Genomic DNA, 116,634 nt, shown 5'->3' with positions numbered 1-116,634 from the left:
CAGGAACTTCTTTCCCAAGTTCCTTCCTTGATCGTTCGGGGAGCTTCGGCCGCGGATTTCGATGGGGGAAAATTGGGATTTGAACGAGAGAGAGTTTTGCTCGAGTTCGTGCGAATGGCGGAAGAGGAGGTGTAGAGAGAGAGTGAGAGACGGAGATGGGGTTGTGTAGAGAGAGAAGAAGGGAGAGGGAGAGGGAGGAAGGAGGAGGAGGAGCCACGTGGCGGGCGGCGGTGGGGTCGGGGATTGGGGGACACGTGTGCAGCGAGCGGCGAATCAGAAATGATGAGGAGAGAAACCTCGGTTTGGCGCACCATTTCCGATGCTGTCCGCTTCCCAATGCGACCTTCCCGCTCTCTCTCTCTATCTCTAGACGTCTCCTCAATTTAACCTTCACACTCTCTCTCTCTCTCTAAACATAATTACAGTCGTTAATTACACCTCTAATTACGTCGCAATCGCGTTCAATGGCATTGCTAACGCTTCCCGACCTCTCGAATTCGATTCATACTCGACTTTGTTCATATCGGGTCGCTCCCTAAGTCCCTTAAAAGTGTAAAGATTGATTTTTATTAAAGGAATCGGGAAGACCATACTTCAAATTACTGCATGATTAGAATGCTGAGAACGAAGTTCGAAATTGCTCAGCCTAATGATTTCGAGTGCTCCCTGACATCAACGACTGATACTCCTAAAAGTATATGTGACGTTGTGGGTCTATTAAAATTTCTTTGATGTGGAATGTCTATTGTGTTTCATGAAAGTATAGGTACGATTTGTCTTTGAATGAAAGTTTAGTTTAAAATAAAAGAATGCTAAGATTGTCGGCAATCATAGCCAAAATTGTAATCTCATGGGAAAGATGCGTGTTCTTTGCACATGAATATTTCATGCAATGGTTAATTTCTTGTCAAAGTCCCTTTCCAATAGATTTTAAAGGGAAAGTTTAAGCGCATATATATATATATATATATGTATGTATGTATAATGTATAATGCGTTTCTTTTGGAAAATAAGTTAACGGTCTCTCATTCTAATTAGTGAATTTCTATTAAATGAAAAAGAGAGGTTCCAGTCCTTTATTTTGTTTTTTTCCCTAAAAGAATGAATTTTTCAACTGCAGATATTCAGTAAAGGGTAAAAAAAACAATTGAAGTGGAACCTTACAGTGCACTTAACTCAATTACTCATCTTCCATTATGAGAAAATGAATAATACCCAATTTGTCATGACTTGTAAAAGGAATCCTTTACCGGAACAACGAGCTATTCAGGAAATACTTTAATAAATTCTTTTTGTTACCAATTATAACACGGATTAAATTTATTGCCTTTTTCTTATTTTTGCATTACATTTACTGGCTTTCTTATTTTTGCTATATACATATCAAATTTTGTGTGCATTTTTAAGGATATAGTAACTTCATAGATAGCAACACCTATTAATTACTTAGCACCCAATTTATGAGACCGGTTGTTCCATTCGTTTAATGTCCTCATTTGAATCCGAACGATGTAATCAAACTTCAAATTTTCCGATCACATTTTGTAATGATTTACTGAATACATTATGAAAGTATTATGATTGAGGTTTTCTTGGTATGCACTTTTACTTTGTGTCAAAAAGCTTAATTAGAATAAACAACGCACTATTATAAAACGCTTTCACTCTGTGAAGAGAATCAAATTCCCTTTTTGAGATTTGTCCAAAAAGTCCTATCAATTGTGTCAATTTCATCATAAACTTTTTGATGATTTGACAATGCAATTATTCTGCCCAGTTTTGGCCGAAAACCTTTGATATTAATGATGGCCATCCTACATGACATAATTGATACTAACATTGACAAGTTTTGTAATTTTCTTTAAAAAAATGTCTATATTTTCCTTTTTTTTCCTATTTCTCTTTACTGTCTAGTGGAGGTCATCGACCATCTCACCAGATTTGTGCGAGAATCACAATGCCCTTGCCAAAGTCTATGGGGGTCAAGCCTTCACCAAATCAAACGAGGACGACCCTTACCCAAGCCTGCCCTCACCAGCCCTCCCCCATGGCTGTTGACCATGTCGACCATTGCCAAAGTCTAGCAGCTAGCAAAGGGAAATAGAAAAAAGACACAAAAATAAAGAAAATAAAAGAAAAGGGGAAAAGGGGAAAAAAAGAGACAAGTACAAAGTTTAAAGACAATTGCAAAAGTTATCGGCATTAGTAGAAGGGTCAAAGTTCCACGTCAACAATTTTATGACTGAACTGGCATAATTGAAAAATTAATAACTGAATAGTTGTTGTACAATACGTTTAAGACTTCTTGGACAATTATCCCGAGTGTTTGTGTAAAAAAGTTTGGACACGGCATAATTATAATGTGTAGAGTACCAAAAAGATCCTTTCTAGAGTTATACTTGAATTATTAAATAACAAATGATCAAAATAAAAAAATTATCCCATGATTTGGTATACACTGTTCCATTCAAAAATCCAGCACTCTTGAGTGAAATTTTCACATCATCTATCTGCTTCTATTTCAATATGTAACACATGGAGCAAGTGATTACTAATGATATGTACCATTCGATATGCCTAAAAATCTCAGCTTCCTCGTCCAGAACTCAAGGAATATACCCCAACATCTTCTCGATTTTTATGCCAAGAGTGACAGGAAAAAAATATTCAATGGACATACCCGAATAGAAATAAATAGCAAGACAACATTTTTAATTTATTTTTCTATCTTGTCTGATATATATATTTTGTTGAATTTGTTTGATCCTGGTTGATGCAAAAGTAAGTGGCAGAGGAAACATGATCTTGCTTTAGGGTGACCACCATCCAACCATTTTCTATCTCCTCGTCATCATGGCCATAAATGGATCCGACCCTTTTCACACATGTACCTTTCCGACCTTCAAACAAAGCCTCCAGTTTAATGTATTGTGACCTCGATGTAACCACTCCACGCGGAGGGTGAGTCAGGGGCTAGGATTAGGCCAAAAGGCGCAGCCAATGGACAACGGGCGTGATGAGATCTCATGGACTTCACATGCACACAAATTGCACCATTATGTCAACTTTTGTCGCTCCTGACACAGCCCTTTCTCTCTCTCTCTCATATTCACTTAGGAGAAGAGAGCCTTCTTCAGCTGAATTATTGAGCAAAAAGAGCTAGCTTTTCTTTTGAGGTACTTCGCATGGTTGCTTTCTCTTGTGCTTCTACCAAATTGAAGGTCTCTTTGCTTCAAGTTGAAGCCCCTTTAGCTAGAAGGAAACAATGGAAAACATCCTTCATGTGAGGAAGCCTCTTGGGCAAGCGCAGTCCGTAAACCTATCAAAGGGTGACTCAAATTGGATCGGATAACTTGATCCATTTAACCCATTTGTATGTAATACAAATTATAAAGACTCATGCTCGACCCGAGCCGGTCCATATTTCTAGAAAACTTATTTGTTTAACTAAATCAAGAAAATTCATATTCAACTTAAGGCAAAAGCACGAAATGAGTGAAAGCAAGATCAAGAAATGACAAGAAAAAGTCATAGAGGTGAGTTGGCTATTCATAAGTTGTGAACTCACTTAACATTCCTATCAAGCTCATTTATAATCCATTTACTGAATAACTAACTCATATAACAACCTAACCCATTAAATTAAATTAAAAAATGGATTTATGATCCATTTCGACTGGTCTGGCGATTAGGCATGCTCTCAATGGGGCGCGAATGAGCCATTCAAGCTGGAGTTACTCACTAATTCGATTTAAAATTCGATGATGATCGCCTTTGAACTTAAACTAGCAAACTTAATGAAACTCTTGCCTTGTCAAGATAGTCACGTTTGAGCTCCAATAAGTTTTGAGTTCGACAGGCGTGAATGAGCTATTCAAGCTAGAGTTACTCACTAATTTGATTTAAAATCCGATGATGATTTCCTTTAACTTAAACTAGCAAACTTAATGAACTTGCCTTGTCAAGATAATTACATTTGAGCTCCGATGAGTTTTGAGTTCAATGCTAATGATACAACTTTACTTTTAGCAATCGCATCATGAGTGAGTTCGTGTTTTAATATTTTTTCATAATCTATGATAGAATCTCGAGAGCCGACTATGATAATTCTAGATGACAAGATACCAACTTAGCTCCAATTAGCAAGTGCCGACCGTGATCGATAGTTTACTCATTCACTTGGCGAAACAGCCGACCCAACTACGCATGTCCATTTCTAATTGGTGCTTTCTGGGAATACAGAGGGAAAGACGAAAAGGCTCTTGGTCCCCATGAAACGAGAAGCAATTTGTCAACATCCTCCGATTGAACATGAGAATCGAATCTCCGTTGCTTCACCAATGGTACAGGCAACCCTTTTAGAGGTGTCCAGAGGGCGACCCATTCAGGTGCATGCCACATGGGCATATAGCCCCATAGGTGACTCATTCGTGCCGTCTCGTCATGTTCGACGTTATCAATTCATGTCCTTTCGTACTGTTGTTCTTTTCCATGACTGTACATCGGGGAAATTGGGAGATAATAGGTGAGGAGATGGCGGGATACGAAAGCAAAGCAGGTACACAAATTGCCATCAAGAAGATGAAGAATTTCATTCTGGGTGAAGATATTACCAAGAATTAGAAGACTTTAAAAAAAAAAGGACTATAACCCATTCCTGATTTCACCCATCACCGTTGCTCACTCCTAGGAAGAATAAATTGTAACTCTTTCCAGAGGAGGCTCTTACCTTTTCCTTGTCTGGCTTTGTTCACGATTTCAATTCGAGGGAAATACAACTAAGATAAAAATAACATTACGTCTCTCAAACCGATTCCCCACTTCTCATTTGTTCTAAATGAAAAAAGTACCTTGCTACTCTTTGCTCTTGCTTGCGATTGATTACGTGATACTTTGTTGTAGAAAATTTACAAAAGGCCACTTATGACACTTCTTTTTTTGCAATTTTGCCGATTAACTCGTAGAAAAGGGCTGAGTTCACTGACTATCCAAGTTGAAGAACCAAACCTATACTTAATCTGTAGCTAGAATCTTCCTGGCTGATTAAGAGGGAATACACTAATTAACTTGCAACTAATCTAGAGATGAACGCATTTTTTATCCACAGACTTTGCCCTTGCCTTACGTTTTCAATCTGATAAAATGTACCCTCCATCTTTCAGACATCAGAATGATAGTTTACTCTCGCTGCCCTTTTGACAAAAGCACCTTTAGCAATCACAACTGACAAGTCATACCAGGTTTCTATTCATTTCGAGCTTGATGAGTTAAATGGAAAATTTAAATACACCCTTTGCGTCATAATTGACAATTCCATGAACTTCAGTCAATTCCTTCTGCAAAATGCTGTGCACTTGCTATGTGAAGATCTCAAATCTGCTCGTACTCAATAAGAAAAACTGGTTTTTGTTTATGGATCCTCATTTGATACACAGCATGTGCCAATATTTGCTTAAACACAGCAAGTCTAGACGACTGCTATGCTTTGTGAAGAATGTTATAGAAAGCGAAATCAACTTTTTATATGGCATCCTTCTCAGTTTTTTCAAAACCGAAATAGTAATTATTGACATTTTGTATAAACAAAATATTGTGCAATTTGCATATGCAGAAAATAATTCTTTTGCATTATCAACCAAATGTGTCCACATGCTATTTTGAACATTCTCGGCCAGTTACTCCACAGTAGCTGAGAAAGGAAAGTCAAATATGGCAAATAACAGAAAAGAAGAATATATTATGCCACTGTCATATCAAAAAAGAAAAGCTTTAGGGAGGAGTTCCATGTCAAATATGCATAATGACGCAGAATGGATGAATGAGCAGCAGCTTGGTTGCAAGAGCAGTTGATACAAAGAGTGCAATCAATCCTTATAACTGAGAGCCATATCATGGTTTCACTTGATTGTCATTTCTGAATTGAGGAGAATATCAATAATATTCAGACGTATGGAAACACAATTACTGGTAAAGCTTAACCTAAGTAACTGGATAATTATATGTTACAAAGCTAGGCCAAACCATCATTTAAGCATTTTTTTCACGCAAATTGCAAAATATGGCAAACAAAAAAAATCTACCAAGAGTAAGAAAGTTGACCAAAATTCTATTATTTCACTCCTGTTTTAGGCCCTGTTCAGAACTATTTTGTTTCAGCGGTTGAAATAATGGAGAGTATGTGTGGTTGCTAATCATAACAACTAAGACACAAGTGTTAGCAGCAAGGAAAACTAAGCTAGCCATCCATAATTCTACAAAGACATTCTTGCCTTTAAACTCAAGCAGGTAACCCCACATCAGCCAATGGGTCTGTGCTCCCATCCACAGGAATATGCAACACAACCCTTTCCATTTGAAATTTATAGTGCTCCATGGCAGTATTAGGGGCAGCAAGCAGAAGAACCATACAAAGTACTGCGCAGTGATTACCTGTTAATAGAGATTCAATACATATTAGTAAGATGCAGTATATATGACAGTGACTAACTGTCAACAGAGAAGGTACCAACGCCATCCACTTAGCCACTTTTCCTTTTGACAGGCAATTCACCTACTCTGGAAGTGAGAATTTTGCAGATTAACATACTAACCTTGTTAAATGCCACAAATGCTACTGTCTGCACGAAAAGGCAGAATGGCAAATCCTGAGCAAAGCGGAGAACAAGAACCAGCTGGACCATGAATTGTGGTAAAAAAGATATGAGCTTCTCTAATACAGAGAACTCACGCTCATAGTGAAGATATATGTGGTAGAAATATATAGAGAAGTTATGTCGTGGATCTGTGCGAGTTAGATGGTAAAGCAATGCCTCATGTAAAAATTCCCACTTGTATAAAAAGAAGCTAATTCCCGTAGAGAAGAAGAAAACAGCTGCAGAAATAACACCAAAAATAATCCTCTCTCTAGAGAATATGCATTTTATTGCAACCAGCACATTGAATTCAGTCGCTGCCGTGCTGCACTCATGTTTCTTGCTAGGGCCAGAACTCCAGATCCTAAGAACAGGCTTTGTCCCAAGCGGAAGAAGTGATGATTAAGAACCAGGACAAGGGTTGGCGCATATATGATTGGATAGATTCTGAAATGGACTACAAGTCCATACCAAACTGCAGCTTGCAAGAGATTGCCTAATAAACAGAAAACAGAACAGCATAAGAAATATTACATATGACCACTACTTACACCAATATTAGTTATTATATATAAATATAGTTAGAGGTTGAAGACAAAGAGAAGGAATGAAGAGCCTCATTGACACTTGTGTAGATATAGTAAAGATCAAAAGAAGCCTACTAAGCAAAAGTTCCCCTCATCAACATCTCTAAAAGAATGCAACAATTTCAATGCACCGTTTGCTATTGCGATTTATGTTGAATCCAGGTAGAGCATGTGTATTCACAATTTAGTCATAAATAGAAAAGGCGCTCTACATGCTAAAGTTATAAAGGAAGTCATTGTCCGAACATTTGTCCATCTACACAAACTCTTGCAGAATTACTAAGGCCAAAATGCAGTTGAAATTAGGTATTTATGAAGCTCCTTAAGGGACTTCACAGAATTGATAACCACTGGCTAACAAATAAGATATCAGTGAGAGCATTGTCAAAAACTTACAAAGGCTGACAAATCGATATTTTGTAAGTTTTTCTCTCAAAAAGGGAAAAAACAAAAGAATAACTGCCAGAACATGAAATATGTTAAATACACATGTAATGCTCTTGACAAAGGCAAAAAGTGTTCCAAGGAGAAAATATACCATTCATCAGACAGATAATGATCCATAAGATAATGGCACAGACGATTGGCTCACAGTTCCCACGAGTCCCAATAGTGAAGGTAAAGGGATTCAGAAGCCATGCCATGACACAGTACGTGCAGATATTCTTGGGTACACTGCATTTCTTTAAGATCGTGTAGATGAACACTCCAACAAGTAAATCTGCAGCATTGACATAATAATAAAGTAATTTGCACAAGTGAGGAAGATGATAACATTCATTCACCCATGACCTTTGTACTTGTATTTTCCAAATAAAAACTAAACTGACAACAGTCATTTATGATTTCCAGTTAAAATGACCAACATAAGAACACGTAACTAATTGATTTAAGTTAGAAGATGAAATCAACATCTAAATGAAAAAGATTGAACAAATATGTTATTAGTTTTACATGTATGTTCAATCACCATCACATACCATAGGTTAAAATACAAAATAAATCTGAATGTTCATAATATATCCTATATGCTCCAACAAAGATGATAAGCAATAGAACTACCATAATTACAGAGACACAGAACGGTTGGTACCCATTAGTATGAGGACCCACAGTTTGAAAAAAAAACTTTCTAGAGCTATCTATAATTTATCAATATTGGGTTTCTCTACATAACAACATGCAAGCATATTACTCTCAAGATAGCCAGCTCATTCCCTATAAAAAATATGCCACTCAGCTCATCAGTAGACATTTTGTAACGAGGAGGCTTCACAAACCTCTTCGGATCAAGGTAGAGAAGATGAAACCATTTCCTATTCCTCTTCCAAATTCTCTTAATACATATAAACGTAGACGTGGAAGATGAGAAATGGACCTAGAAATCAATATCAAATAATTATCAACTTCTCCATCCATTGGATAATTGCAGAACATACGTACCTGAGGCCGAGAAAAGAAACTTGCCCCATGAACGATGAAGAAACGTATTCGGCAAGAGCAGAAAGGCGAGCAAAGGTGAATATCGGTACGTGGTTCTTTCATAAGGAGACTTCCCCGATGCCATTAAATCAGCAGCATCAGAGAACACGAAGTAGTCCACGTCTGTGTACCTAACCTCCATGTGCTTATCTTGCCATTCACCATACACGATCAAGAACACCCGCAAGAACGCTGAAAATAACAGCAAGGAGCGCATGTCTACAGTCACCATCGCCGAAACAGAAGCAGGGATAAACGTACAACTAAAATATACTGCCACCACTTGGGACGGTTTTGAAGTTCACTGAAGAAAAAGAACAATAGAAAGAACAAAAAGATCAGGTCCATGTAAACTGAATATATTGCCATACTAAAAATTACCAATAAAAAACCGAATACACAACCAAGCAGCACACCCTGTCGAACAAGAAACCGGGTCAAATGATGCCCAAAAGAACTCTCAACCCACATTCCAAAAACAATTTTTCCAACGTTAACAATGTCTCCTAGACAATTCATCGAACATCTGAAACACATTATTAGGCAATCACCATCACCCACCACACAGACCCGTACATTCAGTCCGAACGAAGCACTAATCGATCAATTCAGCACGAGAGCTTGAAGAACCCGAACCAACTTCAAGCTCCGAATCTACGCAATATACAAGTGCATCCGAAGTGGCTCGACTCTGGGGAAAAATCGCCTCGGTACCCAGAATTAGATCTCCCTACCTGGCAACAAGCGCGAGCAAATCGCAGTGGCCTCGATCGGCGAAGATCAGTCGCGTCCCCGGCGTCGGCTATCGGCGAGCTCCGGTGGGGCCGCACGACCGCATCCGGAGAGTGACGTGGGACAATCAATGAACAGAATGCCGACGTGGTTGAGCTCAGCAGCAGAAGGCAGATCGTTAACTGATAAAAAATAATAATAATATAATTGAGGAGGAAGTTGCAAATTTGGCCAAAGTGATTTGATTCAAATCAAAATGTTAAATTCTATTTTTATATTAATTCAAGTTCAGGACAACATATGATACTTTCATATAATTTAAAGATTAAATTGAATATTTACCAAAAATTTAGATTTATAATTTAAAATTTAAATTGAATATTTTACCAAAGATTTAAATATTATATCGAACAAATTAATAATTCAAAAATAACATTGTTCGTTGAGTTAAAGTTCATGAACTATATTTGAACAAATTAAATATTTAGAACCGTATTACATATTGAGTCAAAGTTGAAAAAGTAGTTCTTTCATTTTTCCAAAACACATTAGATTTTTGGAATGATTTTGAATTTGACTTTTCATTTTTGTCTCTCCAAGATTAGGTTTTGAATGCCTTGTTAGTATAATCGATCAATGTTGCAATAGCTTTCTTAATTCTTTATTGCTTTATTTGCCTGTCTATACCATGGATAACAAAGGGAAAAAAAGACATTACAAGAAATGGAGCTTTATAAAGGTTTATATTCGTGACTTGGACATACGTAATTGCCCAATTATCTCTAAAATGAGAAATAAATTTGGGGGAGATAGCTTGTGCTGATCTATTCCTCCCGTAATATATTCTTTTATATTAATCATATTGCTTTTTCTTGACTTGAATGCGTACCTTTTCAGCTTAATTAATTGCAAAATTTTATGGAAAAAATAGGTAGTAAGGAAAAACACTAACCAAGCATTTGTAATACTGATAAGTCTGAACCACTATGTACCAAGTAAGTTTTAAATAGAAAATTTAATAATTCAAACACAGGATTAACGCATTCATTTTTCAATAGTTTTTTGTTAAAATATTCTTAAATAGTAGGATAGATATAGCACATTTTAAATATTTAATAATTCAAACATGGGATTAACGATTCATTTTTCAATAGTTTTTGTTAAAATATTCTTAAATAGTAAGAACACGTTTTGTAATATTTTTTTTTATTTTTATTTCTTGTTTCGAAATAATTTATGAATATAAAAACGTGCTTGAATCGCAAAAAAAAAATTATTCCAGGGAATAGAAACACGTTTGGTAAATTTATATAATTTTTTTCTTTTAATTTTTTAATATTTTTATTATATTTTTCATTTTTTTCATTTTTTTTTTTCTTCATTCTTCCTTTTGGCTAGTCGTTGGCCTTGGCCATGGTGGCGGCCGGCGACACAAGGCTCGGCCTTGCCCGGGCCGGGTGAGGCCGACCTCGCGCCACTTGGGTGAGGTCGAGCCTCGTTGGTGGCCTCACCTTGGCTAGGCAAACTCGGCCTTGCCAGATCTAGGCTAGCTTGAGCTCGCCTAGCCAAAGCAAGGCCAAGCCTCGCTGGGGGCCGGCGATGCTCCGACAAGATCACCGCCATGGCCAAGGTCAACAATCGGCCAAAAGGAAGAAAGAAGAAAAAAAAGAAAAATGAAGAAGAAAAATGAGAAGAAAAAAAAAAAGTGTTTCTCAAAATTGTTCCCGAGAATAAGAAATAACTTTTTCTATTTCTTATTTATGTTTCAAATCTGTTCTCAAAATCAAAAATAATATTTTTTGTTCCTAATAAAAAATCTATTCTTTTGTTCTAGAGAACAAAAGTATAAACAAACACGTTTCTGTTCTTTTTTTGTATTCCCCGTAATAAAAAATAAAAATTTGTGTTCCAGGAACAAAAACACATTTTGCCACACCCTAAGTATTCTAACTATTTCTTGTATTATTAAATGAGAATTCTTTTCTCTTACACTGATGTTTAGGATGTTCAAAATTGAAAAAGATTCAAAACAATTTTTTATCTTATTAGTTTTGCTGATTCTTATTGTTAGTACCATCCACATCAAGTACGGCGTAGAAAATAATAAGGCGAATATATTCAACTTAGTAGCATGCATATGTACAATATTGATAAGAAAAATTACGCCTACTCTCGTTTTTATATATGACATCATAAGAAGATGGTTTAGTAGTTTGTTTCCAGAAAAAGTGGTACTATAAAATAAATTGAGTTTTTATTTAAGCAATAACTTAATGAAATAATACAACCACTTCCCAATCGAGACATATATCATCTTATTCACTTTTGATCAAGTCATGGTAAATAAGTTGTCATTCGAGACTCTTTCAATTAATTCAGCAAATTTTTCGAACTTAAATACCAAATACTCGACGTATATACATCTAAGAATTATTTACTATTGTAATACATATCCTATAATTAGATGCCGATAAAGAATGCTAATTCAAAATATCTTTCCGCACCGAAGCGCAGGCATAATTTCAGTTAAAACCTACAAGTAGTTGGAATATTGCGCCAATGCATTATACAAGATCATTTTTGCATTGTACAATCCATTCTTCTATTCGCTGACTATATTGACGCACCAAAACAATCCCACTTTCCTCGTCTTCTAAAATCTAAACCTCATTTGCAATGGCATCGCGTCATACCAATTTCAAGAATGAATTCCCAGAGTTTTGAGCTTCTAAACAGCACATTTGAACAATTTCTTATTTTTTTCCAGTGGATGTCAAACTCGTGGGTACCACAAACAACCCTGGGACCACTGCTCGCCCAGCGAATGAACACCTAATAATAAAAACGGAAAAGCTGCGAACTCATAAGACAGCGAAAGTTTCTATCTGGTAATTCAACATTCTGAAAATTTACGTAATGACAATAATGTTAGAACAGAGCAGCACCATGCAGCATTCAATAGTACAGCGAGAAAATAAACAGATGAACAAACAGCTTCTTTTTCTTTTCTTTTAGTACAAAGCATGGAAAGATGGAACAAGAATACAGATATTATGCCGGGGAATACAGTCTGCAAACCATTAGTCACTGGGATAATTCTTGGTGAATCATACAAAGTATCCCTGACGGTTAGACTTGTAAAAAACTATTGCCTAGAGAATGATTCATGATATTAGAATGCAACTCGATAGCATATATAACCTTAGTGACATCCACGGCTTGGTTATGACCTCTAGCTCTTACTTGACTGGAATTCGAAGTCCTTTTCTTTAAGTATCTTCTCGATGTCATCCATGAAGCTTGACAAGTTCATCCTTTGCTGTGAATCTAAGGAGTTGGCTGCTTCCTAAATCATTTAATATCCAGAATTAGAGGCATGTAATTGTCAAAAATAATGGCATATTTTATATAAATTGAAAAGGAGCAGAATGATATTAACTAACTACCACAAAAAATTGTTGAAAGCCCTGCAGAAGTTAAAATAGAAAAGCAATAACCCATGCAATCAACCTCTGATGAAATCAGACACAATGGAAACCACAATTTCACATTAGTGATCTATGACAATATTCATAGGGGAAGAAGAAGAAATAATTTTGCCATCTACCATCTAATATTTTTTTCGAATAGGATTTCTACCTACTCATAAATCAATTTTCACTGCCAGAGGGGCACAAGAACCAACATGCTGATAGCAGGACGATTTACACCTGCATCAAGATTTCATGGAAGGAGGGTCAGGGGTGGGGGAGGTAGACCGAGAGCATAACAATACTAACCTCGACCTTTCGAAGATAACTTGAATATATATTTCTAGCATGACAATCTGAACTCTGCAATGATTTGAGCTTCAGTGCAATGTTCAGCATTGGCCAACCTTGAGGCACCTTTATTAATGCATCAATCCCACCGGCCATATGAGCTATAATAGTTTCATCTCTATCAACGTACTCCAAGAAGTGCCTGCATTAGTAAACAGAAAACAAGTATACATGAATAAAAGCTTCTCAGTTAAACTAATCAAGATTCAAATGAGGACAAAAATCCATTTCTTCAGTGAACTTTAAAGGTCAGTTTAAGTCTGACCTTGATCTAGCTGCAGTCTTGACTGCCAATCGCCTCAAGGTTGACATAATAAGCCTTTCCTGCACTTTCCTCACGAACCACTCTAATGGTGTCTGATGTATTGTCAATTCTGAAAATGACTGCCTGGACATTACCAATCAAGAAAACAATGACATTCACATTTGTCAGTTCACTGACTTCCCATTCCTCCAGAATTAACTTAATTACTACCATGCATAGAGAAGTAAATAGTAATGGCAATCAAGAAACTCTATGAGTAAATTGGAAGTTCTGAATCTAGGCCATTGCCATAAGTAATAACCACTCAAAACAAATGTCTCAAGTGAGGTTCAAATTTCAGTTACAGAGATCTGAAAGTCTTCAAATGGCGTTACTTGAAGGTAATTAACAATCAATTAAATGAAAAACAGATACAACCTAACTTCAGCCACCAAAAATGAAAACAAAACAAAGCAGAGACGGACCTGAAATCCTTTGCAGCATCAACAATATCATCGATATGCACATCATTGGGAAATATCTACAGAATGCGAGGCTGTTATGTTAGAAAGGATGAAGGATTCATATGAAGTGAAAAAAATACTGAAACAGTTTCTGAGTTAAGGATGTGCAGCCATGTCAATCTTGAAATTTGGCAACATTAAGGAGAAATTTCCATTCAATTTAGCAGCTCTTCAAAGAGATGTGTAACGTAAAAGCACAAAATTCAATCTCCACTTGCACACGAAAATGTGGTTGGGTAATTGCACAATAAGCATTCGATGTGAAATTATTGTTGTAAGTGCTGGGTAGTCAAATGACAAGGATGAGAGGTGTTTTAGTCCTTGCATCTTTCAAGAGTTGCACTTGTAATGTAAAGATTAAAATCTCATCCCCAAGTAATATCTCAAACAAAAATGATGGTAATTACTGTTTGAACCTCTATCTTCCTCTCTCAATAGGAGGAATTGTGATTGCACATGCATAATTCATACCTCAACATTCTTAATCTCCAGACACCCATCCACGAGTTCAATCAGCAACTCATGGTTCAATTCCACAGTCTCAACGGCCTCTTCTATCTTCTGCTGGTAGCTTTCGTATTTTGGAAGATACGTGTTCAGTGACAAGCGAATACAGCTCCCATCAATTTCAATGACCTTTAATCCTGTCAAAGCATCCTCAATTTGTTCAACTGTATCATCCCTAAAAAAGAATAGAGGACGGGTGATAAAAAAAAAAAACTTTAGAAGCAGAAAAATTGCTGGATGGTCAGAGAAACTGCGAAGAGTTCAAAAGGATAGATTACTTTCTTAGTTGACAGTCCATATGCTCGAGAGATTTCAACAGCATCTTTTTCTCCTCAATTTGACTTTCAAGATCTAGGGCCTGCGAGGCATGAGAGCACCATAGTCCAAGCAACCATGAGCATTAGATCAAAGGCAAATCTCATAAATAAACAATAGCACAAATAATGAACTAGAAATAAAGTAATTCAGACATCCTAGTAATTGTGCTGATCAAAACCTATGTTTCTTACATGTTACAAACACAAAAGAAATATATAGTGGAAAAACAACCTATGTGAGACTATCTCTAAAGCATGTATAATGGGAAACAGTGAATACATGACTAAAATGAGAAGGCATCAAAATCAAAGGAAAAAAAATCCGTTAAAATAAACCTCGAACTTGTGGCACACATCTGTATTCATCAAACTCGATTGATAATCCATGCCCACTTTTCCAGCATTTTCCTTCATTAGACCCTACAATATGTCAAACCATTGTAAGGCATGTGGGTTCAATCTCAACATATATGAACCTAGCAGAAACTGGATGTCATGGCGAATCACAACCAAAAAGGAAGTAGAAATAGTCAACAGCCTGTGGAAATGACCAGCCTGACAAATGTCACAAGCAAAACATTTTTGTTATTTTACTAACCTGAGAGCCAATAAGATCCAGAGAATATTCCAGCCCTTCAAGGTCACTCTCTAAAGCACTAGAATCTGCAGTCAATATGATCTCATAAGTTAAGTTCATCTACAAACAAGTAGACTAAATAATATGATTCTCACCAGCCATTATGGATCTTGTGATAAGCTCAACTTCATCAGAGATTTTATTGTTTTCAGCTTGCACTGCATCCAGCTCTTTCTTCAACTGTCCTAAGAATGCATCTACACAATCAACTTTGTTTGTTGTAAAATCCAGAGACGATGAATCAAAACCATAAGTTCATCAATCATGAATATGCATATCAAACTGATATCTATGATGAAGCGCCCAGAATTAGTTTTCTAGCTTGAACAATTATAAGTTCAGTAAATACATTTCAGAAAAAGATGCATCAATTATTATCAATAATCAGTGGAAGATAAACTCCAAATTCAAATACAACTTGCAATTTCTAGCCAAAAGATATTGCAAGAATTTCTTTTCTGCATGAGTATCAAAATTAAAGTAAAGACAAAAGGTTTGTGAGCCATTTCATATAGTTTGGACTATCAATTATAAAATTTCAAATTGGGCGGCTAGGGTTGAGAAGAAGGATACAATAAGGGGGCATTATTTATTGTGAACCTATCAGAAGATAGTATGCACCATGAAATACAATATAAATACATTATTTGATAGGTAAGGACCATTAAGCCATGACTCAAGTATAACATATCAATCAAGCTGGATGCTTTAACCGCCATCTTAATTAGACACAAGATGAAAGCAGAGAAGTGATTGGAACTACACTTGAACTACAGCCCCTTGTTCCTACGTGGCATGTCACTACAAATGCTACAAAATTGAACTAGTCCATATAGCAAAAGAACCGTCCAAAACTATATCATCCCAAAGTACATAACCTGGGAATGGGAACAACCGAGCCATATAACAGGAAAAACAGTACTATTGTGTAGCCCCTACTCGTTAATTTCCTAATACTGCTGTTCAACTCTCGTGTGGATGTTAAACCCACAACCAACAGTTGCCATACCATGAACTCAACCTTTATCCAAGAGAAAAATCAAATGATCTCCTAAAAGCCTGAAATTTTGCAAAATTCCTTTCAGCAGGTTGACAAAAGTAGACAATAAATTCGATAACCAAGAGCATCTCAGCAGTCATCGGACTTACCCAAATCTTCCTGCCCGAAGCCACTCACATCGGAATACTCCGACACAATCTGCTTCACCCCGCTCTACACAATTTCCACCAAACAAAAATGGGCAAAATACAAACAGAAAAAGGAAAAAGAAACATTAACCCAGGATCTCAATTCCCAAATTCATAAACCGAACGGGACAGAAAACGGCCACGAATGGTGGAATCGAGAGCGAAATGCAAGAATCACCTCGATTTCCAGAACGCATCGATTGAGCAAATCCTCCGCGTCGGCCGGGGACGTTTCCGGCGCGTGCTCCGTGCAATCCCTGCATACTTGCTTGAGCTCCCTCACTCGGCTTCAGAACGAGAGAAAAAGCACGGACATTCCCGGTCACACTCTCGATAATCGAACATGGGAACGAGCGCAACGCACGCAAAGACACCTGCAGTACCTTCGAATCGCGTCGACGTCGAGATCGCCGGCGGCCGGCGACGCCGTCTCCATCTGGTCTCGCGTCGTCATCAAGCTCGCGCGCTCTCTCTCTCTCTCCCGCGCTCGTCCGCAGAGAATCTGGAAAAGGTTTGAAAATGCGAGCCAGAAAAAAGCCTAGCTACAGAGGGCCCACTGAGAATGGGCCCATTTGGGCCCAATGGGCCGAGGAGAGCATGACAATTCCTAATTTTGCGACAAAATTAAACGAATTTTTCTTTTTAAAAAAAAAAGCGAAATAGTGGACCAATAAAATGAAGTATTGAGAATTCGATTAGAAATAACTCAGTCGATAACATATTTTACTGCTACTTACCTTATAGATCATAAATTACTTCTTTTATATAATAAGAGAATAATCTTGAACTTTTAAACATTGCGTTTATTTTGTGAAAAATAAATAGTTTGAAAAACATATATCTTAAAAATAACCAAGTGTATTGTTTGAAATAATTAGTTAATAAAAAATGTTCTCACCATCAATAGTAATTTAAATGTAAATCTTTTCACGGATAATGAAAATATTTTTTGTTTGTTATTTTCATGGGCAATATAATCTATTATTTTCAATAAAATATTTTACGAACCATTCATTATTTATGAAACAAACAACATATAACTTTTTTTTATATAAAAAGATGGGGCAAAGTCCAAGTGTTAATTATTTATTCTCCTAATAAAACTCAATCTAGTTTGATTTGTCCTATCAAGGGAGGAAATAAATATCTCGATGGCCCATGTAAAGCTAGAATGTTATATACATCACAGGATTGAATTTCTTGATTTACTAACTAATCAGTACCACAAATTATCTTCCCTAAAAGTATTTTGACATGTTGAAATACTTAATTAGTTTCCATATTTAAGAAGAGAGAATTTTCAAATTCTCTAATAGGCAAGTTTTGATTTTATTCCTTATCCCTCTAAAAGGTAAAAGAAGGAAATTCAATAAATAGATTGCATAAGTTAATACTAAAAAAACTCCAAAATAATACATTCATGATAAATTTACCTAAAATCAATAAAACTCTAAATGATGTTTTAGTTTGAAGGTTTTATCTTAATCAAATTTAATATAGGTCAATAGAGAATAAAATTATCACAAATATACAAATTTAAGATTTTTAGAGATAAAAAAATTAATTTAGAGTAATTTTTATCATAGATATATCAATTTAAAGTTTTTAGTTGAAGTAAGTTTATTATAAAGGTGCTAATTTAAGATTTTTTGTGATATTAAATTACCATGCGCAATCACCCGACCGGGGAAAAGGCCCGGCTGGACCGGCTGGACCGGCTGGTGACCCGTCCCTGTCAGGCGCAATGATTGGCTGATTGTTCCAATCGGTAGTTACCAAGGAGCTCGCAGTAAGGACGCTTCCTCTCTCTCTCTCTCTCTCTCTCTCTGGTTCGAGGAGGGGGAGCAATGGCGGAACGAAGGAGGAACTCGCTCCCGTTCCTGCTCCTGCTCGCGATCGTCCACTTCGCCGCGGCGGCGGCGGCGGCGGCGGCGGCCTCGGCCGGCTCCGCGTCCTTCTTCGAGCCGTTCAACGTGAGCTACGACCATCGGGCTCTGATCATCGACGGCAAGCGCCGCATGCTCAATTCCGCCGGAATCCACTACCCTCGCGCCACCCCGGAGGTACTCGGCAACGCGGCCTCGTCTTTCGCAGCTTTTTTTTTTTTTTTGGCACGTCGCTCTGCGTGGATGATCGGCAGCGTGCTTCGTTGCCGGCGGGACTCGAGCCGAGAGACGATACGAGGTCGTCGCCCTTTCGTTTTTTGCTTATTTCGTCCGCCGTATCCAGTGAAGAAGTGTCGTTTTGCTCCGAACTCGCGTCGGGCGCGAACTTTCTCGAGTTGCGACGCGTCTGCGATTGCATTTCAGTTGCCCTGTCGTACCGCCAGATGAATTGGGATTTGTGCTTAAGAATGTCGGTGAAGCCGAAATGAAGGCAAAAGTTCGATTGGATAAGCAGACAGGAGCGTGGAAATGGTAGTTTAACTCTTAGAATGAGCACGAGTGGATCATGCATGGTGAGGATTCTTGCCATATTGCTCTCGTGTAAGAGTCGAGGTAAACTATTTCGTTATATACGTAGGGAATGAATGGACAAAAGCTGACACGGTAGGGGCAGAGCAAGATTCCGGGGCAAACCTCGAGTTTTAGGGTGCGCAGTGTAGTGGATGGGCCCATCAAATGTCTGGAGAAGTGACTTCCCTGTTTGAATCCGTGGTGTTCAGAAATTTAGGGCCTTGATATGCGAGAACTAGTCCATGTTTCTTTCTTCATGTCATGACTACCTCTCTCTGTGTTTACTTTGCAATCTCTGCACACAATGTGATGATGTGTACCTCTGCTGTTTCTGCACTGACGGTGCATTTCCCTTGATTATTTTGTTTTCAGTGTACCTGTCATTTGTTTGTCTAGATAGGTGTACAGTGCCTCTCTTGTCTAGTTAGCACAGTTGCTTTACTGTATTCTGTTACTTACTTACTTTGTGTGATGCTGAGGAGAGCCTTGCTCAATTGTAACTTTATGTGAGTAATCAGTTTGTGCCCTCACATCGGTTTGCATCATACAGATGTGGCCCGATCTTATTGCAAAGAGCAAGGAAGGTGGTGCAGATGTAGTTCAAACCTATGCCTTCTGGAGTGGGCATGAGCCTGTGAGAGGACAGGTACTGCAAATTTTCTTAGAAAGAGGGATCAGACTCTTTGGATAAAGCATTTACTCATTCCATTATCAACTGTCTCTGCAGTACTACTTTGAAGGGAGTTATGACATTGTCAAGTTTGTGAAGCTAGTGGGATCCAGTGGAATGTACCTTCATCTCCGGATAGGCCCTTATGTCTGTGCTGAGTGGAATTTTGGGTCTCATCTTCTTTCCGATTACTGAATGCTGGTTTTACTCGCTTCTTTTTACTTTACAATCTATCCACTGTTGATGATTTATTTTTGTTGTTAGCAGAGTTACAGTTTTTAATTTCCTCTCCCTGAGCACTCTTTAGTTTCACCTTAGTGGAAAAACTGAAATTTCTTAACCAAATTAGATTAGAAACAGGGGACAAGGTATGGATGAGAAATTTATGGCTCTTATCAATGGTTGAAGCTGCTCTTCATTCCTTATTTGGTTTTTCCTCCAGTTGTGACTGGATAGATAGCATATATATAGGATCAAGTGCAATGAGTAATAGGATTCATATATCTAACCCCACCTAGTGCGTTAAGTCTTGGTTTGCTGTTGTTGTTGTTGATTCCTTCTCCAAGTTGAGATGAACATGTCTCTTTGCCATGGCAATGATAAATAGGTTAATGAGAATCATCAAACTATGTTAGTCTTTAGGTGGACAGCAAGACTTCATGAAATGAACGACGGGCCTGGATGTTACTCAGGAATTCTTGGTGAGATCTCAGAAAATCATCAGGAAACTTTACTAATCAAGCTTGTTATCCATATCTGTATTATTAAGCCAAAAGTGGGGTTTGTCTCACTTATTGAGCATTCGCCAATTACCCCTACATATTAGCAATAGGAAGTCAAAATAATTAGGGCGTAGTCAAATTTAAACACGTCCTCATAAGTTAAAAGACTATGCGCTTCCTCCGCCTCCTCCACTTCAAAAGATAAATTACCCATGAGAGCTGGAAGGAAACCTCATTTTGTTAAGACTAAAATTTTAGAAATTAGGATAATTAAAAGTAATTGGATATGCATGTAGCCCATGATTAAAATCTAGTTAGCCTTGTGTTGGGAAAATGGGAGCACCATGATTCATTCCACAATTTGCATTATCTTCAAAATATCTCCGAAAGAACTAGGAATCTTAGTTCCCTCTTCAGAGGGCAAGAACATATAACTTCAATCATAAATATTCCTCATATGGTCATTAGCTTTCATCTGTTTTTGGAATAATGCTCTCCATATTTCCATGAAAAGTTATAGTTCTTGACATTTCATATTTATTTTTTATTTTTTATTTTAATTCCCTAAAGTAAACTAATCCCAGAAGAAGGTGCATGTGTGGTAAATCTTGCCAAGCGAAATAAGCAGTGCTAAAGTTTCCAACATTTAGTCATCATCTATTAGCTAACTCTCCATAAATATATCCATCTGAATAATTGAAAAATCAAATTATCATATCTTCCTATAAAAATGGCTTTTGAAATGGTGTGTGAAAGGCATTAAATTATAGACGTCAGGTAAGATCCATCTTGTAACGGTGCAATATGTAGGTTTTCAAGTTGAGAGAGCAAAATGTACAAAGTAAATGTCATTGGTGCTTCTGTAATTCTTCTTTCTTGGATCATATGCATATGAAGTTCTAGATAGTGCTTCATTGACTCTACTATTCTGATTAGGCTGACACCAATTTAATTGAAAATGGTTCCTTGAAATTGTGAACGAATTGTGGGCTATAATTTTGCAGAGGCTTCCCAGTGTGGCTCCGGGATATCCCTGGCATTGAATTTCGAACGGACAATGTACTTTTCAAGGTAAATTTGGCAAATGTGCTGAGAGTACCTCTTTAGAGCACACAAGTTCTTTTTTCCTCTGTTAAGTATAGTATGAGGTAGGAACATTATATAGATTCTCCAAAGGTCTTGATTAAATGCATCATTTTACTAGGCAGGGTCTTAAATAAGGGTGAGAATGGATCAGATGGATCGGCTCAAAAAACCTGTAATTAGGGAAGGACTCGCTGGTTCTAGAACCGACAGGTCCAAGGCTGGTTCCCTTTCTGCTTCAGAACAGGTTAATCTTTAGCTGTTTTTAAATGTAAAGATTAGCTAAAGTGGGCCTAAATTAATTAGAAATTCAAATTACATAGAAAACAGGAATCTAGATTTCAAACAGACAAGAACAACTGGCCTAAGATAAGAAAACTGGCCCTTAACAATCCAAAATTGGACTTGACTTTGATGAGCTTGTAATAAGCTTTCCATCTGTCCTGGAATGGATTAAAAAGTTTATGAACTGTCAAAGCTAAAGTGCTGGGAAACCTTTAATGGGTAGGCCTAATAGATTGGTGCTGATCCAACTGATCTAAAATCTATTTAACTACCACCCTACCCATAAAAATAGACCTAGTGTCTTGGTTGAGTGGTGAGTGAGAGAACGTTTCACAGCACAAAGTGTCTTATCTGGCTTTTTGTTGGATTTATCATTTAGTTATAGTTTCTGTTAAGAAAAAGAAAGTGTAATGTCACCCTCACAATTAAATTTTGATTGGTGGTTTTTTGCAGACAAGAACTTAAAAAGTGCATTTACTGTTGGAGTTTCATTGAGTCCTGTAAAATTTCTGAGACTAATGTCATTCTAAAAGCTCAAACTGTTAGATGAAAGCATAGTTTATTTTTAAGTATTCTAATACTCCTCTCATGCATAGGCTGAAAATTGACCTAAGACTAAAGTGTGGAATATATAGAGTGGATTTAGACTTAGGACCTTCTGCTCTATCACCATCTAAAATTTTGTGTAATCACTGCCAATTGTTCTAAAAGTGCAAATTGTTAGATGAAGAGTTGTTTTGATATTTAAGTATTCAAACAAGTTACATCTTCCAGGTTGAGATGGAGCGGTTTGTCAGAAAAATTGTGGATCTAATGCGTGAGGAGATGCTCTTCTCTTGGCAAGGTGGCCCCATTATCATGTTGCAGGTTTGTAGATGATTTTGAAGTGGTAATATTCTACAAAATGCTTAATTATATGCTCTCCAAGTCATTGGACATTTTATTTGGACAAAAACCATACTCTTTACAGTTCTGGTGAATCATGTCTGATATCCTTTTTTATGGGGACCTAAATCTATACTGAAATTAAATAGCCATATCAGATGTTTAAAGTCAGCTGCAGATCCTGAATCATTTCCTGTCTGAATGTTCTATCTGAATGCTCAATTGTGGATCTAATGCTTTGATTTGTTAATCAGTTGGTGGTGGTGGACCTTCTCATTACTGAAACATAATGTAAAAGATTAAAGATATTCCTTGCTGGGCTCTTTGCCCCGTTGCCTATTGTGTCTTACTACATGCATAATAACAAGAAGAACTGTCAGGTTGAGAATGAGTATGGGAACATTGAATGGTCCTATGGGCAAAGGGGAAAGAATTATGTCAAATGGGCTGCAAGGATGGCTATTGAGCTTGGTGCTAGGGTTCCATGGGTCATGTGCCAGCAGGCTGATGCCCCCGAAACTATTGTAAGTTATTCCCCCCTTTTTTGTCACGATGGAAATCTGGCATGTGTTATGAATTAGCAATGAGTGCATTGGGCAAAGAAACTTTTGGTAAGTGAATAATTTTTTGCTTTTACTGTAAATTTTGGTAATTGTGATGAGTTTTCAAATTTTCTTTAACAGATAAATGCTTGCAATGGTTATTACTGTGATGGATTTAAGCCTAATTCCTATGACAAACCAACACTTTGGACAGAAGATTGGGATGGCTGGTAAGAATATGCGTCTTCTTTTGCATCTTTTCCAGGAATGTCATTTACAATATGTTGTTTCTAGTATGAGGCACATGTAATTTGAGAGAAACTATTCATTTTGATGGCTGAACATTACTGTATCTGTGGTGACACTTCTTCTTTTGTGATAAGAAAGTATTATATTTGAGGAAGTAACTCTATAGAATGATAGATAGGTATAAGGACCAAAAGGCTAAGAAAATAACAAGCAAAGAATAGAAGCCGAGGTGTATAAGGAAAGGAAAAGATTGGTTTCAAATTGGAAATAGCAAACCTCATTCTAGAAATATTTATTTTCTTTTTCTCCCAATGAGATGGTGAAGAAGTTTGGAGGATTTACCCTCTGGAATGTTGTCCTACCGTGTTGCAAAAGTGGAAATTTTCTGAGGCATATGTTGATGGCATGATCCAGAAGATTCTGACACAGTATCAAAATTCTGTTTATGACATTAAATTGTTTCCACTTCCTCATTTAAAAGACCAAAATGACATGTTTGTCAAATGTTTTCCTACTCTTATCAAGATTTAGATTTTATGAAAGACTTTTCTAAAAGCACCAAAATGATCCTTGCAAATGTTTTTGCTTTTGTTTTCTAATATTTGAGGTAACAAATGCTAGAAAATGCAAAATCTTTATTTAAACCATCACTTGTTTGTTTTCTCTTGGATATTACTGATTGGAAACAGTTTTAAGTTTTGTTTAGAAATCAGATTTTACTGACAAGTTCCCATGACATGAGAATTTTGGTTTAGTAAGGATTCTGATAGCAAAAAATCCATTGTGAGCTACCGTTTTATAATAAACTAGAGTTTTACTTAGTGCTACTAAAACTTGATTCCCATGTTTTGATGGATGTCTTGCACAATTGTCTACTACACTTAACATCACTTCTCCTCGTGTCTGGGAACCAAGATACATGCCAAATACTGGAAAACATTACCTTGTATGTTGTTCTTCATGAAAATTTCTGACGAAATCGTTTTCCAAATGGAAACAGTTTCATTAATGCAACAGAGCCTTACTTACTGAATTGCGCTCTTGGACCTTTGTATGAAGGTTTGCATCATGGGGTGGAAGATTACCACATAGACCTGCTGAAGATCTTGCTTTTGCAGTTGCCCGCTTTTTCGAACGGGGTGGAAGCTTTCAAAACTATTATATGGTATGATCAAAACTTTGATTATTGCTATTGGCCTTTTCTATCATGTCTTTTACTTGCTTTAAGTGCGTGCTGATATTGGTTATGTCTGAAGGTTCTTCTTTTCCTTTCCTCCCCCTTATATTTTGCAGCAAATGCCTAGATCTCATAAATGGTTGTAGCTATATTAGGGAATTAGAAGATCTCGTGGCTGGAAGGCATTTGGCTTGACAAACTATTAGGCTTTTACAATAAAAAGAGATAAATTCTTAAATTAGGACTGTATATGAGTAGATTTGCTGAAAGTTGAAAGAACCATTTTAGCTAAGATCAATGATAATGATGAGCATTCACTGATGACTGATGCTGCGTTTATGCATGTGATTCATGGTTGCAGTATTTTGGAGGGACAAACTTTGGCCGAACTTCTGGGGGGCCATTCTATGTTACAAGCTATGACTATGATGCTCCGCTTGATGAATATGGTAGGCAGAAATACTTTTGAGAATATTTATGCATCTATATACATATCACGCACAAGTGTGCACACTTAGACATCTCTTCTATGGAGGTGAAAGTATGGAGCTTCATTGCCATCTTAAGGTCACATTAATTTCAAATGCTCTAGAGTAACAATTATTATATTTCTACCTAGGTCTTCTGAGCCAGCCGAAATGGGGGCATTTGAAAGATTTGCATGCTGCAATAAGGCTTTGCGAAGCGGCCCTTGTTGCTTCTGATGCAGCACAGTATCTAAAATTGGGGCCAAAGCAAGAGGTTGTGGTCTACCCTTGGTTGACTGATTGGCATGTTCTTTTTTTTGTCTTTTGCTGGCTGCAGACTGATTAGATGTGGACTATGCAAAGACTGAATGGCATGTTGACTATGCAATTTTCTTTATTCAAATACCTCATAAATTCTTTAAATGGCCTGATGTCCATGTTTTCTGCTTTATCTGTCAGAGTCCATCTCTGTGCCTCTTGATGATGCTTCATTATAAAAATTCTTTGATTTCATGTTCAGTAGGTTCTCCTCAAAAGAATGAGCATATCAAAGTATTATTCTGATGTGTGGTGCGCAAAAGATGGCTACTTGGCTTGCCCTTTATTTTAGTTTTCCTCTTTCGGTGATACATCACCATCAGTCAGAAATCAATTTCTGCACATTCTCTTAGGATAATAATTATTGAGCTGGGGTTACTACTTGTCACTGCATGGTACAGTGTTTCAGCCATATTATTAATTGAATTGAAAGAATCTATTTACTGTCTGTAAGTTTTAAGTGGTTTTCTGGAATGGCTACCGGCTTTTCTTGGCCTTCAGGCCAGATGTTGTGAGCCATAACTTTCAATATTGTTCATGAATGCTTCATTTTCTCGGAAACCTCATTTTCATGCATCTTTTAGTATAAGGCTACCAGAGTAGCCTATTTCATTATTTGGTAAAAGTTTTTTTTTTTTTCTTATTTTTCTTCTCAGGCACATGTGTACCATGGAAACAATCACATCGAAGGCCATAACTTGACTAGGTATACAGGTCAAGGAGTCTGCTCTGCATTTCTTGCAAATATAGATGAACATAGATCCGCTACAGTCCACTTTCTTGGCCAGGCGTATATTTTACCTCCATGGTCTGTGAGTATATTACCAGACTGCAGGAATGTGGTTTTCAACACTGCCAAGGTATGGTTTTAACTCTGGAACAAGTTGTTAGAACTAGGAATGGCGTTCTAGCAATTGAATATGGTGAATCATCTGAAGTAGTTGACTTATGTAATGTAGATTCTCTTAGCTCTTTTGAGATGCTTATCTAATGTAAATGAAATCTAGTCTGGTTATATTTAATGATTTGACTTTGCGCAGACAAAATACTCTAGGATAAGTCTACTTTGGTTTTGTTCTGAGATAAAATATGTTGTGGTTACCCATCCGTGGGCAGCCGCGCTGGTATTTGTTCTCCCCTGCTTCGATGCAGTCGAGAGTTTGAATCCCCGTGGTGCTAGCGATTTAAGTGGGGGGCCTTGGCGGTGGGTTGCTGGGCCAGCTTCCCCCGAGGTATAGTCGCTGTTGGGCTTCCATCGCGGAGGCCCGTGAGACCCCGAATCGGCGTAAGCCGACAAGGGCATGCTCTGGTGGATCCTCGGTCACCAAAAAAAATAAAAAAATGTTGTGGTTGAGCTAGAAGTAATTCTCCCTCCTTCTATATACCTCAGATTTTTCCTTTCGGTCACACATCCCTACTGTCTATCTGCTCAGTATCACATACAAATTGCATTTCTGCTACTTGTACTTTCTGCCATTTATTACGTATGAATATGAAGGGAAAAGAAGTCTGGAGGATATCTTCCTGAGATCTGATTACATCTTCCTGTCTTCATGTCTCGACCAGGTTGCAGCACAAACTTCCATCAAATCAACAGCAAATGAATTGCCCCTTAATTCTATTGTTTCTGGGGATAAAATAAAGAAAACAAGTGGGACTTGTTATTTTGGCAAATCATGGACGTGGTCACAAGAGCCAATTAGTGTTTGGAGCCCCACCAATTTTACGGTTGAAGGCATTTTAGAGCACTTAAATGTTACAAAGGATCTTTCTGATTATCTGTGGCATTTCACTCGGTATGGTGTTATCTTGCTCCCAGTTTTAGCTGTCATGGATTTTAGCTTTTGTCTACCTATTTGCGATAGTATCTTTAATTTGAGTTATTACTGAGCTGTCAATTCTTCTGTCATTTGTTGCATTATTTATCCTATTATACATAGGAGTGGGTTTTCGTGCCGTAGATGACATTTACTGAGGGCCTTTCACTGCACGCTCTTCTAACTGTTTGTTCGGGGTTGTTCTTTGCATCTGTGTATTAATGATTTTTATGCATGTATGAAGATACGTCAATTTTGGGCAGAGGCTCCTTAAGTGTCTACTGGTTTTATTTGTTAATAATATCTAATTCTCAGTTCCAAGTTCTGCTTCTGGTTTTGCTTCATAGACATGTATCGAGTATGCACTAGGCAGCTCTTAGTGCACATTATTAGAGCCTCCCACCTTCAATAGAAGATACAGGATTCGTGATTGCTCACTTGGCTGGTTTATGTAAAAATAGTCAGGCCTCTTCATCTCAGATGGAGATTTGGGACCTCTTACAACCGGTGTTTTCAAACCTGGACCGGGCTGGCTGGTTCGGCCGGTTGGACTGGGAACTGATTATGGCCCATTTGGGTTTTTCCTATTCACCCAGATTGGTCAAGATCTGGTCAACCCCTGTGTTGTCGTGGTTCAACTGCCCAATTGTTGAACTGTTCACTAGTTTGACCGGACCTTTGGCCAAGTGTTTCACCTGGTGCAAAAATATGAAGAGCTGAGGGACCTCATTAAGGCGAGAGCTCCACAACCACTGGAGGGGTGCTCATATTGGTGTCCAAGTACGCACACACACATATCACATCACATTTATTAGTAAGCTATCCAACTTGATTGACCACGCAGTTCAACTGTCTGAACTGGTTGACCATTGAGTCGGGAAAGATCTGTGTTAGAAAACATTGCTAACAACTCATGAACCCTTTAAGTCCATCCCTCAAATGCCTGTAACTTTGGATAAACTCTTCAGGACTGATCCAATTTTGCAGTTTGTTGCAAATTTTGGACATCAATGTATTCTATGAGCCATTTAACAGAATAGTGCAACATCATGCTGACTCACATCTAGTGTGATTGCACTGCCCTTTGTACTTTCCTCATAAGATTCTTCTAGCTCGGATTCAGCTTTTGGCTGATGGTATCATGGATGTTGGCAAAAGTTTGCATTTCTGATTTTATATTTTGTTTTTATCTTTTCACCAAATCTGTTATGTATTCATTGGCTTATCTGACATCTCAATATTCCTCTATCAAGAATTTACGTCTCCGAAGATGATATCGCCTTTTGGAAGGAAAAGGACATGAGGCCAACTGTTATAATTGACAGCATCCGTGATGTCCTACGTGTATTTGTCAATGGGCAGTTGGCAGGTATCTGATCTCTTGTTTTTCTCTTCTTGGTAATTGTTGTCCTGTCTCTCCCTCTGCTTGCCACATGCTCTCATGCCATGCACAAGTATGTTAGTAAAAGAATGGATGCACACTGGCCAAAAAAAAAGAAAAAGTAAGAATGAAATGCACTACAAAGAGCAGTATATCAATAATAAATTACATAAACCCACTCGATAATGAATATTTAATTGAGGGAGAAAGCAGACTACTACCATTGTGCACCCATTTAAGAACAGAGTAAGCTAAATCTGTACAACATGAAGATATCAGTCACAATTTCTAGCATATGAATCTCTGTCCTCGTGCGGACCATTTTAGTAGCCTCTGCCCTTCAAGCAGTATGCATAGCTTTTCTTGTTTACATATATTTCACAAGTTACTAGGAAGTTCTTGTTTATAATGGTCAGGGCTTCCCTCATCATCTCATCAATTTGATCATTGCACACTAGGTCAACAGATTTTACCAAGGTGATTAATTTCAAACCATTGGTTCAAAGAAAAATTTATTAAACTCAGAGAAGTGCGAGGTTCATTATTTTCAGCATAAGTTCATAAGAATGCTTAACACATGCTCTGTGGGGGCTGGTCTTTTATATCCCCAATTATCACATCATTTCTTTTTCTTTTTAGATTTCAATTTTTGATCCCTTGGTATAGGAATGCAATGTACTGGTGTATTTAATGGGTATTCCGATGCTAACAACCTATAGTGTGTATTATACTTATTGAAATTATAGGATCGCTGTCAACTTATCTAAGAACTTAGATATGTTATATAGAGACATAGTTGATATTTTTAAAACTCCAGTTCTCTCCCTCACGCATATGTTGGGTTTGGCCCTAATATTGAAGAGTGAAATTTTAAGTCAGGAGGTAAATGAGAGGTTAGAGAGCTTGCACATGACCGCTTGCTCTAATACTGTATGGAAATGGTGAGACTACTGCACTAATTGAAAGCTGAACAGGTTGGATTGATGAAGGTATAGTAAATTTATAAGTACTCTAGCAGTACTGATTTAGGTTCTTCAGATCAAGAAGTTGCAGAATGTTACCTGCATGTAGTATGTGGGGCCGTTAGAGAGAAGCACTAGATATAAAAAACAGCTAATAAATTATAATATGAAAAATATCTCTCCACAGCAGTAGCTTCCTGGAATTAATATCTGGGGTCTTGCAGTTGTAGGTATGTTATTGTTTTTCAGCAGTGTAAGTGGATTTTGCTCGTCTTTATCATATGTACTGCTTACTGGTTGAAACTATATCTGCTAAGCCAATTTTATGTTTAATTCAACTGTAGGCAGTACTTTCGGTCATTGGGTCAAGGCAGTGCAGCCTGTTGATCTTCTGCAAGGATATAATGATCTAGTTCTGCTATCACAAACGGTCGGGTTACAGGTAAATCTTTGTTCCTTGGCAGGCTTGTGAGCACAGCAGTGTCATTTTTATTGGTTTGTGCCATTTTTACAGAAAGGATTGCCGACTATGTGGTAGTCTCGTGGCTGGTAACTATTGGGTTATTTCCAACAAATTAAGTAAAACTTGGGCTTTCCACAGTTTGCTTGACTGCATTCACTTGGGAAGAATGCTGTGTCTACCTGTAATGGGCCAATGTGACAGAATAAGTGAAATTGGCACTTGTCTTGCCTGCTTTGCCATAGATGTTGGACACAAGGGAAAAAGTAGTGGCTTAATACAGTTTGGCATTGACATGGTTTCCTGAAAGAAAAAATAAATAAGGGAAGACAATTGGAGAAGAACACAAAAGGAATTATTTGAAGTGTCATCTTCATAGTTTTCTCAGAAACTAATATTAGTCTAAAGGAATAAGTATATTAGAAGTCCTAAAATTTATCATGAAAGTGCAATTGAGTCCTAAAACTTTCAAAAAGTGCAATTAAGTCCTAATATTTGTCATGAAAGTGCAATTGAATCCTAAAACTGTCATGGAAGTGCTATTAATGAAAGGACTTTATTGCACTTTTTGAAAGTTACAAGACTCGGTTGCACTTTCGTGACAAGTTTTTAAATGTCTAGTGCACTTAACCCTAGTCTGAAAGAAGGTACTTTGGATTTTGAGGTATCTTCATGGTGGCAGTTCTTGTAGGTATTTTTGTAATCTGTAATATTTCGCAGTCGCTGTACTTTTTTCACTGGGGTATTTATATGTGAAGTGATACTTTCCAGTTGCTCTTTTTTGTACGGTCTGACGACTGTCATATTAAAGGACATGTTGATCTTCACACTGTTATTATATTATCTCATGGTGCAGAACTATGGTGCCTTTTTTGAGAAAGATGGGGCTGGGTTCAGAGGCAAGGTAAAGCTTACTGGATTTAAAGACGGGGATATGGACCTTGCAAAATCTCTGTGGACCTACCAGGCAAGTTATTCCAATATGTTACTGCTAAAGTTATCACACGGTTTCCCCATCTCTTATTTTTTCTTCTTTGCAATAACAATTCTGTCCATGGCAGCAAATTGAGTACTAGCCCACTGGCAATGTATAATTATTCTTCATTTGCAAGTTTGCAATTGTTATCTATGCTGTTGTAACATTATGCACAATTCGCTATCATGTTATTTTATCAAGATAGCTTTTAGCTCTAAGAAAGGTAAGACATGGAACTTTCTTGACTGAGTATGAAACTCGTCCTTACTGTTGGTGAATCAATATAAAAACTAAAAGATCTGAGTACGCCCTTGTCTCAGCAACATATCATACAGTTCTATCTGAGTATCTGATTCTGTATTATTTAAATGTTGTCAGACCATTTTTGTGAATCTATTTAGACTATACCCAATTTTATTGTGACTAACTTACCTTGATTTTTTCGTTTTATCAACCTTCTCCAAATACTGACCCCTGCTGTATAAATTTTGAGGCTGGAGAACCTGGTTCTCATCTTGATCTATCTTGCTTATTAAACCAATATCCCTTGAGAATGATGAATCAGAAATTTCTTGAATGGAACATGTGGCGATTAGCTTCTTGAACAGGTTCATTCCTAAATAAATAAATAAGTAAATATATATATATATGCTGATGCTTTAATTGTTTATGCTTTTGTTATTAGAGACAGGCTTCAGGCAGCAGAATAAAACCTAGATGCTTGTTTTGTGCTTCGAAATAATATGCCTTTTGCAACTAGCAACAAAGTTAAAGTTCATGTGCAGGCTCATACTGTCTCATGCTTGAAGGCAAATTTTAGTTTCCATTGTATTCTCTCATCAAGTGGTTGTCTGCTTTGGCAACTGAATACTTGAACTTTTTCTTTTTTCTATGATCTCACTGCCTCTATCTAACTAGCCATTAAATACTCTGTCATCAGAATGTGATTGATTCTGCAAGAGTATTTTTTATATCATTTCATTTTGCATACAGGTTGGGCTTAGAGGTGAATTCCTAAAGATATACACAACTGAGGATAATGAGAAGGCAGAATGGACTTATTTGACTCAGGATGACTTGCCGTCCACATTTTCCTGGTACAAGGTAACTGGATCACCCCCCCCAGCCTCTCCCTCTCTCTCCTATTCTTTTTCCTCTTCACTTGGAGAGTACAATCAATGATGAATTCTGGTTGTAAGAGATAGTTTTTGCATGTAATACCATACTCTTTGACATCTTTTGGCATGCAATATTCCCTTAATATATGATTGTGACCAGGAGTTGACTCATTGTTTTTATAATTGTAATCATTATAAAACATTACAAATGAGAACTCCTCAATACTCAAAGTCTTTTATTGGTTGAACAGACATACTTTGATTCCCCAGATGGGACAGATCCTGTTGCTATTGATCTGGGTAGCATGGGAAAGGGCCAGGCTTGGGTCAATGGCCATCATATAGGAAGATACTGGACTCTAGTTGCCCCAAAAGGTGGATGTCAGCCGATATGTGATTATCGCGGACCCTATAATTCAGAAAAGTGCTGCACAAATTGCGGAAAGTCTACCCAAACCCGGTACACATTTATTGACGACATGTTTATTGCTTTTCATTTCAGTGCATACAATCTTTACTGATGGATTATTATTATGCTCATTTCCTCATCCTCACTTACATATGGTTCTTGCTGGAAGCCATAAAGTTACAAATCTCACAGTATGGTAAATCTGTGTCTCTGCAACAAGCTTATTGTTTCTTATTTACAGGTATCACATACCACGGTCGTGGCTCCAGGGGTCAGATAATTTACTCGTCATCTTCGAGGAAACAGGAGGGAATCCATTTGATATATCAATCAAGTTACATTTCTCAGAGATCATCTGTGGTCAAGTGTCAGAGTCACACTATCCTCCTGTACAAAAGTGGTCCCTTCCCGATTCTGTGGGGGGAAGAATCTCGATCAATGATATGACTCCTGAGATGCATTTGCACTGCGAAGATGGTTATGTAATTTCCTCCATAGAATTCGCAAGCTATGGAACACCTAAAGGCAGCTGCCAGAACTTTCGCAAAAGCAGCTGCCATGCCCCCAATTCCTTGCTGGTGGTAACAAAGGTAAATGTACACTAAGCTTAGAATAGGGGGAATTTCATAAGAGGAATGATTAGTTTATTGATACTGTTAGCCAGTAAAACCCTTTAATGGTCATTTAAAAAAACTCAATATCTGTGTGCCGATTTTGGGGTTCAGAGAATGAGAGCAATTGTTTTTTTTTTTTTTTTTTTCAAAATTAATTTCATTATTTAGAATTCGGACTAAAAAGGAGGAGGCTTTTCTCCTTTTTTCCTTACAATGGGCTGGGAATTTAAACATCGACTAAGAAATAGTAGAATGTGAAACTGGGGATAAGCTTGACCATCTCTCTTAGAAGCTCCATGGAGTATGCATTTTTCTCATCATATTAAGTCAAGTAACCATATTCATCATATTCATTTGATCACTTCCTACAAGTGAATTATTGGTGCAGTTCTAAATTCTTGTTTTAACCTATATGGTAGCATGCTACCTTAAGGTGGAGAAAATTAGGAAAATTTGCTTTCAGTTCTATTATGTAGCATGGCAAATTCTTAGTTGAATTAGTTGTTACTCTAATTGTAATGATGTGGGGCTCTTAATCATCGACAAAGCATGGTGACCTTTAGCTAGAATGGCCTTCGTGATGGTAGTGTTTATTTCATCCTAATCCATTGGCAACTGCCTGATAGTGTATATTTTATACCTGCAATGTCACAGGCTTGTCAAGGAAGAAATAGCTGTTCCGTCAGGATCTCAAATGCAGAATTTGATAGTGACCCATGCAGAGGCACCGTGAAGACATTGGCTGTGCAGGCGAAATGCATTTCGTCGTCTGAACATCTCTCAGCTTTGTAGTGGGGGCCCAGGAGCTTTCCCAAGTTCGTTCCCCTGCCATTCATGCTTTGTATATATGGACTCAAAAATGCTTCTTATCAAAACCGGCTCACTTCAATTGCGTCATTTCAGTATACAGGAACTACTCGATATACTTCTGCGAGTAACGAAATGAAAATCAGGTGCACACTGTGCTGTTATTGAATCTCGAGATGGCATCAAGTTGCAATTCATTGCGAGAAGTATGCATGGAATCAAATTTTAGCTCTTATTAAGTAGTTGGTAAAGCAGTATCCAGTTACTTAGACAAATGCAAGAGACCAACGGAAGAGACTCCGTCCTGTTGAAGTTTAATTTTTGATAGGATGATTCGATACCTGGAGACAACTCTGGCAAGGTAAATGATTCCTGGGCCTAACCAAGACCTTGCTATTTAAATAAGCTCAGCACACGATTTTCTCCATGATCTTAAAGCGCAAATGCAGAAGAATATATCTCTACCAAAAACTGAACAGATAGACTTTGATAACGTGGTCGGGTTTAGCTGAATAGAGATGCAAATTGAATGGTTATCATGCTGGATTACTGGATAACTTCTCCATTTATGTGTACTTGCTGGAGCTGTCGGTAGTTCTGGTCCTAAAATTATGGGAAACGTGTTTGACGACTCAGTTCAGGCCGGTTGTCTTGTGGCTCGTCTAGAAAGCGACATTGTCAAGAAGTATAACCTCCAACCGGAGTACATTGTGCACGTCCTTGGTCCACATTTGGCCGTTCTCTACTGAAGAGTTCGGCTAAAAACCTCTGCTTTTCCCAATACATACACACACATATATAGACACGGATGATGTTCTTGTAGACATCCTCACGAGGATGCTGGTCAAGGGCTTGGTGCGATTCACGTGCATGTGTTTGCGATGGCGTTCGATAATTTCGCATCCTTGGCTTGCCTGCATGCACTCTTAGAACCAAATGCCGTTTAGTTCATAGAAATGAAGCATTCAATGGTGATGAACGGGCTTAAAAGCTCTAGAAAGCCCTGTGAAGGTTTTGCCGGATGAGCTGTCTGAAGTTGCGGGGTCGTGTGATCTATTGAAAAGTTAGGCTGAAAACCTCTGCTTTTCTCAATACACACACACACATATACACAGATGATGTTCTTATAGACATCCTCACGAGGTTGCTGGTCAAATGCTTGATGCGATTCGCGTGTTTGAGTAGGTGGTGGCGTTCAATACTTTCACATCCTAGGATTGCCCGCGTGCACTCTCAGAACCAAATGCCCTTTAATGAAGCCTTCAATGGCGATGAACGGGCTTAAAAACTCTCGAAAAACCTGTGAAGGTTTTGCGGGATGAGCTGTCTGAAGTTGCGGGGTCGTGTGATGTATTGGTATACTTGGCCATTGGCGAGTGCGCTAGTGTATGATCCATCTCCTCGAAGCTAAGTCTTTCTGGGCATGATCTATTCACTGATGATTATAAGGTGCTGAGGGGTGATTACTCCACTAATCCTAGTGGGGGTTGAAGAAACTACTGTTGGTGGGGGATTAATTGTTTCGCTGCTTTGAAAGGATAAATAAGCTTTTTAAGATAGACCAATTGCGTCCGCGGAAAAAGGAGGGTAATTGGATCGATCTCTTTTCAGTTTTTGGGTTTTTCTTTTTACGAGGCGCTTCTCGTCTGACCATGCCACCTCATCAACTCCATGTGATGATTTTAACCACGTCATTCTGCCACAAAATTTTCACAAAATTTTCTGTTTTGATCTCTCACAGAAATGAATTAACAAAGAAAAATTTAATCATCCATGAAGAAATTTAGAATATAAATTATTGTCAGTAATGGAATTTTTTTTTATTAACTAATCATTTTAAGTGATACAATTATTTTCAGGAAACTATTTTTCAAATTATTCATTTTTCGCAAAACAAGTTTAACACCATCGTCCAACTCTTTAAACACCAAAAACAAAAATAATGGGCTTTTCAAATAATCTATCAACAAGCCCCAAACCATGAAATGGGCCGACAAAAAAGCCCAGACTTCGGCCCGTCCCGGTCCGACCCGGCCCACTTTCTAACCCCCTCGTTCGCGCGCTCAATCCCGCGCTTTCCTTTCGCGCGCTCTTTCTCCCTCTCTCTCTCTTCTCCGAGATCCATTCTTCTCTAGGGTTCTAGAGTTCAATCTCTCCCGATTTTCTCCGGCAAAAACCGAATCGATCGGCAGAATCCGTCCTTCTCGAGTCGTCGCGGTTTCTGGAATCCGATCATCGAAGACGCGCGGAGCGCAACTCTATTCGCTTTTGCAGATTCCCGTTAGTCCCGTCGCGCGATTCGGAAGCGCCGCCGCGGAAGTGTCCGGCCGACCTCTCTCGGCGACGCTCGGTGTCGGCGCCGAAGCGTAGGACAAGGTGATTTTCTAGCCAATCGGCTGATGCCGTTCTGTGGCTCTCTTCAGTCTCTGTCTGGTCATTTCTTCAGTCCCACTGCTTCCATTTTGCCCCCCGATCATGTCCGAAGCGAAATTGCGGAGACGGCAGAAGATTTTCATTCAAATTTTTCTGCTGCGTATCTGTTCCGTTACTAGAACGTGTTGTATTCTGCTGATACTGCAGAAGTGGCTCCAGCAAGTTTGTGACTGTCATCATCACGCTGTTTTCTCGCGGTTGCTCTACGACACGGTCGCAAAATGGTGAGCGACAATGCGGCAGAAAAAGCCCTCAATCTCATAAGAAGCAGGCTCTGCAATCCTAATTTCATCTTCAGACCTCTCTGCGACTCCCCTGACAGCAATTACAGGTATGGTATCTTTCTTCCCTTGTTTGCTGCGTTAAAGATGCGTTCTTTCTCGATTAATCCTTACTCAATCTCTGTTGGAGAGACAGCAAAGTTGGTTTTAGACCAGCGGAATTTGAATAGAAGTACTTTCGGTTTTACGAAATCATGATGCCATTCTTTTCCTATGCAGCAAGTTGAAGTTTATCGTGTCCAGTTCAGTAACGGAGGCATGCAACAATTCTGTCTTACTTCTAGGTCCCCGTGGGTCCGGAAAAGTTGCCGTATGCTCTATCACTTATTTGTGTTTTTGTTGTGTAATATTTGTGTTAAGAACTGCGACTTTTATTTGTAATATAAGAATTGCAAAACTGTACCTTTCAGGTGTTGGATCTTGTTCTTGAAGATCTGCTTCTGGAATATCCTGATATGATTACTTTGGTACGCTCATCAATTTTTCTATCTGCAAACTTCTCCTTGAAAATTTTACTTAATGGGGTACTCTGATATTTTTATGCACTGGACTATGCATATGTCAAAGAGCCATATTTAATGTGCTACACTGATGTGAAAAATCTGGTGGAGTTGTGTTTCAGATCAGATTGAATGGGCTGTTGCACAGTGATGATAATAGCGCTGTCAAGGTATGACAGTATCTGATGCTCTTTTGGCACCATTTGTTTTGCTTTTTGTTATATAGCTCTCTATGGTGGCAAGTCTTCATTTATGTCATTTGATGTGGCCAGTAGCAATTGAAACGAGATATGCAATTATTGATGTAGGAAGCACTGAACACTTCCATTTCAGGATGATAAAGTCCTCAGTTTGAATTGTAGTAGTATCTTGCATTTGTGCATGACTTCGTAAGTAAATCACGTAAAGGAAGTAACTGATGATAACAGCTGTGCCAATATGGATGCTGAGAATTTTGATGGGGTACTTAGTAATTACAAGAGTCTTGCCTTAATAAAGGTATGTGGGGTATTAATATCACCCTTGGAAGTCAGAAAGTTCATGTATGCCAAGAGGGTATTATAAGTAAAGAATAAGATGGTCCTCCTTCTAATCTTCACTTCCATGGACTGGAAGTCCTTAAAATCTATGATCTTTCCCCTTTTGTTAGTTGTCTATATTGACCACCATATAATCCTTGGAGGCTTGCTGGGAAAGATTTCTTCCAGAGGCACCTTCACCAGTGATATTGCCATCATCTTCATGCGTTACAGACAGAGCTTGGGCGTGTTTAATAACGATTCTATTCTCGAAAACAATTTTTTATCATAAATGGTTTTTTTTTATTTTGTTCTCAAGAACAATTTTTGAGCAAAAGAACATACTTACTAATTGTCCAAAATTTCTATTTCCGGGATAAAAATGCGTTTAAGAGAATTCTTAATTTTTTTTTTTAATTTTTAATACTTTTATTATTATATATATATATATTTTTTTCTCTCTCTTCTTCTTCCTCTTTTTTTGTGGCCAGTCACCAGCTATGGCGAGGCTCCGCCTCACAGCCTTGCTGTGGCTGTGCGAGGCTCGACCTCACCCAAATCGAGAGTTGACTCACCTAAACCGGCGAGGCTAAGCTCACCTAGCCGGGCCACCGCCAGGTGACACCGACCTAGAGATGGCCCGGTGAGGCCAAGCCTCACCCAACCACGGTGAGGCTCGGGCTAATGAGCCTCGCAGTGGCTCAACATCACCGGCCCTCGTATGGCCAGTTGCCAATCATGGCCAAGACTAGTGACCGGCCAAAAGGAAGAAGAAGAAAAGGAAAGCGAAGAAGATAAAAGAAAAAAACTAGAATTGGTTTTAGGAATTGTTCTAGTAACTTTTTTCTGCTTCTTGATTTTGTTTCAAATTTGTTCCCGGGAACAAAAAATTTACTAGACGGATTTATGTTCTCTTTTTGCTCCCGGGAACAAAAGAACACAATCAGTTGTTCCCGGGAGTATTACCAAATAGGCCCTTTGTGTCCTGTTCATGCAAGGAAATGATATGCTCTTTATTTAACATCAGAATTCATTCATAGTTTGGTGTCCCCTAAATTTAGACAATATATCAAGTCATATAATATATGTTTGTGGTTATGTTCTTTGTTAATAATTGATATGTGCATACTCTTTTCTCATACAATCATATTCCTAAGCACGTCTTTGTTAAATAACTTCTACCTATGGCCATTTCATTTTCTTAAGCAGTTTATCAGTTAATCATTTCAAATTGCTTGCCATTTCTCATCCTAACTGTTTTATGATGATTACTGATCATTCAGGAAATTGCTAGGCAATTATGTGTTGAGCATCAGCTATTATTCTCAAAGATGGTAACTTGCATTTTCTAATGGGAATTTAGCAAATGATCATCTTAAAGTTTTGTTTATAGTTTTTGAAAGAAAAATCTAATACTTCTCGATTACCTTTTCAGGCTTCATTTGATGACAATTCCGAGTTCATGATAGCCATGCTGAGGTAAGTGTAGAGTTATCTTCCTACAAGTTAATCATCAATCATCATGATGAAATATTAAATAGTTTGTATGCTCATCAGGGAGTGTGGCTTAGCACATAAAACAATTGTGTTCGTACTAGATGAGTTTGACCTCTTCACTCAGGTAACATGCAGCCAATTTTTGTCCATTTGCATCCTCATAGTTGATCTGGGCATTATTTAATTTCTACGCAAGAGTTGGCCTATGTGAGTTGGTAAGTTTGTTTTTTCTTGAAGTGAAATCTTTGAATAGAGAATGACATACTTTGGCTAGTCTTTTTGCAGGGAAAACAACGACTCCTGTATGCATTACTTGATGCGATGCAGTCAGTAACATCTCAAGCTGTAGTCATTGGCGTGAGTTGCCGACTGGTACGTTATCAATTGACCATCCATTCTTATTTTCTCTCAATGCATTTCCAATATCTAAAAGTCAAGAAACACAGAGAAGGAGAGTTTGGAAGAGGATATGTGGGGAGAAAAGAAAGAGTAGTCAATCATTAGGTTGCATTGATACCGGTTGTGATTCCGGTGTCCTCTCTGTTTGCTTGAATTGGATTCATGCCCAACCTAACCATTTTTTTGGCATGTAATACTTTAAACTTTCAGGATGCTGACCAGCTGTTGGAAAAAAGAGTAAAGTCTCGTTTTTCTCATAGGAAGCTGCTATTTCTACCTCCATCTGAAGAAGATATATATAGGTAAATAGGCTAACTTTAAAGCTAAATACCCTGTTGATCTTGATTTTTGGTATGCCAAGTGAATTTGACTTATGGTGTTTGTGTTTAGAAATTCATATGAAAGGGGTGAGCTCTTCTATTGTTGGATAAATTTGAAATTGGAATGGCTGAAGAATTAGCTTTTGGCATGACATGAGATGTGGTGAAGCCCCTCTAAGATCTCTTTTTCCTACTTTATTTTCTTGGATGGCTAGTAAGAATGCGATGGTGTCAGGCTATATGTTTTTGATGGCTAAGTCTGTTCGTCGGAATCCAATTTTTAAAGGAGTTTAAATGATTGAAAGCTATCTTTGAATTGACTCCTGTATTGATCATTAGTTTGCTAAGGCTCGTAGATCCACCCACTGCACTTTCTTGTTGACTTGTCTCTTGGCAAAATTCTCTTGTCCTTCAAAGTTGTACCTTCATTAAGCATTCGGGTAAATCTGTTATCATCTTTTGTTGCTTGTGACTTTGCTCTAACCTTGCAGAATCATATTATCAACTCTTTGAAGATTTTTTATTAACCAAATGCTATTCAACTATTCAGTGTTGGGAAGGATTTTGGGACAATTCAATGTCAAAGAAATCTTTTGTATTTTTAAAGAAAACCTCAAAGAAATCATGGTGCATTGCACAGCTTTATCTATGTCATGCATATGGAAGAACATGAGAAAAGATTTTTGGGGGACTTGAAGCTCCTGTTGATTCTTTCTTTTTTTTATTTATCTGTGGCCATCCTCTGATTCTGTCCACTCTAATCGTTGTTTTATTTCTGTTTGTTTTTCTTTTTCTCTCTTTGCTCCTGTGCTTTCTGATCTATTATAAATTTGGAGCCACTTTCTTTTCTGTGAGACCAGCTCTTATGGTATGCTAAATTTTCTCATCTTCTAGCTATGCAGGTTATTAGATCACATCTTGTCTTTGCCAGTGGACTCAAGCCTTCCACAGGACTATGCTATTGAATTTAATGCAAAACTACATGTATCCTTTTGCTAATTTATTTTCTTTTTCAGCAATGTTCATGCTCATGCGGCGATGATAGAAAGATTGAAAATGAGGAACCACTAGAGAAAATTGTTGGTATTGACCACCTTAATTAAATTTAGCTTGCAAAATTTAGGACCCTAAGGAACTGAGAGTTAGAGACTGCATGTATATAGTTTCAGAAAATGGAGAGTATGAGATGCAATTGATTTTGTCAGGGATGAGATGCATTGTATTATCCATGCATCTACTATAGCACATTGGCAGGGGGTTGGTAAATGTTGGTGCACATGTATGCTCACTTCAGACTGGGAAACATCAATTTCACTCTTACCATTTGGTGCTGAAAAAGGTCGCCTATTTATTTCGAATCATTGATTTCTAGTGGACAGTGGATCCTTTTATCATATAAATATATGATTGGAAGTTCCTCACTTGAAAGGGAAGGGTTCAATGCATACTTTCTCATCAAGCTTAGAGGAAATAGCGTCATTTTTAAAGTAATTCCTTAAATTATACTCCAGAGTATGTTCTCAGATGAAAGGTTCCGGCAAGTTATCAATTCTTATATGAATTTCAGTCCCACTGTTCGGCACTTGGTGAAGTTCCTGTAAGTACTCTGCAGCAATTGTACGCTGCATACACTTGCGGTTTATCTATCTTTTAATTTTCATTTGAGGGCCTTATTGAAGCCACTGAAATCAGATTCCGGGCTGCCTCTGATATGGATTTGAAGTTGGGTTATTTATCTTTCGAGAACTTCAAATCTGCAATTTCAAGTTTGCAGAGGCAACCAAAAATGGAATGCTTAAGAGGTACAGATGTGTTAAGAATCTGTTTTGTCAGACCAATATTGATTCATCTGTCATTTTATTCTCAAAGCATGCAATTTGGTGTTGTACAGTACAGGCATTTCTCCAATAATAGGATGATGGTGCTGCTATTTATTCCGTCAATCTCAAGCCAAGCAAATAATTCTCTTTATATAATGCTTCATTCATAGAATTATGATACAGAGAAGTTGGTGAATTATCAAGGAAATGAGTGCTTCCTAATTAATTATTTGCATTGTCTCAAATTTTCCATCTAGTTGGTCTTTAATACCCATAAGTATGGCAGCTTTTGGCATCTTTGGTGTTGGCGACTTTTTTTGCTGTTGCTAGTTTCATGGCTTGTGTATTGACATGTCTCTATTACTAGTGAAAATGCTTATTGACAAACATCATTTGACACTCTAGTAACATTGGCCTGCCATTTAATGGAACAAGAGACTGTCTTTCTTCACCCCTTCTCCCCTCCTCTAGAGCCCTCTAACTGTGCTGGAAGTGATGCTATATCTGTCTTTTCTCTTCCATGTATGTGCTTTCACCATCTTGTCTGTCTTGCTGAATAATAAGCATGTATAACTTTCTTTGCAGATTGCTCCATACTGGAAGTCTATATTCTTGTTTGCATGAAGAGGTTGGAAGTGAAAGAACAGAATTCTTACAGCTTCAGTGCTGTCATGAAAGGTCATTATTGATGTTTCTTGTGGGTTATATAATTTTTATCCATAACATTCTTTTTTGGATGATTTACGTGTTTGCTAAATACTGCAGAGTACAAAAGCATTCATGATTCATTCCAGACATCTGACTATTACAGTCAAGATGTGTGTCTGCGGGTAATGTCTCCATTTGCAAAGTTTTTTTATTTTTTATTTTTTTCTTGGTGTAAGAACAAAAATATAGTGCATAGAAAGGTTTTACATATTCAGACCCCTTAAATTCTGCTGGAAAAAATTGAAAAGACAGAATTTACACATTTACATTTCATTGGTTTTAATCCCCTAGTGCCCCCACAAGCTCCAGCGGTTGTCCTATTTTCTTCATTCTTCCATAGTGCTACTCTTTTGATCCCCTTTCTCTTCGTCATATGTGAACCGAGTTTGCATGCTTCTGATCCCCTTTCTCTTTGTCATATGTGAACCGAGTTTGCATGCTTCTGATCCCCTTTCTCTTCTGCCTTAGGTATCTTCCAATTAGCTCCAGCGGTTGTCCTATTTTCTTCATTCTTCCATAGTGCTACTCTTTTGATCCCCTTTCTCTTCATCATGTGTCAACCAAGTTTGCATGCTTCTGATCCCCTTTCTCTTCTGCCTCAGGTATCTTAATACCATTGTTAGAATGATTCAATCACTATCATTGACATCTCTATTCATGTTCCATTTGGTTGATGGACCTCGAGTTTTATAGGTTAATTATTGATCCAGTATCACAGTAACTCCATTTAAACCTACACTGAGTGATGATTGCTGTTGTGGTTGCCACAGAAATTTTGAAGGAAAAAAGAGGAGCTAGAAAGTAATTGCCATTGTTGAGTGGTTGTTTATTTCTCATATCTGCTGTGCTTGGAAGTAGTTTGAGTGGACTTTGAAGTTGTAAGAGCTAAATCAGAATTCTGTAGGACCAACAAGGTTGTATTTAGTCTTCCCTGTCTCCATGTTCAACATTGAGGGAAGTACTGAAGGAGCATTTAAAGTTCTTGAAGCAAAGTGATCAGTTCAATTAGAAAAATTTCCAGTTCTTAATGGACTATAGTCTAGAATTCTAACCCATTATATGACTGTATTATGTGCCCAAGACGGTCAACTCGATTACTTGCTTGAAAACCTGGTGAGTGATGACTAAGGCAGTTTCTGCAGAATTGTTGGGAAGGAATAACAAGCCACTCCACAGGCTGTACAAATTCACTGATGCATGTTTCAGGCTGAAGTTCCTGATCCCATTTTCCATGCTCCACTTGGTTCGGCATGCACCATTATAGATCCTAGACTTCCACCATTTACCCTTTTCTCTTTCAGACATTTTCTCCAGCTAATAAATGGAGAAGCAATCTTTGCCGAGTCAAGCTTACATTATCTGAAGAATATTTTTTAATGTTCCAGTATATATTATTTGATTGGTGTTTGATCTATGTCTGATGGTGGATTTACTGGGTACCAAACAATGATGATGAGAATTTTCAGCATCTTAAAGACAATGGAATTCCCTGGCAGGTTTGGCTAGTAAAATTGTAGAGCCCTGTGGAAAAGGTCATGAGAATGTAAATGACCACCTTCTGTGCATGATCAACCTGACTTGGTTTGTGCACTAATTGGCCACGGCTGAGAACCTGTTACATCATTGTCATGTGCAATAAATTACATAATGTCTTGTAGATTGAATAGGCCCAAGAATTCTGTTGTGTATTCATGAGTTCTGCGCTGATGCTAGGGGGTCCGCTGTGTCCTTTTATTTGCAAGTTAAATGAAAGTCGTCTTGTAGCACGATAATTACTGTAAATATTCTAAGGCAGAAAGATGATTTCTTGAACGTATATGTCCAAATTTCTGCAGGCATTTGACCACGTTCTACAACGCGGATTAGTTTGTTTTGCGGATGGCAGAGGACGTATTCAGTCTACTGAGTTTCGCCCTGTGAAGCTTCTTATCTCATTTGCTGAGATCAGCCAAGGCCTTAAAGCACATCATTCGTGTCCTGTAAGTTTTTCCCTTGGGACAGTGCCTGCTTTACCTTTTGGCAGAGGCTATTTTGTGCTTCCAGAGAATCCATACAATCATATAGTTTGTACAAATATTTTCTTTCGAAGTGCTATTTCATTCAATCTTTAATATCTATTCATGAATCATTAATCTCATTTTGGCAGGCCTTTCTTCAGAAATTAGCATCATAACGAGCAGCGAGTTGAAACTGTTTCATATGCATGATGGCGACCAGTCAAGGTGTCAATCTGATATTCCCATTCCATCATGATTTGGCTTGGTGATTCACTTTTGTTGGCCCAGCTTGTGCAATACACAGTGATAAAGGCACATTTTGTTTTGATTAGCTAGTTGCCGGCTCTGATGCTTGATGCCATCTTAATCTGGCGGTCAACATGTTCACTATCAGATCTCTTCTCGGATAAAGTCTATTTAAGAGCCTTTAGCAATTGTGGGGAAACATTATATACCAAACAGGGAGATCGATTGTGACTCATGCGATGACTCGATCAGGATAAAGTTGGAGTTTTTGCTTTTCTGCCCCTCTTGTTTTAGATTTTAGTAAAGGTTTAGATATATAAGTTACCACCTTTAACCACCTTGTTAGTAATTTTCACGAGGACTTTGCGAGTTTTAATCCGCTGAGGGAATACTGATGGTACGCGAAGATTTATTAACAATAACACTGCCAGAATCGCTTTGTTTATCAACAACTCTAAATTTCAGGATCCTTCGTGTTTGCTAATGAAGTAAAAATTAAATTTGTTCTGAAATTTTTTTAAGGAGGCTAATTGATTATGATAGTTGAAGATAACGAAATTAATCAGTGAACTCCTCTCACTAAAAAGTAGTAATCATAATATTCTTCGAAGACAAACATAGGTCATCCAATTAAAGTGTTACAAATCTTCAAAATAATGCATCCGTTCATTTTGTTGGTTTTCAAATTGAACAGAGGAAGCTGAGCCATGACATTCGTACTTATAAAAGGTAATGACACAAGTTATCTCAATATAATCCATGAATTTTAAATTTGTTCATTATTGTCTTTGAATTTAATTCAATGTACAATATCACTTTTGAATTTTTAATTTGTTCAATATGATTCATGAATTTTTTCCCTATGTTATATTTAATTTAGTCTCTATTAAATTTAGTCTCTAAAACTTCAAGTAATGGAATGGCAATATTGAGTATTTTTATAAAGTCCAATGATTAAAATTGAATATATACAAAAATTTCATAGATTATATTGAATAAATAAAGATTTCAAAATAATATTACACATTGAGTTAAAATTCATGAATTATCTTAAATAAATTTAAAACTTTTTAAGGATCATATTATATATTGAGTCAAAATTTAATGACTATCACCATATTGTTGCTGGAGGTGAAGGAACCAAACTTGTCCATGTGCCAAGGTTTTTATCTTTTTCGTTCGAAATGTCCAAGTTGTTTGGCCGTTGGTTTCACTGTGCATTCCTGAAGTAATCTTTTGTAGGTGGCTCGATTCCGACGTGGCGGAGAACCATTCGCTGCTCTTACGTGGAGGCTTAAATTGAATAATTCATAAAAACTGGAAAAAGTGCGAACTTTATAACTACTGTAGTTCTCCTCCTAGCAGTCCTGGTCAGAATTCAGGAAAACTCAACTCTCCTTCGATTCGATTTCGTCATCGTTCGTTCAAAGTTCGGATTTTTCGGCGACCCTTTTGAGAGAAGTTCAATCCGTTCGTCGTCGTGGTCCGAGGGTTCCAATCCTCGTATTCTTGATTGACGAGGTAGTGTTCTTGGTGGTTTCTTTCGTTTGTTTGTCTTGGCTTTTCTCTTGCGCTAGTATGTCTCTTCGATTCCTCTCTTCGCTGATTTGATGGCTTCCCATGCGTCGAGTTTGGCGGATTCTTTTTCTTTCTTTTTTCCGAACTTTTCAATTTAATATAGAATGGCGTCTTTCCCCTGGCGTGTTGGAGATCTGTGTTTGTACGGTTTCGATGCTCTGTGCATTCAGATTCTTGTTTCATCGTGCATGCGATCTGGGTTTAAGGAACAAGAACGTCTGGCTTTGCTGGTGAATCTGGGTCGGTGAGGTTTTGGGGGTCTGGACAATGTTAGGAGCGAGTCGGTGTTTCTGTTCGGAGCAAGTTATATGGCGAATTTGTAGTCGTAGAAAGATTTGTGTTTAGTGTTTGTAAATGGTTAACGGGGTTGCTGCCTTGCCGATTTAAGCTATGATTTCTAGTTTTGTCCTCTTTTTCAGCTGAGCAATTTCCTTTTTGCATTGCCAAAAAAGAAAAAAAATATCTTTCTTGCATCAATTGACAAGTGGTTTATCATGGCGGTGATGTTTTGGAACGATGATGGAGACAATTTGGAGACGGCCTTGGGCTGGAATTCGTCCTATGTTGATTATTTGTGCGGTTACCAAAATTTTTAGATGTAATTGCAAAAGTCTCTCTATTAAAAGGTGGGTGAAAATGTGTCATGCCTTGCAGGGTTCCAGTTTTTTTTTTTTTTTTTTTCAGTGGATCCATGCCCGAGTTGTCAGACGGGGTGTGTTCTCGATCTGATAGGGCCTCCCTTCTTCCCTCTTTCTTCTAGGGTTAATATGCTATTTCATTGTTCTAGAGTTGGTAGATGGGGTTCCCTTTTTGTTTCTTTCAGTGGTATGGTTGACCGTTGACTTCTTATTTGTATCAAGAATTGTTACTCTTAGGATGGCCCTTGATTAAGTATTAGGGAAAATTGCAAAAGCTATATTGTCTTAGGTAACTCTGGTCCTCAATACCGTGGGGTGCTCTTGATTGTTGTGCCGTGCTTCTTCATGTGATGAGAGAGAGAGGGGAGGGAAGAGAGTGGGAGTAGGGTCTGGGTTTAGATTTTAAATATGTATGAGGATCATTGGTCTTTTTAGGTTGCAGAGATGTAAAATGTAGGTTTTGAAATTTGAGGAAGGTATATTGTTTGGGATTCTGTTTTTTATTGTCTAATAAATGGTAGATATTGATTGTTGTCCCAACTATCCAGCAACTTAAACTTTAGAAATAATTAGTTGTGTAGACCATAACAGAGCTACGTGTCCTTGTTTTGAATCCCAATACCTTATCTCCGAGTATGCTTTGAACATACTCATGGGTTTCTTGTCCTCCATTGCTATTTCAACTCTTCTTGGGTTGCACGTGTAAAGCTGATTAATAGGAATTGGAAGGGTTAAAAAAGAGGTTTGTGACTTTGAGCTTCTGGAATCTATGTAGATGTTAGCTAGTTTCGATTTTTCTTATTGGGAAAGTCTATCCTCTAGTCCAACAATTTGTATTCTGGACTGTTGGATCAAAAAAGAAAAAATTTCAACCGTTGGATGGTTTTAAAAAGATTGGACTGATGGATATTTAGGGAAAATTACTGACTATTAAATTGCCAATTTTTCTATTGATTGAGCAAACTTATGACATGAGGACAATTACTCACCTATAGAGCCTTCAAGTTTACAAAGTGTGAAGGAATGTTACAGTCATTGAAGTTAATAAGAATAGAAACAAACAAGATTTACGATATATTCAGGTTGATTATGATTCATGGAAAGTTACGGACACTAAGATATTCAATCTTACAAGACTTTAAGGTAAATTATTACATGTGAAGGGATGGTTGCTAACTTCTCATTTGCAAGGAGTTCTAGGACAATTTTGAGGTTTGCTATTGGTTAACTACTAAGTATTAGGATATTCATGTTACGAAAGTACTGTCCATCATGATAAATTACTAGTTACAAGGTACATAAGCTAATTTTATTACAGGTAAGTTATGACCCACAAAGTTTAATCACTTTCTATAAATGCAATCGATTTAATGATAGGTTCAGGATTTATGGCTAAATAAGGAGTTGTCTGGTTTTTGTGCTTATGGGACCCTAGAAGCACCCTTATGTTATTATGCTCCTGTATGCAATAGCCCTGGCATTGTATTGATAAGAAGGCACATCATGATGTTGAATGCTGAACTGAGAATGGGTTGTCAAGTTTTTTAGAGATCTAGCTTCTTGAATGAAAGGATTTTGGAGAAACGGTTTTTATATTTTATGCGACTTTTCCAGAAATGGCTTTAACCGGACCAACTCCGCCCAGAGGAAGTGCAGCTGCCACTGCAAGCATGCGGAGGCGTAGGACCGCGAGTGGTGGGGCCTCCGGAGGAGCAACTGGGACCATGCTCCAGTTCTACACAGATGATGCTCCAGGACTGAAAATTTCTCCAAATGTCGTCCTTGTGATGAGCATTGGCTTCATTGCATTTGTCGCTATTCTTCACGTCACGGGTAAGCTCTATTTTGTCCGCAGATAGGCCCAGAAGGCTGAAGCCCCTGTTTAAAGGGGTCCAAGTGCTAAGTCATTAGTTCTAATACATCTCTGGAATCGGCTACCAGCAGTAGTTGCGAGTTGGATTGTAAGAACCCAGAAAAGTTAGCCTAGTCACCATCAAGGTTTGAGATACATAGTTTTAGTTTCAATTTGTTATAGGGCAAGATTCAGCGCCAACTGTGTAACTCCTGAGAAGTGTCTCTCAACAGCATGACATTGAGGTTTTCTGTTTCTCTTTGTCCTGAATCTGTCTGTGAATTAAATCATCTTTTGTGATCAGGATTTGGATGTTACTCATACGCTGGTGTTCTCATGTTGCTTTGATGCGCATTTTTAATGTGGACAGTGAAGCCGAAGGCATTGATTATGATGTGCAATTGTTTTGCACACCCCCTACTTAAGTACAAGGTAAAATGAGACAATTCATAGAAAACATTTAATCCACTGGAGGCTAATCAGCAGATTCAGCATCGCCTTTTTGAACTTTGTCCATCTTAGGCAGTTTGGCGGGTTTGTTGCCACTCCTCGCCTCGCCTTGCTTCTTGGTTTATTTGTTCTACAGGTTTATGCAATTACTTCTCCCATTCCGTTCGTGGACGCAGGCGACATGCAATGTAGGAGGTCTGAGTTTACCACTCGCATTAACGTAATTAATGAATATGGTTCCTTGGCGTCCATTCTCTGTACATGAGATTTTATAGAAAAAAGAAAAAATTGTAGGAGCGGGCTGAACACCAAAGAGGACTAAGATTACCGGAGGATTAGGGTATTCTAGACTACAAGACATCTCTTAGGACCAACCTCATTTGTTTCAGTAAAAAGTGCCAACAAGTGCTTTAGCCAACTCCGAAGTAACATTTGCAGATACATGGGGTGCTTTCAATGTCATTTCCATGAAAAATAGGTTTCCAAGTGTTGTAATTCTTGTGCCAATCACATTCTCAAGCTGAATGTATATTTCTATTTGTGCTGCTTTTGGAAGGTGCTTCGTGATTCCGAGATGCCCAAATTAGAGCGTTAGAAGAAACAAAAAAACCTGAGTGCTGAACTGAGTAAGTTTACCACTTATAAAAGATAGAATCACGTATGCAATCTGTTCTTTTCTCCTTTTATTCATAGGCTATAGAAGATGAACACATCATAAACTTATCCAATTTCATTATCTAAAAAACCAACACAATACTAAGGTACACAAGCTAATGACCGGAAAAAGATTGGTATGAGGTGAAATTTCACCTTCTTTTCAAATAATTCATAACTATTCCAGACGTTCCCGCCCAAGACAAATAAACCTTTGCTTGACATATTCACAGTGCGCTAAAAATTCTGTTCACTGAAGAAGTATGGAAAACCAATATAAATGGCAAAGGAAAAAAGTGAAAGCGAACTGTCAGTAAATTAACCAAAGATTTATCCTACATGGGTATCATCATTTTGTCAATTCCCCCCTCCCCCCTGGACTCCAAAATAATGTCAGATGATGCTCCTGAATTTTGGCATTGACAAAATTAAAACCTGTTCTCCCTCCTGTGACGTTCACCTTTAGGTGAGAAAAGTATGTCGTTTCTGTTCTCCCTTGTGCTCATTCCCATGTACATTCGGAAACTGCTGGGGTGGGCCTTTAACTAGAAAGGTCAGATGCATCACTGAGTCGTACTATCCGTCGTTTGAGTTTGGAGTTGGTCCTGGACTTGAAGAGACCGAGGTGTTAGTGGATTTCTCATTTCCCATGTCTTTGGTTTTGTGAAGAAGGAATGTCCCGGAGAGTATAGTGACGAAACCGCACAACTCAGTCACGATTTGTGATGCATTTTGCGAATCCCAGTCCTGCATTCCCAAGCATACCAAGGGAAAAGAATAAGGCATATTGTCACTGCTTAAGATGCTGAAAAGGTACAATGGCGGATATGCATTTTAGCACAATAATTTCAAGAACAAATGCAATTAACAAAGAACATGCGTCGCTTTAGATTGTACTGAGCAAAGTTTCTCTGTGTCAAGATCTTCATGCTGGATCACGAGTCCATTCAATCCTTGTGCCAATAATAAAATTTTTTACAGACCTAGCTGTTGAAGCTTGAGCTCAAAATGTTAAGATTGCACCATCTCAGAGATACTGGACTATAAGATACCAGAATGAATTTTTAAAAGATACTGCTTCTGTGTTTTTTCGAAGCAACACTAGAGCTCCTGTTGGGATTATTTTAGGCCAAATACATGTTTCAATATCAACATGAATAACAATATATCATTTTCATACTTCCACAAAGGTCGGATTTGCCGTGTGGACAGGGTTTAAGCCCACATGCATTTCTTTTACTGAAACGCAAACAATGGTAAGTCTTACTTTACCTTAAACATGATCATGCTGGCAAGGATGGTGAATGTTGTGAACATCACATAGTACACTGGAGAAATTACAGCAGTATTGAAAGTGTCAAGCGCCTGTCAGAAGAAACTTTTTGAGTTATATAATTGTCATTCGATCAGGGGATAAGAAAATCAGGACCAATCAAGAGAACAAGCAATAAATGTGAAATGGCGATACCCTTCCCCATGCATTAGACTTAAGTATTCATTTAATGATATCTTAGATTAACTTAGTAAAAGGTAGGTGGGTGTAAAATCTAAAATTTACTGGAATGTCGTTCTTTCTTGACTGAAAGATTTACAACTTACCTTGTTCAAGAAGATGATCTGCATGAGACTAAAAGAGATGACGACAATAGTGAAGAACCATGTCTGGAAGTATTTGAATTGGTTCGATCCTGAAAATGTGAGCTTCAGGGCGATGCCCAATGCTTTAACACTCATCACCTGCAGAAAATAGTGAAGTTCATCGCGGTTTCGAGAAATAGATGTAGCTAGACTTCAAAGATAGTACACTGACCGTTAGCGAACCCATGAGAGAGCAAATCCCAATATAAACCATCATATTTGTAGGTCCATAACGTGGTGCATAGCAGAAAATAAGAACACCGACCACAATGAGAACTATAACGGTATACACGATAAAACCTGATGCCAGAAGAGAGTTTCTTTCAGCACAACATCCTCAAGAAATTCAAGGAGTTCTATTCAAAATTTGAAGGGTACTTGTTTTGACTGGACTGATACCTGGCTGGGTGGCGAGGCGCCACAATTGTTTAACCGATTCAATGTCCCTTTCCTTTGGAGCATGTAAGACGATGCTCGTGGAACCCACCACGCAAAGAACACATCCAAGCACACCAAAGATGTGCAATTTCTCCTCCAAGATAAAATGGGCAAGCACTGCACTGCATAATGGTTTTTAAGATCGGTCATTGCTGAAAAATAACAGCTTATAGAATATCACATATGTCCATTTTATTATTTCTTGTAGATTTAGAGACAGCTATCTTATTTACTTGACGATTTCAACATCAATACCTGAAGATAATGCTCAGTGCTCCCAAAGGCGTGACAAGAATCGCTGGAGCGTATGCATAGGCAGCGAAATTGGCAATCTCCCCAATAATCACTGCCAAAGATGCGATGAAGCAATTAATTTCTAAGGTCACAAGAGGTTGAGAAAATATATGGTGTCAACGGAAACTCAATTTTGGCTCATCTATATAGCAGCTATCTGCAGGAAAATGAAATTGAGACTATAAGGAACGCATCTTCAAAGAAAAGCTGGATAACCTTTACTGCTTTTACTAGTGAACCAAAGGGGTTCAACCACAACACTACGATACGCCAAATTCTCCTCTGCTCTAGAATGCTGATTTCTTTAGTTGTCTACTGCATCTAGCTCCTTGATCAATTGATTTCCGTTTGGCACTCTCTAGATAAAAATTTAATTATTAGCACTCGATGAATTTTGGTAGATTTGAGTATACAAATGTGTGGTTTCCTCCTAGACCAAAACTATATTTCTCTAACTAAATTCGTATCAAGTAAGTGGATCATAGTCACATTTCCATCCCTGATGCTATAAGAAAGATTACTACGACTATCTGATATATAAACAGTATTGAAAACTAAAAATGAAGACAATAATTGTTTTCCAGTTATCTTTGAACAGATCTTTCTTTAAGCTTAAACCCCGTTCCTTTCAGGTCAAGGAGCATGACATTACTTGCAATTTCTCATTCCTTTTTTCGGTCAAGAGATTGCCTGCTCACCAAAGCAGTGATAAAATTTTGGGAAGCTAAGAAGTAGGAAGGATGCAAAACTCGAGGTGCAAGATGGATCATCGTTCGTGTATCAGGAAAACTTCTGGTTCGCAGTTCCTCATGCAGTAGACAAGGTAACTCCAGGATTATCCCGGAACCTATATATCGCAGTCCACCCCTAGAGTGCTTCTTTCACCATGTTCAGATTATTATCCATGAAAGTAGGTCATCAAGTGAAACAAGAGAATAACTAAGGATTTTACAGACAAGAATAAAATTGTTCATTTGGGAGAACGGAATGGATAAAAGTGGAAATCAATTCAAAGTACTACATGGAACTGAAGGTCATGCCTATGTCAAACTACAAAGCTTGGTAAGAAACTTGCAAAAGAAATGAAGTTCTTGCTAAAACACAAGACCTTCCTAGTCCCACCCTTCACCAAAAGAAAAAGAAAAGTAGATGAATTTAGCACTACAGGAAAAAGAATTTAAGCACTGGATCCTAGAAGCTGTCTGTAACCTGCAGTCAAATATTGGTCTATTGGTAACAAGAAGAAGAAAAAACAGGAAGACGTGTCCCAGGAACGAGCAATGATCAGGTTGATGGGCCTAATGCACTGGGGACACAAAAGAATATTGCCCTCTCTAACTCTGTAAGTGAACACGCTGCGTGGGCGCACAATCATATGCTCTGGCTGTAATGGATGATTACAGACCCAAAGACAGACATTTTCAATTCTTAAATCTATCACCATAAGAAGGCTAAAATCCAGGGAGCATAAGCTACTCGGAGTTGTTCTCTTTCTGAGGTAGTGCACCTTCCATATGATGGAACTTAGTCAAGCGAGAGCTATAGATGATTAGGACTGCATGTCCGGCCCAGGTCACCTCTCACAGGATTTCATTTGTCAGCGAGCAACAAAGGCACAAGCAAATCTTTTTACCACGTGAACTAGCCAAAAAACGAAAATACTATTACTTGAAAATCAATCACATGCAGAATTCTCCATGTCCTAACAAAACATGCTCGATGTATCAAACAGACCCAGAAGTCAGAACTTACTGGTTATCATTCCTACCCACCACCAGGGTTCATATAAGTACGAATAACCCCCTGAACCTGTAAACGGGCAGAAAAATTATCAGACAACAAGGCCAACCAAAAAAAAAAAAAAACAAGAAGAAGAAGAAGCTTTAACACCCGAAGCCATCGATATCAAATACGCCCACATCGGGGCATCAAAAAGATCAAATGGATCCTATCTTTTTTCTATGAAAACCATATAAATTCCTGGAAAACGAAGGTAATTCAAATGAGGAAAAAGAAGGGGGGAGAAAAAAACAGAACCTGCTCTGACTCCAGTCATCCCAGCTTTCTTCAACCCCTTTTTCTTTACAATGAAGCTAGAACCGATGAAAACGCTCGACGAGAGGGCCAAGATGAGTCCGTGCACGTTATCAGACGACATCCCCATTGGAGTGGGCAACGCAAGGAAAAACCGAACTCCCCAGAAAGAAAGGAAAACAAACGTAAAGCTCCCTCCTTTACAGGGCCAAAATCAAGAAAACACCAAGAAATCCACGCCCAGCCAGCCGCAGACCCATCAGAACCACGACGAGAAATCCGCGCTCTCGAAGCCGGCACGCGCGTGATGCATCCATGCTCACGTCACGCCTCTATAATACCTGAGAAAAAAGAAAAGAAAACGCATAATTCAATCCACCAGGACAAGGAAGAGGAGGGGGGAGAAAGAGGCCACAGCCCGGATGCCAACCTCCATGTTTGCAAGCAATGGTGTGAATTCTCGGTACCCAAATGATCACAAGGCACGGCGGTGCTCCTCGTCTCCCCGACGGCCTCGTGGTCTGCAGGGTACTACGTTCATGGGGGGGTTAGAGACAGAGGAAGAGAGAGAGACAGAGAGTCCGTTACAAAATGGGGTGAAGAGAGAGAGAGAGGAAACGGAGAGTAGAAAAGAATGGCACAAATTAAGGTGGCCACCACATCGTTTCCGTTCGCTGTACGATTTTAGTGAGCTGCTCTTCTCAGGCCTTTTTGCCCCCCATGTTCGCTGGCGATGCGTGCTGACGTGAACCGGAATTGGGTGTCATTTACAGCAACGACCAAAACCAAACGCCCAACACCCACAACCCACTTGCTCAAACAAAAAAAAAAAAAAAACACCCACAACCCAACCCAACCCAACCTTAAAAAAAAAAAACAATCTTCCATGTAGCTTTTTTTTTTTTTTTTTTCTCCTTATGCATAGGGACATTCCACAGTAAGGTCGAAATCCAGATATGGTAATTCGCAATTTAAGATCCGAAGGTGTTTTATTCGCACGTAGCATCTCATTATATCACACGATACTTGTCGGAATTCGATGTATTGAATTAATTTCACTTAGGCCAACAGGCTAAAGGGATGGGAGGCGGGGGGGCGAGGCTAAAGAGTATTGAGTTCCAAGTTCGATTCATAGAAGAGATGCGCAAGATCGAAAAAAAAAATAATAAACTAATTCCATTGAGAAGTAATGGTGATTACTGATCACCGATGAGAAAATAATTTTCTTATTTTATCTTACATGTTATTTGACCGGCGTAATTGCGTGTTTATTTTGAGAGTTACAAAAATCGTCAGTCATGATGAGATATCTTTTCGACTTATATTATTACTTGTAAAAATACAAATACGTTGCATGTAGGCAAAATTTGACATTTAAAGGGTTTCACAAGATCGTCATGATTAATTGATGGAAGACCTCTTAGATTCCAATTAGGCTGATGGCTAATCTACTATTTCATAAATAAATAAATAAATCATATGTTGAGGTAAGTTTTGAGCAGAATCTTGACAACCAAGCATATAGATTTTAACTTAGAAGAGGCCGAGTTAAAGCACAATCTAAATTTCCAAAGATGAAATATTGAGATTTCGCATGAAATATAACCCCCTAATAAATCCTTCGAAGGTTAATCTACTTTCTTCTGAACTTTCTGAATCTTCTGCCCCTTTTTTTCTAATCCAAGATTTTATGGTCATTTTATATTAGGGTTTGGTGTGAATGCGATTATCAAACTTCGAAATTCACTCAAATGCTCTATTCGTTCTCCACACGCATTAAACATCTTAGATAAACACATCTATCATGGCCCAATAAGAGGATATCCTCTTTTCTGTATGGAATCTTTTTCCTACAGGAAGACAAATGAAAGCTTGCGCCCTCCAATCACATGGAAATGGGCTCAAGCACAAGCAACTGATAGACACTTCGCAATCATTTTTTTCTTCTTCTTGATGAGCTCCTGGGTATATTCTAAGATACCTACATGGAGCGGCATCTGTTTCTCAAATTTTCCTTCTTAATCGACTCTGTTTCCCAAGTATTCGCGAAGATGATGAGCACTTTTGACTCGGTAATCCCCTGAATTGACGTCGGTTTCTGGAAATTCCTCTGAATTTGACTTCGTTTCTTGCACCTCCTGAACTTGATAGCTTTGACCTCTTAAGAAATAACGCCACAAGCTTATCCTAATGGCAGCGTGACCGACATGTATTCGTGTCCTGCACCGCCTTTCCTAGAAGCATTTTTATCAAATAAGGAATTACAGTCGCCCTAAAACTCCAAATTAAAATTAAGGGAAACCCTCAATTGACCTTACCCCGTTCATGGCATTATCGTTATAGATTTCCTCTCAAATCTGTAGTGACTCTCCCCCTCTATTTCTTCGATTCATGCTCGAGAAACTCTGACCTTTTCTTCGTGATCTATAAATTTTAAGCAAAGTCGAGGCGTTTTAGCTTTTTGATGTGCACATGAGGACGAAACGTGCACGACTTCATTGGTTGGTCATCACTTAACGAGGACGATTTCAAGGGTTTATTGGATTAAAGTAATCAAGCTCATGGAGTATTTTAGAGCAAAGTCAAACGCCAGAGGATATCGAGAAATAAGCGCCACTTTAGACGGTTGTTAAGTCAAAATGATCAAGTCTTGAGGGAATTTTAGGGTCCAAAAAACAGTGCAAGTACCAAAACTAAACTTTGTTTGAAGAAACGTTTAAGTGTCAAAAATTACGAAAAATATATTTAAGTACAACTTTTTTTTTTTTTTTAAATTGGGACACTTAAATGCCCAAATCGGTAACTTTGACCAAAAATCCTATATGACAATTTTTTATTGATATAATTTGCCTATGTGACTCACTGAAGAGTTGAGTCAATAAAGAAAATTCAAAACAATGTCGTTTTACCTCGGTTCTAAATATTAATTTAAAAAAAAAAAAAAGAGGAGGATGATAGAATGGTAAGGGCTTGGATAGGTCTCGCCTAAAGCTTGCAACTTCTTCTTCTTCTTTCTTTTTCTTTTTAAAATTAAATAATTTAAATTTAATTTAATTCATATTTATATTAAAATTCAAACCGAGACAAAACGACATCATTTTCGATTTATCTAGTCACATTAGTATGCAAAACAACATCATTTTGCATTTATCTTGCTGGAAAAACACTACGTCAACATTTTGGTAAAATTTTCTCTGATTTATTTTACTCCGATTTTGACACTTAAATATATATTTCTTAACTTTTTGTAATCAAATGTCTCAACTCTAGGGATCCGACTCTCAAATTTTAGGAATCAAATGCCACTCTAAGGACATTGTTAGTATTTTCTTTGAAGTTTGCTCTCCACTTAAATGAAAATAAAAATAAAAATAAAAAAGCAGAGAAAGAAAAAGAAAGACTCCATTGTTGACTTTATCCATTGGATTTTTGCTCCTTATGTGTTTGGATACTAGATTGATGAAGTAACATACCCTCTTAAGTAACTTTCAACTTTCGACCAAAAAAAAGAAAAAAGTAACTTTCAATCTACCGATACAATTAATTATTAAGAAGATGATGGAGATTTGGTGACCTTCGTCATTCTAGGCTGCACATGGTAACCTTCCCCGGCCCAAGAATTTCTATTCTTTTCTTCTCCAGAACAAAAAAAGAATAGAAACCTGTTTGATAATCGCAAATTAGTTTTTTGTTCCCGGAAACAAAAAGTTAGTGCGGGAATGGTTTTGGAATAGAAATGAGAAGTAAAAAAAAGTTGCTTCTTGTTCCCGAGAACAAGTTTAAGAAATAAGTGAATTTTTGTTTTTTTTATTCTTCTCTTGCTGACCGCCATTGACCGCCGTTAATCGCTGCTGCCGTCGCCACCGCCGCCGCCACCGCCGACCATCGGAGGCCAATCGATCGTCGTCGCCGTTGGAGGCCGACCGACCGTCGCTGCCGCCGGCCAACCCTTGCCGTCGCCGCCGAACAATCGCCGCCGCCCGGCCGCATGTTGCCGCCGACCCATTTGCCGTCGATCGATCGCCGCACGGCCCATCGGCCGCCGTCGCCGTGCAGCGGAATCGGCGACGATAGTCGGCCGGTGGCGGCGGCGGCGGCGGCGTCCGGCGTCCAAAGATGTGGCGGCGATCTACCGGCAAAATAAAAAAACAAATAAATATAAAAAAGAAACTTTTTTACCAAACGCATTTCTATTGTTTTTCTATTTCTAGAGTAAAAATTTTGTTTAGTTATCAAATGGATTTTTTTACATAGAAATTGTTCCCATAATAGAAATAGAAAAGAACTATTTCTGAAAAAAAATTATTCCCCGACCAAGAAATGTTGCCATGCGCAGTCCTAGCGATAGCACCTCGTCGATGCCATTGCAGCTAATTGAATTCCCCAACATGCACAAATTAGGTCTAGGGATTTTAACATCCTCAAGAAAGAAGAATCTCTTGCATCCTTTGTTGTTGATTTTGACCATGAATGCACCTTGGAACTGACGTTGGAATGAGAGAACTGGTTGGATGTGCTAGAGGTAGATGAAGGACAAAGGCTTCGGTATAAAATGACAAAGCATGAAAATGAGGGCACGGGTTTTCAAAAACTTCTTATTCCCCTGCAATTTATTTTTTTTCCCTTCTTTTGGGACTTGGTTTGGCCTCAAACCCTTGGACATTACACTTTCAACGACATCATTTCCCCCAAAAAGTCATGCCGGACGACTTTATGTAACATCAACATCATGTCAGATTTCTAAACCAGAGAAATTGCCAAAAAGTGAACACCAATGGCGCTGTGATAGCTTGAAAAATTATCACATCAGGTTGAGTACTTAGGAGAAAATATGGAAAAATGGTACAAATAATTCATAATTTTTTGATTTAATATATAATGTAATTTCTAAATTTTTTTATGCGGGTTCAATTTAGTTATTAAATTATATAAAAATATTTAATATTATCCCTAAACTTGAATAAATGATAGGATGACATTAGACATATTCATATAATTTCATTAAATAAATTAAAAATTCATGAGTCACATCTTAGGTTAAAATTCAGAAATCATATTAAATAAATCAAAAAGTCAATGATTGCATCAAACAAAAAGTTAAATTTTGAAGCCACTCCCGGTTCCCTGGGCATGGTATATGTAAAGACAAAATACTTTCTTGATGATGTAAATCAGATGCCAATACTCTGTTCCATCTCCTCTGTTCTTACCAAAGCTCTGTTTTCTTCTTTTTTCTTCCTTCCCTCATGCATGCGAAACAGGGGAGCGAGCATCTCCTTCGACTCCTCCAATGCCGCACCGCACAGCCATTCCAAATCAAGCAAGTACACGCCCTCCTCATCACCAATGGCCACCTCCTCGTCGCGCGCAACCGATGGGCGAGCACCCTCCTGTTCAATGCGCTCATAAGAGGCTACTCCAACTTCGGCCAAGCTCGCCGGTCCCTCCTCCTCTTCACCCACATGCTCGCTCACCGGGCGCCGCCCAATGCCATCACCTTCACTTCCCTCGTAAAAGCCGCAGCTTCGTCGGCTTCGTTGGGCATGGCCCTTCATGCCCAGATGGTCAGACGAGGCGTGTCCTCTGACCCGTTTGTCCGAGTGTCCATCATTCATTTCTACGCGCGAATGGGCGAGCTGCCTGGTGCGTGTCGGGTGTTTGAGGAAATTCCCAAGCCATGTGTTGTGGCATGCAATGCGATGCTTGATGCGTTCGGCAAGAGTGGGGTGATGGGCTCTGCTGTTTCGCTCTTTTCTAGGATGCCGGAGCGCGACGTGGTGTCTTGGACTAGCGTGATTAATGGGCTCGGTAATAATCGGCGTTTCGGAGAGGCTCTTGAGTTTTTTCGAGACATGATGGTTCATGAGGATATAAAGAGTGGTGTGGTGAAGCCAAATGAAGTTACGTATGTTAGCCTCCTCTCTTCATGTGCTAATTTGCCTGGAGGAGGTGCACGTTACTATGGGAAGCAAATACATGGATATATTGTCAGGAATGACACTGGGCTGACGGCTTTTGTAGGGACCGCTTTGATAGATTTCTACGGCAAGACAAGTTCTCTTAGAAATGCTATAAAAGTTTTCAATCGAATGGTTGTCAAGGAGATTTGCACGTGGAATGCACTGATTTCCTCCCTTGCTTGTAATGGTGAAGAGAACAAGGCTCTTGCCATGTTTGAGCAGATGAAGATGAAAGGCTTGTGCCCTAATGGGGTAACTTTTGCTGCTGCTCTCACAAGTTGTGCACGTGGAGGATTCGTGGACTGTGGTTTCAAATTGTTTCGATCTATGGTCGATGACTTTGGGTTGGTACCTGTAATGGAGCACTATGGATGTATGGTTGATCTGTTGGGCAGAGCAGGACTTTTGAGGGAAGCGATGGACTTCGTAAAGAGTATGCCTTTCGAGCCTGATGCTTCTGTTTTGGGAGCTCTGTTGGGTTCCTGTAAAATCACGGAGCAATCAATCTTGGAAATGATGTAGGGAGAAGATTGCTTGAGATGCAGCCACGGCACTGCGGACGATATGTCACGTTATCGAGTATACACGCGGAGTTGAACGAATGGACTTCTGCCGCTGAACTGAGGAAAGCAATGGAAGGGCTCAAAATTCGGAAAGTTCCAGCCTTTAGTCTAATTGACTCCCAGTAGGATGTAGCGTCACTTCTATGTACTGGTTTTACTGTTTTGTCCATGAAGAGATCCGCAGAGTTCAACTCCTTTGATACTTCTGGATTGGGAGACGTGTACAGAGTGTAGATCAATCTGATTTGTCTGATCTTGGAATTGTATGATCGACCTATTCATACAACGAGATAGAGCCTGTGGTAACTGCTAAGGACATTTTGCAACACATGATGTTCTCTCGGTTTTTGTCGGCCGGAACTTTTTATGGAGTTGTGAATCATTGAAATTTGATTGCTCCATCTTGGGCGAAAGCTTATAAGAGGAAGTTAGTAAATTGCAGAAATTTTTCTTTGAAGCATGAAAGGTGAGTGCTCATTGATTTAAGTATGTTAAGGAGTAGAGATTATCAGAGATAGGTAACTGATTTGATTTTGATGTATCGGCTAAACTTGTTTCTTTTTTGTCCATTTCAGCCATCAGGATACACTTTGAAGCACTTTCTTCAACCTCAATGATCATAGCTTTATGAAGTTTCTATACTGAAGTACTTTCTAGGCTGCTGGCTGTGGCACTGTTCATCCGCGGAGGCAGGATAGGGTGACAAGTGCTCCTCTTTCACAGCGTAGGGGTCAGAAAAAGCGATCCAGAATAATTGGTCTGCATCCATCAACCAATTATATCTGTAAAGTTTCGGATTCTTCAGCATATCCTCCATTATTGGTGTTTGGGAAGCTAGAATAGGTAAGCACACCATTATCAGGTGGGCTTTTGAAGATGCACGTGAAGACATGGAGATGTACGATTGCGTCACGACTCATTTTATTACAACATGGAGTCTATCATCTGGCTTCCATTTAACCAGCTTGCAAAGCGACGAGTTTAAACTGAGATGGATCAAAAGGATAATGGAGGGCCTTTCTCACCCCTTCCGCCCACGAAGGAAGTTGATTCTTCAATTTGCCCAACGTCCCTCTCCTGCTGTACTCTGTAAATCTGTGAAATGCGAGAAACGCCAAGTTTGTTTATAGAAGGCAAATGCAGAGTTATTATGAATATTATGCTAGAGCAGTCAATTGGTTGGCATATACTCAACAACTTTAGAGCTAATTTTTCAAATTGGTTCAGCTTGGAAGGTGGTTAGCATTTTAGTAGGTACTTCAATCGAGAACCCAACGGCCAATCAGGTCAACTAGAAGATTTTATAAAATCATTGTCAACTTTTAAAAGCCGTTAGAAAAATGTGTCATTTATTGTTTAAATATTATAATTCTCCCCCTCCACTCAGTCTTACTCTTTTTGCCTAGTACTAAGCGTGGACAAATGTCACTAATGAAGACAATAAGCACGATCAAACAAATATGATAATAACATAAAATTATTTACTCATCTATTATTTGCAACTTATTACTTGTCCATCGTAAGATTATTGTTTATACAACTTAATTAATTATGGAAAAAGTTAGTTGCGGTAATTATATGTATCAGTACTCGTAGGGCATGTTTGGCAATTTACCAAACAGTTATAATTTATATTCTTTGTTCTCAGGAATAGATTTGGAATAGAAATCCGTTTGGTAAAATTTTTGTTTTTAGGAACAAATTTCTATTTTTTTTTTGTTCTCGAAATAGATTTGGAACGAGAATGAGAAGTAAAAAATAGTTGATTTTTTGTTCCCAGGAATAATTCTAGAATCAAGCAACCTATTTTCTCTCTTTTCTTTCCTTTTCTTTTTTCTTGTTCTTCTTCCCTCTTTCTTCTTCTTAATCTGCTGTCATCACCGCCATTGCCATCTCCGCCCACCCACCGCGATCGGCGACAAGCCGGTCCGACGAGCTCACCCTCATCAGGTGGCCAGGTGGGCCCGCTGAGCCTCTCTTGGCCACCAACAAGGCTCGCCCGGCCTCAACGAGGCACAGCCTTGCCAAGGGCTAGTGACGCTCAGCGACCTCCGATGAGGTTGCCGACCCTCATCCGGCCAATCGCGATCATCCCAAGGTCGACAATCAGCGACCAGCCAGACGAGAAAAAAAAGTAATAAAATTATTTAAAAATTAAAAAAAAATGATTTTGAGTAAAAAATTTGAAAGACAATATCAAACGCAATTCTATTCCAAAATTGAAATTTTGACAATTACCAAAAGGTTTAAAATGCTTCAAATTATTTCCAAAATAGAATAAAAAATAATCATTTCTAATCGTAAATTATTCCCAAGAAAACGTGTCGTTACAAACACGTCATTATTGTTCCAAGGGCACGGGATTCCCACTAGTATGATGACCATTCATCAAACAAGTTTGTCTAGAAGTATTATGCTGATTGTTTCATTTGTATTAGCCGAAAGAGAGATAATACAAACACTTGTTTTTTGAAGAACCATTTCCGTTCCATCATGGCCTTTAAAAGGAGTTAACCAAGTGTCCATCATAATCTTATATAGGAGAACTCCTCTAGCAATCATTTGCACAGCATGGCAATGATATACTGAACATATTGACATTAGCATCTAGAGAATGCAGATGGTGACTTTTACATTGTAAGATATTCTCAAATACTACAAAACTCTTCAAAAACTAGACAAATTTCTGTCAACCGATAACTCAGTAAACTACTCACTGATGAATAATACAATCGTCCGAAAGAAAAACGCCAGACGTAAATATTAAGGATTTATGCATCTCCTTTTAACCGTCCAGCCACAAGCATAAATGCCCTCAGTGGCCCCACTCTGGCTGAAGCATAAGCGGGTAAAACTCTAAAACTTACAATAGCAACATCATGGGCTTGACGTCTCCTTAACCGTTTCATTAAATGAGGCAGCAAGAAATTCAGCAAGGTTTAGTCCAGAACCAAACTTGTTGGGAGATTCTGCAACCCTCGGCTTCTTTGGCCTGATGGACTCGGGCATCCAGGGACTCGAAGATCCACGTGAACTGGAACCAACGAACGGAGAATCAACACCTCTCCATAAAACAGGTTTTAAATCCTTCCATGGGTCTTCTAACATGGACTCATGAAAGAAACGCTCTGGCCCTAGTGGCCTAGCCGGTGTAGAACCATGACCACGATGTCCCGGACCTCCTCCACCACTCCTCCCTGACCTGGGGCTGCCACCAAACCATTGGCCTCTGCCTCTGCCTCTGCCTGGACTTGTAGCATAATTACCTCCCTGTCCTAAATTTGGCCCTGGACTGTTGCCACGACAGTGAGAGCGATCTTGCATCTGATTGAAATTATGGGTACCACTTCCTGGAGTACTGGATGGGCTAAAGTAACTTGTCGTGCTGCTGGATCTATTCCAAGCTTGAGGAGAAGCCCCATCTTGCATTGGAAAATGGTGGACATTTCCCCTTGGACTGTGGTGGGGAGGGAATCTTGGGCGGGGACCTTCTGCTTGGTAGATTCCACTGTTGGGTGGATTACGGGGACGCCACTGATACGCAGGAGAGGGACTTGTTACGAGGTTCCTGGGTCCTGAAAATCAAAGTTTTACACCAGAAAAAAGGAAATTTGAAATTTGTTCGGGCACAAATGAATATGCTACTCCCAAAGCAACTTTTAAGCCTCAAACGGAAACCAAGATATCTGGATACAGGCCAATCGGCAACAAGCAATTCGATAATACAGTCTAAAGTTACTTATCATTTCCATAGAAGACATAAACCAGAACCAGAGGACTCAACCAAAATAGCATCTTGCTTCCCATGCGACCCCTATCACTCATATCAAACACAACCATGTGCAGTACCATCCTACATCAACTCACCCGAATCCTTGAAATGATGCATGTACTTTGTTCCTCAACTAGGCATAATCAAAAAAAAGAATGAACAAGAACAGCTCGAGTCAGTACATTGCTTCCTGAGGTTTTGCTTGATAAACCAGCTCTCTATCACTTGCAAGGTTCAACGGGTGGCTCAAACACTTTCAGCACTCTCATTAATCATCACCACTAAAATCAACATCGCCATCACGCACCAAGATAATCTCTCGTTCGCAAGAGAACATAGGCAAGTATATTCAAGCACAACTCCTATTTGAAGTTAAACAAATCCCAATCTTCAAAAGAGTCGGCGAAACAAGAACTAAAGTTATCAAGTCAACATGTCAGACTGCAGTACCTGGAAAATGAGGCGGAGGAGGGGTGAAATTCGCTTGTGGAGGTTGGAACCCGGCATTGCCCCTCGCCCTATTACCGGAAAAAGCCGCCATGGGATCCGTATAGTAGTCGAACCTGGGCGAGGCGCGCGGCATCTCGTGCAGCGATTCAGGTGTACGCGTTTCGATCAATGGGTTCGCCAGGCAGCTAGCCTCGGCAGAAGCCTCAGGGCTGTCCGAGAGACCAGCTCGAGCGGCTTCCGCGCGCATCGCCCTCAACCTTTCCCTCCTCTTCTCGGACTCCTCCATCTAAACTGAAACACCGGCAGGCAAGAAAGAACCAAAACCGTACTCGTGAGAGAGCAGAACGGGTCCGAAAAAGACGAAACTTCACGCGACCCGCGACCAATCCGACCTCAAAATCGCAGCTTTCTCGGACGGGAACTCGGGAATCGAGTCCCGTTCGAACGCTGCGGACTCGTGGGTAAGTGGGTAACCTGGATATGGATGTGGGTCAGTCTGGAGGGCGTGACCAGGGGCGTCGCCGGCGACGAGAAACCGCGGAAAGGTCCGAGGAAATCGAGAGTTCCGAGCACAAAAACTTAAACTTTAGACGGAAACATCTAACCCCAAAGTGGCCGAAGATTGGTTCTCTCCCAGGCGCGCCGCCGCTTTCTCCGGCGAGCAAGCGATTCCGCCGCCGCGGTTCCCTCTTTCGCTCGCCTTCTTTCTCTCTCTCTCTCTCTCCTTTCCCTCTCCGAAACAGCCAGCCGCCGCCGCGGGATTCTCTCTCTTTCGCTCTGGCGGTATTCCTGCCCTGAACGAGACTTCATGCAATTAAACGAATAGATTGCAAATTTTCCTCTTCTTTCCATTTCCTTTTGTTTGTTTTCCAGTAAATTGTCACTTGATTATTAAAAAAAAATATAATGTATACTACAAGTCCTAAAAGTTATTGCAAACGTATAATTAAGTTTTAAAATTTTTAAAAATATATAATTAAGTCATAAAATTTGTCAAATTAATACAAACAAATTATGCCAAAATAGCATTATAAAACTAATTTTTCTTACGTGACTTTTTTATTCCCTTTTCCTTTAAATCTCATTTAATAATACTAAAGAACTGAAAAGGCTAAAATAATTTTAAAAACAAAAGTGAAAAAAGTGAAAAAAGTGAAAAATAAAAAAAGGCAAGGACTCATCAATGGCTACTATTGTCATCGCCCATCGCCGAAATGGCCGGCGAAGATCATTGGCCCTAGTCACAAGCTGCTAGTGATCCGTGGCGGCCTCAAGCAAGGCTCATCGACCACAAGTGACGGCAGGCATTGCCCACATTTAGGCAAGCCATACTAGCCCCAAGCGAGGGTTCGAGAGCGTCACCTAGATCTAGGCAAACCTCGTTGGTCCCGGCTAGGGTTCGGCCAAGCCTCGCCCAAGCCTAGCGACAGTCATCAGACCTCACCCCAACCCCTTTCCTCCCCGTCATTACCGTCGCCACCGCCACTTAAGGACAATGTAGCCAACCCCTCTGGCAATGGGCGGCGGTAGCAGCAGCCAACACCACTTCTTGTCCTTTTTTCCATTTTTCTCTATTTTAATTATTTTAGCATTTTGTAGTTCTTAATATTATTTGAATGAGATTTAAAAGAAAAGTTATAAGTTTTATGTCGGCATTTTCTGTTTGACAAATTGACGGTGTTAATAGAAGGACTTGTTTGCACTAATTTAACAAGTTTTAGGATTCGATTGTATTTTCACGACAAATTTTAAGACTTAAAATTTACATATTCCTAAAAAAAATAGGGAAAATTTTAAATAAGGGCCAAAAATGCTCTATATAAAGTGGATCTTATTTTAAATAAAGACATGAAATAAACTTTGTTTCAAATAAAAATCTTAAATGCTCATATCAGTCTTAAAGAAGGGGTTGAATTCACCAAGTGTGAAGGGTAATTTTGTCTTTTAATTTTTTTTTCTTTTTTTATCTTTATTTTTTAAAAGAACATAGGTGGGCCCCACTCCATCGCCAATGGGGTGGCAGCAAAGGTTGGTAGGAACGCCAGCGCCTAAGCAAGGGCTAGCAACTCTTGCCAACTAGAGACCAAGGTCACCTACCCTCACGCTAACCTGGCAACCCTCGCCCAATGCCCCTAGACCTAGGGCGAGGTCTAAAGGTGCTAGGTGATTCCCGCATCTAGCAAGGATTGCCGGCCTCGCCAGCAGTCATCGCCACCCCAACGGTGATGGGGTAGTTATTTGAAATAGTTGTAATCATTTCAGACATTTCTTTGAGACCGATTCACTTCATGTCCTTATTTGAGAAAATGCGAGTACTTCGGATCTTTATTTGGAATTTTCCCCAAAAAAATTATGTTATAAGTAAATATTATTCCACTTTATTATTTTTAGTAAATCGAGTGACCTAATTGATATTTGTATCTTTGATAACATTTCTATTTCTAGAAATAATTTCTTTTTAAAAATAGTTTTTTTAATTCTATTCCCTATAATAGTTTTGAGTAAAAAAACGCATTCGGTAATCGTATAAAATTTATACCCTAAAACAAGAATGCGTATGATATAACCTATAAAAAAAAAATTGTGACGTGGAATTTCTTTAAATTTTATGATAATTTTTTGAGATTTTTCCTTCTTTTTTTTTTTTTTTTTTTTTGCCTCTCTTGTTCGCAACAGTAGTGGATTGCAGCTAGCAGACTAGTTAGAAGAGGAAGAAAAAAAAATGACTTATTCCAGAAATTATTTTTAGAAACAAGTAACTTTTTTTTTATTTCTTATTTTATTCCAAATCTATTCTTTACTCATTTTTTCTATTCCAAGGAATAGAAAAATTAATTAATGTTGCCAAAATGATTTATGTTCTTCTTCTATCTCGAAGAACAAAAGAACAGAAATATAAAGAAATAGGAATGTTAACAAATGAAGCCAATCTTTTATATTTAAATTTATTGATAAAATGAATAAGAAATTAATGAATTACTTATAAACAATTTTGCATTATTTATGGGTTAAATACCAATCGAACACCCTTGTGTTGCATAAATTTGGAAATCGCTCTTCACGGGAATTTTTATTTTGGTGATATGATATAAAGCAGGAAATATAAGCTTTTTTTTTTTTGTCAACCAAACAATAAAAATAAATTATGGTGATCAATACCTCGAAAAGGAGTTACCCTGAGCTATAGTTATTATTTTACAATGTAGAATAAGAAAACGCATTACTACATGATAACAGGATGTCACAATTTCAGGATGGATACGTCAGCAATTTTATTACATGATCTAGGGGTTTTTTCATCAGTGTACACTTGTTAATAAATAACTAAAGCCTTAATACCCAACGAAATATACTATAGTGTGGCCAAAACAATGACAGGAAATGTTAATTGCATTGAATCACGATGCACAATGATAGGTTGCTTTTGTTTCAATTTATTTTCCTTAGTGATATTTTATCTACATTGAAGTAATCAGATTTTGCTTGACTTTCTTCTATGTACAGAAATGAGAGCAATATTACAAGTAATGCTAATGATTAGTAAGGACACCATTTTTCCAAAATAATAACCAGGAATATATTATCAAAGAAAAATACCAAACAGAATATTTTATTGCCGAAAGACCACTTTCATGCCTTTACTTTCAAAATTCGATCTCTGCATTTTACGTTTTAACTGTAAATACAACTTGAGAAAAAATACCAAGAAAGTCCTAAGTCTCAAAATTTTAAATATTTTCACATTAATACCAATTTAATTAATCTAGTCAATTTAGACTAGAAATAACTAACACTGTTTTACGTGCCATGACCCAACGCTAATTAGAATATTTTTAATAATATTTTGAAAAGAATTTTGTTCTTTTCTTTTCTTTTCTTAATAATATTTTAAATTTGTATAATTCAACAATTATAAAATATTTAAAATTATAGAGGAGAGAACTGAGAGATGTCATTAGATCTAAAGATAATACTGTTGCACACTTTATCATAAGCATCAACAGAAGCCTTCACTTCCTCTACCAGCGAGAAGGAACGATGCCTCGACCCCGTGTTTTCTCATATCTCGGGCAACTTAGGGAGATGTCGCCCAGAAACAAAAATCCATAATCGACGAAAGATAAGGCAACAGGCACATGGAAATGCAACCAGCATCAACACGTAATGCCACTGTATAAAGAATGAAATAATACAAGACGATATCCGTATCTGTACATCACAAAAGGGATGTTTTCCTCGCGACAAAATTCTAGACCCCATGCATAACTTAAGACACTGTTAACCATTGCCATTTCCGGTAATTTAGTCCAGAGAGAAGGGACCTCGTCATTCACCTCAACCAAGGGGCCAGCTTCGGCTCGCATAAATGACTTTTCTACCAAAAAAAAAAGAACAAAAATCAAGGTACGGATGGAGTTAGAATGACCTCTCCATGATGCCCCCACCACACCGTCCTTGAGCACCCGACCTTTACCGCAGCAGCACAGCCCTACTGCAAAAAGCTCCTCAATACAATACCACACGGCCTCGCTTTCTCCGCAGGTGCTGAATCTCCCTTTTCACAGATGGTGGGAGGAGGTTCCGGGTTATCTATCAAACAGAGGTGACATCAAAGTCGTGCTTCAAGAACTGCTTTTTAAGGAACTCTCTGGTTCGCGGGCGATGGATGAGATTGCATCGTGCTGACCATTTTTTTGCTCCTCCAGCATTTGACAGCCAAAAGGAGACTGTATATCAGAGGCGCTCCCTGAAGGCCGGAGATAGCCCGTATTGTTCACAAAGATGCATCCGCTGTCCATGAATGATAACACTCCTGTTTTCTAATGCATCCATCTCGCCATCTTCATGGTCATTATTTTCCTTTTCTTGTGGGCGCTATGCCTGGCGGACATCCTCAGTTTCCTTTTGGCATTACGCACTGGATTGATCACAGCCATGAGCTTCTCATCCTGTTTCCTTTTGTCCCTCTTGTGCTTAAGATCCTTCCTTATCTGGCCATAAACTTGTACGAAATTCTGGAGGCCCAAAGTGCTTCGTAATGACTCAGAAACCTCTTGAGCTAACTGTTTCGAATTTTCTGCAAGACAAGTCCCATTTAAAAAAAAAAATAGATCAGATTTTTTCAGAAGGTAGCATAACACCTCAAAAAACAAATTACAAACTTGAGAACTTATATCCTCTTTCAATCCATTTTAATTTGGCTTCACAACCACTCAGGAACTAGTACCCAACCAAAATCCCATTTTGCAACTTTAATCTCTGGTTTGCTGGGATATCGAATATCAACTTCTTTTGTCACCTCTATAGTGTTGGTTCTCAGACCACTTACATCTACATCACAGGCTTGACAAGAATGACAAAAACTGAGGTGAAGATTAATTTAATATTTGCACAGAAGGTGGTCCTCATTAGATCCTAGCTTTAAGATTTTATATGGCTTAATTCAAGTTTCTGCTTCTGCTCTTTTTCACGAAGCTCATCCTCTTGAACCTTATGCGAGACAAACCTTTTTGTCCCCCTGGGACTAGGAAGGAAAAGCTCTCACCTGCAGACCAAACAATCTAGTAGTCCACAGGTGTTTAACCCAAAAAAAATCAACTCCCATTTCTGCAAGTTGTTTTTATCAATATGCCTAACTTCTCAATAATATAATCAACATCATTACCAGATATGACTTTCCCCGTCAATTCTTCACAAACTTTATAGAGCGGTAGTAGCAACTGATATGCATAATGCACTGCATCTTCACCACCAATTTGTGATGAGAACTTCTGGAATATACCGAAGACAATTTCTAACTGCATGCAACGCATAAAATGTTATTAAAAAGCAGGAACATTAAGAAAGATAACAGGGACTAAGATCATACAGGAAAAGACACAAAGGTAAGAGACCGAAGAATATTTGAACGAATAGTAATTTGTTTTAGCATGCTCTCCCATCTCTTATGCCATCACTTATTGCCACTTTCAATTAAACTGCATCTATTGAAATCTCTCCAGAGCTCTCTGGAGCAACAATTACCATGACAAGGATATAACCCCAGAATGAAATATTAGTCACTTTCAAAATTTCATCTCTCCATGGCTTTGACATTCCCTCCTTACTATTACTATAGCAGAAAGAAAGTGCCACAATAATCCCAGCCCCTGTTTCTGGCACTTAAGCGCCTTCTTCCAGCAGCATCTCCTGGGACTTTGAGGCCAGGCAGAACACCATGAAGTAAGGGATAGCAAAGCTCCCATGTTACCGTGAAACATTTTCCAAAAAAGGTTCTCACATAGGATAAGCCTTAGTAAAGTGCCTTTGCACATATTATTTGTCAAAAAAAGTACCTGAACATGCTCCATCTGAAGGGCAATCTTCTGCAACCTTTTAAGCAAACTGCGTACGAGCAAATATCGACCATCTCCAGAGTGGCCATCATTATGGCCTTCTAGACCAGATGTTAGAGAGACAAAGATGGCTTTTCCATTTCTTGGGTCAAGCAATTGGAACGCTTTGAGAAAGCAAAGCTTCTCATCCTGTCCAAGAGTAAGCCAAAAACTTTTCCAAGCTAGAGGCTCAACATGTCCCATCAAAGAATTTAAACAACTCATGGAGAAAACAATATTTTCTATCATGAGGTGTCCTGCTGCATCATCCGCAGGTTGCGTCTTCATTTGGCAGCACAAGGAAACAGCTATCAGAAAAAGTCTGCTTTTTCTCATCAGAAGAAAGTCTCCTAATTGCTTCTCATTGTTTCCTCTGCATGCATCAGTTATTGCTGCGAAGTAAAATGCTAAAAGACGACTGGATATATTGCGTAGCCACATATGTGGATGCAGCAGCAACTCTGACACTGCTGTCCATATATCCTGAAAGATTGCAATATATAAGATGCTCTGCACCATCCCCACCCCATCTTCCCCCATAACAAATTAAAATAATCATGCACACACGCCAAGAAAACATGAATTACACGACCACAAAACTACCCAACAAGAAGTTCTGTACCTTTTACCAGGCTAGATGGTTCCTATAATGTCACTCTGCCCTATCCTAAACCATGCCCATGCGCAAACTGAAACTACAAAAAGTAAAGAAATGACCCAGAAAGAAGACCTCGAAATACTCGGTTTCACAACTCACAAAATTTAGCCAGGCTAAATGCACAAAATACAGTGTCACCCAAAAAAATCCAACATAAACATAAGGAACTATCAAATTAACAGTTTACAGATATAATTTCTTAGCAAATGTAACACTCAGACCACCCAATTAACATCACTGCCAGAGGATTCCAGTACCACCACCACCACCATGCTCCCATTTGTGAACTGTTCTAAAAGGAAATTTTTTTCCCCACTCAATTAATTATATTAATTCAGAAGAAAGTCCTGAAGTTACAAAGTTACCATCAAGATGAATTGATGTCTAAAATAAGAGCTGGATGCGTCAAACATCAACTTGCATGCAATATAAACACAACTGATGCATGGTGAAGCTTCAGAACTGTCAACAATTTGGACATTTCAAGTCATAAATAAGCAATTCATGTGACTAATTGGAACCACATTTCTCACATTTCTCACATTTAGTTGACCATTTCCGTCTTACTGTAGCACAAGAATAAAAATGCCAACATATACCAATGCACTGGCAATTCTTTACATGAAAAGATTGTGCTGAGCAGGAAAGGTGAATGGTAAAAGAGCGTCAAGACATGCGCTTTAAGAGAAGCAAACAGAATGACATAGTCTTTTATAAGTTACGGAGGTATTAGAATGTCCATATGGGAGGCAGAAATTATCATAGGCAAATCAAATCAAACCTATTTTCAAAGAAAAATCAAAAACAAAACTATCGTGACTAGGAAAGCCCCAAAAACTCAACTGGAAAATGGAAACATCAAACTGAGCTGCAACTCATTCATGATTAGAGCATTGGACAAAGACATGTCACAAACAATAACAAAATGTGGCAAATATAGACAAAAGTAGTGAACATACCTCAAATTCTGCTTCAAAAGTTAAATGCTGAAATTGATGTAAAATTTTCTCCAACATAACCAGAGAGTAATACGCTTCTTTCCAGAAAGGAATAGCTGCCTCATCAGGGAGATCCAGTTGGTCACTTGCAACTGAACTGACAGCAGACTGCAAAACGCTTCTAGCTACAGGCAATATACTAGAAATATATTTATGAAAGCCTTTCTTCATGACTTCAACCAGCAGCCCTAAGACCTGTACAAATAAAAGCAATTGTATGGATGTATCGCTTTAAGAAACAGAAAAATAACATCAGCCCCTATGCTGGCCTCCAAGAACACGGTGGATTAAGTAAATTCAAAATACAAAGAACAAACCAAGATGACAGCGTTCTGGATGACACAGAGTCCAGACTGAAATATACTGACAGATAAGATGGTGAATTGAAAAAAGATTGGCAGCAATTATCACTCCATAAAAGAACAGGCCTTCACTGGCAACACATTAGATTTCATCTTGTCTGTATCATCAACAAAGAAAAGCTCTCATTTGAAAAGTCTATGACTTTTCTATGGAAACATGGTAATGTAGAATCCAAAGTTCTCTCCAATACGCAAAGCACAAATTTTTCCTCACTTGAACCACGTAACACCACCATGGCTTCCATCACTCTTTCACCCACGCATGTACTGACATGCCCAGAGAGAGAGAGAGAGAGAGAGAGAGAGAGCAGGAAGCAAAGGACAGTACAAAGAAACATGGATAGCCATTTAAGTCCCAAAAAACCCGGTACTAGCACAGAAGACATGAATTATTAGAGCTATGGAAAGATTCCAGATTATCTACCTGTGCTGCAGCACTCCAGAGTTGCTTTTTCCCACCCAAATACCAAGAAAGACTATACTCAAGGATAGAATGAAGTGGATGAGGGCTTATACGCCCAACTAAAAGTTTTATCACTGCACCAGTCATAGAGCGAACTCTGTTATCTTGATCATTTGCTAAAGAAACCACCAAATGGATGAATAGTGATTGGGACTGCTCATCCAGAACGCTTTTAGGAAACTTGACAATAATGGCATGAAGCATTTCAAGCACAGCTTCTCTTCCACTTGAATGCTCATACCTGCATTAAAATGTAAAAAGTAATTCATATAATACCGATCAGAGGAAACCTTCTTCTGTATTCAAACAAGTACTCACCTCAGATTCGAAAGCAGAAAATCCAAATGCTGCTGCAACCGCTTCTCAGATAGATGGTAATCGAGTAAAAATTGCAATAAAATCTGACTGCACTTCTTACGTATAGAATCCACTTGACTAGTTACCATCAATTCTCCAACTTGTTTTACAACATCATATATCTCAGGTACCACTAACTTGCGGCTGATGATTGCCTTCAGTAGAGAAAGGGCAAGGAAAGAAGAATTCCTTTCGAGGTCAACAAATATGGGAAATTGTATCAATGTTTGTAATTCTTCAGAAGAAAGTGTTATGTTGGTCATCCGGAGAAGCACAGTTAATAATTTGAGGCATGACTGCATCAGAGGGCTGCTACTATCCACAGAACTTTGGGCAATATCAAGCAGCGCTCCTTTAATTTTGTCAGCCTGAGTTTCAAAAGATGGCAAGGGCAATCTGAACAGAGGAGTCAAACATCTTAAAGATGCAGACAAGATATCTTCATATTTGGAACTTAAGCAGCTGCATAACAGTACAACAAAAGGATCCAACATGGACAGCAGATTTACATCATTTCTGTCCATTTTTGAATTCTTGAGACGAGCATGCAACAATCCAAGACCAAACACCGTAATCATATGTGAACCCTGAGAGTCAATCTGAAACAGCTGACTCGTAGCAACTCTGTTCCCGCTCATGTTATCCTTATGATATTTCTCTCCAGAAGGAACTGTCAAATTATCACCCTGACCCATTTCTTTGTTTATTCCATCTTCAATGAGGCCATATACAAAAATAAGCAGGTCAGTCTGATCAACAGACGGATTAGATTCAATCCCAGTTGCAATATGACTTAACATGCTCTCCAACTTCACTTTCAGCTTTGGAGTCAGATGCTTCTGTAACTGAGAAGTAACAGGAGAAAGAAGTTTCAAAGCATGGCTTTTGAATGTGATGTTTTGTGCAATCAATTTCAACGTATCAAATGACTTTCGTTTCCTAGTTTCCTTCATTTTAGATGCTATCTTCTCCACCTCTTTTTCTTCGGAAACATCTCCAAGGATATCGCTCTTTACTATTGATAAAAGATCTTCCAAACAATAATCCAACTTCATCCTACTGGGATGCACAAGAAACTTTGACAATATGAAGTTCAATGTGTAACCCAGTACATGCAGCTCATATCCTCGCTTCAGTGTAGCACGCAGGACATTGAGTATGAATTGCAAGTATTCTAGCCCAAGTTCCTTCAAACAAGCTGCTAAAGCAGACCTGCCTTCATCACGGGTACTTTCTGCACGACTCTTTAAGAGATTTACGATGTGATGAATGATAGTAGGAAGCTGTGAATCCAGCGTGTCACCTGGAAGCAACTTTAGCAGCTTGAGGGCTGCTAGATTAATATTAACATTAAGCTTATCCGAGTCACAGTTCAGAAGCTTCTGTATCCTTGGTAGCACATTTTTCTGGAGGGAATCCTGTATCTCCATGGCCTCAATTGAAGAACATTTTCTCAAAGTAACTGAGGCAGTATCCAACTTGACTGTATCTGGAGCAGTTTCGGAAGGGCCTATAGATTCTCGACTAAAGTTGACTTCTGAGAAATGAAACTGGTCCAAAATAAAGCAGATTAAACGCAACAATAGCTTCTGCTTCTCAGGATTTGTTGTCATTTGTCGGAAGCATCTAATGAGCAATGCATAATAGGACCTCCATTCCACATGACCAGCAACTGATGCAAGGGCCTCTAGGCACGCATTTTTTATTTGCTCTATCTTTCCATCTTCAACATCAAACAGCATATTGAAAAACATTGGCACAAAAATCTTGTTAAGGATGTCCTGGAAGTTGACAGCAGAATCATCGTTCAAATACTGAACATCAGATATCAAAATCACAATCAACATGAAGACAGAAGTACCTCGGACATGCTACTGGTACTTATGATACTCCTAAAGCGTGACAAAGCCCTTGCCCTTCTATGCTTCTGTCATCACAATAATAAATATATGAGAAGTACTCACAAGATCAACCAAGAACATCCTCCCCACATAGTTTTGCAGGAAGCAAATATTGCTCTCATGATTCTTTTGGTTTTCAAAAAGAAAAAACAATTATACTTGCTATATAATTTAAAATTAAAAGGAAGCTTTATCTATAGAGTCAGAAGTCAAAAAGGTGCAGATGACAAGCACATCAAAGCCAAGACCAAATGTCCATTCTAAATTAAAGGCAACAGAAAGTTGACACCAACCTGCAGATGAACAATATTGAAAAAGAAATCTACTTCAGCATCTTCACTGCATAATGGGTTGAACGAATTCAGGTTTGCCAATTCAGGGAGATTCAAGACCATTGCTCGTAGGAGATCCATCCATTCCTAGAAACATGTTAGGCAAAATTAAAGCAGGGTGCCTAATAATGACACCTAACCATTAAGTACCGATCGACAAAGTCAAAATAAAAGAGAAAAATTCAACTTTCACTTTAGGAAAATGACAAAATTTAACTAAATCTGTGAAGATCATTCTTCAGGACACATCCTACAAGCCGAAAGGCACAAAGAAACTCATTTTCAGTGCCAATTTATGTCTCTTTTAAATGTGCATGTGCAATCTTTCTAGGCATTACTAAAAGAGTTCCGAGTGCAACGTCATAAACCATGAGATTATACCCACTGACATAAAATATAATACCTTCCGAATTGATGCTTTCTTCCTCATCACCCCTCCTAAATGCTTCAAGAGGAACTTATCAACAATGCGCTCAACAGAGGATTTTGTCCAGCAACTACTGTCATGAACCACCATGCCTTCTGGTGTTTTTTCTACCCCCTTTGTTTCACGGTCAATGATCTTGGTGGAAAATTCAATGAATGCATGCAACGACCGATATGCACTGTGCCTTAAGATTAATTCATCAGAGGACATATCATAGACAAACTGAGACAAAATGATTAATGCGTGATCCACTTCAACAGAATAGAACAGATCAAAGCTAATCTTTTCATATGCATTCGTTATTCTGTCATAGTCAAGGCCTTCTATTTCCATGGAAGAGGTTGCATTCAATTCATTTATAAGTTTTCCCTGCAGTCCAAGAAAGTAATCGCCATTAAGAACTATGAGAATCCCCTAGAAATAATACAAAAGAAAGTTCAAGAAAAGGGAAAATACTACCACAACAGCTATAGAATGGTCAGTTTCAGCAAGAGCAGCCAGAAGATTACATATAGATACTCGCATATCCAACTCGACCCAACTAAGCAGAGGGGAAACTGCAACCAGAATCTCCTTATCGCATGTGCCACTCAAGACAGGTAACAAGTCTCGAATCACATGCAGAATTTCTCGATAAACATCTGAAAAAAAATGTAACTGGTTAGATAGTAAATCTAAGTGTATGACATTTATAGTCACTGTAAATATTGAAGTTTCTTACCAGGGTTCTGAGCTCCCTTCGACAAGAACATAAGTAAAACATCCATAATCTTTCTTCCCAGTGATTGATTGCTCACATACTTGGGTAGCAACTTAAATACTTTAATCAGAGACTCCCCAGGATGTTTGATCAATTTCCTGTCACAACAAATCAAAATCATTAATCTCTCAGATATCATGCATCTTGAGTAACTTTACCTTCCAAATTAAGAGGAGGAATTTAGAATAAAGAGTGGACATCTTTCCATTACATAGTTTCAAAAATAAAGCCTACTATTTTCAGTAGCATCATTCCATAGATCCACAATGCAGGTCCAATTAATCAGAACACAGCATACCTTCTTATAAAAACAAAATTGATTAGCTTATGCCACTATTCCCAAATTTTCAACTTCCTCTTCAAACTGGCTTTCTACTGGAATTAGATCATCCACCTCCATTCATAACCAAGTCAATCAAGGATTTTTTGTTTCCTTCTTAATTTGTTCATCATTGTAAGGAAACATGATTGTTACAACAAATTACAGCTGAAAATGATTGATTTACAATGTAAACACTTCATACTACTACTTAATGAATGAACTGCTAAGAAGGAGAAGCGCATTCTTTTGGATAAAATGATATTATACAAGTCTTTCGCACCTCAGACTTGGGCTCCATTTGTTTTGTGGAAAATGAATGATTTGAAAAATGCTTTCCTAAATATAATTACTTGCATCACTTGAACCATCAACTATTTAAAAAAAAAAAAAAAAATCCATTGGACATCATTCAGTAGAGCTCAAGACAGTCAACAGAGATGGCCATAGAGGTACAACAGCACAGCATGCAGCATGCAACCAAAACTTACAGTATCTTAATGTTTCAAATTAATTCGTTGTTGTAAAGTACCACATAAGCACTCAAAAGTGAAAAAGAAAATAAAAGCAATTCCTAACAAGACAACAGTACAGTCAGCCACACATTTGAAAGCACAATTTCTCAGCTTGAAGCTGTCGACTCCATTGCTTCAAGAGTTCCATCCTTCTGGATCACATCTAAAATATTTACTTGACACTTATGCCACTCAGACCAATTATGAAATGCAAAGATGAATAAGCAAGGCATGTATGGGCATGAATGCACACTATTTCTTTTCTTCTGCAGCTTCATTTTTCTCTTTGGGATGGTAAAAAATTTATAGGAAGAAGCAGAACATTGTCCAAGTCCACTTTACAAAAGTGTGCAATTACCAAAATACGTCAGTGAACCAACATCCAACACAACATTGAAAAGATAAACATGCTTTCAAAGTATTAGACTAAGAGTCAAAATTATCAGAAAGAGATCTGATGACAAACTAAACCAAATTTATCAATTGGCCAGAAACTAAACAAGATTCAAGAAGAAAAACTTTGATACGGCCCCAATTAATCGAGATAAGCTCAGCATAACTATTAAGATATAGCTCTACTAAGAGACGTAAGTGGCATAATCTACTAATGCGCAAAGTATGGTTTTACCTCTTTATAGGAGAATCACCGAGAAAAAGAGAATGCAGACTACAGGTAAGTTCCTCAACGTTAGGAAGTAGAACTTCTCTAACACAACTGTCCTCTTCCCCCAAGTCACTGTCAAGATTGAGAAGGTTCTCTATAAACTTTAAAACGCCTGATAAAATTGCTTCAGATGCAGTTGTAATAGACAGCATTGAAAACATATCTGGGACCAGGCTTTGTTCCCTACACAACAGGGATACAAGTTTGTGGCTTCTGCTCATAGAAAGAAAGCAAGAGAACAGTGAGCTTGGCTTCTCGCTGCTTGAACCCTCTTGTTTGAAGCCTTCAATTAATGGTTTCACCGAATGGAAGAAAAGGTCCCACAATTCGCCATCGAACTCATGTTCTTCATACTTAATCAAAACAGAGGAAACAATTTTCAGGCATAGAGACCTCAGATCCTTGAGCTGCTTACTTTCCACACCCACCTTCAAAATAGAGTTCGAGCTTAGAAAGTGAGAAAGACAAAGAAGAAGAAAAGGAAAGACACATAATTGAATAAAAGAGAGAACAGTAAAAATCTCCCCCTTGATCCCAAAATGCCACTAATAGAACAATAACATAATTCCACCAGCACCCAATTTTGAGACCATTAACCCTTAGATTTGCAAATGTAGCAGTTAGTGGCAGAACTGATCTGCCCTATGAGTAATTTAGATCAGTACTGGTGTCTCTCACGTGATTCTTTGCCGCCAACAAGGACGACATTTGCAGGAAAAGAAATCTCAGCTTCCATTAGTTGCATGAGAGCTGTGGTAGCCAATTTTTGACAGAGAGAGCCTCCTTGTCAGCACCAAAGAATCATGGGAGCTGCACATGCATTGATGGCACAGAAGCTTGCTCATGGTGGATTGATTTTCAGGCAATTTGACAGACTCTTAGTAAGTTTAGGCATCAACTAAGATAACATTAGGAATAGGGGGACTTCGAGATTTTATGCTGATTTTGGGGGCATGGCAGAATTAATGATGAGATCTCTCACGAATTATATAAGTGAGGAAGCTTTATCACAGCTTCTTGCTATGAATGCAAGTTAGTCATCTGCCTGTATCAGGGATTCGACAAGAAGAATTACTAAAGACAAAAACTTAAGATAGATACAAAATTTATGTTTCCATTTAACTTTCACCCCCATTGACACGTGCATCTACTGCAGAGCGCTGATCTAACAATTTGACTTTTTGTATTTATACTATATTGATCTCCATATAAAAGGAAATATTATCAATAAAGTAAATAAATGATAAATCTGGAACAGTAAATTCAACATTTTCACATATGATAGAGAAATTACCAAAAGATTATCCCCTGCTCCAGTGTCCTCATTCGAAGCCTGGTTGCTCTTTCCCCTGTCCAATTGACACGTACAGAAAGCCAAAAATCGCATGACAGAACCCATTAACAGTTGAAGGAATGGGTTAATATGATGTTCATCAAAGGTCATCAGAATATCCTCAATTACATGCAAGTAACCAGATCTCTTCTTCCAAGATAGGGCTGCTATATTATCCGTAGTGAAATACTTCAAAAAGTTAAATGCCAGAAAGTCGTCCATTGAACTGCTTCCAGAATACACAAACCAATTCTGCATGCCATCACTTCCCATTGTAATAACTTGAAATGGCTTTACCAGCAGTGCAAAGAAAAGCGGAAGCTCATTGACATCTAACTGAGCAATGAAACCAAGAACTGCCTTCCGATGATACACACTCTTGTGCTGACATTAAGCAAAAAGGTGTAAATTATCTAACGGCTGAATGAGTCAGAATAAGCAAGGGAAAAAATTCAGTACACGAATTCTGCCATACTTTACTTGAAAAATAATTATGGAAATTATTGAAACCAAGTAATTATGTGCTGGTTGATGAGATAGATACCTTTCGTGAGGCTAGTGTCTTTAAGTTTCTCACTTTGGGGACCAAAATCCGGATGACTAAAGGAACAATATAAGCTCTGTGACTATATTCAATCAGATTAGAATCCAAGGATAAACTCCAGGTAGTTAATTCTTCCCGTAAGCTTTTTGAATCAATCAAGTTCCTGAGATTCTGCTCATAAGGCAGTAAGAACGCATCCTTCCATGTCAGGAGGCACTCCAGAACCTTCATCTGTATTTCAGGGTCATTGTCATCCAGAAGCCTGTCAAAACAACAGGAAATTGAATTAGTAATCAAGCTTGTAGATGTTTGCACAAGCATACTCAAAAACATTCCAGAAAAACAGGCACAATCTGACAAGCTCAAGTACCTGTTTTGCAAAACTTCTTTGAGAAACTGACTCCAGTAGAAGGATTTAGGATTGCGCATCAATTTTAGCAGGTTCAGCCATTCTTTGAGGATGCCCTTCCATTGTTTTCCTTTACAAGCATGTGAGTCGAATGAACCAACACTGCAATCTCACAGGAACATGGCATTCAGTCACAACAGAGTGAAAGAATCATCCACAGGTTTAGATGAAAGAACAGCTTTAAGAAAGCTTAGCAACCAAATTGACTACCTTGAATGCTCATGATCACTGTAGCCCAAAAAGTTCAAGAAAAGAGGAACAAGTTGCCGAGATCGAGCTTCAGCAATAGTTGGAACTTTTTGCAGAGATTGGATCAACAGAGAAAATACCGACTCAATAGGTGTCCTATCCACCACTGGACTTGTAAACAAATGAAAGCGCTTCACCAAGCCTGAAATTTCAAAACCTTGAAATTGAAGGACTTCTTACATAAGCCAATAAGAAAGTAATTCAATTTCTATCAAAAGCTTAAATGCACTAGGATTTCTACTCTATCACCACAGATCATTTAAAAATTGAAGTGACACCAAAAATAATCTGAAATAGATAACTACACCAAAAGTAATAGAGACAACACACAAGGTATTACTACCAGATACTGTAAAGCTGGAGCATCACTTACCATTTGACTTGTCAGGCAAATCAGCAGTTACTTCATTAACATGATCACAGGAAGCTTTGAAAACCAATTGGCAGTCTCTGAGATACCTTATAAATATGTCCCATATAGTTCCAGCATGTTTGCTAATTAAAAAAGCAAGGCACTCCAATGCTGGAGCCCACAGATAACTAAATCTATTATAAAAGATGCCTATTATCCCATATAAAAGCAAGGGTAAATAGCTTTCACCAATCCTTCCTGCAGATAAATCCATCTGTATTTTAGAGATCAGTAGGATCACTTTCCTGCTGGTAGAAACTGAAAGAGGAATCGTCTCAATAGAAAGGAGGAGCTCAAGCACCTGAAATTAATGAAACATGAGAACACAGCTCTGATGTTAAGGATAAGTCAACTAGCTAGATGGAAAATAAAATACATACATTACCACCCAGACCAATGCCATGGGAAGTCTGGCAAATTTCATCACTCATTTTCTGCCCTACAGGTCGATCTGAAGCATAGATATCACAACTGAGAGGCTGATAATGCGACAGTATTCGTAAAGTTGAGACACGAATCCTCTTGTCAAAGTGACATAAATTTTCTGCAAAACAATCAACTGCATCCACAAACTTGTTTGCCTCGAACTCCTGATGGTATGTGTCATAAGCTTCTTGCAATTTAGACCTGTTGGAAGTATGCAAAAATTTGATTAAATGGGAAAGAACATATTTTGAAGAAAGGCAAAAGAGAAAGGAAAAAAGAATGACCAAAGAGCATTCTAAGCAGCAACACTGTTCAACTTACCCATGCACACTATCGAGATAATCAGCAACAGCCACCAACACTTGAGGAGATGCTTTGTGTTTTTTCGCAAGTTGCACAACCTTATTTGCATCTTCAAACCCAGCTTTCGTATTGCAACACAGTCTGTGGTGGGAACTTATAGCAGTACCAATCAGGCTTTGCCAGGTGTGCCTAGCAAAACCTAGGATTTTATCTGAACATATAAAAGGATGATTAATACACGCTTATCAAATGAAAATGAAGTATATTCACGTACCATTGCTTGTAAATAAGTAGCTCGCCATCCATTGTAATGCATTTAAGAGCAAAAAATTGAAATATATGCCAAGATTAAAAAATAAATAAAATCATACCATCTTGGGCCAGTATAAGTTGATCAATTTCATCAATCAGGTCCATTAACAAGGCCAGACAGTGGGGAGTGTCAAAGGCATAGGGATAGCAGCATATGACTCCCCACAGCAAAGCCAGTTCAGCCTCATCAAGTTGAGCAGACAAGCGATCTCCATTTCTAAAACCCTTTATCAGAGATACCCAGTTGGTAACAGTTTGCTGCACAAATTGCTGAATCCTTGAATGTCCTCCAAATAACACCCCATGGATGTCAACCGCTACTTGCATTTTCTCAGATAAGCAGAGACAAAGACAGATCACTTGTTCCAGGGAATTTTCAATTAAATTATCCAATGTCCTGTAATCCCACCAGCAAAGTTGAAATTGGGGTAGAGGTAACGAACAGTAATCTATGCAATCACAAAGGATGAAGAAGGTGCAAAAGTATATATTACCTCAAAATGATGGCACGGAATGCACACACTATGGAAGAATCCTTCAGTAGCATTTCTCCAATAAATTCCAACAAACTGAAAGCAAAGATGGCATGAAAATATTAAAGGGAAAGTTGAAAAAATTCACAGGAGAACATAAAAGTATTTCGTTAAACAAATTACCTCAAGTTTTGCAACTCAAATAGAGGAGTCCATTGCAGACAGCAGTGTTGGAGAGCAGACGAGTTATTAGCACGATGTAGCCCATCGACAATACATAGCATTAACTTCAGAACCTTATCAAGAACCTCGACAAGACCATCCTCAGCCACTGTGGAACCATGAGAGACAAAAAGCTTTTGCACAAGCATTGTCACAAGTTCAAGAAGCGGCCCATAATCTGCAAGATGTTGAGCAAAATCAAGAAATATGTATCTTGGTAACTTCAATTAGAATGGTATCATAATGTGAATGGTAAAACTACCTAAAACTTTGCGTCCTTCGTCAAACTGGACGTTCGAGATTAATAAAGTCAAGAGTCTGCCAAGGTAGGAAGAGTTTTTGCTATTTATAGCATCAATGGTCTCCTGATACAAGCAATTCCACAACAAAGTCAACTCCTTGGACTCCAGTGCTTCACACAACCTTTGGAAGGCAGCATCAATGACCTCAACAATAGTGTCTGCACCTGTTTTTGGGTGGTGTGAGGTTGAGGAGAGAGGGAGAGAGGGGGAGAGAGAGAGAGTGTCAAGACCAAAAACCTTCAAGTTTAATGGAAAATCCAGTCACATATTTACAGTCCTAGAAGAGCACAATCTTCTTTTATCAGAAACGCAAGAAAGCTCCAAAAAGAATAAATAAAGATGGAGATCTAAACAAAAAATAATTAAAAAAGCCAAAATAAAGAGACACTACAAACTACTGCCAATAATGCCAATTTTTGTACAGGAACAAAGAAAAATTTTCAGGTGAAGTTATCAGATAAAAAATGATAATTAACTTCCTGCAAAGTCCGGTGTTAGGTTGCCAGTATAGTTAGAATGTTTACGCTTGCTTGAGATATACAGTAATAAGAAAACCAACAAAATTGCAAAAAAAAATCAATGAGTGAACAAAAATGTTTTGGTATTCAATGAAAAAAAAATGTTTTGGTATATTAACTCTAAGTCAACTATTCAAGGGGGAAAGACTTGCCTTCGGTGAATTTATCACCAATCCTGAAAATTGAATTATCCAGCAATATCTGCAGTACACGCTCTGCCTTTGAATGGAACTTCAGTGATGTTCCTCTCATAGTATAATACAATAGTGCACTAACACCAGCTTTTCTCTCAACTGATTGTTTCTTCACAACGTCAAACATGAGCTTTCTTACACCTGGTCCAATAACACGACTAGTAAGAACAAAACCTACATGTGGACTTATTGTTGAAGTTACGAAATGAATTAAACATGGGAAGGTCCATGTATTTCCTCCACATTTTTGCAATTAAAAAAAAAAAATGTCAAAAGAGGTATTGATCGTGTCATTAAAATTAATATTTGGAATGAAGAAAGTTAGACCCAAACTATCCACGCTATAAAAGAACTAGCAACAATCATGTAAAACTAAGGCAAATATCCTATATTATGACGGATCTTATATTGTGATGGAGATCTAGCCACAATCAGCACCCAAAGCAATCTTTCTAGACAGTTTGAGTGATGGAAGATCTCCGCAAAAGCAGCAACAGCGAAAATCGAGACAGGTTCATTTCAAAATTCATAAAAGAAAAAAATTATAAGAAAAAAAGGCCAAAGCCATTCAAAGAATATAAAACCAAAACAAGAGGACTGTTCTTGTTCAAGGACCTTCCACACACACCCATACGCGCGCGCGCGCATACACAGAGGGATTCCATTCGGTTATTATAGATAGTCAACGTGACATAGTATTGCTAATAAAACTTTTACTCTCTCTGCACATCAGATACGAAATTGGGTCTTTTCACATTATAACCATTAGAGAGAAAAAGGACATTCATATGTTCCTTTAATACGATTTGACAGGAAGGAAATGGTTAGAACATTCAGGTACTTTGTCACAATGCTTCTTAATTGAGATATCAGCCATTAAAATATCAAGTCATTACTCAAGCAAACATGATCAATTAGGCTCCTCAAATGGAACTGACCAAATGGCAGCTTTTTCTTCCCATCAAATCAATACTTCAGAATTGAATGAGTTTTCCCTTTTAGCATTACTTTGATGATAAAAAAGTCCTGTTGCATTGACTATTCTGCTGTAGACGTTACATGTTCAAGCAGAGGCAAACTCGTTATGTGAACTCTTTTTTTTTTCTGATCAAGTTGAAGAATATTATGAGGGAAGAGAAAGTGTTAGAATGCTTATCTTTTCAGGGTATTGTGGCCATGCAACTATGCAGCTAGTTATTGCACAAAAGCAGACATTTAGCATCATCTATGCTAACATATAGTCGACTCTTACAGCCAAATGGCACGAAATTTTCATGTCAAATGTCAATGAAACAATAACTGTTTGGATGCAAACCCATTTTCATACCTTTTATAAGCTCTTCAACAGGTGCATTCCGTAGCAAGAATGACATTGCTTCTGCCATGAAGTCTTGGACATATTCTTTAACATAATATCTTAATTTGGTCGTAATCCTTCAAGAAAGAGATAATTAAAATGATTATCTTAATCAGAACGAATGATTCACACAAACAGACTCAAATTCTTCATGTCTACACACGTGTCATTCCCCAAACAAGATATCAGAATACATATAAACCAAATTACCCACCAAGATATAGATATATGCATCTCTCCCCATGGAGAAACTAAAAGAAAAAGAGCATAGCTCTCATATCCAGAAGGTCAACAACACATGTCTATCACAAGATCAGTCCATGAAACAATACTTACTTGAGCACATATACAATGTCTCGTCTTAGATACTTTTGCAAATACATCATCATTGATGACCATGAGCAGAAGATCTGCAGAAAGAAAGCTCATTAATATGGCCAATCAAAATGAAAAGCACTGTCTCAAAAAAATAAAAATAAAAATAATGGATGAAACCTGTTCAATAATCTCAGTTTCCTTATCAGCACCATTTTCGAGAAGAGAAACTAAAGAATCAACAATCCTTGGTAAAAACCTGGCAGAAGTACACCAAATTGATTATACATAGAATCAAGTTACCAACGCATGATTTTAGAGATTTCATAAGATTTTCAGATAACAAAGTCTTCTTTATTAGCCATCAATAGATGGCAAAGTAGATAAAACAGTAGATGGAGACCACCATTGCTCTCATACGGGAAATGGCAATGGTATTTCGGAACATGCCCTAGTTCTGAAGTTTAGTACAATAGAGTAGGCTTTTTTTTTTTCGAACATCATCTGATTAATTGGTCATTTTTAGAGCAATATCCACATCGATATCCATAACTTAAAACTCCAAATATAGTAAAGTTAGTCAATTCTTGCTAAAATATATTCCCAGATCAAATTTCGCCCGAAAGTAAGAAGATCATTTATAGTTTGGGAATGTTGGGAATGTTGGTTGGGAATGTTGATTTTGGGGTTCTGAATCGCCTAGAAAAGGGACAGAGAATTCCAAATCACAGCACTTGAGGAATAGTATATCATGTTAGGATAGCATATAATGTACTAAGTAAAGATCATATAAATTGTAGTCTGCCAGCTATCTGCAGGTATAGGAAAAGAACACATTCAGTTGTCCTCCAAAAGGCAAAAGAAAACCCAACTTCCTTTTCCATTTTATATTTGGCAAAGGTTGGGTCACGGATAAGAAATTTTTTTTATGTTGGACCGGGACAAAAATAAGTCATTACTCCTGATACAACTGTTGCATGGGACAGTCAGTCATATCATGCAATTCGAACCAATTCTTAGATCAAAAAGCTCAACTCTCCCAAGAATCGATAGCAGATTTAAACTGCATTAAGTGGACTGCTTCACAGCCAAATACTATGACTTCATGAAAAAGAACAGAATTGAGTGTTATAAATGTTCACTCAGAACATTTTACCAAAAAAAAAAAAAATGTTCACTCAGAACATACAAATGACACAGGAAAAAAAAAATAGTAAAAAATTAATCATACTGTGACCTATCTATCTCTGTCTTAGGGTATATCTGCAGGCGAGGCTCTTCATTGGTAATAGCTGACAGCCTTTAATATTGCTATGAAGAATATATTCTTGCTCCCATACCGTGACCTATCTATCTCTATGTCTTAGGGAATATCTGCACCCAAGGCTCTTCATTGGTAATAGCTGACAGCCTTTAATATCGCCATGAAGAATATATTCGTGTTCCCACCAAGCGCAATTGAAAATAGAAACAAAAAATTTAAATTCTATGCAGTTTGTAGCAAAATTTGACCGTTCAGTACTTGTTAAAAGACTTTCCATAGTAGTCACGTGAATTATTTATGCATTTTGGAATCATTGCTTACAGTATAGGTGGCAAATATGAATTCTGAAAGGATTTAAATATTTCATCTCTTTAAAGGGTTTCAAGATTGCAGTTTTACTGGAGAAAGTACCCGTCCTCGAACATATGCTTTCTGTTAATGCCAACTACAGACACCGGTGTGACTGAAACAATGAAAATCCTCACCTCTCACACTTGAAGTGAACTTCAAGAACCTCATATGGAGAGTAATTCTAAAAGACCCTTACCTTCAAACCTGAATAAAAATTATTTCCTAATGTTCAAACTTAAAACTGGAAAGATTTTTTACACCTTGTGTATAACTTGTCTTCTTAACCCATTAATATAATAAAGGTGCTTCAGCTTTCTAAATATTATCTTTGGTTTCTGAAACCAATTATATCATCAACACAAATTTTCCCCAAAAGTTTTAGGATGATTTTCTTTCCAGAAGCATACACAAGACCTAAATACTATTTATTTTTACTATAATGGAAGGGAAGAGGATATTTAATCACCTAATATTGGAAAGGAAACAAGAGAATGGGAAGAATGTGAGAAAGAAGACAGTGTCTCTGGTGATCCTTATGAACATTGAAGCATGAGTTTTCAGTTACTTTTCACATTGCTTCACAAGATGAACTGCTTCCATGACATAAGGGTAGAAAAGCACGTATCCACCTGTTAAAAAAAATCTACACGATGGTAAAACATCTACTCACCTTCCCCTACATATTGTCACTGAAAATACCATCCATTAGTATTCACCTATAGTTCTCCTCCATATTTTAAAAAACCCAACTGATCAGTGGGAATTAAACAACTTAAATTTTTCTTTCTAAATTCTGAAAAGATCAGAAATTTTTTCACCTTCTTCTTTGAACTTCTGTGCCCCAGTAACTAAATCCTAAATAAGCAATCTGCTTTGCTTTGTATTTACTCGTATTACAAATGGTTTACATGGTTCAGGAAACATCCCAGTAAGAAACTAAAGCATTGGCACCATGCAACAAGTAAGCATGGCTCACACTGTGCCTCTTGCTTGCAGAATAATAACTTGCACTGTTTGACAAGACTGATAATTAAAAATTGGAAATTTAAGAGATGGATTTTAAGTCTTAAAGACAATAGTTGAGAAAATGTAACGTCTTTTTGTGAGCATCATCTTTTTTGTTGGCATCTGAAATATACAAGTTGTAGGTAGTTATCAAGTATGTATTGATATGAAATTAGGAACTTACAGTACTTACTTTCAAGAAGTATTCTATATCAATTATTTACTATTTCCATCATGAATTGGAAAAGACTAAGCAGGTCATCATTAACATGAGCGATTAAATGACATTTTAAAATTGATCGATTAAGTTGCACCTATCTACAAGTTATGTAAAGACTTAAGTTTAAGCCTTTCATGAAGTCATGAAGGAAACCATCAGTGTCTCAAGTCCCAAATGCATCTTCCTACTATTAAGAACATTGGCAAGTGATAACTGTAAAGAGCATTTTATAACAACAGAGTTTCCATTGACCACAATTGAGTATACTTTTATCGATCTAAGGAAAAAAAAACTGGACAAATAAAAGTCAATTGCATCGATATCTTTTATGGCGGACATCTAGCTCTTGCACTCCTGAAAGAAAAATACAGAAAAAGAGAGAACTCATTGCTCACGTGAAACCAAATTATTAAATGGTCTATCTTGTGGTGCCTGAATTGGCAAACCTAGATGCCTTCATTATATCAAATTTGCTCTACAAGGTTATGTTTCTTCAAGAGATGAAATACACGCCAAGTTGTGCAAGACTTAAAGCCAAATAAAGAATTTATGATAAAGCATGAACTCACGGGAAAAAATCCTCCAGCAAATCTCTAGATAAAGCTGAAATCAACCTGTATTTCACACCAGGGTAAAACAAAATATTTGTCAACTTCAAATGATGGAAAATGAACCACATTCGAAACCAAAAAATAGATAATAATTAGAATGCAAATAAATGCTAATGTCCCTATAAAACAAAACTAAAGAGTATTCATTTAGTGTATGGCTAGTATAAGTTGTACATTCAGTGAGACAAATTAAAATGTTAAATTGTTCATTCTTTCCACAACAACCCAAGAAATAATATAAAAGAACAGCAAGAGTTACGGACAATTCCTCTAAGACGCTCTAGAATGATGTTAACCTTAAAGGATAAAAATTGATACTGTAAAAGTGCAATTCACTGGGGTGCTCTAATTAGGAAAGCATGTCTATTCTCTTCCTATCTCTTCCTTCCTTTTTCCTGGCTAGGCAAGTATAGAAAGAGGAAGTTAAGAATCCAAGCCCCTATTTCTCTTTTATCACCTTTTGGCATGTCCATTGCTGGATGTTAGTGTATATGCCTAGTACACATGCTAATAACTCTCGCTTCTGCCAAAAAAAACCAGTTATTCACGACAACCCAAACTCTGCACAGTGATATGAGCCAATACTCGCTGACTTATCCCAAAAAATTTTCATTGCAAGTGAAGAACATGGCCACTCAAGGATTATTAACATCAGCGAGGACATAAATCAGCTGCTCTTTCCAGCTTACAGGCCAGCACAGCATCCCCAATAAAATCAGAAGCAAGGGAATAAACTTAAGCAAAACACCTAGAATTATGAGTGGACCAACATAAAACTTAACACCAACAAAACAAAAAGAAATTCATGGCAATAAACTTTAACATACCGGATAATTGGCTCAAGTGATAATCTCGCCTTCATCTGTAGTCTAGATAAAAGCTTTGAGATTATCACTTCCTTGTGCAATAAAACCAAGGGCAATGTCTGTACTAAAGGCATAATCTCCTCGTAATAAGAGATAAAATCCTCCGTGGTGTTTAATTCCTGAAATGTAAAATCAAGAACCACGTCCAATCAGAAGGGAGAAAAGAATTGCAACCAATGATCAGCCCAATAAATTTTGAAGCATTAATACCACATCGACTCAATTCAGCAGAAATCATCTCATAATCATCAGAAGTTCACCATTCAGGACAGCAATTTCTTTCTCTGATGGGAAGGAGTGAATGAAAGAAATAGCAGTTAAACCTATAGATAAAATTTCAGGAGAGCCCTCTTCCACCAAAAATTTCAAGCCCAAACCTAGAAGGTAAAGTGGTTACACAAACGCGTAGCCACTGTCAACTGGAACTAAAATCAAACCAGCCAGTGAGCCATCAATTTAGTGAAAGTAAATTATGGAGTAGAAAAAGTTCAATATCTGCCAGCTAAAGTACTTCCAAAGCAAAAGGGTTTACATGATTGACACCATTTTGGAAGAAACCAACGTGACCAACCAAAGTGATGGAATTTAATTTAAGAAAAATGGCAACAAGGCTCCAATCTCCACATCCCTCTACATAACATGAACTTTTATAAGATCTAATCTCCGACTCAAGACCTAGATTAAGAAACAGTAACATATTACATTTTACTCTGACCCTTATACTCACTTCCCCCATTTGACTTGTGGACCTCCGTTCCACTCCCTAGCACTAATACTTGAAGACATCAAACCGTTGATTACAGTGTGCATCTGCGAACACGAGAGAGAGAGAGAGAGAGAGAGAGAGAGAAGAAGGACATTGTAACCAAATCCTCATAAAAGAAGATAATAAGCATTGGCCCTCGAGTAATTCGACATCATCTGTTTCCTTGCAAAAGGAGAAAACTATCATGACCCCTCTAACAATTACTATTCTTTGGTGGCTAGAAAAACCGCTTTGGTGCAATGCTTTATGCAAAGCGAGCTATCTCAACCTATCTTATTAAATGCATACACATAGCAGAAACGACTAGATATTCCACATGCAAGAAATCAGTATGAGTGGAAACTCCACCCAAAGCAATGTAAGCAACCATCTCATACTTTCACTCATGAACCTCAGAGGACATAAAGAGATCTCCTAAGACCGAAGGAAAATATCAAGACCCCAAAAATAATTGCTGTTTTGCAACCGTTCCATACTTCTGCACATCGGTTGCTGATAATTTCAGTAATGAATTCACAACCATAGGGAGACACCCAAAATATTATACAAAAAAAAAAGGAAAGAACGTGAAAGTTGCATACCCTCCATTCTACGAGGCAATCCCTGAAAAAAGACGATCCCTCAGAAGGCTCGGACTTAATTCTGTCGAGGCTCTTGTAGACATCGATCTCAATTTCCTCCAACCTCTGGGAAAACGTTTTGAACTATCCACAAGAAAACACCGCGGATTAATCAACATCCACCGACTAACACACAGCCGGAGAAACCAAAAGACAAACTCAAGACACAATTATCAAAGCCCTGCGACCACCGTGAAATTTTGTGGGAACACAACCAACTATTCTAAAAATTTAATCTTTTCGACGAAGACGCAGTTTATTATTCAAATCTTCTAACAACCACGGATGGCACAACCAATTCTACTCTAGAGGCCAAATTATGGGACGAAGCGGTGCACCAGTGCATGTGGAGGAGGACAAGACTCGCGGTGCGCTCATCGGCTCAAAACTATCAATCCGAGCGGACTTCCCGAAACCGAGACGAGCAACGACAAGCGACCGAGAGAAATCCCGCCGAAGCTCCCGGCGCTGGAAGCACGAGCTTCCGGGAGAGGAACCGAGGGCGTCCGAGAGAGGACTTACGACGAAGCGCCGGCGGCCGGGCGCCGTGTTGAGAGACTTGACGGCCTGAGCGTCGGACGGAGTCGCCATCGCCGGACCGGAGAGCCGCGCCGGAGAGCCGCGCCGGCGAAGCCGCGCCGATCGCGAGGAGAAGAGAGAGGAGAGAGAGAGAGAGAGACTGCTGCTCGGTGGAGCTCTCGCGGAGTTTCGTCGGGTGGAAATATGTACGTTCGGGTCTTGAGGGTTTAAGAGGAAAGTGAGAGGGTTTATCCAGACCGACTTATCGACGGGCGGGCCGGGTTGGGCCATCGCCTAAGCCCCAGAGAGAAACGGGCCGGTTTGGATGGGGCCCGGGAGACGTTCTTGGGCCGAGCCCGCCCGATGATGGGTTGGGCCTAAACGGGCTTTCCGGGCGAGCCTGATCCGCGAACGCGTCGCGGCCCGAGCTATTGCTAGGCCCGCTATTATCGGGTCCAGTTGGGCTTCGTTTGAGGAGGCTCTTGGCCGGTTCAATCCGAACTCGACTTGGGCTCGTTGGGCTCGGGCCGGCCCAACCGGCTCCGAAGTTTTTGAGGACCAATCACGTTTCCCATGCGGAAAAAATAAAAGATAACCATTGTCTTGGGCGATCAACTTTCGCAAAATTCTCTGACCAAAAACACACACAAAAAAAAAAAAAAAAAAAATCGCAAAATTCCAAAACGAGAGGGGTAGGTTTTGGGAAATGCAAATTGTCAGCGCGCAAAAATCATTCTATAATTCAGCACACGACAAGGCAAACACTGCACTAAGCTTGCTATGGCAGAAGTGGAGAATAGTTAGATAAACTTACCATGATGAATTAACATGACATGGACCAACATGAAATTGGCTAGATAAAAAGGTGCTGATTCAATGAAATTATTTAGTTGTTCTTTAAATCCGTCAAACTAGTGAACCGGATCAAGTTGGAGGAGGTAGAAAATGAATTTGACACGAGTTAATCCATTTTTGTCTTGTACGGTTTTAGCGAGTTGTAGGCCTACAATTTGTTTCCTCTTTCCTAATGCACTTATTAAAAATAAGGCAATTTTCACAGTATATAGTAGTGGCAACTGGCAAGTCCAGTAGCGTGTTGAGGCTCGGATCTCTAATTCGATCTCAAAGGAACGCGCATGTATAAAGTAACTCCACCGTTCTAGTCCCTAGAGTTCAAGATCTGCTTTTATCACACCAACAGCTATTCAAAATCCTCTTCAAATGAGATATTAACTAGCAACATAGTAGTAGCTTTGAAACATTAATAGAGCCCATAAATGCAGCTGAAATTCAGAATCCTAATGGATTTTGCAGATGGTGAAGGAACTTTTCACAGCTTCTGCTGAAACCTATCCGTGAGCAACACAATGGATCGTGCTTGGAGATCCCAGACTGCGGTTCTTTTCATGATCCTCTACTCCGGTTAAAAATGCTGTCAAAAATGCTTGTTTGGTTCTTAAATGCAGTGGAGCCTAAAGTATTGAGAAGTAGAATTTATGTTGGATTTAGCATAGATAACTTTGTACCGTATGAAAGACCAGTTCATGCTAAACCGTATACGCTCTGAATCAAAGCAGAACTGTGGATCTACAATGCCCATGACGCGGTCTCATCTGAAAGCAATGAGGATCAAGATCTTGCGTACATAAAGAAAACATTGCTGGAAAAAGATGCCTAGTATTAAAACAGAGATGCCACTCGAAATCATGTTAGAGGGCACAATATATACTGAAGCTCTTAAATGACCAACTACAGTAAGAGTTCGGAGTTTTATCTGAAAGAATGAGAAGCCTACTAAATGAATGAATTGCGCTTCTTCCTTATCATTTCCCTTCTATCTTACATCTGTAAATAAACAGTTTCTATGTTACAAACCAAAATTGTGGTGGAGTTGCAAAGACCACAAGCTCTAGTTTCTCTTACATCTCAACTAACAACATCTCCAACCTGTAAGCGATCCGAATGCCCAAAGCTAATGCCATCTCACTTTTCTGAGCAAATTAGCTCCTATCGAAATTCCACATTGAATGAATTAGTTGTTCCTTCAAGAAGTACGGGAACTGCCCCCAAATGCCCGGTGCCGCAAACAATTAATCTGCAGAATGTTGCGATTGCCTGGGCCTTGAATAGACCTTGGAAGACACAGATCTGCAGAATGTGATTGGAGATGAATCCAACAGGAAAATCAGAAGATCCATCTCCGCCACCAGTTTCTAGAAAATTACCTCGCAAATTCTGGTCCCGAAGAGTGTCTCCACGATCAGGATTGTGAACCATAATTTACATCACAAGCCAATTAGAAAGGAAGCACATATGGAAGGGCAACAATATCTGCAGACTCCAAGGAGATGGCTTTGTCCCAAATCCTGGGCGTCTCCTCTTCTACCTTAGAAGATCCTTCCCCTTCTACCTGAGAAGATCCTCCCTCTTCCTTCTTTGGTTTTTTCCATCGTCTTGCAAACAGCCAGTCGTCATCACGCTCCAACTCAGACAATTCCTCCAATTTTGGAACTGCCAGTAATTCATCTAAATATTTCGAATCAGGATGGGGAGATCTGGCAGCTGCTTCAGCTAATAGATCTTCTAGAGATTTTTCCGGTAAGGGATGAATTGCGGAAATTGGATTGGGCTTAATATCAAGAATACCGTTTACTTTGTTCTCCTTGCTCTCTGCTTTAAGCGCCTCCAGGGAGTCCCTTCTATCTGATAAAAACTTGCTGGGAGTTTGGGAAAGGTCCAAAATCCTTCCATTCTCCGTCAAATGATGAGAGGTGGATGTTGGTCTTGGCAACTTTTGCGACTTGGCTTCATTTTCTGTGCAAAGATACAAAAACAAAAGTCGGTAGGTGTTATGTTAAAAGTGTTTGCAAATATCCCACCTGACAATAGGTCACACAAATACAGAATATTAAGTGTCCCAATCCCAAAAACAAATATTACAAAAAGATTCCATCTCAGAAAGCATTCAAGTCAGTCTGCAGAATCCACAGGAATCCCAGGTGAGAGAAGCTACAGTTTATAAGTGCTTTGTTGGCAGCAGCATGATTCAAAGGGGGTTAGAAGCACTTTGAGACTTACCATGTAAAAACCCATTTGCTTCAAAATCCTTTCTTTTCTTCAGATTTACCCCGGTCTGAGTAACCTTGTTTGTGTTCTCCAGGTGTTGTGCAGTAACATTAGGGGTGGGGATAGCACCAGCATTATCCTTTTTGCTTTCTTTGATTCTTTCCGGTTCAGGTTTTCTGCCGTCTCTCTTCTTCAACTTGTCCTCCTTTCTTTTCTCTCTGTCCCGGTCTCTGTCCTTCTTTTGGATTTTGTTGATCTGGTGTATATCCACAACACTGTGTTTGTCCCACCCCTTATCTCCTTCCTTTTCCTTGATCTTCTCTTTCCCTTCCATCTTCCTGTCAACATTTTTCTCCACTGGCCTGGGTACTGTCTGAATAGATGCACCAGCATTTAGAACCACCGAATTTCCACTAAATTTTCTATCATCCTTGATCCCTCGCTCTCCCAACTTTCGGTCATCACCTTTCCTTTCATGGGTTTTCTCCTTCCTGTCAGGCAAAGAACCAGTTTCTGCAATCGCTGCTTCTGCCATTCCCCCATCCTTTTTCCTGTCTGCACCCACAAGCTTCTCAACCGCCTGACTCCCCAATCCCGCAACATCTCTGACCCTCTTGCCTGGCTCCTGCACAAACTTAGAATCATTGGAATTCCCAACTAAATGGCTGTTCTGATTCTTCTGAGTAATCTTCTCTGCACTATAAGATGCAGGTTCCACTGCAGCTCCTTTACCATATAAAGTATGATTTTTATTTTTATCCTTCTCTGAGTCCTGAACTGTTTTCTCACCGGACGGCCCTCCAGAGTGCCAAGATAGTCTATCCTTATCAGTATTTTTGTCCTTGTTGTTACCATCAGCCTGTCCTGATGGCCTCCTCTCATCTGCAGCACCATTTTTCTCTTTATCTCTTTCCCTCTCCTCCTTATCCTTCTTTTTGTCTTTGTGCCTTTCCTTTTTGTCTTTCTTGTCCCTATGCTTCCCTTCACTTCGGTCTTTCTCCCTTTTCTCTTTATCCTCCCCCTTCTCTTTGTCTTTCTTCTCCTTCTTACGCTTCTTCTCTCGATGCTTTTCCTACACATAATGGTAAAACAGGAGGCTAGATTGGACATCAACAAGGAGAGACCAGTAAAAGGTGTAAACAAAGGGCCTCACCCCAACTAACATAGATAAGAAACATCCACTACTCCCATTAAACATATCTACAGGCATGTTATTAGAAAACAGTATACAGACACTAAATACAATCAAGGATGACACATCATGCAAGTAATGATGAGTTTTATCATCCTATGCAGATGCCAATACATCTGCCATTGGCCACATCCAAAGTTGCAAGGAAGATCAGGCATAATTTCACAAACCAAAACCAACAATAAAAACCTTAGGTTGTACTAAACTAAGAGCAAAGGAAGACATAATTAGCCAAATAACAATTAACAACATATAAACAGTATACCAACCATGCCCATCATTCAACATAACAATGCCAAGATAAAATTGCAGTGGATATCTTCAATAACAGCTCAATATCTTTCGGTGATATGCATGCCATTTAAGCTGATAGAAGCCTCTTAAAACAATAAATCCTCACAATCTAACAAGGCAACAAGAAGCATTTCCTTTTTCCTCGCCTAATAATGAAGAACCATTAATAAACAACAAGTCAGGTCATCACGATACTTTTTCTGGGCCGATGCACAAGATCGGCTCTCAGATGCAATTAAGGAAAGTCGGTCGACATGGACACTGCTAATGAATTGTACCTAGAATTATGCCTACAATTCAAATTCTATAAAATTAAGTAAAGACTTGAAAAATTAAAGTAAGTGTCCACCGCAACAAAAGCCCAACCAGATTCTGCAAGACAGGCTAGAACTCCCAAATAAATACCAAATGATACCACAGCAAAAACAGATAAAATTCTCGGAAACGACATGGAAATCTATTGAGAGTACTCAGCAGCAAAGATAACAGTGGAAAGCAGAAGAATCATCTCCTAATGTCTTAGATGCATAAGCATGTGAGCAAAATTCAGAAAAAATTTTAGTCGATGGCAGCTGTAACCCCACCGATTAATGGCCATACAAAAATAACCAGTAACCTCAGGGTAAATGGATACAGTAGATCCAAGTTGACACAAATTATATATTTCATCTATGGAAACTTGAACCCAACACAGAGTTTGCATATGAATAAAGCTAAAACCCTCTGCGCCAAGTACGCTATTAATGAATTTTTCCTTTTCTATCAGGGCAATCCCAACTTCTATCTCCACTGAGATGAACAGCTTTCTAATTTCCAAACGGATCACCAGAGAAATAAATATCAGCCTTACCATGCTAGGAAAGAAAAGTCTCTTACAAATCAAAGAGAAGGAGAATTTGAAAAACTCTGCTTGGCTACAGTATGACGAAACTTATGAATGCCTAAATTGCTGGCCCTGTGATGCCAAGTGTTCAGTGCAATAGCCTTCTTTCCTTGCTAGATACCCAAAAACGATAGCCCTAACTTGGAAGTCCAGTCATGTCTTGGGTAAGCCCCACCCTTACATTCTAACACCAATTGTAGGTGTTTGTTTAGAAAATTTATTGTCCTATAACTTTCATGGTAAGTAGTACTTATATAGTATCAGATACCACGAGGCAATGCCAAAAAAGCACTTTCATTAAACAGTCAGCAAAAAAAGAAAAAAAGACTCGGTGATTGAGACAGAGGTTAGGTGCTATTGTTTTTGGTAAGCACAAAGCACATTTCATAGATGGTTACAACTTAAGGGCAGCAAAACAATGCTACAAAAACAGAAAGGAGAAAGCATAAAAAATTTTAGGCCAAAATCCTAAAGGAGAGTTCATATCAAGAAAACCACAGCACACAAGTCGTCTCCATGTCCTCATGTCAATTTTGTAAATTCACCAATTGAGACAAACAATCATATTCAAGAATGACGGCTCACAAAGAGCGACGAATCATACCACATTGAACAAAAACGATAGAAAAGTAGATGATCCGATTGATGATTTGTTGAGAAAAACTAAACATTCTAACTGACTCAAGTCCACTCCTGCTATAACAAGAGTTCACATAATGACAAGTGGCAAGAAAAAGATGGAGGGCAATTAAAAAACGCATCCCTGTCCCTACAGCTAATGGACATTGACCTACGAAATAAACTTTCACCATTTATGCAAAAGTCCTGACATAAGTATAAAAGTGAATAAACAGGGGAGCACTAGACTTCGTAGCATAGATAATTACAAAACTATAAATCTGGCCAAGCCAAAAGAAAAATCTATAAGCGTGGTATTTGCAAGAAGTTAAAGCCATCAACCAGTCATGCCAATCCAAATTAGGAGCAATACATGAACAGTAAAAGTTAGCCTCCTTTAAGATTGCCAAAATTGAGCCTCATGCGGATATGGATTTCTCAGTCCAGTCATGCAGATCATATATCTGAGTGATAATCACCTAGATCACTCGGTCTTACGACACTCATGGGACTGCCTATGCACATACCACCCTGGTAGAATAGCTATATCAATCTTCGTCTTTTTTGAGAAATGAGCTTCACAAATCTCATGCTGCAACGTTTTCTCTAATAAATAGAAAGTGATTCAAAAGACTCGACTATAATGCCCACCCCGTTTCATCGTCAACTCAAATGTAAGTTTCAGCTGTAAAAGAATTAGTTACCCCGTTTAGCACCAAAGAACAGACGGATATAATGACCTAGAAATTTCAATACAATCAAATGAAGACTGAGCAAGAATATTAGCAGAATGACGCCCGATTCTACATATGAAATCTGATTAACTCTGTTGCACTTTATGGTTATCAACAAGGAGAGCTGTGGAATACGGTGCAGTTAATATTACTAACTCCACATTCAGTCCTATTTTAAAATCAAATTACCTTTAGTAACTCTAGGGATCCATAATGGTCTTATTGCCCCTAAGGGGTAACTCAACTGATCACTATACAACTGGCTTAAGAAAAGAAGTCTGAAATCCAAATTTCCGAAATCCCCATTTATCCTCCTAGATCTTTCTATCTTCATATAAATAACTACCTTCTGCCCCAGCAGAATCGATAAGTAAGGCAATATGGAAAGAAAAAAGATGAGGTGTGACGAAGCAATCCAAAATGAATTTTCCTAAGAATAGCTGTATTTAACTCCCTAGAATTCCAGCTTGCCTTAGTTTCTTTCTATTTGCACGAGCATGCAATGACTAACTGGCCGTCCACTTGAACTGTATGAGAAGTTTATTATGCCAAAAGTAGAGAAACATACAAGGAAGATTTCCCGCATTATTCTAAAGGAGGATGTAACTGAATGTACAAGCTCTTAACAACCTTATGAGGGTTCTACTTATTGAATGGTAATGTTCCTTGGGCAAGAGAGTTCTCTAATATGAAACATAACATACTAGCTGTGCTCCGAGAGATTAATATTAAGTTGTTATTAACATTTCAGCAAATTCGAGTGCCATAACCTATCCTGATAAACTAGAAAACAAAACTTCTAGCATATCCCACGTTACATTTTTAGTATATAGCACATGGTCATCAGGTCAACTAGAATTAATCTTTCATATCCTTTCATATGAGTATTGGAACTGATTTCTTGGCATCCACAGTAAGCGATGTCTCTGGGTTGTATACCGGGTTGATCGCAATAATCCAACGGATAGGTAAGCGTAAACAGAAAGGGTCTTTTCTGATCTCAACCGGTCACATTTCTTTACAAGCATCAACAAAAAATTCATCTTTAAGGTATTGCTAGCTTAGTAAATTACGCATATACTACTGCAAATCGTCACTTGGTAAGAGACCTATGCATCTTACTTGAAAAGGCGAAACCATAATTTCATAGCGAATAAAGAAGAGTCTCACGCCACGGGTAAAAAGGTGATGAGGTGACAAGACCAAGCGATAAATGGCTAGAACCTACCCATCTACCTATATAAAGTGGCAACAAATGGAAGCCCTCTTGACTAATCCAAGCATCCAAAATTCAAATACTCCCATAATCTCCTCCCCTCGAAAAGCAAGACCGCCTTACTTTTTCCTATAGACTAACATAGAGTTGAGAGTATGAGTTCCTGTTGGCAAAGTATTTCCGAATTCCATGCAATGGTCATAATCGGAAGCCATTTGCTTGTTGAGTTAGAATCAAAAGGCTGCAAGCAAATTCAGATGCTCTAACTAGTTTTTTCAAGTCAATAGAAATCCAGCTACATGACCAACGCGCATGCAATGCCAAATATGAAACGTGACCAGCTAAAAAGAGAACATATTAACCTTCTTCAGCAGGTCAACATCATCTGCTCTAGCCTTCCTTTCGTAGCCTGGCGGAGGAAACGGAAAGCAACGAGACATTGCTGCAATACCCAAAGGCACAAAACGCCAGCTATTCCAGAAACAAAAAAGTTGGGATTTACTTCCTAGTAAAGCCACCCCAGGGAATGAGCTGGTGGTGATGCTCTCTCATGGACCATATCCTTGCAATGTGAAGTCAATTTTTCCCCATAAACTTCTCATCCACTCCAGCAGCCACAGATATAAACAACCGGCAATACGAGTTCTCTTGTCACCCCGAAAGTAACGAATTTGAGCAGATTAGACCAGGACCCAGTTCAAAATCGAAGGCTGACGCCCCGGGTTGTAAGGTGAAGACACTGACACGAGAGTTCACTTATGGAATTACCTCCAGAATATTCTTCAAATAGGAGTTAAACGGCCTCACGAGATCCGATGAGGCTCGCGGGACAACCTGATCTCCTGAAAAAGGAATAGCCTCTCTCTCCACCCCGGTCACCAAAACCAAGTAAACCACGGGTGGGGGATCAAAGCTCTAAAAAGAAAGGGAAAACGCCAAAAACCCTAATTTTCCCCCGCAAAGAACAAAAGTCGAATTCTTGAGCTGCTCCTTCCACCGCCTACGCCATTCTGTAGGTGCAATCCTCTTCCATTGCCATCAAAACCCAATGCCCCGTTAATCACCACTCTCGAGCAATCTCAAGTCCAGAGAGACCCCTTCACAGTGCCGCCCAGCTCGAAATGCCAAATTCCGTGGACAGAGAAGGAGCTCGCGCCCATTTCGTTGCAGGCGCGATTGCCGTACTACGTCTTTCCAATCCGCCCCGTGATCAAAACCCTAACTCGCCCGGGGGGGGCCTTCTCCGACCGAAGGAGAGATTCCGATGAGGATCCGCAAACCCTAGCAACACGCAGCAAAAACATCTCACTGAGCACCCGGAAAAAACACTGGAAAAACCAAAACCCATCACAATCCAAATCACCCGGAAAACAGCAAAAAGAAGAGATTTTTCCGCTTGCCCAATTCAGTATCGACAAAAAAAGAAGTGGCAAAGCGGATTATTGTATTCGTTCTGTAATCTTCTTTTCTTTTTTTTTTATCATCGACCCTTTTGCCCCCCCTTTCGAGAATCGACGCTGCCCACGAGCAGCGATCAAAAGCCCAAAAGGGGGAGAAGGGGGGGAGCTCGATTCGGGAGAGCGGAATTCGATTGAGGAGCGAGGCGAAAATGATGGGGAGGGGGGAGTCACTACCTCGCCCACTACACAGTGAGATCTCTGCGAAATCCGAGCAAGGCGACGCCGGAACCCGATTCGAAAAAGGAAGAGGAGAGTATATACAGAGAAGAGCTTTAAGTCAGTGTGTGTGTGTTGTGTTCCCTTGTTGTTTTATTCTCTCTCTCTCTCCCCCGGCGAGGCGATGAGGTGTCTCTCGGGCCTCTGTTCAAGAACTCTGTCTCTCTCGCGCCGCCGCCGCCGTCTGCGGTGTTTCTCCTCTGTCAATGGATTCAGGTAGAGAGAGAAAGAAAGAGAGAGGAGGGGGGAGGAGATTTTATGAGGGGGGTGTGCGGGGGCGGAGTTCGGAAGTTACACGCGAAGGAATGAATGCGAGTCGGGAGGGGGAGGGGGAGCGAGAGAAAGAAGAGAGAGAAAGGAGAGAGAGCATATAAATATGTGACTGGAGAGACCTCTTTGGGGGGGCGTTCAGTGTCTTGTCTCTTCAACGCATGCTCTCTCTTTCTCTCTCTTGCTCGCACGTACTGACGCCGTCGTTTGCTGCTTTGGCTACTCGCATGTGGTGATTTGCTAAGACCTGGTACTCGCCCATTGGCGTTGAGGTTTTCGTACGTTAGACCATGTTCTTGTTGTTCTCCTCCTTCTCCTCCTCCGTCTGTTTTAGTACAAACGGAAAGAACACAGGAATCTCGGTTTGGTTTGGTTTGCATGTGATTGATGTTCATAATATTATGAGGAGCATGAGAAAAGAAAGTCCCATTTGGTCAGGAATGAAGAAAAATACTATTTTTGTAGAGACGCTAAAGTAATTGAAACTTTTTAGGAGATGGTTATTCATTCTAGTTTATTGGATGAAGACGGGGTTATCCTATGAGAGGAGGCTTGATCGTGAATCGATGGACGGTTGAGTTAATGATTGTTCATTCCGACTTATTTTTCCATTTTTGTGTTCGCTTTTTTTTTTTAAATAGAAAGTTTATATTTTTCCCTCAAGGGTGGCGATGGTGTCTGGATGATGATGACTATGGAGAAGAAGATGAGGAAGTTATAAAATACCTTTTAGCTTCTTTAATGAAGGCATTACGACTTAACCGATGCCATAATGTCACTTGTTAACGAGATACTAAATTGAGAGTTAATTGAAGGTGGGATATATGGTGTCACGATCATGATAGTTTCAATAATTTATGAAAAATTTAAAGTCATTTAATCATGTTCTCTTTCCTTCTAAGATAGTGAAGTGTGGCGTACTTCTAGCGGAAACTTTTCTTCACTTTTTTTCGGCTTTTTTTAGAACTCTCGCGACTTCTGTATTTTGTTTCAAAATAATTTACCGTAATCAAATGGTTCAAATGATGTTTAGTGATACTTAATTTTACTCATCGTTCAAAGTCTTCTGTAGGTTACATAACATATTTTAGACTAACCGTATACAATAAAATCGATGTCATAATTATATATTTTAATAATCTCAATAGATTTTCTAAAAAATCACATAAAATCTTGATTTTGATTTTTGTATTCGAATTAACGGGTGCTTTTCATGAATAAGGCAAAAGAAACCCATCAAACTAAATTGATTCACGCGCTCAAGCTTGCTTAAAATAATTTACGCATGGTTCATTTTTTTTTTACTTAGTCCAAATTTCATCCTGAACATTTTAAAAAAATTCGCAATATACAAATGTTGACTAGTGGATGCACATACACGTTTCTATAAATTGTTGGAATTTACATAGTCCTTCCAATTTTGAGGAGAAAATAGAATTAAAAAAAAAAAGATTATAAATTAGACTTAATTATGATAGTTGGGATAATTGGCAATAGAGAGAGTGAAGCCCACGCTCGTTGAGCGCGAGTGAGGTAAGGAAATTCCTCCCCAATGCAAGGGAAGGAAACGTACAGTGACAAGCCCATTTGCCTAAAACCGCATGTGGGCTGGTTCCCCTCTCCCTGACTTTTCCACTAGTGGTGCATCTCCAGGTGGCGCCACCCCAGCCCATGGCTGCCCACATCTGTCCCTACACGTGGCACCAGATCACGGCCCCCCACCTCCAAACCTCGTCTAGTACATGATTTTTTCTCCCAAATCAGGTTGCATTAACTTTTGCAGATTTCCCACGTTTGATCTTAGCCATGTATACTGGTCATGGAGTGCATTTAGGAACACAACCTGTTGAATTTGAATAGATTGGTTTTCTTCTCTTTCTTAAACTACTTTACTAGTTTTGGTTCGATCGGAGTGATTAGCTTGCTGTGCATTTCATCTTGAAATAGGAAGATTAAATTTGAGGTTTTAAATGCTTTGGATAGAGTTTAGCCTTTTCTAGGATGTGGGAATCATTTGTATGAATCGGAGCATGCAAATTGCATTCGAGGAAAGTTGACCAAGTGAAAGGAGACCAATCATTATCGATGTATATCTGTCAATTTATTGTTAAAGTGAATGATGATCTCGCCATTTATTTTGTGTCGAAAAAGGAAAATCAAATCTAGATTCCTTGAATGCTTTTGAGAGTTTAGTTTTTTTGAGAGTGCAAGGTCATTCCTATGAATCAAAGTATGTACAGTCGCATTCAAGCAAGGTTCATCAAGTAAAAGGAGTTCAATCCTTCTCAGTGCACTTGTTTATCTTCATCCGAATAAGCGATGCTCTTAATGGTCACCATTGGTTTCATGTCAAAAAAGGAAAATAAAATCTCGAGTCTTCGAGCGTCTTTTATTGATTTTAGCTTACTATAAAAGCATGGGCTCATTCATACTGATTGGAATATACGTATTCGTCGCTCGAGGAAAGTTCATCGAGTAAAAGGAATTTAATCCTTTTAGATGTGTATTCACCAATCCTCATTCAAAAGAGTGATTATCTTATCATCCGTTTCATGCCAGAAAAGGAAAAATCTAATAAGGAGTATTTGAATGTTTGGATGGAGTTTAGCTTTCTCGAGAGTGAAAGGTCATTCATATAAATTAGAGTACATGCATTCGTGTTCGAGGAAAGTTCGTCAAGTAAAAGGAATTCAATCATTCTAGGCGTGTATTTGTCAACCCTTGTTCGAAGAAGTGATGATCTTACCATTGGTTTCGTGTCGAGGAAAGAAAACCAAATCTCGAGTTTTCGAATGTTTTTGAAGCAATTTAGATTTATGAGGAGGGTAACATCATTGATGTAAATTAGGAGTATACATATTCGCATTCGAGGAAAGTTCATCGACTAAAAAGAATTCAATCTTTCTTAATTATTGCCGTGTCTTCGTCAATCATTGCTTAGAAGACTAATGATTTAACCATCTTGTCTTGCGTCAACAAAAGGAAAGTAAATTCAATAAAAGTGGAGGATAATTCATTCGAACAGGCAAACGTATGCTTTCCTTTTAGGAAAACGTTTTGAATAAGAAGGCACTAAATAAATTACAGCTATACTTCCCCAAATCCCCAGTGAATGTTACAGCAAAAATAAAATAAAATAAAATAAAATAAAATAAAATAAAGGATCGAGATTTTCATGGTGTCTTGAATTGCATTACAATGAAAGACTGTTTTAAAATGTGGGGAAAATGATACAAATGATTTCTAAACTCTTGTCCAATGTGTAATGCGATCCATGAACCTCTAATTTGTTGAATGTGATATTTAAATTTTACCCCAACATGTAATGCGGCATATGAACTTTTAGCTAATTCAATGTAATTCATAAACTTTCTATACATATTCAACTAGTCTCCATACTACATGAAAAAAATAAAAAGACAATGTTGAATAATTTCATATAATTCGGGGACTAAATTGAACATGTTTTAAAAATTTAGGGACCGCATTGTATATCGGATTAAAGTTCATGATTCACATTAAACAAATTGAAATTTCAAAAATCACATTGTAGATCAGGCCAAAATCCATGGATCATTTATATCGCTATCTCTAAAGTTGACGGTACATAAATATTCAGGACATTCTATTTTGGATTACAATCAGTTGCTTTAAGCCTTTTACATAAGTATAAAACCGTTATGGGCGTAATCGAACATGTTTATGGTATGTGAAATATTTTCATATAATTCGGGGGCTAAATCAAACATGTTTTAAAAATTTAGGGATTGCATTGCATATTGGATTAAAGTTCATGAATCATATTAAACAAATTAAAACTTCAAAAATCATGTTAGCCAAAGTCCATGGGTTATTTACGGTGTGTAAAATATTAAGGACATTTTATTTTGGATCACAATCGATCGTGCTGAACTCATAAATAATTGCAAAACCGTTTTGGGCCTAATCGATGCGCATTTCGGGCCCGAATAGTTTTGATCGGGCCCGTTTTCAACTCCAATCAATGGAAACGAGAAATGAGAGTGGGAAAAAAGAAAAAAAAAAAGAAAAAAGAGAGATAAAAAACGGAAAATAAATCCCGAGCCCCGGGTGGGGGCGGAGGAGCGATCCCCTACGATCAACGGTCTCCGCAACACGCCCGACGCACCACGCAGAACCACAGAACGAATAGAAGAGCCCCACGTGTCGGGCCATCAGGAACGGGGCCCGCGCCTTTCGTGCGCACGACCTCACGCAGCAAAAACCCCTCCCATTCTCTTTTATCCAAAAAACCCCCCCGAGAAAAAAAGGGGGAAAATGGGAGAAAAGAAAATGGGAAAATCAAAAGGCCCGGGAGGTCGAGGATATTTCGGGAAGGAGCGCCGCTATAAATAAAGCGGGCTGGTGCTGGAAAATCGCTCAGCCGCGCTCGCTCCTCCTCCGTCTTCCTGCTTATACCCTAAACCCTAGCTCCTCTCTCTACAGGTGAAAACCCTCTCTCTTTCCTCGCCTTCTTCTTCCGCTTTTGTTCTCGAATGGCAAGCGCCGTGTGGGTGCCTGTGCTCTTGCGTTTGAAATGGTCTCGGGAGAGTCTGGTGTTCAGTTCTTTTGTTTTTTTTTGGCCGTGGGTTTTGCCTTGTTGTTTTTTGGTGCCTTTTTTCCTTTCGGGTGATTCGAAACCTGGCTGTTTTGCTTTCGCTAGCACCGAATGAGAGAGTACTTGGCGAGAGCGCGCTCTTATGTTGCTTCCCGTAGGTGGTCGAGAGAGCTTTATCTTTTTGTTCTTTGTTGGCTCTGTTGGCTGCTTCTTGGGTCTGTTCTGTTTTGGAGGGAATACATGTATGGTGGGTTTCTGGTTGAGCAGACAGTCTGTATATGCTGAAGGTGGATAGATTAGTTACATTTGTACGTAGATGGTCATGGGCTTACTGTATTGTTCATGTCTTCTGTTGATTTCTGTACTCGTTGTATTATTCGAGAGGGCCCCATTACCTCGTTCGTAATTGTTGCGAGGCTGACATCCGCTCGTTGAATAAAGCATTTGACTTGGTGGGTTTTTATGATTTTGTGTTGATTCAGCCCTCTTGGAGCAGCTGGTTCATTAGACAATTGACAATGGCTTTCTACAACAAGGTCGGGAATCTTTTGAAGCAGAGCCTTTCCCAAAATGGGCCTGCTTCTATGCTGAACTCCATTCGATTCATGGGGAGCCAATCTAAACTTTTTGTAGGAGGTATTGTTCAATGCAGAATGTAAGGTACTTTGGATATTAAATGTGATTTGTGCTATCGGCTCCCTTATCTGCTATTCCATGCCTCAGGTCTTTCTTATGGAACGGATGACCACTCTCTTAAGGATGCGTTCTCGAGCTTTGGTGAGGTGGTTGAAGGTGAGTTTAACTGTCAATGGCTCTCTCTTTTCGTTGTGGTATGGTAATTTATTTTCTTAACATACATTCTAATGCCGTGTACTTCCTCCCATTGATGCAATGGCTGCCACATAATAAACTCTAATCAGCTTTCTGTTGCAGACCTGGTTTCCTTGCCCCCCACTTAAGTCCATACGTTGAGAATATTGTTTCCTTGTAAGAAAAAAAAAGGAGCACAAAGTGATCGTACAGCCTATGGCCAGAAAAGTAGAAATTACACTGTGAAACTAACTGGGATCTAGAGATGGTGCACTCGATTTATAGATTTTGTTATTCGTTACTGACTCTTCCCTCGTACCCTCTCGTCCCCCTGAACTTCAGATCTGCGGATTTGTTTATTTTATTTTAAATTACATTGATTCAGTTGCTACTACTTGTCTAAGACATTTTGTGGTAATTTATTCGTCTTTCGTTTGTTATCATGGTTTGTAGCCAGGGTAATAACAGACCGAGATTCAGGAAGATCTAGGGGTTTTGGATTTGTCAGTTTCTCTAGCGATGAATCTGCCAGCTCAGCAGTGTCAGCCATGGACGGTCAGGTAAGCATTGTTCTTAGAAAATGTGTAACATGCTGTCACATAATCATTATGATTTCTCACATGTGTCTTTTCAGGATCTTCAAGGGCGGAATATCCGTGTAAGCTACGCAACTGAGAGACCCAGTGGCAACCGAGGTTTTGGTGGTGGTGGCGGCGGCGGTGGCAACTATAGTGGTGGGTATGGTAGCAGAGCAGGCGGAGATGGTGGCTTTTGAGCAGTTACTTCTATTTTCAGCTTTTACTTGCTCTGATCAAGGTTGCTTAACCTTTTGATCTGTACTTTTGGATCTGGTTTGGATTCCTTCATATTTAGTGGTTTGTCTCGTGCGCAATTTGTGAAGTTGCTCTAAGTTGGTATAACTGCTAAATAATTTGTTGCTTGTTGCGGGATATCTGCATTTTGTCATTGCTTTAAATAGATGCTTCCCCTATGGAAGAGATCTAGTGTCAAGACATTGTAGGGTCGTAGCATCCTTCATTTTGTTCGGCAGTTTTTCGTCCTACCCCCAACCTGGCCTAAGAGAGAGGGGTTGTCGAATTTCCTTCCTCCCACTTTGTCCTAATGGATTCGTTACTATTAGGTCACTGCAGTGTGGCTGACATCATAAACTTGTTGAGAGGATGATATACGGACATTTTATTTCTTCTACATCTATAACCACATTTTGTTTGGAAAATCATATCTGACCAATCTGGGAATTTATAGTTTTGAACCCCTTGATTACAATCCAGTCCTGCAATTATATTGAATTTGACAGAAAACTGGCCAACCAATTTACGGACCTGATCCGTCATGACTGATTGCTTTCATATTTGTAAAATCTCCATATTTGTCAAAACCGCCATTTAGTGGTCCTCCGCCTTCTAGTCTTATTCAATATCTCGAGAACAAGTTTTCAGACAGTGGTTCTCAAGTTCTATCTGCAGAAGCATCACGTTTGCGGCTATATTGTTGGCGTTGGGTTTTGCTGGCTGAATTATGCTTTGTATGTGCTCTTTTTGTTGTTTGACTTGGCTGCTTTGTTCTTTTAGTTCAAGTTTATTCCTGTTAGGGCTAAAAAAAAATCATTTTTTAAGTCTTGCTGACACTATTTTTGAGTTGTGACGCTTTTAAACTTCTGCCATCAAGGAAAGAGGCAAACCAGTATTAGATTTTCATCTCCATTTTACTAGGATGATTTGATCTTGAATCTTTTCGGTATGAATTGAAAATCACTTTGAACTCCATGTCAAACATGCTGGGGAACGTCGGGGTTCATTCAAGAACTTTCCGTATTATTGTGAACTGAGAGTAATGATAAGAAAGTGGATACGTATTCTGGTGTCAAGTATGTTTTGAGTTTTTACTTTGCTTTATCACGCGAACGATACTGTTCGAGGATCTCAGTTCTTCTGTGTTTCGACCATTTCATCATAAGATGGTTCCTCCAGCTTGCTGGCATTGCACGCTGCGCCAGATGGTGTAAAACTTTTGGAGTCCGGAGTCTGCAAATCAAAAACCAAAGAAAATTGTGTTTGCATGTTTAGGCCCATTTGGTTTGGCATTTGTACTGAGCTTTGGGATCTAAAGTCCCTTGGCCAAATGCATTTGCATTTGATTTTGTGATTTTGCTCAATTTTGGGAAAATATAATTGCATCTTCAAAAGGTTGGGAAGTTGCATTTTCGAAATATCTTTTGGAATACAAGTGTTGGCCTCGACCATCGAATGGAAAGTCGATTGGAAGCCGATGATTGCCAGCCAGGGGGTCATGTGCGCCGGCGACCATTGCTTGAGGGTTGCTTGACCTTGGCGACTGTTGTTGAACCTCAAGTGACTGATGGCTTGAATTGTGTGACCTCGGCGGCCATCCATCGTTGGACCTTAGGTAACAGTCACCTGGGGTCGCTCAACCCTAGGCAATGACCTTAGGTAACAACCGCTTGGGTTGCGTGACCTTAGATGAGGTCATCCGGTAATCCGGTGGCCAGATCTAGCTTGCCTGGATTTAAAAAAAAAATTGCAATTTAAAAAAATTAGTAAAAGTCATTTACAAATGGCGTTTTAGCTAAAGTTGTTTTGTCATATAATTTTAAATTACAATTCACTAAACATTATTTGTATTTTGGAAAACTTCCTTAATTCAAAAGGTATTTGTATTTTCACAAAGACATTCTCTCAAAGTTGAACCAAACAGGACCTTAATTACTTTTAGCCCGGCCTATGTGGAGCAGGACATGGGCACTAGCAACTCGAGTATGGGAGGCAGGAAAAAATGCCCGACTATGGAGGACTCAGGAACGACACAAGGGTCTTAGGCTCAGCCTTTGGGAACTTAGGGCCCACTTGTGGACCCAAGCCTGGTTGCCAAGGAATAGATTTCGGCTTTAATACTAGGGCTTGGTAGCTGGGTACTTGAGCGTGACGGTTGGGTATTCGAGCACAACAATGAGAACTTGGGCATGGGCACTGGTTGTCGAGGACCCAAGCATAGCCATTGGGGTTCTTGTGCCCGTATGCTGATGTCATTGATATTTTGGAATATGAATTTTGATTTTCAAAATTATTTCCATAATTTAATCATAAATTTTCTGTTGAACGATGAAAGGATTTTCTATTTCTTAGCCTTCTTAAGTGATCCAAATGTTGGGAAATGATGAAAGTATTTTTTGTGAAATAAATAGAGTATAAGAAGGGTTTTATGGTAAGTTTTTTTTTTTTTTTTTTTTTGAAAGAATCAACATTCATTTGCTTAACCACCGCCCTCAGCAACGTAGCTGATTGTAGCTGGTTCGGGCTCTCTCTCCCTCACGAAGGGGAGAAGTTTGAATCCCAAAGGCGTCATTAGAGATTTTTACTTGGAGTACTAGTGGTGGGTTCTGTAGTCGTTTCTCAGGGTTTGCTTGCATACTGTCGGCTTACGGGATTCCTGGGTTACAAAAAAAAAACATTCATTTGCTTAGATGGTGGGCTAGCAAACCAAATGAATAAAATTGAAGGTTTTTGAGCCACGCAAAGGCCCACATCCTTGGCTCAGAACGGACCCTTCGCATCCTTGGCTCAACGGATGCTCGTACGAATCGTGCCGATTTAGTTTGTCATTTGTCAGACTCAAAGTGGGTGTTGCGGCTTGAGAGGAATCAGAATCTCGGTGGCATTTGCAGCTGTCGAAGAGGAGACGTCGGCGGCGGACTCTTTCTGGAAGTTGCGCAACTCAAAGTGGGTCGTTGCGGGTTGAGAGGAATGGCGGCCGCCGAAGAGGAGATGTCGGCGGCGGACTCTTCCTGGAAGCCGCGCAGGACAAGGAGGTGGAGCATTCTTGTTCTTTTATGTTCTTTTTTATTTTTTGACTCTTTCTTGTGTTCGAGCGTGTGTGTAGGTGATAGTTTTCTGTGTTTGTGGTTATGCCTACGAGAATTGCTACAGAATGTTCATTGTTTGGCCCTGGATATGACTTGGACTCTTTTTCTTGTTATGAAGATTAGCTTATTTGGGGAATGGAATGATCAGGGAAGAGCAGCTGACAAAATTTAGAGGAAGCATTAGCTCAATCTCAAGTAGGTAGCTAAGTTCTAATACAAGGTGTCACGGGCCGATTGATTGGGATCGTGACCGTGCGGTGACTTAGCTCTTTTGGATCGACTCGATCGTCGTTGAGCCTTGCTCGGATTGATTGCTCACTTGCTCACCCGAATCGTAGAGGGAGAAGGTTTCTAAAGAGAGAAGCTCTTGAAGAGAAATGAACCTTTTGGTTACTGACTGGTTGGATGGATTCAAATTAGGGAAGAACATCCTTCTTATACTAGAGGTTCTTAGATTTTAACCATTGATCGAGATTTTATCCGGCGGACGAAATCATACTGCCCAACCTACTACTGACACTAACGGTAGGAGAGTTTTAGACATCAGCGCAATTACCATATTGCCCACCCTTGAAACGTTCTAGAAGCTCTCTTGTGGGAAACCATTGCAATCTCGGGAGGTCCTCGACCTCGAAAACGCACGATCCTTTAGTCATAGGAACCCCTTGACCGTGACACCTGCATATGGAAATCAAGGAGGGGAGGATCAGTTGGTTGAAGATCATAGCGTAAAGCAAAGAGCAGCCTGTGGAATCAAATCCTGTACTATAACAATGGCGTTACACCTGAAAATGTATTGCACTTGTTACTCTATTTCGCTCCTAAAGAATCAGTTGATGTTATAACATAGTAATGTCCCAACAATAGTTGATGCATTTGGTAGATGACGATAAGGAGGGACAAGGAGATTGAACCAAGTGTCTAAAGAGGTTTGGCTTCGAATTAAGGCTGAGCTCCACTACTTCAATCAAGCAGTACAAGAATTGCGATATATTTTCCCCTGCAACAGTAGCAGTTGCTTCTGTAATTCTCCCATGGATACAAAACCACCTCCCTGTCTGAACACCTCCAGTAAGAACACAACCTGATTTGTGTACAACTCAAGTACAGTGAAGCCATTCCTTCTCTATTGACACACTGAGCGGCATTATGCTTTTCTTCTTATACCAAAATTTAGTCTGAATTTCACAAGTTTTTATCAAGAAATACTCTTCAGAAATTCGGAAGCCTATAAATAAGAATAAATGTGATAATCAGGGTATGCTTCTTTGGGTGCTGTCTTTGTCTTACCTCTTTTCCTCCGCTTCAATTTCCAGCCCTTATAAGCTTCAAATTTGAAGATTTTCCTTATGATCCGCTAGCTGTTGCATCTTATTTTGACTTTCATTAGGATGTGCATTCATGTTTCTAGAATCCTTAGTAGCTTGATTGTCAATCACATAAACAACTCTCCATATATGTGCTTCAATCGCATCTTCAAGCCAACTAGCCTTTTCTCATGATGTGCGGACCCCTCAAGTCGCCATAACTTTCGCAAAAAACACGCGTCCATAACTTATGAAAGGTACACTTAGGGCTGTTTGTTTATATTTCTTTTTCTATTTTTAAACATTTTTTCTGTTTTTTTGTTCCTGAACAAAAAAAGAACAACGCGTTTGGGTGTGTTTAGCTTTCCTTTTTGTTCTTTTGTTCCAAAACAAAAGGAATGCAAACACTTTTATTTTCTTCTTCTTTTTTTCTTTCTTTTTTTCTTTGGCCGGTCGCCGGCCCGGCCATGGCCGGCGGCCTCGCCTTTGGCGAGCTCGAGCCTCGCGTGGCTGGGCGAGGCCGTCGGCCCTCGTCACGGTCGCCAGGCCAAAAGAAGAAAAAAAGAAAAAAGAAAAAGAAAAAAAAAAAATAGAAAAAAATAGAAAAAATAGAAAAAATAATTAAAAATAAAAGAAATAAAAATTTATACAAATTTACCAAACGTGTTTCTGTTTATTTTTTGTTCCTGTAACAAATTTACCAAACGCGTTTTTTTTGTTAAAAAATTGTTCCCCGGACATAAATACTTTTTTCTATTTCTGTTTTTGAACAATTTTTAAACAAAAACGCAAATAAACGCACCCTTAAGTGCCAAAATCGAAGTAAAAGGGATCACTTGAGTGCCAATCCAGCCAAAGTCCGGTCAAAATGCTGACGTGACATTTTTCTGCGAACCGACTCAAAACGACGCTTTTGTTTTGCATTGATGTGGCCAAATAATGCAAAGAACAAATCGTTTTGGTGACGTGGTAAAAAAAATATAAAAATTAAATAAATTAAATTTAAAATTAGATTTAGTTAAAATATTAAAAAATAATAAATTTAAATTTAAATTTAGCTAAAATAATAAAAATAATAATTTTAAAATTAAATTTAATTAAAATATTAAAAAATAATAATTTTAAAATTAAAAAAATTTAGAAGGATCGACGAGAGAGGGGAGGGGCGGGGTTGGCGACCCACCGACCGGGCGGCAGGCGTGCGAGCCGGGCGAGGGTTGCGCCGCCACTCACCAGAATCTGGGCGAGGGCCGCAACCTCGCCGGGGGCCACGGCGACCCGGGCCACCGTCACCTCTCCGTCGTCGGCCATTCCCCTTTTTTTTTTTAATTTTTAATTTTTTTATATCAGCCCTCACCACCACCACCTCCTCAGCCCACGCCCTCCTTTTTTTTAATTTTTAATTTTTAAAAATATTTTAACTAAATTTAATTTTAAAATTATTATTTTTTAATATTTTAACTAAATCTAATTTTAAATTTAATTTATTTAATTTTTATATTATTTTTTTACCATGTCAACCCAAAACGACGTCGTTTTTGCATTATTTGGTCATGTCAACGTGTAAAACGGCTTGTTTTGGGCTCACTTCGCCGGAAATTCGCCGAAAAATGCCACGTCAGCCTTTGGCCGGACTTTGCTAGAATGGCACTTAAGTTATCCGTTTTTCTTTGAATGTGACACTTAAGTGTCCATTTGAGCAAATTATGGCACGCGTTCTTTTACCCTTTTCTCACAGTTAGCAATTTCCTAGCCCAAATTTTTTTCAAATAACCGCAAACAGGATCAGATATGTGGATTACAAGTTCCATAAACAAATGAAATCAATCTCCAATTACCTTGATCCTCTCCTTAATAAAAATATATCTATCTTTTGTTTGGTCTATCTTTGATTAATGCAATTTCATCAATCAACTATTGTGTCTCGCATTGAGTCCATCCAAGTTCAAAATTTGAAAAGTTGTTGGCTTATTAGAGCACATGATGCTACTAAGCGACAACACTTTCCACTTCTATTTTTCGTAGCACTTCTATGGTCAACACAGCCATTTAGCGGTCCTCCGCCTTCTAGTCCTATTCAATATCTCGAGACCAAGTTTTCAGACATTGGTTCTGGAGTTTTATCTGCAGAAGCATCATGTTTGCGGCTGGGGGAATGACCATCATTATCTTCTATATTGTTGGCGTTGGGTTTTGCTGGCTGAATTAGGCTTTGTATGTGCTCTTTTTGTTGTTTGACTTGGCTCCTTTGTTCTTTAGCTCAAGTTTATTCTTGTTAGGGGTAAAAAAAATCCTTTTCTTAGTCTTCATGACACAATATTTGAGTTGTGGCACTTTTAAACTTCTGCCATCAAGGAAAGAGGCAAACCATTATTAAATTTTCATCTTCATTTTACTAGGATGGATGATTTGATCTTGAATCTTTTCAGTATGAATTGAAAATCACTTTGAACTCTGTCAAACATGGTGGGGAATGTCGAGGTTCATTCAAGAACTTTTCGTATTATTGTGAACTGAGTCGGTGAGTAATGGTAAGAAAGTGGACGTATGTCTTGAGTTTTTACTTTGCTTTATCATGTGAACAATACTGTTTGAGGATCCCAGTTCTTCTATGTTTCGACCATTTCATCATGAGATGGTTCCTTCAGCTCGCTGCCATGGCGTGCTGCACTAGTTGGTGTAAAACTTTTGGAGTCCGGAGTCCAAATCAAAAACCCAATTCAAATTGTGTTTGCATGTTTAATTACTTTCGGTCCAGCCTATGTGGAGCGGGACTTGGGCAATGTTGGAAAATATGGCTTCGAATTTAGTAGAACAGTGAAGTCGAATCGGATCTTTAGAATAATCAAGTCGAACTTTGAAGCGTGATATCAATTTTTTTAAGGATTTATTTGCTCCACAATGTTGCTAATGGTCACCGGCAAATTTCTTTTAGGATACAACAAAGTCTCAAATGAGAATACTAGATAGCAATTTTAGTATTTTTTCAGGTCTCTGATAGAAAATAATTGGAAATAACAACCGTAGTTTCTTTTGAAAGAAAACGAAAAATGAAAGAACAAGTTAGTTTGATCACAAAACAAATGTACTTATTTTTTTCTTTCGAATAGAGGCAACTCTTCAAAATGTTGCAAAAAAGAAAAAAAAAATAATGATCATCGGTAAGTGCCAAATCTCGTTCAGGTGTGCACTCACATCTTTTTGATGTGGGACAAGTTACCTCTTCATTTGTTTTATAAACAAACTATCAATAGGCACTAG

General features: G+C 38.7%; 11 protein-coding genes across 16 annotated transcripts; 5 read left to right on the top strand and 6 right to left on the bottom strand.

Moving 5' to 3' along the window:
• Window positions 1-5,846: 5,846 nt before the first annotated feature.
• Window positions 5,847-9,607, bottom strand: LOC104456015 (GPI mannosyltransferase 1). The gene is given in 6 exon segments (XM_010070708.3): window positions 5,847-6,429; window positions 6,591-7,018; window positions 7,021-7,128; window positions 7,758-7,940; window positions 8,663-9,005; window positions 9,436-9,607. Coding segments are annotated over 5 exon segments (1,305 nt in total). The 5' UTR covers window positions 8,934-9,005; window positions 9,436-9,607; the 3' UTR covers window positions 5,847-6,114.
• A 2,801-nt stretch (window positions 9,608-12,408) lies between these two features.
• LOC104431252 lies at window positions 12,409-17,185 on the bottom strand. The gene is made up of 12 exons (XM_018867397.2): window positions 17,055-17,185; window positions 16,850-16,958; window positions 16,633-16,696; window positions 15,579-15,680; window positions 15,445-15,509; window positions 15,183-15,266; window positions 14,808-14,887; window positions 14,494-14,704; window positions 13,984-14,039; window positions 13,520-13,642; window positions 13,213-13,396; window positions 12,409-12,779 (listed from the first exon to the last, which is right to left on the bottom strand). Exons 1-12 carry the CDS (start codon window positions 17,123-17,125, stop codon window positions 12,666-12,668), a joined length of 1,263 nt encoding a protein of 420 aa, XP_018722942.2. The 5' UTR covers window positions 17,126-17,185; the 3' UTR covers window positions 12,409-12,665.
• A 1,292-nt stretch (window positions 17,186-18,477) lies between these two features.
• LOC104456013 (beta-galactosidase 9) lies at window positions 18,478-34,275 on the top strand. 2 transcript variants are annotated; one of them, XM_010070705.3, is made up of 19 exons: window positions 18,478-18,734; window positions 19,678-19,773; window positions 19,855-19,967; window positions 21,524-21,590; window positions 22,662-22,754; window positions 23,153-23,296; window positions 23,456-23,544; window positions 24,623-24,728; window positions 25,102-25,189; window positions 25,360-25,481; window positions 26,182-26,385; window positions 27,092-27,321; window positions 28,596-28,711; window positions 30,030-30,127; window positions 31,002-31,112; window positions 32,115-32,225; window positions 32,491-32,699; window positions 32,890-33,238; window positions 33,917-34,275. In XM_010070705.3, exons 1-19 carry the CDS (start codon window positions 18,519-18,521, stop codon window positions 34,052-34,054), a joined length of 2,700 nt encoding a protein of 899 aa, XP_010069007.2. In that variant the 5' UTR covers window positions 18,478-18,518; the 3' UTR covers window positions 34,055-34,275. The 2 variants fall into 2 exon arrangements, with proteins under 2 accessions (XP_010069007.2, XP_010069008.2); XM_010070706.3 differs by lacking the exons at window positions 18,478-18,734; window positions 19,678-19,773 and having other exon boundaries at window positions 19,860-19,998.
• Window positions 34,276-36,159: 1,884 nt separating this feature from the next.
• Window positions 36,160-45,069, top strand: LOC104456012 (origin of replication complex subunit 4). The gene is made up of 17 exons (XM_010070702.3): window positions 36,160-36,445; window positions 36,650-36,833; window positions 37,003-37,093; window positions 37,194-37,250; window positions 37,406-37,453; window positions 39,085-39,135; window positions 39,237-39,280; window positions 39,359-39,422; window positions 39,584-39,670; window positions 39,908-39,999; window positions 40,920-41,001; window positions 41,529-41,614; window positions 41,710-41,819; window positions 42,423-42,515; window positions 42,603-42,667; window positions 44,381-44,524; window positions 44,692-45,069. Exons 2-17 carry the CDS (start codon window positions 36,724-36,726, stop codon window positions 44,716-44,718), a joined length of 1,251 nt encoding a protein of 416 aa, XP_010069004.2. The 5' UTR covers window positions 36,160-36,445; window positions 36,650-36,723; the 3' UTR covers window positions 44,719-45,069.
• Window positions 45,070-46,112: 1,043 nt separating this feature from the next.
• LOC104456011 (protein transport protein Sec61 subunit beta) lies at window positions 46,113-49,193 on the top strand. The gene is made up of 2 exons (XM_010070701.3): window positions 46,113-46,309; window positions 48,619-49,193. The coding sequence occupies exon 2, from the start codon at window positions 48,621-48,623 to the stop codon at window positions 48,861-48,863; it is 243 nt and encodes an 80-aa protein (XP_010069003.1). The 5' UTR covers window positions 46,113-46,309; window positions 48,619-48,620; the 3' UTR covers window positions 48,864-49,193.
• An 887-nt stretch (window positions 49,194-50,080) lies between these two features.
• Window positions 50,081-55,042, bottom strand: LOC104456010 (probable magnesium transporter NIPA2). The gene is made up of 9 exons (XM_010070700.3): window positions 54,795-55,042; window positions 54,368-54,705; window positions 54,083-54,139; window positions 52,292-52,382; window positions 51,998-52,158; window positions 51,771-51,898; window positions 51,560-51,697; window positions 51,233-51,325; window positions 50,081-50,707 (listed from the first exon to the last, which is right to left on the bottom strand). The coding sequence occupies exons 2-9, from the start codon at window positions 54,492-54,494 to the stop codon at window positions 50,537-50,539; spliced, it is 966 nt and encodes a 321-aa protein (XP_010069002.1). The 5' UTR covers window positions 54,495-54,705; window positions 54,795-55,042; the 3' UTR covers window positions 50,081-50,536.
• Window positions 55,043-59,559: 4,517 nt separating this feature from the next.
• On the top strand, window positions 59,560-62,050 carry LOC104430942 (putative pentatricopeptide repeat-containing protein At1g10330). Its single transcript, XM_039300370.1, is given in 3 exon segments — window positions 59,560-60,826; window positions 60,829-61,353; window positions 61,463-62,050. Coding segments are annotated over 2 exon segments (1,401 nt in total). The 5' UTR covers window positions 59,560-59,610; the 3' UTR covers window positions 61,014-61,353; window positions 61,463-62,050.
• A 1,411-nt stretch (window positions 62,051-63,461) lies between these two features.
• On the bottom strand, window positions 63,462-65,906 carry LOC104456009 (protein SICKLE). Of its 4 annotated transcripts, XM_039301234.1 has the most exons (4): window positions 65,715-65,906; window positions 65,502-65,583; window positions 65,110-65,400; window positions 63,462-64,462 (listed from the first exon to the last, which is right to left on the bottom strand). In XM_039301234.1, exons 3-4 carry the CDS (start codon window positions 65,393-65,395, stop codon window positions 63,765-63,767), a joined length of 984 nt encoding a protein of 327 aa, XP_039157168.1. In that variant the 5' UTR covers window positions 65,396-65,400; window positions 65,502-65,583; window positions 65,715-65,906; the 3' UTR covers window positions 63,462-63,764. The 4 variants fall into 4 exon arrangements, with proteins under 4 accessions (XP_039157168.1, XP_010069001.2, XP_010068999.2 ...); XM_010070699.3 differs by having other exon boundaries at window positions 65,502-65,906; XM_010070697.3 differs by lacking the exon at window positions 65,502-65,583 and having other exon boundaries at window positions 65,584-65,906.
• A 3,342-nt stretch (window positions 65,907-69,248) lies between these two features.
• LOC104456008 (small subunit processome component 20 homolog) lies at window positions 69,249-93,021 on the bottom strand. Its single transcript, XM_010070696.3, has 31 exons — window positions 92,834-93,021; window positions 92,273-92,395; window positions 90,887-91,044; window positions 90,018-90,062; window positions 86,789-86,867; window positions 86,630-86,703; window positions 86,264-86,370; window positions 84,895-85,077; window positions 84,185-84,388; window positions 83,884-84,100; window positions 83,722-83,796; window positions 83,287-83,624; window positions 82,934-83,126; window positions 82,567-82,813; window positions 82,148-82,487; window positions 81,736-81,916; window positions 81,487-81,627; window positions 81,117-81,378; window positions 80,534-80,956; window positions 79,204-79,667; window positions 77,703-77,839; window positions 77,441-77,622; window positions 76,958-77,350; window positions 76,516-76,641; window positions 76,183-76,248; window positions 74,283-76,102; window positions 73,926-74,205; window positions 73,101-73,334; window positions 71,445-71,966; window positions 70,775-70,907; window positions 69,249-70,186 (listed from the first exon to the last, which is right to left on the bottom strand). The coding sequence occupies exons 1-31, from the start codon at window positions 92,900-92,902 to the stop codon at window positions 69,930-69,932; spliced, it is 8,073 nt and encodes a 2,690-aa protein (XP_010068998.2). The 5' UTR covers window positions 92,903-93,021; the 3' UTR covers window positions 69,249-69,929.
• Window positions 93,022-94,510: 1,489 nt separating this feature from the next.
• LOC104416057 (nipped-B-like protein B) lies at window positions 94,511-102,840 on the bottom strand. 2 transcript variants are annotated; one of them, XR_001980913.2, is made up of 5 exons: window positions 102,468-102,840; window positions 101,196-102,114; window positions 95,909-96,968; window positions 95,056-95,644; window positions 94,511-94,978 (listed from the first exon to the last, which is right to left on the bottom strand). XR_001980913.2 is itself a non-coding variant. In XM_018861603.2 (4 exons), exons 2-4 carry the CDS (start codon window positions 101,271-101,273, stop codon window positions 95,127-95,129), a joined length of 1,656 nt encoding a protein of 551 aa, XP_018717148.2. In that variant the 5' UTR covers window positions 101,274-102,114; window positions 102,468-102,840; the 3' UTR covers window positions 94,511-95,126. The 2 variants fall into 2 exon arrangements, 1 of the variants encoding a protein (XP_018717148.2); XM_018861603.2 differs by having other exon boundaries at window positions 94,511-95,644.
• A 4,244-nt stretch (window positions 102,841-107,084) lies between these two features.
• On the top strand, window positions 107,085-109,161 carry LOC104456006 (glycine-rich RNA-binding protein 4, mitochondrial). Its single transcript, XM_010070695.3, has 5 exons — window positions 107,085-107,243; window positions 107,838-107,991; window positions 108,079-108,147; window positions 108,619-108,725; window positions 108,800-109,161. The coding sequence occupies exons 2-5, from the start codon at window positions 107,874-107,876 to the stop codon at window positions 108,938-108,940; spliced, it is 435 nt and encodes a 144-aa protein (XP_010068997.1). The 5' UTR covers window positions 107,085-107,243; window positions 107,838-107,873; the 3' UTR covers window positions 108,941-109,161.
• Window positions 109,162-116,634: the final 7,473 nt, after the last annotated feature.

This window comes from Eucalyptus grandis, chromosome 8 (assembly GCF_016545825.1).
Source record: "Eucalyptus grandis isolate ANBG69807.140 chromosome 8, ASM1654582v1, whole genome shotgun sequence".
NCBI classification, from domain to species: domain Eukaryota; kingdom Viridiplantae; phylum Streptophyta; class Magnoliopsida; order Myrtales; family Myrtaceae; genus Eucalyptus; species Eucalyptus grandis.
Note: the sequence above shows the minus strand (reverse complement) of the source record. Positions and strands in the feature narration are given on the sequence as shown.

Coding starts and splice junctions, on each gene's coding strand:
- LOC104431252 (XM_018867397.2), bottom strand. CDS start 17,125: ATGACGACGCGAGACCAGATGGAGACGGCGTCGCCGGCCGCCGGCGAT. Junction 15,681..16,632: donor CTTCGGGCAGGAAGATTTGG/GTAAGTCCGATG, acceptor TTGATTGTGTAG/ATGCATTCTTAGGACAGTTG. Junction 14,040..14,493: donor TGGAGATTAAGAATGTTGAG/GTATGAATTATG, acceptor CGCATTCTGTAG/ATATTTCCCAATGATGTGCA.
- LOC104456013 (XM_010070705.3), top strand. CDS start 18,519: ATGGCGGAACGAAGGAGGAACTCGCTCCCGTTCCTGCTCCTGCTCGCG. Junction 27,322..28,595: donor TATCTGTGGCATTTCACTCG/GTATGGTGTTAT, acceptor TCCTCTATCAAG/AATTTACGTCTCCGAAGATG. Junction 30,128..31,001: donor CACAAACGGTCGGGTTACAG/GTAAATCTTTGT, acceptor CTCATGGTGCAG/AACTATGGTGCCTTTTTTGA.
- LOC104456012 (XM_010070702.3), top strand. CDS start 36,724: ATGGTGAGCGACAATGCGGCAGAAAAAGCCCTCAATCTCATAAGAAGC. Junction 37,094..37,193: donor GTGGGTCCGGAAAAGTTGCC/GTATGCTCTATC, acceptor TGTACCTTTCAG/GTGTTGGATCTTGTTCTTGA. Junction 41,615..41,709: donor CGGCACTTGGTGAAGTTCCT/GTAAGTACTCTG, acceptor CACTGAAATCAG/ATTCCGGGCTGCCTCTGATA.
- LOC104456011 (XM_010070701.3), top strand. CDS start 48,621: ATGGCTTTAACCGGACCAACTCCGCCCAGAGGAAGTGCAGCTGCCACT.
- LOC104456010 (XM_010070700.3), bottom strand. CDS start 54,494: ATGGGGATGTCGTCTGATAACGTGCACGGACTCATCTTGGCCCTCTCG. Junction 51,899..51,997: donor GCGCCTCGCCACCCAGCCAG/GTATCAGTCCAG, acceptor TTCTGGCATCAG/GTTTTATCGTGTATACCGTT. Junction 50,708..51,232: donor CCAGCATGATCATGTTTAAG/GTAAAGTAAGAC, acceptor TTGGGAATGCAG/GACTGGGATTCGCAAAATGC.
- LOC104456009 (XM_010070699.3), bottom strand. CDS start 65,395: ATGGAGGAGTCCGAGAAGAGGAGGGAAAGGTTGAGGGCGATGCGCGCG. Junction 64,463..65,109: donor TCCTCCGCCTCATTTTCCAG/GTACTGCAGTCT, acceptor TTTGATTTTCAG/GACCCAGGAACCTCGTAACA.
- LOC104456008 (XM_010070696.3), bottom strand. CDS start 92,902: ATGGCGACTCCGTCCGACGCTCAGGCCGTCAAGTCTCTCAACACGGCG. Junction 83,797..83,883: donor TTTGAGTTGCAAAACTTGAG/GTAATTTGTTTA, acceptor CTTTGCTTTCAG/TTTGTTGGAATTTATTGGAG. Junction 82,488..82,566: donor GCATTGGTCTGGGTGGTAAT/GTATGTATTTTA, acceptor CATTAATTTCAG/GTGCTTGAGCTCCTCCTTTC.
- LOC104416057 (XM_018861603.2), bottom strand. CDS start 101,273: ATGTCTCGTTGCTTTCCGTTTCCTCCGCCAGGCTACGAAAGGAAGGCT. Junction 96,969..101,195: donor ATGTTGACCTGCTGAAGAAG/GTTAATATGTTC, acceptor CATTATGTGTAG/GAAAAGCATCGAGAGAAGAA. Junction 95,645..95,908: donor AGCAAATGGGTTTTTACATG/GTAAGTCTCAAA, acceptor ATCTTTGCACAG/AAAATGAAGCCAAGTCGCAA.
- LOC104456006 (XM_010070695.3), top strand. CDS start 107,874: ATGGCTTTCTACAACAAGGTCGGGAATCTTTTGAAGCAGAGCCTTTCC. Junction 107,992..108,078: donor ATCTAAACTTTTTGTAGGAG/GTATTGTTCAAT, acceptor TCCATGCCTCAG/GTCTTTCTTATGGAACGGAT. Junction 108,726..108,799: donor TGTCAGCCATGGACGGTCAG/GTAAGCATTGTT, acceptor GTGTCTTTTCAG/GATCTTCAAGGGCGGAATAT.